Source organism: Heterodontus francisci, chromosome 45 (assembly GCF_036365525.1).
Source record: "Heterodontus francisci isolate sHetFra1 chromosome 45, sHetFra1.hap1, whole genome shotgun sequence".
Taxonomy (NCBI): Eukaryota; Metazoa; Chordata; class Chondrichthyes; order Heterodontiformes; family Heterodontidae; genus Heterodontus; species Heterodontus francisci.
The window spans coordinates 10,893,276-11,037,454 of NC_090415.1; the positions used below are offsets into that span (position 1 = coordinate 10,893,276).

The following is a 144,179-nucleotide window of genomic DNA, read 5'->3' on the forward strand; positions in this document are numbered from 1 at the left end:
GTTACAGCAAGACATAAAGAAGGCAAATGGAATGCTATCCATTATTATGAGAGGAATTGAAAATGACAATAAGCCTGTTATACTTCAGTTATACAGGTCATTGGTGAGACCACATCTAGAATACTGTGTGCAGTTTTGGTCTCCTTCTTTAAGGAAGGAAGTAAATGTGTTGGAGGCGGTTCAAAGGAGGTTTACTTCAGAGAAGTGAGCGTAACAGCCAACCGGAAGAAAATGACACAAACTCAAATACCAGAGAATGAGGGTTACAGAGTAAAACCCACACTCACTTATCAGTAATAGCCATTTTCAGAATTAAAAACCTTTCCCATCTTCCCATTGCAGCAACTGGCATGCACAGAGTAAAACAAACAGTTATTTAGCAGAAATTAACAAGTGCACTTGTAAATGTACACTCACAGAATAGAAACTGTCAGTTCAAGGCAGAAGCAGATTCACACAGATCAAATTGAATGTTACAATGTTAACTTCATACTTAAATACCAGAACCTGATGGGCACACAGTAAATCTTACAATAGCATACCAGACACAGACAGACTGAGAAACGACATTATCACGCAGCAGAATCTTACAAGTACAGAGGAAAATCTATAGACGCATATCAGGGAATGAGAGGGAAAGAGTAATTCAAGCAGTACCATAAACCAACAAGTGCAGAATAATGGCCATACAAAGAAGTGTGATGCTGATAGGTACAGGGAAAATGTGAAGCTCGCCACAGATGCACAGAAACAGAATAAAGCACATACACATAAAGTAACTGAGGTACATAGCAAAATCCACATTTACATGTCAGAAACAGACACAGAGAGGAAAACACACACTCACAAATTGTACACAGATAAATACAGAGTAATAGCCACATTCACATTACAGAGACTGGTAGATGTAGGGTCAAACCCACAATCAATTACCACAATCATAAAGTTACAGAATCAATCAGATAATTGCACTGCAGGAACTGACAACATGTTGGGTAAAATCCTCATTTGCGTATCAGAACTGAAAGGTTAAATATTGATCCCACATTCACTTGCCAGAACATGTACATGTCCATGTACAGTGTAAATGAAAATGGAAAATGCTGGAAATACTCTGCAAGTCTGGCAGCACCTGTGGAGAGAGAAATTCAGTTCACATTTCAGGTCAATGACCTTTGATCAGGACAGACCTTTCTGATGAAAGGTCATTGACCTGAAAGGCTAACTCTGTTTCTGTCTCCACAGATGCTGGCAGTCCTGCTGTGTATTTACAGAATTTTCTGCTTTTATTTCCAAATTCCAGCATTAACAGCATTTTGCTTTGTATTAGGTGCAGTTTAAAGATCTTACTTCAATACCAGTAATTGACAAGTACGAAGGAATACTCATATTCATGTAAACAGAAAGTGAGCGATTCAAACCAAAACCACCGTTCAATTCATCAGTAAATGACAGGTGCATTAAAAAATCCACTCACATCAGAATCTGGCAGGTAGAGTGAAAAGTGCACATGCACTTATCAGTAAGTGACAGAGATAAATATAGTCACATTCCACATTCTGAGATAAAGAACGAATCCCTCACACACATACCATACAAAGAGGGACAGATATTTAGACAGATCTAGGTGTGTAAGAGATCCTTCATTGTTCCTTAAATATAAACAAACAGATCCTGCCTTTCAGAGTGGCAGATGCAGAATAAGTTCTACACTCAGACTGTACCATTGATGAACAGCTACAGAATGAATGTCATTCATAAAAGTGGGAGTTCCAGAATTTGGGCTGAGTGATGATGAAGGAATGGTGTTATATTTTTGAAGTCAGGATGTTGTGCAAACTAGAGATGAAATTGCAGGTGGTAATGTTCTCATAAGCTTGCTGCCCATGTTCCAGTCAGTAGCAGATGTCATGGGTTTGGAAGGTGCTGTTGTACGGTACTTCCTCAGGTTGATGCAGTACATCTTTTAGATGGGATACACTGTGCACTGGTGGGTGGAGGGAGTAAATGCATAACCTGGTGAATGGTAAGATAATCAAGGCTGCTGATTTGTCCTGGATGGTATCAAACTTCTTCAGTGTTTTTAGAGCTGCATTCAACCAAGCAAGTGGAGAGTAATCCATCAGAATTCTGACATGTGGCTTGTAGGTGGTGGAAAGACTTTGGGAAGTTCTCCCTGTGTCTGCGTGGGTTTTCTCCGGGTGCTCCAGTTTCCTCCCACATGCCAATGACTTGCAGGTTGATAGGTAAATTGGCCATTATAAATTGCCCCTAGTATAGGTAGGTGGTAGGGAAATATAGGGACAGGTGGGGATGTGGTAGGAACATGGAATTAGTGTAGGATTAGTACAAATGGGTGGTTGATGTTCGGCACAGACTCGGTGGGCCGAAGGGCCTGTTTCAGTGCTGTATCTCTGAACTAAACTAAGTTAGGACATGAGTTGCTCATCATAGAATTCCCAGTCTCTGACCAGCCCTTGGAGCCATAGAAGTAATATGGCAGAAAAAAGATTAAATCCTATAGTCATTTCCCATAAAGCAACATGCACATAAGAATGGGCATGTGCAAACAAGATACTGACATGCCTTGGTCACAAGCTGCAATCATTAATCATAGGCTCATGGAGACAGAATAAAACCACAATCACATACCAGTAACTGAGAGGTACATAGTAAAATTCACATTCACATATCAGGAACAGAAAGGAAAGAAAAACACTTGCTGGCAAATCCAATACAGACAGACACAGAGTAAGAGCCACATTCACATTCCAGAGACTGACAGATCAAGAGTAAACACTCCAATTAATTACAAGTAACAAACAAGAACAGAATAGAATACATGCATTTTAGTATCTGACAGGTACCCAGAATAAAATACACATTCACGTATCAGAAACTGACAAGTGAAGAGTAAAAGTCACAGTAATATGTCACAAACTGACAGAAACAGGGTGATCTCACATTCACTTGCCAGATTATAAAAGGTAATGAAAAAAATCTTTCTTCCAGACCTGAAACTGACAGGCACAGAATAAAGGAGTGACTTACATTGCAGTAAGTGACCAGAATGAGGAAAATCCATATTCACATGTCAGAAACTGACAGCTGAAGAGTAAAATCTGAAGTAACATCACACTCTGACAGATATAAATTGATGCCACAATCACTTGCCAGCAACTAGCAGGTACAGAGTAAAGATCTTTATTCCATACCAGAAACTGACAGGTACAAAGAGGGATGAGGTCATGCAACATGAACTTCAAAAGCAAGGTAGCAGATTAAAGAAAAGGGGTCCGCAAAGGTTGTAATCGCTGGATTACCCCCGCTGCCACGTGCAGGTGAGTATAGGAATAGGAGGCTAGAGCAGATGAATGTGTGGCTGAAGAGATAGTGCAGGAGGGAGGGCTTTAATTTCCTGGATCACTGGGTCTGTTTCTGGCCAAGGTGGGAATTGTACAAGTTGGACAGATTGCACCTGAACTGGATCGGGACCAACAGCCTTGCTGGGAGGTTTGCACGTGCTTTTGGGGGAGGGGGGCGGGGGGGTGGTGGTTGCAAACTAATTTGGCAAGGGGGTGGGATATAGAGGGGATGTACAGTAAGGGCTGATGCACAGTCAAATCTAGAAGAGAAACTGAGTCAGTCTGGAAGGCAGAGAAAATGCAGACCTGTTAAGACAGAAGCTAACAATGCAAGGCTGGATTGCATCTATTTTAACACAAGGAATCTTACTAGTAAGGTGGATGAATTGAGGCCATTTATTAACACATGGAAATATAATATTATTGTTTTCACGGAGACATGGTTGAGGGAAGGGCAGGACTGGTAGCTCAATATTCCACGGTATAGAATCTTCATCTTGTTCAAGATGGCTCCTGGGCTGGAAGCTCCCTCGGAAGCTCCCTTGCTGTTCAACTCTATCCATGGCCATCTGCTGCCATCCCTAACGTTTTCTCCCCCAATCTGCCCTCTTAAACTGTTTAAATTCCCCTGGCTCTTTAAATCAGTTCATTTTAGCCCTATCTAAAAGTTAACAGTTAGTTTAGTGTATGTTACCTGGGCCCACTGCCCTCCCCCAGCCACACCTGCTCTTTGTTTTCTCAATGAAATTGATCCGGATGAAACTGACGAGCACAGCTGCCGATACTTCAATCTCCGATCCTGCTGTCTTCACAGTCCAGAGTGTCTGCAGCCACGGCATGCGGTAAGTCCATTGAGGTGAAGAAGGAGCTGCGGGACCCGAGAGAAGTCCTGTGAAAAGGTGCCCCGAACACCCAAAACATCCACGAACGGCCCCGCCGGCCGCAACTTCAAAGCGCCCGCGGGAGATGGCTCGGAGAGCATCTGCAGCGCACTGTCGGCAATGCTGCATGCCTTTATTTAAACCACTGCAAAAAAAAAAACCCTTAGCAAATGTAATCACCTCTAAGTCTGCCAAATGATGCTTCACCTCCCGAAGGACGTGGATGAGCTTTCCGGACGTCGATGGTGGGCACTGAGGAAATGGCTTATTACCTGCACCAGATTCCACCCCCCCTCCCCCCCCCCCCCTTTACCCCCCTTCCACCACCCCCCACCCCCGTCCCCTTCCCTGCTCCACCCTCTCAGCTCACCCCCTCACAACCCCGTCCCAGCCCGCCCCCCCCTCGCACCATCTTCACCCCGCACCCCCTTCCCCTGCACCCCCCCCCACCCCCTCCCTCTACCCCTCCCCCTTGCATCCCCTCCTCCCACCGGCACCATCCTACACCTGTGTAGGGGCCCCAACAACCCCACTGCCTTGTGGGCGTCTCGGGAGAGACCAAGGCTAAGGGAGTAAACCCTAACAGAAAATCCGGAGCGGAACCCCGTAGGCGGTCATGTGTCACCTTTGGCATGTTTCCGGCAGTTCCTGCAGCCATACTGGTGCCAAACGTCGTGTCCTGCACTCCTTTGGACCCCACCAGAAAGGCCGAGAGGGGGGTTTTGACGACTGGGCAACTCTCAACCTCCATAAATTTGCCCAGGCATGCGCCATGGAGAGGTCACTCCATAGTTGCCTCACAGCGACTAAAACAACACGGAAGGCAGCAGTCACGGGTTATAAGTCCAGATAAATTGGCGTAGAAACTGGGCGCCACGGGTTGCCTTTGTCGGTGGGAGAGGTCATTGCACCTCACTGGACAGCTACCGCCCGCCTCAAACCGGGCAGCCCCCGGTCAATAAGGTTCTGTCCCGCCACAGTCTGCCTGCTTCAATGGGTGCTTGGAGCTCAGGGTCATTGCCCGAAAGGTGGACTGATACACCGCACCAAACAACATGAAAAAAGGAAAGAAGGTACCAGCCCTTCGCTTTGCAAGCTGGAACGTCAGAACTATGTGTCCTGGCCTGTCGGAAGACCTTACACAAATCAACGATTCTCGGAAGACCGCCATCATTAACAACGAGCTCAGTAGATTCAATGTGGACATTGCAGCACTTCAGGAGACTCGCCTCCCCGCGAGTGGCTCTCTAGCAGAGCAAGACTACACCTTCTTCTGGCAGGGCAGGGATCCCGAAGAACCAAGACAGCATGGAGTGGGCTTCGCCATCAGAAACTCCTTGCTCAGCATGATAGAGCCTCCCTCAAATGGCTCGGAACGCATACTGTCCATCCGACTGCTCACCACCTCTGGTCCAGTACACCTACTCAGCATCTATGCTCCAACACTCTGCTCCGCACCTGAAGCTAAAGACCAGTTCTATGAACAACTCCATAACATCATTAGCAGCATCCCCAACACCGAACACCTATTCCTGCTGGGGGACTTTAATGCCAGGGTTGGGGCCGACCATGACTCATGGCCCTCCTGCCTTGGGCGCAATGGCGTTGGAAGGATGAATGAGAACGGGCAGAGACTGCTTGAGTTGTGTACCTATCATAACCTCTGCATCACCAACTCGTTCTTTCACACTAAACCCTGTCACCAGGTTTCATGGAGGCACCCAAGATCACGTCGTTGGCACCAGCTAGACCTCATTGTCACAAGGCGAGCCGCCTTAAACAGTGTTCAAATCACACGCAGCTTCCACAGTGCGGACTGCGACACCGACCACTCCCTGGTGTGCAGCAAGGTTAGACTCAGACCAAAGAAGTTGCATCATTCCAAGCAGAAGGGCCACCCGCGCATCAACACGAGCAGAATTTCTCACCCACAGCTGTTACAAAAATTTCTAAATTCACTTGTAACAGCCCTTCAAAACACTCCCACAGGGGATGCTGAGACCAAGTGGGCCCACATCAGAGACGCCATCTATGAGTCAGCTTTGACCACCTACGGCAAAAGTGCAAAGAGAAATGCAGACTGGTTTCAATCTCATAATGAAGAGCTGGAACCTGTCATAGCCGCTAAGCGCATTGCACTTTTGAACTACAAGAAAGCCCCCAGCGATTTAACATCCGCAGCACTTAAAGCAGCCAGAAGTACTGCACAAAGAACAGCTAGGCGTTGCGCAAATGACTACTGGCAACACCTATGCAGTCATATTCAGCTGGCCTCAGACACCGGAAACATCAGAGGAATGTATGATGGCATGAAGAGAGCTCTTGGGCCAACCATCAAGAAGATCACCCCCCTCAAATCTAAATCGGGGGACATAATCACTGACCAACGCAAACAGATGGACCGCTGGGTTGAGCACTACCTAGAACTGTACTCCAGGGAGAATGCTGTCACTGAGACTGCCCTCAATGCAGCCCAGCCTCTACCAGTCATGGATGAGCTGGACATACAGCCAACCAAATCGGAACTCAGTGATGCCATTGATTCCCTAGCCAGCGGAAAAGCCCCTGGGAAGGACAGCATTACCCCTGAAATAATCAAGAGTGCCAAGCCTGCTATACTCTCAGCACTACATGAACTGCTATGCCTGTGCTGGGACGAGGGAGCAGTACCCCAGGACATGCGCGATGCCAACATCATCACCCTCTATAAAAACAAAGGTGACCGCGGTGACTGCAACAACTACCGTGGAATCTCCCTGCTCAGCATAGTGGGGAAAGTCTTTGCTCGAGTCGCTCTGAACAGGCTCCAGAAGCTGGCCGAGCGCGTCTACCCTGAGGCACAGTGTGGCTTTCGTGCAGAGAGATCGACTATTGACATGCTGTTCTCCCTTCGTCAGATACAGGAGAAATGCCGTGAGCAACAGATGCCCCTCTACATTGCTTTCATTGATCTCACCAAAGCCTTTGACCTCGTCAGCAGACGTGGTCTCTTCAGACTACTAGAAAAGATCGGATGTCCACCAAAGCTACTAAGTATCATCACCTCATTCCATGACAATATGAAAGGCACAATTCAACATGGTGGCTCCTCATCAGAGCCCTTTCCTATCCTGAGTGGTGTGAAACAGGGCTGTGTTCTCGCACCCACACTTTTTGGGATTTTCTTCTCCCTGCTGCTTTCACATGCATTCAAATCCTCTGAAGAAGGAATTTTCCTCCACACAAGATCAGGGGGCAGGTTGTTCAACCTTGCCCGTCTAAGAGCAAAGTCCAAAGTACGGAAAGTCCTCATCAGAGAACTCCTCTTTGCTGACGATGCTGCTTTAACATCTCACACTGAAGAATGCCTGCAGAGTCTCATCGACAGGTTTGCATCTGCCTGCAATGAATTTGGCCTAACCATCAGCCTCAAGAAAACGAACATCATGGGGCAGGATGTCAGTAATGCTCCATCCATCAATATTGGCGACCACGCTCTGGAAGTGGTTCAAGAGTTCACCTACCTAGGCTCAACTATCACCAGTAACCTGTCTCTAGATGCAGAAATCAACAAGCGCATGGGTAAGGCTTCCACTGCTATGTCCAGACTGGCCAAGAGAGTGTGGGAAAATGGCGCATTGACACGGAACACAAAAGTCCGAGTGTATCAGGCCTGTGTCCTCAGTACCTTGCTCTACGGCAGCGAGGCCTGGACAACGTATGCCAGCCAAGAGCGACGTCTCAATTCATTCCATCTTCGCTGCCTTCGGAGAATACTTGGCATCAGGTGGCAGGACTATATCTCCAACACAGAAGTCCTTGAAGCGGCCAACACCCCCAGCTTATACACACTACTGAGTCAGCGGCGCTTGAGATGGCTTGGCCATGTGAGCCGCATGGAAGATGGCAGGATCCCCAAAGACACATTGTACAGCGAGCTCGCCACTGGTATCAGACCCACCGGCCGTCCATGTCTCCGTTATAAAGACGTCTGCAAACGCGACATGAAATCGTGTGACATTGATCACAAGTAGTGGGAGTCAGTTGCCAGCATTCGCCAGAGCTGGCGGGCAGCCATAAAGACAGGGCTAAATTGTGGCGAGTCGAAGAGACTTAGTAGTTGGCAGGAAAAAAGACAGAGGCGCAAGGGGAGAGCCAACTGTGCAACAGCCCCAACAAACAAATTTCTCTGCAGCACCTGTGGAAGAGCCTGTCACTCCAGAATTGGCCTTTATAGCCACTCCAGGCGCTGCTTCACAAACCACTGACCACCTCCAGGCGCGCATCCATTGTCTCTCGAGATAAGGAGGCCCAAAAGAAAAGAAAGAAAGAATCTTCAGGCATGACAGGAGAGCGTATAAAATAGAAGGTGGCAGTGCACAGTTGATCAAGGAGTCAATTACTGTATAAGGAGGGATGATATCTTCGAACATTCCTCAAATGAGGCCATATGGGTAGAACATAAATACAAAAAGGGGGGCAATCACTTGGCTGGGAGTGTACTACAGACCTCCAAACAGTCAGTGAGAGATAGAAGAGCAGATATGTCGGCAAATCTCAGATAGTTGTAAAAATAATAGGGTAATAATTGTAGGGGATTTCAACTTACCCAATATCAACTGGGATCGTCTCAGTGCAAATGGCTTAAAGGATGCAGAATTCTTCAGTTCATATAGGAGATCTTTTTGAGCCAGCAGGTAGAAAGTCCTATAAAAGAAGGAGCCGTGCTCGTCCTAATCCTAGGGAGTGAAGCCGGACAAGTGGTAGGAGTGTCAGTGGGGAAGCATTTCGGGGATAGTGGCCATAACTCTGTAATATTTAAGGTAGTTATGGAAAAGGACAAAGAGGGACCAGAAATAAATGTACTCAATTTGGGGAAGACCTATTTCAATATGATAAAACTGGATTTGGCCAAAGTGGACTGCGAGAAGCTACTTGTAGGAAAGTCTACATCAGACTAGTGGGAGTCATTCAAAAAGGAAATAATGAGAATTCAGGGCCAACATGTTCCCATGAAGGTGAAGCGTAGGATGAACAAATCCAGGGAACCCTGGATGTCAAGGGATATAGAGGATTGGATAACGGGAAAAAAAAAGAGGCTTCGGGCAGAAAACAGCGGAGGCCCTAGAGGAGTATAGAAAATGTCAGGGGTGGGGGGAGGGGAGGTGGTAATTAAATAAAAATATATAAGAATAATAAGCAGAGTGAGGAGGTGACTTGAAAAAAAAATCGTGTCTAACAAACTTGATTGAATTTTTTGAGGAGATGACTTGATGTGTCGATGAGGGTAAGGCAGTTGATGTTATCTACATGGACTTCAGTAAGGCTTTAGATAAAGTCCCACATGGGAGATTGGTTAAGAAGGTAAGAGCCCATGGGATCCAGGGCAATTTGGTAAATTGGATACAAAATTGGCTTAGTGGCAGGAGGCAGAGGGTGATGGTCGAGCGTTGTTTTTGTGAGTTAAAGTTTGTGATCAGTGGTGCACCACAGTGATCGATGCTGGGACCATTGCTGTTTGTAGTGTACATGAATGATTTAGACGTGAATGTAGTAGATATGATCAGTAAGTTCACAGATGACACGAAAATTGGTGTCATAAATAGTGAGGAGGAAAGCCTTAGATTACAGGATGATATAGATGGGCTGGTAAGATGGGTGGGGCAGTGGCAAATGGAATTTAATCCAGAGAAGTGCGAAAATATGAGGTGATGCATTTTGGGAGGCCTAACAAGGCAAGGGAATATACAATGAATGGTCAGATCCTAAGATGTACAGACGGTCTGAGGGACCTTGGTGTACTTGTCCATAGATCACTGAAGGCAGCAGCACGGGTAGATAAGGTGGTTAGGAAGGCATATGGGATACTTGTCTTTATTAGCCGAGGCATAGAATATAAGAGCAGGGAGGTTATGTGGGAGCTGAATGAAATCCTAGTTTGGCCACAGCTGGAGTACTGTGTACAGTTCTGGTCAACTCACCAAAGGAAGGACGTGATTTCAATGGAGAGCATGCAGAGGAGATTCATCAGGATGTTTCCTGGGCTGTGGCATTTCAGTTATGAAGAGAGACTGGATAGGCTTGGGTTGTTTTCCTTGGAGCAGAGAAGGCTGAGGGGGGAACTGATTGAGGTATACAAAATTACATGGGACATTGATCGTATAGATAGGAAGAAAACATTTCCCTCAGTGGAGGGATCAATAACTAGGAGATAGATTTAAGTAATGGGCAGCAGTTTTAGAGGGGACTTGAGGAGAAAATATTTCACGCAGAGTGTGGTTGGAATCTGGAACACACTACCTGAAGAGCTGGTAGAGGCAGGACCCCTCATAGCATTTGAGAAGGATTTAGATGAACACGTGAAATGTCATAGCATACAAGACTATGGGCCAAGTGCTGGAAAATGTGATTCGAATAGATTCATACTTGATGGGAGGCAGAGACACAGTGGGCCAAAGGGCCTATGTAGCGGAGACCACTTTGTGAGCAGTGAATACAGTATACCATATTGAAAGAAGTACAAGTAAATCGCTGCTTCACTCAAAAGGAGTGTTTGGGGCCTGGGATTGTGAGGAGAGAGGAGGTAAAGGGGCAGGTATTACACCTCCTGCGATTGCAGGGGAAGGTGCCGTGGGAAGGGTACAAGGTGGTGGGGGTAATGGAGGAGTGGACCAGGGTGTTGCGGAGAGAATGATCCCTTCGGAATGCTGACAGGGGAAGGGAGGGGAAGATGCATTTAGTAATGGCATCTCGCTGGAGGTGGCAGAAATGGCGGAGGATGATTCTTTGGATGTGGAGGCTGATGGGGTGGAAAGTGAGGACAAGGGTATCCTCGGTTGAGGAAAAAGGAAGACATATCAGAAGCGCTGTCATATAAATCTTTCATGTGGTTACTTGTGACTGCAGCTGACCAACCTTATTTGGCACGCTACATGGAGATAAGGACTTGCACTTCAATGCTCGCATTTGCCCCACTCTGACCCCCACTATACTGGACGATTCGGTCCTGTTGATGGACGGAAGTACAGAGGGGCGCTACATCCTGATAAGGAAGGGAACTATAGAGAAATTATACGTAGAGTGAAAAAAGAGACGAGTTCGTACTAGCAAAATAGAAATGGTTGATGAGGAAGAGGGACTCAGAAAGTCACTGATGGAGATGGATAAGGGCGGGCAAAGGGGTTTGGACGATCTGACTGCTGCGACAGTTTGTGGCTGTGAGAAGCACAAAATGTGATTGGTTACTTTAGATACCCAATCAGATAGATACAGAACATCAGGCAGTGACATCATTGTAAACCAGCCAATCATGAACATGGCCTTCTCCCATCCTTTATTTGCATAGGGTTCAGGGGATGTCTATAAAAAGCGAGCTTGGAGCGAAATTTCTGTTATTCTGTGTCTGAAGTTGATCGCGATCATGGTTGACGAGAAGAAAACTACAGCACCTTCCAAGAAGGGCGCCAAGAAAGTTCTGAAGAAGGCGCCAGCAAAGGGCAGCAAGAAACGGAGAAAATCCAGGAAAGAAAGTTACTCCATCTACGTGTACAAAGTGATGAAGCAGGTTCACCCTGACACCGGCATCTCCTCCAAGGCAATGAGCATCATGAATTCGTTTGTGAATGATATTTTCGAGCGAATCGCGCGTGAGGCTTCCCGCCTGGCCCATTACAACAAACGCAGCACCATCAGCTCCCGGGAGATCCAGACCGCCGTGCGCCTGCTGCTGCCCGGGGAACTGGCCAAACACGCCGTGTCGGAAGGTACAAAGGCGGTCACCAAGTACACCAGCTCCAAGTAAATATCCGCAATGTACTGAAACACACCCAAAACACAAAAAGGCTCTTTTAAGAGCCACCCACAACTTCTCTGAAAAAGCTACAACATTGTCTGTATAGTATCGACTTATATTGATTTATATATCAAGTGTCCTTGCCTTTGTGATCTCTGTTTTACTCCCATAGATTCTGGTCAATGCAGTTACACTGCCCGTGCGATCTTTCTGTCTCTAACTAATAATGTCCCGGACATAAATTACTGACCACTGACCATTTGTGAGGTTTGTTCTCGGACGTGTTCATATTCGGCCCCTTTTCTGTATTTCGACAATAAAAGCTGATTTGACACACATACATCAGTTCGCAGTCACTAATTTCCCCAGTTCAAGTTTGACACCTGACACTGAAAATCTACACTCCGCTGTTGTCTCCCACGAATAACAAACAATCGTTCATCAGTGATGCGGTATTATTATGAAAATTGACATGAAATGTGCCCGGTTGGAGAATGTTGTGAAAGAGACTTTCTGCTCGCTGGTTTTAAAAAGGACAGAGAGTAAACCCGAATAGATGTCAGAATGTAAAAGCCAATCTGGAACTTGTTACCAAATGTAGAATAACACAGTATGAAAAAGGTTTTATTTATTTAACCGTAAAAAAATAACTATCAATGTGATATTCTATATTGAAGCCGCCCCAATATATTGGCGGGCTTTTCAAATTTGAAAAATCGGTTTTAGTCTGACAATTTGGCGCCGTTATTTTCCGCCCTCATCTCCTTGGCGTCTCCTGATTGGTGAATTCAGCAGCTCTCCGATTGGTTACATGAAGAGCACAGAGCAGAGTGACCAATCAGCAGTGCCCACCACTCCATTCCTCCAGAAGGTACAAGCAGGAGGAATGTGGGCGGATCTCAACATTCTTCGTGAAAGTGCTTGTGAGATTGTGGAAATGTCTGGAAGAGGGAAGACCAGTGGGAAAGCTCGGTCCAAGGCCAAGTCCCGCTCCTCCCGAGCTGGACTACAGTTCCCGGTGGGCCGTGTTCACCGGTTCCTTAAAAAGGGCAACTATGCTGAGCGGGTGGGTGCCGGAGCCCCGGTCTATCTGGCTGCTGTGCTCGAGTATCTGACAGCTGAAATCCTCGAGCTGGCCGGCAACGCGGCCCGGGACAACAAGAAGACCCGTATCATCCCCAGACACCTGCAGCTGGCCGTCCGCAACGACGAGGAGCTCAACAGGCTGCTGGGAGGGGTGACCATCGCACAAGGCGGGGTGCTGCCTAATATCCAGGCCGTGCTGCTGCCCAAGAAAACCAGCGCTCCGAGCACGAAGGGCAAGTGAAGCTGCCAGACCTGAATTTGACAACCCAAAGGCTCTTTTCAGAGCCACCCACTTTATCTGTGAAATTGCTGGTTACTGTCTGAGAGACGGTAATGTTATACTGTTCGCGTTATTTTGTGTTGGTATGAATTGTACTGGAGTCAAGCATTTATCTGCTCATCTGATGTAATGCATTTTAATTTTCTCTTGCCATGTTTGTAAGACTTTTTTTTTACAATTCTACCGTTTATATACCACTAAGGCGTGTTTTGAGTTCTAAAATGAGCTACTCTGATAAAATGACTTGTATACAATGCTCTCACTGTGAACTGCAAGGTCCTGAAATTCCCAACTACAATATGGAGACAAAGGAATCTGGGCCACTCTGCTTCGAGAGTTATAAGTGGACAGTAAAGCGGGTGGTCAAATCCTTCTGAGAAGTTTATGTGCTGGAATCAACAAGAGATAACCGCTCTATCTTTTGCCAATTAGATGTCTCTAAGAAGAGTCGTTGTGTTATCTGATGCCAAACTCAGTTCCGGGCAGGGTTAGTTTATTTTTCAGGGCAGTTGTTTCAAAGAAGCTGTCGGCGGATTTTAAAAGAGATGTTGCGTTTCGTGTTTTATTTCTGTACATTGTGGAGATCTACAAGGAACTGGGATAATTCGTCAGTGTTTTTGTCCCTGCCAAGGCGGTGTGCTTGGAGAACTCCCCGGGCAGCAGCAGACCCATTGCTTTCGATATGTGTGTACACAAATCACAAGATCCAAATGATTGTAGACTGATGCCATCTACTGGCTAAAAGTGAGTCATGCAAGAATATTCCCATTCCTTCAGAAATATCTGAAATTGGAGAGGAATAACATCGAGTGTGTTGGGGGCAGATTCAATCGAGACCCTGAAAACAGAATTAGTAGTACATCGAGTCAGAGAGAGATACAGCACTGAAACAGGCCCTTCGGCCCACCGAGTCTGTGCCGATCATCAACCACCCATTCATACTATTCCTACATTAATCCCATAGTCCCAACCACATTCCTATCTTCCCTCAATTCTCCTACCTGCACTAGGGGCAATTTACAATGGCCAATTTACCTATCAACCTGCAAGTGTTTGGCTTTGGGAGCAAACCGGGGCACCTTGCGGAAACCCACGTCACAGGGAGAACTTACAAACTCCGCACAGGCAGCACCCAGAACTGAACCCGGGTCGCTGGAGCTGTGAGTTTACGTTGTTCATCACTGTGTGGCCCTAAAAGGTAGTACTGTTAAAAAAAAAGCCTTACAAATATAAGAGGAAATTAAAATGCATTTCATCTGATGAGCATCTAAAGGCCCGAATCCAGTGCAACAAACTCTCTTATGAATTTATTTAATAATTTGGCCTCAACTCTTTTCTATGGTAGAGAATTCCACAGGTTCACCACTCCCTGGGTGAAGAAATCCCTCCTCATCTCAAAGAACAAAGATAATTACAGCACAGGAACAGGCCCTTCGGCCCTCCAAGCCTGCGCCGATCCAGATCCTCTCTCTAAACATGTCGCCTATTTTCTAAGGTTCTGTATCTCTTTTCTTCCTGCCCATTCATGTATCTGTCTAGATACATCTTAAAAGACTCCATCGTGCCCGCGTCTACCACCTCCGCTGGCAACGCGTTCCAGGTGCCCACCACCCTCTGCGTAAAGAACTTTCCACGCATATCCCCCCTAAACATTTCCCCTTTCACTTTGAACTCGTGTCCTCTCGTAATTGAAACCCCCACTCTGGGAAAAAGCCTCTTGCTGTCCACCCTGTCTATACCTCTCATGATTTTGTACACCTCAATCAGGTCCCCCCTCAACCTCCGTCTTTCTAATGAAAATAATCCTAATCTACTCAACCTCTCTTCATAGCTAGCGCCCTCCATACCAGGCAACAACCTGGTGAACCTCCTCTGCACCCTCTCCAAAGCATCCACATCCTTTTGATAATGTGGCGACCAGAACTGTACGCAGTATTCCAAATGTGGCCGAACCAAAGTCCTATACAACTGTAACATGACCTGCCAACTCTTGTACTCAATGCCCCGTCCGATGAAGGAAAGCATGCCGTATGCCTTCTTGACCACTCTATTTACCTGCGTTGCCACCTTCAGGGAACAGTGGACCTGAACACCCAAATCTCTCTGGACATCAATTTTCCCCAGGACTTTTCCATTTACTGTATAGTTCACTCTTGAATTGGATCTTCCAAAATGCATCACCTCGCATTTGCCCTGATTGAACTCCATCTGCCATTTCTCTGCCCAACTCTCTAATATATCTATATTCTGCTGTATTCTCTGACAGTCCCCTTCACTATCTGCTACTCCACCAATCTTAGTGTCGTCTGCAAACTTGCTAATCAGTCCACCTATACTTTCCTCCAAATCATTAATGTATATCACAAACAACAGTGGTCCCAGCACGGATCCCTGTGGAACACCACTGGTCACACGTCTCCATTTTGAGAAACTCCCCTCTACTGCTACTCTCTGTCTCCTGTTGCCCAGCCAGTTCTTTATCCATCTAGCTAGTACACCTTGGACCCCAAGCGCCTTCACTTTCTCCATCAGCCTGCCATGGGGAACCTTATCAAACGCCTTACTGAAGTCCATGTATATGACATCGACAGCCCTTCCCTCATCAATCAACTTTGTCACTTCCTCAGTCCTAAATGTCTTACCCCTTATCTTTAGACTGTCACCCCTGGTCCTGGACTCCCCCGCCATCAGGAACATCCTTCCTACATCTAGTCTGTCCAGTCCTGTTAGACTTTTGTCGGTTTCTTGGAGATGATGTAACCATTCCATGATTCTATCCTCCAATGGGAACATGAACGTGGTGTTAAAGTGCAGATTGAAATGGTTGAAATGACATTTGAGTTCCAATGAGCTCTGGTGTGTATACTGTATAAATGACGAGCTACATGTATGCCAGCGATGCTGGTATAGTGGTGAGTAAATCTGCCTTCCAAACAATTGACCCAGATTAGATTCCCGGTCATTGCAATGCCCACTCGCGGTCAAATATATTTCTGCAACCTTGCCAACGAATGTGACAAATGAAAAGCTATGACTAAATTGTAGACGACAAATATTCTCAACATCCATGTTCTTCTCACTTAAAGTTGATGGTCAAGTGTGCTGTGGAATTTTGCAGTTTAAAAATGTCAATGCAAATTCAGAAAGAAAGCTTACAAAATATTCTCAACATCCAATCAGATGCACTTCCTTGCTTGATCAGCATCGCCCTGCAGCAAGTTTGTTTCCTTCAAGTGTTTATCCAGTTTCTTATTGAAATCATTGATTGTCTCCCCTTCCACCACACTTGTGGACAGCGAGTTCCAGCAGGTAAAACAGAAAAAGTACTTCATCACATTCCCTTCCATCTCTTGCCAGAAACCATCAGTCTGTGTCTCCTAGTCCTTGTACCATCAGCTAATGGGAGCAGGTTCTCCTTGTCTAACTTATGCACACCTCTGTCAAACCTCCTCTCCATCTCCATTTCTCTAAGGAGAACAACCCTTTACTTACATAACACAATCCAGAGTCATCTATCCAAGCTTTTCAGGTGTAAAAGAATAGTTGTGTATTAAGTAGTATAGATAGGAGCATAAAACTAAGATACTTTGAGAGATCAACTGATTGTCTCTGCCCAATTCACTGGATTTTCTGTATCACCTGAACACTGCTATACTCTGTGTAAAGGTTAGAGCATTTCCATGGCTTACATTTATGCAAGAACTGCTATGTCAAGGCTGGAAGGCAAAGCATGACGGTAATCTTCACAGGAATATGTCAAAATGCCATGTTGAGAGATGTGTCTGTGTGGATGATGCACTTAGTCACGACATAAAGGAAAAGTCGTGCAGCAGGAGGGGTCCCACAATGTGGGGGTGATGGATCATGACATATTTTACCTTTGTGAATAATAAGGACAGCTACAATAATAGGACTAATTGTATGCTATGTACATCAATATATTACAGTCTGTTTGAGCTAATGCTTGCTTCATTATGAAATGACATTACAAGGCTATAGTCCGTTAAAACCTCTCTGGAAGAACAATGGGAGAGATAGGTTGAAGACCACAGCATCCTTACAGGGGGTGAGATGAGATAAATAGGACACTGTAGAATTGCAAAATCAAAATGGCTTCCATCAGCAAGAATGTGACCTTTGGTATCCTTGTTAAAATAGAAAGGAACAGGAAGTATCTGTAATGTGTGTAGATTGAACCATTAACTAACTAGGGTCAAACAATGATGTCAACCTGGTCCAATTAGGATACTTCAAACAATTCAAAGCTAATATGGTGACATCCTTGCACCCAAAGAAGGGTAAAAGAAAGGGTGTTACAGGACATTGTCGGCACTTACAGAGGGGTCCACGGAACATCATTATCACACTTAGAAGGAGAAGATAGACTACGGTCAAGAAAACAGCAAGGGAAGCAGAAAGAGAGAAGTCCACGCCCCAGCAAGCACAGAAGCAAGAACCGGTGCTGAGTGATGCTGCAAACCTATTGCTGTTGTTAAACATTCACTTTATCTATCTTAGTTAAGACTAATAAACTCTCAGACTTGATCACAGAACTTGAGTTTGTACCTTGTAGGTCTGTCTTGGCCAATAATCACAGGACATTTTCTGTCGCCGCTTCCCCTCTCTATTCTATCTCCCTCCTCTCGCTCTCCTCCCTCTGCACTTTATTATTATTGATGATGGTCATATTGACCTATTTATTCTCCTCCATCTCAGGCAGTCCCCTGCGATTATGGATGACTTTTTACACTCCAGTTTGATGGGTTCTGAAATAGCTGATAAATCCAATGCATGATCTGCAGACTCTGCCACATGAGGGTTAGGTGGTGTTAGAAGGGTTCAGGGAAATGACCCGTGGAGGTATGGATTCTGCCTTCGAGCCTCGACTTCACATGTTACCGACAAATTTCCCTGAACTGTAAACTATCTTCCCAAATGAGAGATGCTTTGAGGACATATCTAAAATGTTTCCACACTCAGCCAGGGGTTCTCCTGCTCCGACCAATTTCTGAGCAAAACAGCTGCTTCCGGATTCTGCATTTGCAGGTTCTTGGAGGCACCTGTTCAGACTAAGTGATAGACTAATACTGATGGTCTGAACACACATAGGCAACAGAAACGACACCAGTTCCCCTCCCTGAGTACCGGTCACTGCTTCTATCTTGTGTGTGTAGGATTCACCCTGAGTCCCTCTATCCAGCTTTACCTGCTCTATCTGCAAAAGTGCTGAACCTTTCAGTTTTTGCTCTGCTCAAACCGAGTTCAAGGCCTGAGTAGTGAACAGAATGTCTCATTAATTCTTTGACTAAGACTATGATTGAACAGCAGGTTATGATCGACTCGGCCAAAGATTGGAAAAAATTCCTGTCAAAAGAACTAGGAGCAGGCGTAGGCCGTCCAGCCCTTCGAACCTGCTCCGCCATTCAATAAGATCATGGCTATTCTTTTCGTGGACTCAGATCCACTTACCCGCACTTTCACTGTGTCCCTTAATTCCTTTATTGTTCAAAAAGATATCTTAGCTTTAAAAACGTTTATTGAAGAAGCATCAACTACTTCACTGGGCAAGGAATTCCATAGATTAACAACCCTCTGGGTGAAGAAGTTCTTTCTCAATTCAGTCCTAAATCTGCTCCATCTAATCTTGAGGCTATGCCCTCTTGTCGTAGCTTCTCCTGCCAGTGGAAACATCCTCTCGACTTGTATCTTATCTATTCCCTTCATAATTTTATATGTTTCTGTAAGATCCCCCCTCCTTCTTCTGAATTCCAATGAATATAATCCCAATCTGCTCAGTCTCTCCAATCAACCTAGTGAACCTCCACTGCACCCCCTCCGGTGCCAGTACATCCTTTCTCAAGTAAGGAGACCAAAACTGCACACAGTACTCCAGGTGCGGCCTCACCAGTACCTTATACAGCTGCAACATAACCTCTCTGCTTTTAAACTCAATCCCTTTCGCAATGAAGGACAAAATTCCATTTGCCTTCCTAATTACTTGCTGTACCTGCAGACCAACCTTCTGCAATTCATGCACAAGGACACCTAGGTCCCTCTGCATAGCAGCATGCTGCAACTATTTACCATTCCAGTTATAATCCTTTTTACTGTTACTCCTACCGAAATGAATGACTTCACATTTATTAACATTGTATTCCATCTGCCAGACCTTTGCCCACTCACTCAATGTATCTATGTTCCTCTGCAAAGTTTCACAGTCATCTGCACACTTTGCTCTGCCACTCATCTTAGTGTCATCTGCAAACTTTGACACCCTACACGTGGTCCCCAACTGCAAATCATCTATATAAATTGTAAATAATTGCAGTCCCAACACCGATCCCTGAGGCACACCACTAGTGACTGATTGCCAGCCAGAATAGCACTCATTTATCCCCACTCTCTGCTTCCGATCAGTCAACCAATCCTCTATCCATGCTAATACTTTACCCCTAACGCCATGCATCCTTATCTTATGCAGCAGCCTCTTATGCGGCACCTTGTCGAAGGCCTTTTGGAAATCTAGGTACACCACATCCACTGGGTCCCCATTGTCCACCTTGCTTGTAATGTCATCATAGAATTCCAAAAGATTTGTCAAGCATGACCTGCCCTTCATGAACCCATGCTGCGTCTGCCCAACGGGACAATTTCTATCGAGATGCCCTGCTATTTCTTCCTTAATAATAGACTCAAGCATCTTCCCCACTACAGAGGTTAAGCTAACCGGTCTATAATTCCCCATCTTTTGTCTACCTCCCTTTTTAAAGAGTGGCGTCACATCTGCTGTTTTCCAATCTGCTGGGACTACCCCAGAGTCCAGCGAATTTTGGAAAATTACCGCCAGTGCACCTGCTATTTCTCCCGCTATCTCTTTTAGTACCCTGGGATGCATTCCATCAGGGCCAGGAGACTTATCAATCCTTAGCTCCATTAGCTTGCCCAAAACTACCTCTTCCATAATAATGATTGTTTCCTGGTCCTCACCTACGTTTGTCTCTTTGTCAATTACTGGCATGTTATTCGTGTCCTCCACTGTGAAGACCGATACAAAATACCTGTTCAATGCCTCGGCCATTTCATCATATTCCATATGGGCGGCACAGTGGCGCAGTGGTTAGCACCACAGCCTCACAGCTCCAGCGACACGGGTTCAATTCTGGGTACTGCCTGTGTGGAGTTTGCAAGTTCTCCCTGTGTCTGCGTGGTTTTCCTCCAGGTGCTCCGGTTTCCTCCCACATGCCAAAGACTTGCAGGTTGATAGGTAAATTGGCCATTATAAATTGCCCCTACTATAGGTAGGTGGTAGGGCAATATATAGGGACAGGTGGGGATGTGGTAGGAATATGGAATTAGTGTAGGATTAGTATAAATGGGTGGTTGATGGTCGGCACAGACTCGGTGGGCCGAAGGGCCTGTTTCAGTGCTGTATCTCTAACAAAAAACTTAATTTCCTTTCTCTTCCTCTAAAGGACCAACATTTACATTAGCCACTCTTTTTCGTTTTATATATTTATAGAAACTTTTGCTATCTGTCTTTATATTCTGTGCTAGTTTTTTCTCATGTTCTATCTTACTTTTCTTCATAGCTCTTTTTGTGGCTTTCTGTTGACCTTTAAAGTTTTCCCAATCTTTTAGTTTCATGCTGTTTTTGGCCACATTGTATGCCTTCTCTTTCAATTTGATAGCCTCCCTTATTTCCTGAGACACCCATGGCAGATTACCCCTTTTCTTCCAGTCCTTCCTTTTCACTGGAATATACTTTTGCTGAGCACTTTGAAAAATTGCTTTGAAAGTCCTCCACTGCTCGTCAACTGTCCCACCATAAAATCTTTGTTTCCAGTCTACTTTAGCCAAGTCCTCCATCAACATTTCAACAGGGACTGCGAGGATCTCCTGGTTCAGAGTGTTTAAGGGATCCAGACCTAGGCATCGGGAACTAACCCCTGAGAATCACAGCAAAGACTGTCAACATGAGGACATTTAACAACCGGGAGCTGGAACTCTATTGTCACTGTAATTGTGTGTCCGGTGTAATCGCGGTACTTCCGTGCGTGTGTCTCTTGTTTAGAATAAAATGAGGAAGAGCGCCCTCCGACATTACTCTCATTGACCTCGGGTTTTACCCGGGTAAAACAACATTTTACTGGCTGAAATTAACTCTGCAAAGTCCCAGCAAACACACCGGATCCCTCAGTCTTCCCATGTTTCTGTCCGATTGTTTTGAGAGGAGAGGCTCAATAATAACAAACACCCTGCAGAGACAGATCACAATTTGAACATCTACATTGGACTAGCTGCCAGTTTTATATGTTACATGTTGCCCCACACCTCCCCTCCCTCCCTCCACCCTAACCCCATGTTCGGCTTTTCAAATCGGACATTGATGAATGTGAAATGGGGAAAGTTCCCATTGAATTTTGAATGCTGAATTGCTGCAGAGATCTGCGCACGCGCGGTTTGGCCAGTCTAATTGGACGTCAAAATGAGAAGAGCGCATGCGCACCCCTTCCCCCAGCACTGCCTCTGAGCGTCATTCACTGAGTGAGCGGACGATTGTTTAAATCAGCTGTAAATGGAGACATTACAAGCCTGGGGTAAGTGAACAAACAGTATCTGCTCACAGCAGTACAACAGATTTGGGCCCGTGTCTGCCGATGTGCTCATAGATTAGCATTGATTACCGGGTCCATTCAGCGGGAGTGGGGGACAGTTTGTAATGTACATTGTGGAGCAGGAACTGGTCCTGGAACATGGAGTGAGCTGGGGGGGGAAGGGAGAGGTCTTTCTCAGGCAGTGTCTGGACAGGGAGAGAGAGACAGAATATGATGAACTCACTATTGAAAATCATTGCTGATTTCTCTCTCCAAACAGTAATGAATGTTATAATAAAAAGCAAAATACTGCGGATGCTGGAAATCTGAAATAAAAACAAGAAATGTTGTAAATACTCAGCAGGTCTGGCTGTATCTGTGGAGAGAGAAGCAGAGTTAACGTTTCAGGTCAGTGACCCTTCTTCAGTAATGAATGTTCCTGGTTCAGATCCAGTATCTCACTATTTATTGTTATTGGATAGTGAATAGCAGAAAAAAATGTCTGAACAATAAAGATGCGGCAGATTTGAAGGGACCAGGTGAGAAGATTAAAGACACTTTTTTAAACAGTGCTTACTTGTTGTCCGTTGAACAATGAGACATGGAAATAGAAATCTGGCTTACGCAAATGTCACTACTCGATCGGGTATTCCAATTCATGGAGCAGTGTGGGGCTTGGGTTGTTTCTGAATGTCACAAAATTGTTATAAAACCGCTCCAAATATCTGGCAAGTAGAAGCAGAGTTCTGGAGTACTGCAGTGGACTCAGACACTGACACTGCTTGTACTGTTGACTTTCCTTTTGTGATTGTTCAGAATGTTTATTATTGAAAAGATTACATTGATCACTTTTCTGTCTTCTCACTCAGCTGTTATTCAAGTATAAGAGTTGCCTTTCTTTTCCTGCAGGCAAACACTTGAAGGAATCAGAATGAAAGTCGTGATTCCTCGACAGAAGAAAACGTGCATCCAGCTCGTTCCAATACACAGTAGGTACAGTATCAGTCACAACGCACACTGACATGGTCAGGTCGTCATTTCCACTGTAACAAACAAAATAAGTAGTCAGATCCACACTGATTCCAAGGTCGAGAGACACACTATCAATCCAATAGTCAAATAGAGCAGTAGAGATAGGAGTTGTTTCTATTTCACTCCAGCTGACTGGTAGATACATCAATCACAGTCCAAAAACATACACATTATCAGATTTAAATACACTGTGTCACCTTGGCTACAATTCAAATATCAAATCTTAAACAGAACAGACAAAATGTATCTGATTGAAAGCTACAGAATGAATCCCGATAACGTACCCCACAATATAAACTGAGCTACAAATTACACAGCAGTCCAAACATGTCACTAAGGATCAGACAACAACATACACGATTAATTCATTCTCTACAAACCGATGGAATTTGACATTACATAGTTAGTTAGTTAGAGATATAGCACTGAAACAGGCCCTTCGGCCCACCGAGTCTGTGCCGACCATCAACCACCCATTTTATACTAATCCTACATTACTACCACATCCCCACCTGTCCCTATATTTCCCTACCACCTACCTATACTAGGGGCAATTTATAAAGGTCAATTTACCTATCAACCAGCAAGTCTTTGGCATGTGGGAGGAAACCGGAGCACCCGGAGGAAACCCACACAGACACAGGGAGAACTTGCAAACTCCAAACAGGCAGTACCCAGAATTGAACCCGGGTCGCTGGAGCTGTGAGGCTGCGGTGCTAACCACTGCGCCACTGTGCCGCCCCAAATCAGGTCATGCTCTAAATTTGAAAGATCGTCATTCACAATTGCTTTTGCAGAGCTACAAATTGGATACCAAGCTGCAACTCACAAACAAGAATTGAATAAAACCTACAGCAATAAAATATTGTTAATCCATATTTTAAATTAAACACAACCAAACACATATTGATACATTAATGAGTTAAACAAAGCACTGACAACACAATGCCTGAAATATATATTAAGTCCTGAATACAGCAGGATCTCAACTCACATACAGCACAGAGACACATAGATGCAGAGTGAATCCTGCAGTCAAACAGGGTGCCAGAGCCTCACAGATCAAGAATGAATCACATATACAAACACAGTATCAGTAACTTACATATATTGAATGTGTCTATCCTGTGTGCACAGTAGAGATACTGGCAGATACAGAATGTCTCCCACACTTACAAACTCGCTGTCTGTCACTCCAACTGCCTTTCGCTCTCTGTCTCTCCTTCTCTCTCTGACTCTGCCTCTCTCTGTCTCTCTCTCTCTCTCTGTCTCTCTCTCTCTCTATCCCTCCATCTGTCCTTCCCTCCCTGTCACTCCATCTCTCTCCTTCTCTCTCTGTCTCTCACTCTGTCCGTCTATCCGTCTTTCCCCTCCTGACACTCCCTCTCTCACCTTCTATCCCTCTCTGTCCCTCCATTTGTCTTTCCCTCTCTGTCTCTCCCTCTCTCTCCTTCTATCTCTCTTTCTCTCTGTCTGTCCAATTGTCTTGTCCTCCCTGACACTCCCTCTCTCTCCTTCTCTCTCTGTCTCTCTCTCTCTCTGTCTCTCCAACTTCCTTTCCCTCTCTGTCTTTCCCACTCTCTCCTTTTCTCTCACTCTCTGCCTCTCTCTCTCTCTCTCTATCCATCCATCCATCTGTCCTTCCCTCCCTGTCACTCCATCTCTCTGCTTCTCTCTCTGTCTCTCACTTTGTCCCTCCTTCTGTTTTTCTCTCTCTGTCTCTCCCTCTCTCTCCTTCCACCTCTGCCTCACTCTCTCTCCATCTGTCTTTCCGTCTCTGTCACTCCCTCTCTGTCCTTCTCTCTCTGCCTCTCTCTCTCTGTACATCCATCTGCCTTTCCCTCTCTGTCACTCCCTCTCTCTCCTTCTATCTCTGTCTCTCTCTCTCTCTATCCCTCCATCTGTCTTTCCCTCTCTGTCTCTTCCACTCTCTCCTTCTCTCTCTGTCTCTCTGTCCCTCCATCTGTCCTTACCTCCGAGTCACTCCATCTCTCTCCTTCTCTCTCTGTCCCTCCATCTGTCTTTCCCGTCCTGACACTCCCTCTCTCTCCTTCTATCTCTGTCTTTGCCACTCACTCTGTCTCTCTCTCTGTCCCTCCATCTGTCTTTCCCTCTCTGTCTCTCCGTCTTTCTCCTTCTATCTCTGTCTCTGCCTCTCTCTATGTCTCTCTCTCTCTCCCTCCATCTGCCTTTCCCTCTCTGTCCCTCCGTCTTTCTCCTTCTACCTCTGTCTCTGCCTCTCTCTCTGTCTCTCTCTCTGTCCCTCCATCTGCCTTTCCCTCTCTGTCTTTCCCTCTCTGTCTCTCCCCCTCTCCTTCTATCTCTGTCTCTGCCTCACTCTCTGTCTCTCTCTCTGTCCCTCTATCTGTCCTTCCCTCTCTGTCACTCCCTCTCTGTCCTTCTATCTCTGTTTCTCTCTCTGTTCCTCCATCTGTCTTTCCCTCCCTGTCACTCCATTTCTCTCCTTCTCTCTCTGTCTCTCACTTTGTCCCTCCATCTGTCTTTCCCTTCCTGACACTCCCTCTCTCTCCTTCACTCTCTCTGTCATTCCATCTGTCTTTCCCTCCCTGTCTCTGCTTCTCTCTCCTTCTGTCTCTGTCTCTGCATCTGTCTTTCCCTCCCTGTCACTCCATCTGTCTCCTTCTCTCTCTGTCTCTCACTGTGTCCCTCCATCTGTCTTTCCCTCTCTGTCTCTCCCTCTCTCTCCTATCTCTGTGTCTCTCTCTGTCTCACCATCTGTCTTTCCCTCCCTGTCAATCCCTCTCTCTCTCTCTGTCCCTCCATCTGTCTTTCCCTCCCTGACACTCCCTCTCTCTCCTTCTATCTCTGTCTCTCTCTCTCTGTCCCTCCATCTGTCTTTCCCTCCCTGTCACTCCATCTGTCTCCTTCTCTCTCTGTCTCTCACTATGTCCCTCCATCTGTCTTTCCCTCTCTGTCTCCCACTCTCTGCTTCTCACTCTGTCTCTCTCTCTGTCCCTCCATCTGTCTTTCCCTCCCTGTCAATCCCTCTCTCTCTCTCTGTCCCTCCATCTGTCTTTCCCTCCCTGACACTCCCTCTCTCTCCTTCTATCTCTGTCTCTCTCTCTCTGTCCCTCCATCTGTCTTTCCCTCCCTGTCACTCCCTGTCTCTTTCTATCTCTGTCGCTCTCTGTCCCTCCATCTGTCTTTCCCTCCCTGACACACGCTCTCTGTCCTTCTATCTCTGTCTCTCTCTCTATCCCTCTATCCCTCCATCTGTCCTTCCCTCCCTGTCACTCCATCTGTCTCCTTCTCTCTCTGTCTCTCCCACTCTATCCTTCTCTCTCTGTCTTTCTCTCTCTGTCTCTCCATCAGTCTCTCCCCCACATGCCCCCCCCACCCCCGTCACACGCTCTCTCTCTTTCTGTCTCTGTCGCACTCTCTCTACCCCTCCATCTGTCTTTCCCTCCCTGTCTCACCGTCTCTCTCCTCTCTCTGTCTCTCTCTCTCTCTCCCTTCTTCTGCCTTTCCCTCCCTGTCACTCCCTCACTCTCCTTCTGTCTCTCTCTCTCTCTCTCTCTCTGTCCCTCCATCTGTCTTGCCTTCTCTGTCTCTCCCTCTCTCTCCTTCTATCTCTGTCTCTCTCTCTGTCTCTCCCTCCAACTGTCTTTCCCTCCCTGTCACTCCCTGTCTCTCTCTCTCTGTGCCTCCATCTGTCTTTCCCCCTCTGTCTCTACCTCTCTCTCCTTCCATCTCTGCCACTCTCTCTCTCTGTCTCTCCAACTGCCTTTCCCTCTCTGTCTCCCCACTCTCTCCTCTCTCTGTCTTTCTCTGTCTGTCTCTCCATCAGTCTCCCCCCCCCCCCCCGTCACACGCTCTCTTTCTTTCTGTCTCTGTTGCACTCTCTCTACCCCTCCATCTGTCATTCCCGCCCTGTCTCTCCATCTCTCTCCTTCTCACTCTGTCGCTCTCTCTCTGTCCCTTCTTCTGTCTTTCCCTTTCTGTCTCTCCGTCTTTCTCCTTCTATCTCTGTCTCTGCCTCTCTCACTGTCACTCTCTCTCTGTATCCCTCCATCTGTCCTTCCCTCACTATCACTCCATCTCTCTCCTTCTCTCTCTCACTCTCTCTGTCCCTCCATTGGTCTTTCTCCTTCTATCATTGTCTCTGCCTCTCTCTCTGCCTCTCTCTCTGTCCCTCCATTTGTCTTTCCCTCTCTGTCACTCCCTCCCTCTCCTTCTATCTCTGACTCTCTCTCTATCCCTCCCTCTCTCTCCTTCGATCTCTATCTCTGCCACTCTCTCTGTCCCTCCATCTGTCTTTCCCTCTCTTTCTCTCCGTCTTTCTCCTTCTATCTCTGTCTCTCTCTCTATCCCTCCATCTGTCCTTCCCTCCCTGTCACTCCATCTCTCTCCTTTTATCGCTGTCTCGCTCTCTGTGCATCCATCTGTCTTTCCCTCCCTGTCACACACACTCTCGTTCCATCTCTGCCTCTCTCTCTCTGTCTCTCCATCTGTCTTTCCCTCGCTGTCTCTCCCTCTCTGTCCTTCTGTCTCTGTCTCTCTCTCTGTCCCTCCATCTGTCTTTCCCTCTCTGTCAAGCCCTCTCTCTTTCTCTCTGTCCCTCCATCTGTCTTTCCCTCCGACACTCCCTCTCTCTCCTTCTATCTCTGTCTCTCTCTCTCTGTCCCTTCTTCTGTCTTTCCTTCTCTGTCTCTTCCACTCTCTCCTTCTCTCTCTGTCTCTCACTCTGTCCCTCCATCTGTCTTTCCCTCTCTGTCTCTCCGTCTTTCTCCTTCGATCTCTGTCTCTGCCACTCTCTCTGACCCTCCATCTGTCTTTCCCTCTCTGTCTCTCCGTCTTTCTCCATCTATCTCTGTCTCTGCCTCTCTCTCTGTCCCTCCATTGGTCTTTCTCCTTCTATCATTGTCTCTGCCTCTCTCTCTGTCCCTCCATTTGTCTTTCCCTCTCTGTCATTCCCTCCCTCTCCTTCTATCTCTGTCTCTGCCTCTCTCTCTGCCTCTCTCTCTGTCCCTCCATTTGTCCTTCCCTCTCTGTCACTCCATCTCTCTCCTTCTATCTCTGTCTCTCTCTCTGTCCCTCTTTCTGTCTTTCCCTCTTTGCCTCTCCCTCTCTCTCCTTCTATCTCTGTCTCTCCCTCCCTGTCACTCTCTCTCTCCTTCCATCTCTGCCTCTCTCTCTCTCTCTCTCCATCTGTCTTTCCCTCCCTGACACTCCCGCTCTCTCCTTCCATCTCTGCCTCTCTCTCTCTGTCTATCCATCTGTCTTTCCCTCTCTCTCATTCTAGCTCTGTCTCTCTCTCTGTCTCTCCATCAGTCTTTCCCTCTCTGTCTCTCGCTCTCTCTCCTCCTATCTCTCTCTGTCTCTCCATCTGTCTTTCCCTCCCTGTCACTCCCTCTCTCTCCTTCCATCTCTGCCTCTCTCTCTCTCTGTCTCACCATCTGTCTTTCCCTCCCTGACACTCCCTCTCTGTCCTTCTATCACTGTCTCTCTGTCTATCCCTCCGTCTGGCCTTCCCTCCGTCACTCCATCTGTCTCCTTCTCTCTCTGTCTCTCCATCTGTCTTTCCCTCCCTGACACTCCCTCTCTCCTTCTATCTCTGTATCTCTCTCTGTCTCTCCATCTATCTTTCCCTCTCTGTCTCTCCGTCTTTCTCCTTCTATCTCTGTCTCTGCCTCTCTCTCTCTGTCTCTCACTCTGTCCCTCCATCTGTCTTTCCCTCCCTGACACTCCCTCTCTCCTTCTATCTCTGTATCTCTCTCTGACACTCCATCTGTCTTTCCCTCTCTGTCTCTCCGTCTTTCTCCTTCTCTCTCTGTCTCTGCCTCTCTCTCTCTCTGTCTCTCTCTGTCCCTCCATTGGTCTCCCCTTTAGTGACTTGGTGCCAAATTGTTATTATTTTTTATCCATTTGTTGGATGTGTGCATTACTGGCTATGCCAGCATTTTATTGCACATCACGAATTGCCGTTGAACCTTCTTGAACCACTGCAGTCCATGTGGGGTAGATAGACCAACAGTGCTGTTAGGAAGTGAGGTCCAGGATTTTGACCTAGTGACAGTGAAGTGATATAGTTCCAAGTCAGGATGGTGTGAGACCGGAAGGGAAACTTGCAGGTGGTGGTGTTCCCATACGTGTTTCCTGTTTGTTTGCTCTCTCTCCCCCTCCTTATTTCTAGACCTCCCTGTCCTCCTGTCCCTCTGTGTTATGAGAACTGAAGAAGAGAAGGAAGTGGGTGCAGGAACAGAGAGACCTGGGGATGTCTGTGCACAAATTGAAGGTGGCAGGGCTGGTTGAGAAAGTGGTTAAAAGGCATATGGGATGCAGGCTTTGTAAATAGAGGCTGAGAGTATAAAAGCAAGGAGGTTATGATGAAGCTTTATAAAACACTGCTTCATCCTCATCTAGTATTGTGTCCAATTCTGGACACCATACTTTAGGAAGGATGTGGGGGCTTTAGAGAGGATGCATAAAAGATTCACGAGCAAGGTTCCAGGGATGAGGGACTTCAGTTACGTGGATAGATTGGAGAAGCTGGGGTTGTTCTCTGTGTCTTTATCCGTCTTCCTCTCTCTCTCCCTCCTGCAATCTCTGACACTAGGAGAAAGACAGGGGGAGAGAGGGTTAGCTTTGAAGCCAGGAGAAAAAGACCAACAAATTCAGCAACCATTTCAGGAGGAGAAAAGCCAATAACAAGCACAAGCTGTTGGAGGGACGGGAAATCGTTTACGAAGGGACAGAGTATCTGATCACACCCGGGATGGTGTCATGAATGCCCAACAAAGCCCATTTCAGCCTGCAATATGAAAAGGAGGGATAGAGAGCTGAGAGGGAATGAGTTAATTTTGACTGAGTTAAGAAGGGGGCAATGGCGTCCTGCGGGTCCCACAATGCCGCGCGACTGGGAACGGCCACTTTCTGCGGTACAGGCCGCGCTGCACTCTGGGAGGAGGCTCCGCACATGCGCATCTGCACAAGAGCGTTAACCACCGCTTTTTTATATTCTCCCCCGGCTCAGACGTTCAACTTTCCTCCATTGAGATCGAGAGCTGAAGCCGCTTCTCCTTTTCCTTTCCCTTTCAGCTGCTGTTTGCGGAAATATGCGGCCAGCGGGTGACGTCACGCAAACATGGCGGCTGATGACCCCGCCCTCCTGCCATGGCGTTATTGAGGTCTCATTGACTGCCTCGGCACACGTGTCTGGAGGTCAGGGGGTCAAAAGCTGCCCCCAGCCTCCGCGCAGCCGCGGTTTGGGCGACTTGGAACCCCCCTGGGGTGGGGGAGGGGGGGTCAGCACCAGACTCTTAAAGGGACCCTGCACCACCAGAACTGTCCCAAACTCTTAAAGGGACCCAACATGGGCAGACAGAGCAAGACAGTTGGAGAGCAAGTAATAGAGAGGGAAATAGAAAAGAGAGAGTGATGGGGAGAGAGAGAGGAAGAACTGAGCTTGAAAGAATCATAGAGAGACTGAGAGAAAATAGGTGAGAGTGAGAGAGCAACAGATGGTGAGATATGGTGGAAGAATTTCCTCAATTGGACAGAAATGGAGAGAGAGTGATAGAGAGATGGAGGGCCGAAGGGCCTGTACTGCGCTGTAATGTTCTAATAAGGACCGTATTGACTAGGTTTCATCGGAGAATGAGAGAAAATAGGTGAGAGTGAGAGAAACAGATGGTGAGAAATGGAGGGAGAATCTACTCAATTGGACAGAGATGGAGAGACTGAGAGAAAATAGGTGAGAGGGAGAGAGTGAGAGAGCACACGTGTCTGGAGGTCAGGGGGTCAAAAGCTGCCTAAAGTGAGATGGTGAGTAATGGAAGAAGAATTCAGCCCCTCAAACCTGCCCCGCCATTCAATACAACCATGGCTGATCTCATTTCGTCCTCAACTCCACTTTCCTTCCCGTTCTCCATAACCCTTCAACCCATTATTAATTGAAAATCTGACCATCTCCTCCTTAACTTTACTCAACGTCCCGTCATCCAGCACAATGTGGGGTAGTGAATTCCACAGTCTCACGACCCTTTGAGAGAAGTAATGTCTCCTCATCTCTGTTTTAAATCTGCTCCCCCTTATTCTGAAACGATGGCCTCTCGTTCTAGATTGCCTCACAAGAGGAAACATCCACTCTGTCTACTTTGTCAATCCCCTGAATCATCTTATATACCTCAATTAGATTTCCCCTCATTCTTCTAAACACTAGAGAGCAAAGGCCTAAACTGCTCAATCTCTCTTCATAAGACAAACCTTTCATATCTGGAATCAGTCGAGTGAACCTCCTCTGAACTGTCTCAAAGAACAAAGAACAGTACAGCACAGGAACAGGCCATTCGGCCCTCCAAGCCTGCGCCGATCTTGATGCCTGCCAATATTAAACAAGTGGTGACCCGTACCTCCCACATCCTGTAAGAGGAGCATGCAACTGCCCGAGCTTCCATCCCCTCCGCTCTAAATTGACAAAAGAGATTTAAAAAAAATAAAGGAAAAAAACTTACCTGACCGAACCCTCCACACAAGAGACCTTTTTTTTTGGTTAGAGGAGGAGGATGGGTGGGAGACACTACACGTGTAGTGTTTCAGGTTTAGCCACTGCCTGAATATATAAGTTCACTTACCCAGCAGTCCCCGTGTCCGTGTCCGCCCAATCACGAGGTAAGTACTTTCTAGTGAAACTTACCTTCCCGGCTGCCCCCTGGCTCGCACTCTCACCACTCCCACTGCTCAAATGGAAGAAAGAAATACCCACCAATCACTGAGCAGCTCTCCTGTGACATCACACTTCACCTTTTGCTGGTCAAGCAGGTCCACAGAACAGAACCGAGCGGCTCTCGCTGCTGCTTCTGGTCTCTGGCTTCGGCTCCTTTTATCTCCCGGCTCCTCTTGCCTCTTCCCGCTCTCGCTGCAGAGATCTGCTCACGCGCGATATAGGCCTGTCGAATATGACGTCATAACGCGGAGAAGAGCGCATGCTCACCCCATCCCCCAGCTCTGTCTCTGAGCACCATTCACTGTGATTGTTTAAATCAGCTGCAAATGGAGACATTACAAGCCTGGGGTAAGTGAACAAACAGTATCTGCTCACAGCAGTACAACAGATTTGGGCCCGCGTCTGCCGATGTGCTGATAGATTAGCATTGATTACCGGGTACATTCAGCGGGAGTGGGGGACAGTTTGTAATGTGCATTGTGGAGCAGGAACTGGTCCTGGAACATGGAGTGAGCCGGGGGGGAAGGGAGAGGTCTTTCTCAGGCAGTGTCTGGACAGGGAGAGAGAGACAGAATATGATGAACTCACTATTGAAAATCATTGCTGATTTCTGTCTCCAAACCATAAAGAATGTTATAATAAAAAGCAAAATACTGCGGATGCTGGAAATCTGAAATAAAAACAAGAAATGTTGTAAATACTCAGCAGGTCTGTTTACATCTTTGGAGAGAGAAATAGAGTTAACGTTTCAGGTCAGTGACCCTTCTTCAGTAATGAATGTTCCTGGTTCAGATCCAGTATCTCACTATTTATTGTTATTGGATAGTGAATAGCAGAAAATCTGGCTGAACAATAAAGATGCGGCAGATTTGAAGGGACCAGGTGAGAAGATTAAAGACACTTTTTTAAACAGTGCTTACTTGTTGTCCGTTGAACAATGAGACATGGAAATAGAAATCTGGCTTACACAAATGTCACTACTCGATCGGGTATTCCAATTCATGGAGCAGTGCGGGGCTTGGGGTGTTTTTGAATGTCACAAAATTGTTATAAAACCGCTACAAATACCTGGCAAGTAGAAGCAGAGTTCTGCAGTACTGCAGTGGACTCAAACACTGACACTGCTTGTGTTGCTGACTTTCCTTTTGTGATTGTTCAGAATGATTATTATTGAAAAGATTACATTGATCAGTTTTCTGTCTTCTCACTCAGCTGTTATTCAAGTATAAGAGTTGCCTTTCTTTTCCTGCAGGCAAACACTTGAAGGAACCAGAAGGAAAGGCATGACTCCTCGACAGAAGGAAACGTGCATCCAGCTCGTTCCAATACACAGTAGGTATAGTATCAGTCACAAAGTACAGTGACACGGTCAGGTTGTCATTTCCACTGTAACGAACAAAAGAAGTAGTCAGACCCACACTGATCCCAAGAGACACATTATCAATTCAATAGTCAAACAGAGCATTAGAGATAGTAGTTGTTTCTATTTCACTCCAACTGACTGGTAGATATATCAATCACAGTCCAAAAACACACACAGTATCAGATTTAAATACATTGTGTTGCCTTGGTTACAATTCAGTTACCAAATCTTAAGTAGAACTGAACAAATGTACCTAAATGAAAGCTACAGAATGAATCCCGATAACGTACCCCACAATATAAACTGAGCTACAAATTACACACCAGTGTAAACATGTCACTAAGGGTCAGACAAAAACATACAGGATTAATTCATTCTCTACAAACTGATGGAATTTGACATTACATATAAGGTCATGTTCTAAAATTGAATGATCGTCATTCACAATTGCTTTTGCAGAGATACAAATTGAATACCAAACTGCAACTCACAAACAAGAATTGAATAAATCCGACAGCAATAAAATATTGTTAATCCATATTTTAAATTAAACACAAGTAAACATATATTGATACATTAATGTGTGAAACAAAGCATTGACAACACAATGCCTGAAATATATATTAAGCCCTGAATACAGCAGGATCTCAACTCACATACAGCACAAAGACACATCGATGCAGAGTGAATCCTACAGTCAAACAGGGTGCCAGAGCCTCACAGATCAGGAATGAATCACATATACAGACACAGTATCAGTAACTTACATATATTGAATGTGTCTATCCTGTGTGCACAGCAGAGATACTGGCAGATCCAGAATGTCTCCCACACTTACATACTCCCCCATAGACAGACACATAAGGAATGCATTCCAAACACACATTCAGTACCAGAGACTCAAATTCAGAATAAACCCGACATTCACACACAGGACCAGAGACTGAAAGTCCAGAATGTGGCCCACATTCATATACATATCATTAGCCCTTATCCAATAGGTTTGAGCTTCTTGCTCCCTGTGTGGACGAGGGCACAGGCTGTCGGGAGGATGAGCAAACTGTCCACAGCACCGTGGTTCAGAGAGCTATTCAAGTGGGGGGATTAGTAATAGGGGATTGCAGATTTAGGGGAATAGATTCCATTCTCTGGCATCAATAACAGGGAGTCCCAAAGGCTGTGTTGCCGACCTGGTGCTAAGATTAACGACATCTCTTCTTGACTGGTGAGTAACTTGGAGTGGGAGGGGAAGGATCCAGCTGTCTTGGTCCACATCGGTAGGACAAGGAATCTGCTTCTGCTCAGAGCCTATGAGCAGCTTGGGGCTAAATTAAAAAGCAGAACCAGAAAGGTAATACTCTCCAGAATGCTACCAATGCAATGTGCAAATTGGTGTAGGGTAAATCAGATTATAGAGGTAAACGTATGGCTCAAAGATTGGTGTGGGAGAAACGGGTTCCAATTCCTGGGGCACTGGCACCAGTACTGGGAAAGGAGAGAGCTGTTCCACTGGGACAGGCTTCATTTGGACCATGCTGGGACCAATGTCCTGGCGAATCATATAACTAGGGTTGTAGATAGGACTTTAAATTTATTAGTGTGGGGTGGGGGGTGGCGTTCAATTGAAGGGAAGTTTAAAAAATCAAAAAGGAATGAGAGAACAGAGGTGCAGAGTAGTGAAGAGGCAAACGGTAATCAAAGTATGACAGGAAGGTGCAGCTAATATAAGCAGAAGAGTTCAGCAGAAATTAGAACCAGAATGAATAATAATGATAAAAAGTCAAAGCCTCTTTATCTGAATGAACACAGCATTTGTAACAAGATAGATCAGTTGGCGGCACAAATAGAAATAAATGAATGTGACTTGATAGCTATTACAGAGACGTAGTTGCAGGGTGACCAAGACTGGAAACTCAATATTCAAGGTTATACAATGCTCTGGAAAAATAGGCTGAAAGGAAAAGGAGGTGGGGTAGCTTTGTTAATAAAGGAAGGTATCAGTGTGGTGTTGAGTCGTGAAATAGGTGCAATAGATCATGATGTGGAATCAGTTTGGGTGGAAATAAAGAATAGCAAAGGGAAGAAGTCACAGGTGGGAGTCATCCATAGGCCCCCGAAGAGCTGTCTCACGATAGGACAAAGTATAAATCGGGAAATAATGGAGCTGTGTAAGAAGGGTGCTACAATAGTCACGAATGATTTTAATCTGCATATTGACTGGACAAATCAGATTGGCAGAGGTAATATGGAAGGTGAATTTGTAGAGAACATCAGGGACTGTTACTTCGATCAATATATTGCAGAACATACCCGGGAACAGGTTATTTTGGATCTAGTAATGTGTAATGTGATAGGATTAACAAGAGATATTGTAGTTAAGGATCCTCTCTGGGGTAGTGATCACAACATGGTAGAATTTCAAATTCAGTTTGAGGGCGAGCAACTCGAGTCTCAAACCAGTGTCCTCAAATTAAACAATGGCAATTGCTGTGGTATGAAGAAAGAGTTGTCTAAAGCGGGCTGGGAAAATGGACTAAGGGGAAGGTCATTGGATGAGCAGTGGCAGACATTTAAACAGATATTTCATAATGCTGAGCAAAAATTTATCCCAGTCAAAAAGAGAAGCATGAACCATCTGTGGTTAATAAATGCTGCCAAGGAGAATATCCAATCAAAAACTAAGGCATACAATGAGGCAAAAACTAGTGGTGGGCCAGGGGATTGGGAATATTTTCGGAATCAGCAACGGATGACTAAAAAGTTAATAAAGAGGGGGAACATTGATTCTGACAGTAAATTGGCAAGAAATATATAAACAAACAGCGAGAGATTCTCCGGGTATATAAAAAGAACGAGAGTAGCTAAAGTGAGTGAGGGGACCTCAGAGGATGCAACTGGAGAACTGATAATGGGGAACAGGGAAATGGCAAATAATTTATACCAATATTTTGCCTTGGTCTTCACACATTACACATACTCACGCAGCAGACGTTGATAGCTGCAGAAAAAGGAAATGTGCACACAGACACCTATAAGGAACTGTAAGATGCAGATAAGAACACAAACTTACAGACCAGAAATCGCAAGATTCAGAGAAAAAAAAACCCATATCACACACTAGAGTTTGAAAGATACAGAATAAACCCACACTGTCATACCTTAACTTTACAGGTACAACTTAAAACTGACACTCACATACCAGAAACCAACTGGTGCAAAGTGAAACTCAGTCAAGTAACAGCAACTGACAGGCACAGATCAAAAACCAGAATCATATCACAGAAAATAACAGGTACAGAATAAAACAACAGTCACAGATCAGAATCTGGCAGGTAGAGAAATAAACCACCTTACTTTGCCATAAACTGCCAGGTACAGACTAAAACAGATATTCATTTACTATCAATGGACAGGTACAGATCTAATCCTTCATTCACTTAACAGAAGCAAAAAGGTATAGGATAAAGCATGTACTCAAATTCCAAAGATTGAAAGATCCAGAATAAACCCACATTCACATACCAGAAACTGACAGGGAAAGATTGAAATCTTCACACATTTCAGAAAGTAACTGGTACAGAATAAATGCCACCCTCACATTTGAGAAACTGGTAGATACAGATTGAAACACAGACTCGCAAACGTGAAGCCAAAAGGTACAGATTAAAATCTCCATTCACAGATCAGAAATTAGGAGATGAAGTATAAAAACCACACTTAACTACCAGAGACTGACAGACACAGAGTGAAATCCATAGTGAATTGCAAGAAATTTACAGTTAGAGAGGGAAAGTCTGTGATGCATAACAGAGTGTGACAGGTACAAAGAAAACCTGACAATTGGCACTTCAGACACTGACAAATACAGAGCAAAACATACGCATAAGGAAGAAGATTCATATACCAGATACTGACAGATACAGACTAAAACTGGCACACAGGTAAAGGAAACTGAGAGGTTCAGAATAAAATTGGCAGTCACATACCAGAGAATGACATGTACAAATTAAACCTCAGAGCCATCTGTCAGAAACTGGCATGTCGAGATTAAAAATCACATTCACATCCGAGACAATGTAGTGATGTGGTGAAAAATCCACAATCAAAAACCAGAATGTACCCCTTACTCTTATAACAGATAGTGACAGTGACAGGATAAAAACCACAGCTACACATTAGAAATTTAAGGGCACAGATTAAACCTTAAATTGGCCTACTAGACACTTAAAGTTGAAGAGTGAACCCCCACTCATATTCCCAAGAATGGAATATTAACAGTCAAATCCACACTCACATATTCTAAACTGATGGGGACAAAGTACAAGCCAGACACACAGACACATCAAAATCTGAAAGGTACAGAATAAGACGGTTCTCACATAAAACAGGTACCGATATACTCACACTCAAAATCAGAAACTGACAGAGATAAATTGTAGACTAGGGAATTGAGAGGTAAACGTGCTGGGACCAGTTTTCTGGCAAACTGCATAACGAGGGAAGCAGAGAGGGCTTTGAACGAAACAAAGGGGTAAAGGGATCAAGCTTGGGTTGGCGCAACAAATCAAGGGGTAGAGTCAAGGTAAGAGAGCAGAATAGTAACATGGGAAATCAAGACCAGCGAATGGCGGAAGGGACAGAGAGAAAAAAACCTAAGAACACAGCAACAGTCAACACAAGGTGTTACAAAGATAACAAAAATATAAGACTCTGTATTTGAATGCACATAGCATTCATAACAAGGTAGAGGAACAGATAGTGCACATTGAAGTAAATAAAGATGATTTAATAGCCATTACAGAGACATGGTTGCAAGATAACAATGGTTGGGTCCTGAATATTGAGGGGTATACAGCATTCAAGAAGAATAGGAAGCTAGATAAAGGTGAAGGGGTTGCACTGTTAATCAAGGATGACCTTGGTGCAATAGTTAGAGATGACCTTGGTTCAGGAGATCAGGATGTAGAATCGGTTTGGGTGACAATGAGCAATAGTCGGGGAAATAAGTCACGAGTGGGAGTTGTGTACTGGCCACCGAGCAATAATGACAATGTAGGGTGAAGTATACAAGAACAAATTTTGGGTGCTTGTGATAAAGGGATGGAAATAATAATGGGGATTTTATTCAACATATAAACTGGAAAAATGAGATTGGTTATAGCAGCCTGGACGAGGAGTTCATAGAATGCTTTTGAGATAGTTTCTTTGAGCAGTACATTCTGGAACCAGGTTATATTAGATTTGGTATTGTGTAATTTGACAGGATTAATTAATGACCTCAGAGTAAAGGCACCTCCAGGCAGCAGCAACCACAATATGACTGAATTTTGCATCCAGTTTGAAATTGAGAGGAGTGGGTCTAAGACTAGTATTTTAAACTTAAATAAGGACAACTATGTGGGCATGAAAGCTGAGCTAGCTGAATTGAACTGGGTTACTAGGCTAGGAGATAAATCAATAGAGAAGCAGTGGCAGACATTGAAGGTGATATTTCTGAATACTCAAAGGAATTATACACCTACAGTAAAGTAAAATTCCAAGGGGAGGACCCACCATCCATTGTTAACTAAAGAAGTTAAGGATAGCCTCAACCTTAAGGAAAAAGCATAGAATTGTGCAAAGACGAGGGGCAGGTCAGATGATTGGTCAGAATATAATGAATGGCAGAGAATGACTGAAAGATTAATCAGGGGAAAATAAATTAGATTATGACAGCAAACTAGCTGGAAATGTAAAAACGGATAGCAAGAGTTTCCAAAGGTATTTAAAAAGGAAAAGTGTAAGTAAAGTGAGTGTTGGTCCTTTAGAGAATGAGAATGGGGAGTTAATAGTAGATAATAAAGAAATGGTGGTTGAAATGAACAAATATTTGGCTTCTGTCTTCACCAGAGGATACACAAAATATTTCAGTAATAGCAGTAAATCAGGAGGTGCAAGGAAGAGAGGAACTTGGTGAAGTTACAATCACCAGGGAAGTGGTACTGAATAAACTGATGGAGCTGCTGGCTGACAAGTCTCTGGGTCCTGATGGGCTTCATCCTCGGGTCCTTAAAGTTATGGCTGCTGAAATAGTTGACTCGTTGTTAATTTTTCAAGGTTCGCTAGATTCTAGAAAGGTTCCATCAAACTGGAAAGTAGTAAATATATCCCTTCTATTCAAGAAGGTGGGGAGGCAGAAATTGGGTAACTATAGGCCAGTTAGCTTGACCCCTGATTCAGGGAAGGCATTAGAATTGATCATTAAGGAGGCTATAGCTGGGCCTTTAGAAAAACACAAGGTCATTGGAAATGTTCAGCATGGCGATGTGAAAGGGAAATCATGGTTAACCAAAGTATTAGAGTTCTTTCAAGGAGGAAAATGCACTGGGGATAAAGGGGAGCCCATTGACATACAGTATTTGGTTTTCAAGAAGGCCTTTGTCAAGGTGTCACATGAAAGGTTATTGTGCAAAGCAGGAGTTCATGGTGTAGGGGGTAACTTAATTAGCATGGATAGAAGATTGGCTGGCTGACAGAAAACATTCTGATTGGGAGGATGTGATAAGTGGAGTAACACAGGGGTCTGTGCTGGGCCCACAACTTTTTACCATTTATATCCATAACCTAGATGAGGGGAGCAATGGCATGGCAGTTAAATTTACAGATGACACACAGATCGGTAGGAAAGTGTGTTGTGGAGAGGACAGAAGGAGGTTGCAGACCTTGATAGATGGTTGAGTGAGTGGTCAGAAATCTGGCAGATGAAGTGTAATGTGAAAAAATGTGAAGTTGTTCACTTTGTCTGGAAGATTAAAAAAACCAAGTATTACTTAAATGGAGAACAACTGCATAATTCCGAGGTGCAGAGGGATCTAGGTGTTCTGGTGCATGAGTCATGAAAAGTTAGTATGCAGGTACAGCAAGTCATCAAGAAGGAAAATGGAATACTATCCTTTATCATGAGAGGAATTGAAAATAAATGGAAGAATGTTGTGCTTCAGTTATACAGGGCATTGGTGTGACCACATCTTGAATACTGCGTGCAGATTTAGTCTCCATATTTCAGGAAGGAAGAAAATGTGTTAGAGGCGTTTCACAGGAGGTTTATTAGATTGATACCTGGAATGAGTGGGTTGTCTTATGAGGAAAGGTTGGACAGACTGGGCTTTTCTTCACTGGAGTTTAGAAGAGTGAGGGGAGACTTGATTGAAGTGTATAACATCGTGAATGGTCTTGACAAGTGGATGGGGAAAGGATGTTTCCTCTTGTGGATGAGTTCAGAACTCGGGGGTGCTGTTTTCGAATTAGGGGTCGCCATTTTAGGACAGAGATGAGATTTTTTTCTCTCCGAGGGTTGTGCAAATTTGGAGTTCTCTGCCTCAGAAGGTGGTGGAGGTGGGGTAATTGAATAATTTTAAGGCAGAGGTAGATAGATTCTTGTTAGGCAAGGGAATCAAAGATTATCAGGCATAGATGGGAGTGTGGAATTCAACTCAGAAATTGATCAGCCAAGAACAAATTGAATAGCGGAGCAAGCTCGAGCGGCTGAATGGTCTACTTCTGCTTTTTCAGCAGGACTGGGGGAATGTTTGTAATATGCACTGTGAAGCAGGAACTGGTCCAGGAACATGGAGTGAGCCAGGGGAAAGGGAGAGGTCTTTCTCAGGCAGTGTCGAGACAGGGAGAGAGAGACAGAATATGATGAACTCCCTTTTCAAAATTATTGCTGATTTCTCTCTCCAAACTGTAATGAATGTTCCTGGTTCGGATTCAATATCTCACTGTTTGTTGTTGTTGGATAGTGAATTGGGTGGCAGAGTGGCCCAGTGACTAGCACCGCAACCTCACAGCTCCAGTGACATTGGTCCGGTTCTTCATACTGCTTGTGTGGATTTTGCAACTTTTCCCTGTGACTGCATGGGTTTCCGTTGGGTGCTCTGGTTTCCTTCCACATGCCAAAGACTTGCAAGTTGATTGGTAAATTAGCCATTGTTAAAATAAAATGCCCCTGGTGTAGGTATGTTGTAGGAGAATAGTGGGGACTTTAGAGGGAAAAATGGGATTAATATAGGATTGGTATAAATGGGTGGTGGATGGTCAGGAAGGACTCGATGGGCTGAAGGGCCTGTTTCGGTACTGTATATCGCCATGAATGGCGGGAAAAAAATGGCTGAATAATGTAGACACGGCAGATTTTCAAAGACTGTCTATTGCAGGATCAGGTGAGGAGATTAAGGACACTTTTTTAAACAGTTATTACTTCTTGTCTATTGAACAATTGGACATGGAAATAGAACTCTGGCTTGTGCAAATGTCACTTCTCCATTGAGTCGTCCGAGTCATTGAGCACTGCGGGGCATGGGTTGTTTCTGAATGTCACAAAATTGCTGTAAAACTGCTCCAAATACCTGGGAAACAGAAGCAGAGTGCTGCAGTACTGCAGTGGACTCAGACACTGACACTGCTTATGTGTGAACTTTCTTTTTGTGATTGCTCAGAATGATTATTATTGAAAATATTACATTGATTACTTTTGTGTCTTCTCACTCACCTGTTCTTCATGTGTAAGAGTTACCTTTTTTTTCCACCAGGCAAACACTCGAAGGAACCAGAACGAAAGTCATGACTCATCAATAGATGGAAAAGTACCTCCAGCTCGTTCCAACACATATTAGGTACAGTATCAGTCACAAAGCACAGTGACACGGTCAGGTCATCATTTCCACTGTAACAAACAAAAGAAGTAGTCAGACCCAGACTGATCCCAAAGAGACACATTATCAATCCAATAGTCAAACAGAGCATAGAGATAGTATTTGTTTCTATTTCTCTCCAACTGACTGGTAGATACATGAATCACAGTCCAAAAACACACACATTATCTGATTTAAATACACTGTGTCACCTTGGCTACAATTCAAATACCAAATCTTAAACAGAACAGACAAAATGTACCTGATTGAAAGCTACAGAATAAATCCCAATAACACACCCCACAATATAAACTGAGCTACAAATTACACACCAGTGTAAACATGTCACTAAGGGTCAGACAAAAACATACAGGATTAGTTCATTTACTACAAACCGATGGAATTTGACATTACATGTCAGGTCATGCTCTAAAATTGAAAGATTGTCATTCACAATTGCTTTTGCAGAGCTACAAATTGGATAAAAAGCCACAACTCACAAACAAGAATTGAATAAAACCTACAGCAATAAAACATTGTTAATTAAACACAAGTAAACACATATTGATACATTAACGTGTGAAACAAAGAGTTGTCACCACAATGCCTGAGATACATATGAAGTACCGGATATTCCAAAATTGTGTCGACTCTGGAGCAGTTCGTACAGATTGGAGGGTGGAAAATATAACCTCACTATTTAAAACAAGGAGGGAGAAAAAAAAAGGAATTACAGACCAATGAACCTTACATCAGTAGTGGGGAAATTGCTGGAGTCTATTATAAAGGATGTGATAGTTTTACGAAAGAGAAGTCATGCTTAACAAATCCACTGGAGTTTTTTGAGGATGTAACTAGCAGACTCGATAATGGAGAACTAGTGGATGTGGTGCATTTGGATTTTCAGAAGGCTTTTGACAAGGTCCCACATAAGAGGTTAGTGTGCAAAATTAAAGCACATGGGATTGGGGGTAATATACTGGCAGGGATTGGGAATTAGTTGACAGACAGGAAACAGAGTAGGAATAAATGGGTATATTTCTGGGTGGCAGGCAGGGTCCAGTGGGGTACTGCAGGAAACTGTGCTTGAGCCCCAGCTATTCACAATATATCTTACAGACTTGGGTGAGGGAAGTAAATGTAACATTTTCCAGGTTTGCAGATGACACAGAGCTGGGGGTGGGGTTTGGGAGGGGTGGGGATTGTGAGGTTGAGGAGGATGTAAAAGGCTCCAATGTGATTTGGACAAGTTGGGTGAGTAGGCAACTGCGTGGCAGATGAAATATAAATAGGATAAAAGTGAAGTTATCCACTTTGGATTTAAAACAGTAAAGCAGATTATTATCTGAATAGTGATAGGTAGGGAAAGGGGGAGGTGCAACGAGACCTGGGTGTCCTTGTACATCAGTCGCTGAAAGCAAGCATTCAGGTGCAGCAAGCAATTAGGAAGGAAAAATGGTATGTTGGCCTTCGTTGCAAGAGGATTTGAGACAAGGAGCACAGATGTCTTACTGCAGTTATACAAGGCCTTGGTGAGACTCATCTGGAGTATTTAGAGTCATAGAGTGATACAGCACTGAACCAGGCCCTTTGGGCAACCGAGTCTGTGCTGACCAACAACCACCCATTTTTATACTAATCCTACATTAACCCCATCCGACCAACAATCACCTATTTATACTAATCCTACATTAATCCCATATTCCCTACCTCTAACCACCTTCCCGACCACCAACCTATACTAGGGGCAATTTACAATGGCCAATTTACCTATCAACCTGCAAGTCTTTGGCTGTGGGAGAAAATCAGAGCACCCAGCAGAAACCCACATGGTCACAGGAAGAACTTGCAAACTCCGCACAGGCAGTACCCAGAACAAAACCCATGTCGCTGGAGCTGTGAGGCTGTGGTGCTAACCACTGTGCCGCCGTAGTGTGTGTAGTTTTGGTCTATTTATCTGAGGAATTTTGTTCTCGCCTTGTTTCCTGGGATGGCAGGATTGATGTACGAGGAGAGATTGGGTCAAGTAGGCCTACATTTACTTTGGTTTAGAAGAATGAGAGGGGATCTCATAGAAACCAATAAAATTCTAACAGGACTAATCATGCTGAATGCAGGGAGGATGTTCCCGATGTCTGGGGAGTCCAGAACCAGGGTTCACAGTCTCAGGATACGGGGTATGCAATTTAGAACTGAGATGAGGAGAAATTTCTTCACTTAGAGGATGGTGAACCTATGGAGTTGTCTACCACAGAAGGCAGTGGAGGCCAAGTCATTAGATATATTCAAGAAGGAAATAGATATATTTCTTAATGCCAAAGGGATCAACTGATATGGGGAGAATGTGGGAACAGGGCACTGAATTGGACAAATAGCCATGATCCCTATTTAAATGGTGAAGCAAGCCCTTTGGGGGCCTTCCCCTGCTCCTATTTTCTATGTTTCGATGAATACAGCAGGATCCCACACTCACATACAGCACATAGACACCGAGGTGCAGAATGAATCCTGCACTCAAACAGAGAACAAGAGCTTCAGAGATCGAGAATGAATCACAAATACAGACACAGTATCAGTAACTTACATATATTGAATGAGTCCAACATGTGTGCACAGTACAGATACTGGCAGATACAGAATTTCTCACGCATGTACAGAATCCCCTAGAGACAAACACAAAGGGAATGAATTCCAAACACACATCCAGTACCAGAGACTGTCAAATTCATAATGAAGCCTAAATTCACACACAGGATCAGAGACTGAAAGGTACAGAATGTGGTCCACAGTCATATCATTATCCTTATCCCTTATCCATGAGGTATGAGGTTGTTGCTCCACATGTGGATGAGGGCACAGGCTGCAGGGAGGATGAGCAAACTGACCACAGCACCGTGGTTCAGAGTGCCATTCAAGTGGGGGGTTTAGTAATAGGGGATAGTATAGTTCGGGGAATAGATACTGTTCTCTGCAGCAAAGACAGGGAGTCCTGAAGGCTGTGCTGTCTACCTGGTGCCAAGATTAAGGACATCTCTTCTGGACTGTAGAGGAGCTTGGAGTGGGATGGGAAGGATCCAGTTGTCGTGGTCCACATAGATATCAATGCCGTAGGTAGGACTTGAAAGAGGTTCTGCTGAGGTACAAGGAACAGCTCGGGGTTAAATTAAACAACAGAACATCAAAGGTAATACTCTCCGAATTACTACCTGAGCCATGTGCAAATTGGCATAGGGTAAATAAGATTGGAGAGGTAAACGTGTGGCTCAAAGTTTGGTGTGTGAGTAATGGGTTCCAATTCATGCAGCAGTGGCACCAGTACTGGGGAAGGAGAGAGCTGTTCCATTGGGATGGGCTTCATTTGAACCATGCTGGGACCAGTGTCCTGTTGAATTGTATAACTAGGGTTGTAGATATGACTTTAAAGTAATTAGTGTGGGGAAGGTTTCAATTGTAGGGAAGTTTAAAAAATCAAAAAGAAATGAGAAAGCACTGGTGCAGGCTAGTGAAGAGACATATGGTAATCAAAGTGTGACAGGAAGGTGCCGAAAATATTAGCAGAAGAGTGCAGCAACAATTCAAACCAGAATGACTAATAATGGTAAAAAGTCAAGGCTTAAGGTTCTTGAACTGAATGCACCCAACATTTGGAAAAAGGTAGATGAGTTGATGGCACAAATAGAAATAAATGAATGTGACTTGATAGCTGTTACAGAGACGTAGTTGCAGGGTGACCAAGACTGGAAACTCAATATTCAACGTTCTGGAAAAATAGACAAAAAGAAGCAGGTAGGATAGCTTTGTTATCAAAGGAAGGTATCAGTCCAGTGGTGAGTGGTGATATAGGTGCAATAGATCATGATGCAGAATCAGTTTGGGTGGAAATTAGGAAGAGCAAGGGGAAGAAGTCACGGGTGGGATTCGACTATAGGTCCCTTACGTGTCGTCTCACTGTCGGACAAAGTATAAATCGGGAGATAAAGGTGCCATGTAAGAAGGGTGGCAGAATTGTTATGGGTAATTTTAATCTGCATATTGACTGGACAAATCAGATTGGCAGAGGTAACATTGAAGACAAATTTGTAGCATGCATCAGGGACTGATACTTAGAGTAATACATTGCAGAACCTACCCGGGAACAGGGTATTTTAGATCTAGCAATGTGTAATAAGGTAGTATTAATAAGAGATATCGTAGTTAAGAATCCTCTGGTGTGTAGTGATCACAACATGGTAGAATTTCAAATTCAGTTTGAGGGCGAGCAACTCGGGTCTCAAACCAGTGTCCTTAACTTGAAAAAGGCAATTGCAGTGGTATGAAGAAAGAGTTGTCTAAAGTGGGCTGGGAAAATAGCGTAAGGGGAAAGTTAGTGAATGAGCAGTGGCAGGCATTTAAACAGATAGTTCATAATGCTGAGCAAAAATTAATCCCAGTCAAAAAGAGAAGGATGAACCACCCATGATTAACAAATTCAGTCAAGGAGAGTATCCAATCAAAAACTAAGGCATACAAAGTGGCAAAGATTAGTGGTAGGCCGGACGATTGGGAATTTTTTTAGGAACCAGCAGCGGATGACAAAAAAGGGAGAAAAACGATTATGAAAGTAAATTGGCAACAAATATAAAAACAAACAGTGAGAGCTTCTATGGGTATAGAAAAAGAGAGTAGCTAAAGGGAGTGTGGGACTTTGGAGGATGTGACTGTAGAATTGATCACAGGGAACAGGGAAATGGCAGATAATTTAAACCAATATTTTGCATCTCTCTTCACAGTGGAGGACAGTATAAACTTCCCACAGATATCAGATAATCAAGGGCCTAATAGGAAGAAAGATCTTGTAACTGTCTCTATAACGAGGGACAAAGTACTTGACAAACTAATGGGACTAAAGGCAGACAAGTCGCCAGGACCTGATGGCCGACATCCTAGAGTTTTAAACCAAGTGGCTGCAGAGGTAATGGAAACATTGGTCAAAATATTCCAGATCTCAGTGGATTCCAGGAGGGTCCTAGCAGATTGGAAAACCGTTAATGTGATGCCCCTGTTCACGAAGGGAGGGAGACAAAAAAGCAGAAAACGATAGACCAGTCAGTCTAACATCTGTCATTGGGTAAATGCTGGATTCCATTATTAAGTAAGAAATAGCAGGATATTTAGAAAAGCTTAACGCAATCAAACCAAGTCAACATGGTTTTGTGAAAGGGAAATCATGGTTGATAAATTTACCAGAGTTCTTTGATGATATAACAAGCAGAGTTGATAAACTGGTACCGGATGCTGTGGTGTATTTGGATTTCCCGAAGGCATTCGATAAAGAGCTACATTAATGATTATAGCACAAGACAGGAGCTCATGGGGTATTGGAGGTAATGTATTAGCATGGATTGAGGATTGGTTGACACACAGAAGACAGCGAGTTGGGATGAATGGGTCTTTTTCAGGTTGGAAAGATTTAACTAGTGGAGTGCCACAAGGATCAGTCCTAGGCCCTCAATTATTTACTATCTATATGAATGACTTGGAGGACGGGGCAGATGTAATATATCCACATTTGATGACTATCCAAAAATAGGTGGGAAGACATGCTGTCATGAGGACGTAAGGAATCTGCAAAGGAGAAAGATAGGTTTAGTCAGTGGGCAAAAGCTTGGCAGATGGAGTTTAATGTAGGAAAGTGAGAGGTCATGTACTTTGACAGGAAGAATCAAAAGGCAGATGATTATTTAAATGGAGAGAGACTCCAAAAAAGTGGAGCACAGAGGGATCTGGGTTCTTGTCCTTGAAACACAAAAGTTAGTATTCAGGTGCAGCAAGCAATTAAAAAGACAAATGGAATTTTGACCTTTATTGCTCGGGGTTGGAGTTTAAAAATAGGGTAGTCTTGTTACAACTGTACAGGGTGTTGGTGAGGCCGCACATGGAGTACTGTGTACAGTTTTCATCCCCGTATTTAAGAAAGGATATATGGGCATTGGAGGCAGTTCAAAAGACATTCACTCGGCTTATACCTGAGATGAAGGGGTTGACTTATCAAGAATGGCAACACAGGTTAGCCCTTTATTCATTACAGTATAGAAGAATGAGGGGTGTCCTTATTGAAACGTATAAGATTCTGAGAGGGCTTGACAGGGTAGATTCTTCCACGAGTGGGGGAATCTCGAACTCGGGGACATAATTGCAGAATAAGGGGACACTCATTTTAAACTGAGATGCAAAGGAATTTCTTCTCTCAGAGTGTAGTGAGTGTCTGGAGTTCCCTACCCCAGAGGGTTGTGGAGCTGAGATTACTGAAAGTATTTAAAGAGGAGGTAGATAGATTTTTGAAATATTGGGGAGTTGAGGGCTATGAGGAGCTGGCATGAAAGAGGAGTTGAGGTCTGAGGCAGATCAGCCATGATCTTATTGAATGGCGGGGCAGGTTTGAGGGGCCGAATGGCCTCCTCCTCCTAGTTCTTAAGTTCTTAGGTTCTGAAATAAATAACATAAGAAACAGGAGCAAGACTAGACCATTTGACCCCCCTGCCTGCTTTTCATTCATTAAAATTATGGCTGATCTGATTGTGGTCTTAACTTCAATTTCTTGGCTTCCCCCATAACCCTTTATTCCATTGTCGATCAAAAATCTGTCTCGCTGATCAGAGAATGACAGCTATATAATGCATCCCATACTTAATTCTTCTTTCTTTTGGGCCTCCTTATCTCGAGAGACAATGGATACGCGCCTGGAGGTGGTCAGTGGTTTGTGAAGCAGCGCCTGGAGTGGCTATAAAGGCCAATTCTGGAGTGACAGGCTCTTCCACAGGTGCTGCAGAGAAATTTGTTTGTTGGGGCTGTTGCACAGTTGGCTCTCCCCTTGCGCCTCTGTCTTTTTTCCTGCCAACTACTAAGTCTCTTCGACTCGCCACAATTTAGCCCTGTCTTTATGGCTGCCCGCCAGCTCTGGCGAATGCTGGCAACTGACTCCCACGACTTGTGATCAATGTCACACGATTTCATGTCGCGTTTGCAGACGTCTTTATAACGGAGACATGGACGGCCGGTGGGTCTGATACCAGTGGCGAGCTCGCTGTACAATGTGTCTTTGGGGATCCTGCCATCTTCCATGCGGCTCACATGGCCAAGCCATCTCAAGCGCCGCTGACTCAGTAGTGTGTCTAAGCTGGGGGTGTTGGCCGCTTCAAGGACTTCTGTGTTGGAGATATAGTCCTGCCACCTGATGCCAAGTATTCTCCGAAGGCAGCGAAGATGGAATGAATTGAGACGTCGCTCTTGGCTGGCATACGTTGTCCAGGCCTTAATTACAGTACATGAAACTGATGGACGCAGGGCAAATTTCATTGACATAGAGTAGTAGAGAATAAAAAGTACAATGAGAGCCACAGAATAAACAACAAATTCACATACAATACCAGAGACAGAGATATTGAATGAATCTCAGGCTCACTGTCAGTGCCAGTTACTGATGAAAAATGAATTTATCCGTACACATATTCAGTTTGAGAGACTGATGAGTACATAAGTATATTCATACTCACAGGGAGTAGCAGAAACTGACATACACCACATTAATCCCACCTCACACAGAGTACTGGAGCCTGAAATGATGAATTGGAACCAGATATAATCACAAAATAGATAATAAATGTTACTGAATAAAGTACACATTTACATATGTCAAACTCATTGAGTGATGGTGGTTTAATGCTGACCAAAGCTGCCTTCCAAGCAGCTGACCTCGGTTCCTTCCTGCAGGTCGGGTATCAATTCTAATACCATCCAGCTGCATTGATACCTTAATTGTCAATGTAATTTCAAAAATAAAATTGACAAAATACTCTCATCATCCATGTGCAGCTCCCATATAGCTGATCTTCAGTTTTCTTTCAATGAGAACTATGTTAACCAAAGCACAGCCTTTAAACTGATAAATGAGTTCTCAGTCAGAAACAATGGCAAACATAGAACACAGAACAGTACAGCACAGTACAGGCCCTTCGGCCCTCGATGTTGTGCCGAACCTTTTCCCTACTCTAAGATCAAACTAACTACCGACCCTTCATTCTACTATCATCCATGTACCTAAGAGTCGCTTAAATGTCCCTAATATATCTGCTTCTGCCACCACCGCTGGCAGCGTATTCCATGCACCCACCACTCTCTGTGTGAAGAACCTACCTCTGACATCTCCCCGAAACCTTCCTCCAATCACCTTAAAATTATGCCCCCTGGTGATAGCCCTTTCCACCCTGGGAAAAAGTCTCTGGCTATCCACTCTATCTATGCCTCCCATCATCTTGTACCCCTCTATCAAGTCACCTCTCATCCTTCTTCGCTCCAATGAGAAAAGCCCTAGCTCCCTCAATCTATCTTCATAAGACATGCCCTCCAGTCCAGGCAGCATCCTGGTAAATCTCCTCTGCACCCTCTCTAAAGCTTCCACATCCTTCCTATAATGAGGCGACCAGAACTGAACACAATATTCCAAGTGTGGTCGAACCAGGGCCTCATAGAGCTGCAGCATAACCTCACGGCTCTTAAACTCAATCCCCCTGTTAATGAAAGCCAACACACCATACACCTTCTTAACAACCCTATCAACTTGGGTGGCAACTTTGAGCGATTTATGGACCTGGACCCCAAGATCCCTCTGTTCCTCCACACTACCAAGAATCCTGTCTTTAAGCCTGTATTCTGCATTCAAATTCGACCTTCCAAAATGAATCACTTCACACTTTTCCAGGTGAACTCCATCTGCCACTTCTCAGCCCAGCTCTGCATCCTGTCAATGCCCCATTGCAACCTACAACAGCCTTCCACACTATCCACAACTCCAGCAATCTTCGTGTCATCGGCAAACATCTTTGTTAAATAGAGCAAAAAAATAAAAAGGAGCCAGTAAATTTCACCAGTTAAACTGAGCTCTGGGTAATGATTGAACCACAATGATAGACTCACAGACCAGTGACTGAAAAGGACAGAGTTCAAGCTGCACACAGATATATCTGAGGCTGGAAAATACAGACTAAGATGTTTCTCACATAAAAGAACATAAGAACTAGGAGACTGAGTCGGCAATTCAGCCCCTCAAACCTGCACCGCCATTCAAAACAACCATGGCTGATCTCATTTCGTCCTCAACTTCACTTTCCTTCCCGTTCTCCATAACCCTTCAACCCATTATTAATTGAAAATCTGACCATCTCCTCCTTAACTTTACTCAACGTCCTGTCATCCAGCACAATGTGGGGTAATGAATTCCACAGTCTCACGACCCTTTGAGAGAAGTAATTTCTCCTCATCTCTGTTTTAAATCTGGTATCCCTTATTCTGAAGCTATGACCTCTCCTTCTAGATTGCCTCACATGAGGAAATATCCTCTCTGTCGACTTTGTCAATCCCCTTAATCATCTTATATATCCCTCAATTAGATCTCCCCTCATTCTTCTAAACACTAGAGAGCAAAGGCCTAAACTGCTCAATCTCTCTTCATAAGACAAACCCCTCATATCTGGAATCAGTCTAGTGAACCTCCTCTGAACTGCCTCAAAAAACAAAGAACAGTACAGCCCTCTATCCCTCCATCTGTTCTTCCCTCCCTGTCACTCCATCTCTCTCCTTTTATCTCTGTCTCTCTCTCTGTCCCTCTATCTGTCTTTCCCTCTTTGCCTCTCCCTCTCTCTCCTTCCATCTCTGCCTCTCTCTCTCTCTGTCTCTCCATCTGTCTTTCCCTCTCTGTCTCTCCCTCTCTCTCCTTCTATCTCTGTCTCTCTCTCTCTGTCTCACCATCTGTCTTTCCCTCCCTGATATTCCCTCTCTCTCCTTCCATCTCTGCCTCTCTCTCTGTCTCTCCATCTGTCTTTCCCTCTCTGTCTCTCCCTCTCTCTCCTTCTATCTCTGTCTCTCTCTCTCTCTATCCCTCCATCTGTCCTTCCCTCCCTGTCACTCCATCTCTCTCCTTCTCTCTCTGTCTCTCACTCTGTCCCTCCATCTGTCTTTCCCTTCCTGATCTCTCTCTCCTTCTATCTCTGTCTCTGCCACTCCCTCTGTCTCTCTCTTTCCCTCCATCTGTCTTTCCCTCTCTGTCTCTCCGTCTTTCTCCTTCTATCTCTGTCTCTCTCTCTGTCACTCTCTCTCTCTATCCCCCCATCTGTCCTTCCCTCCCTGTCACTCCATCTCTCTCCTTCCCTCTCTGTCTCTGCCTCTCTCTCTCTGTCCCTCCATTGGTCTCCCCTTTAGTGACTTGGTGCCAAATTGTTATGTTTTATTCATTTGTTGGATGTGTGCATTACTGGCTGTGCCAGCATTTTATTGCCCATCACGAATTGCTGTTGAACCTTCTTGAACCGCTGCAGTCCATGTGGGATAGATACACCCACAGTGCTGTTAGGAAGTGAGATCCAGGATTTTGACCCAGTGACAGTGAAGGAATGGTGATATAGTTCCAAGTCAGGATGGTGTGAGACTGGAAGGGAAACTTGCAGGTGGTGGTGTTCCCATATGTGTTTCCTGTTTGTTTGCACTCTCTCTCCCTCCTTATTTCTAGACCTCCCTGTCCTTCTGTCCCTCTCTGTCATGGGAACCTAAGAAGAGAAGGAAGTGGGTGCAGGAACAGAGAGACCTGGGGATGTCTGTGCACAAATTGAAGGTGGCAGGGATAGTTGAGAAAGTGGTTAAAAGGCATTTGGGATCCAGGCTTTGTAAATGGAGGCTGAGAGTATAAAAGCAAGGAGGTTATGATGAAGCTTTATAAAACACTGCTTCATCCTCATCTAGTATTGTGTCCAATTCTGGACACCATACTTTAGGAAGGATGTGGGGGCTTTAGAGAGGATGCATAAAAGATTCACGAGCAAGGTTCCAGGGATGAGGGACTTCAGTTACGTGGATAGATTGGAGAAGCTGGGGTTGTTCTTTGTGTCTTTCTCCGTCTTCCTCTCTCTCCTGCTATCTCTGACACTGGGACAGAGACAGAGGGAGAGAGGGTTAGCTATGAAGCCAGGAGAAAAAGACCAACAAATTCAGCAACCATTTCAGTAGGAGAAAAGCCAATAACAAGCACAAGCTGTTGGAGGGACGGGAAATCGATTACGAAGGGACAGAGTATCTGATCACACCCGGGATGGTGTAATGAATGCCAAAAAAGCCCATGTCAGCCTGCAATATGAAAAGAAGGGATAGAGAGCTGAAAGGGAATGAGTTAATTTTTACTGAGTTAATGAGGGGGCAATGGCGTCCTGCGGTTCCCACAATGCCGCGCGACGTGGAACGGCCCCTTTCTGCGGAACAGGCCGCGCTGCACTCTGGGAAGATGCTCCGCACATGCGCATCTCCACAAGAGCGTTAACCGCCGCTTTTTTATATTCTCCCCCGGCTCAGACGTTCAACTTTCCTGCCTTGAGATCGAAAGCTGAAGCCGCTTCTCCTTTTCCTTTCAGCTGCTGTTTGCGGAAATAAGTGGCCGGTGGGTGACGTCACGCAAACATGGCGGCTGATGACACCGCCTGCCTGGGCGTCAGTGAGGTCTCATTGGCTGCCTCGCCCCACGTGTCTGGAGGTCAAGGGGTCAAAAGCTGCCTCCGCGCAGCCGCGGTTTGGGCGTCTTGTGACCCCATCCCTCATGGGGTGGGGGTGGGGGTGGGGGTGGGGGAGGGGGAGGGGGAGGGGGAGGGGGAGGGGGTCAGCACCAGACTCTTAAAGGGACCCTGCACCACCAGAACTGTCCCAAAATGTTAAAGGGACCCAACATGGACAGACAGAGCAAGACAGTTGGAGAGCAAGTAATAGAGACGGAAATAGAAAAGAGAGAGAGGAAGAACTGAGCTTGAAAGAATCATAGAGAGATGGAGAGACTGAGAGAAAATAGGTGAGAGTGAGAGAGCAAGAGATGGAGAGAAATGGAGGAAGAATTTCCTCAATTGGACAGAGATGAAGAGAGAGTGATAGAGAGATGGAGAGACTGAGAGAAAATAGGTGAGAGTGAGAGAGCAAGAGATGGTGAGAAATGGAGGCAGAATCTCAATTGGACAGAGATGGAGAGAGAGTGATGGAGAGACTGAGAGAAAACAGGTGAGAGGGAGAGAATGAGAGAGCAAGAGATGGAGAGAAATGGAGGAAGAATTTCCTCAATTGGACAGAGATGGAGAGAGTGTGATAGAGAGATGGAGAGACTGAGAGAAAATAGGTGAGAGAGTGAGAGAGCAAGAGATGGTGAGAAATGGAGGAAGAATTCAGCCCCTCAAACCTGCCCCGCCATTCAATACAACCATGGCTGATCTCATTTCGTCCTCAACTCCACTTTCCTTCCCGTTCTCCATAACCATTCAACCCATTATTAATTGAAAATCTGACCATCTCCTCCTTAACTTTACTCAACGTCCCGTCATCCAGCACAATGTGGGGTAGTGAATTCCACAGTCTGACGACCCTTTGAGAGAAGTAATTTCTCCTCATCTCTGTTTTAAATCTGCTCCCCCTTATTCTGAAACTATGGCCTCTCGTTCTGGATTGCCTCACATGAGGAAACATCCTCTCTCTCTACTTTGTCAATCCCCTTAATCATCTTATATATCCCTCAATTAGATCTCCCCTCATTCTTCGAAACACGAGAGAGAAAAGGCCTAAACTGCTCAATCTCTCTTCATAAGACAAACCTTTCATCTCTGGAATCAGTCCAGTGAACCTCCTCTGAACTGTCTCAAAGAACAAAGAACAGTACAGCACAGGAACAGGCCATTCGGCCCTCCAAGCCTGCGCCGATCTTGATGCCTGCCAATATTAAACAAGTGGTGACCCTTACCTCCCACATCCTGTAAGAGGAGCATGCAACTGCCCGAGCTTCCATCCCCTCCGCTCTAAATTGACAAAAGAGATTTAAAAAAATAAAGGAAAAAACTTACCTCACCGAACCCTCCACACAAGAGTCCTTTTTTTTTGGTTAGAGGAGGAGGATGGGTGGGAGACACTACACGTGTAGTGTTTCAGGTTTAACCACTGCCTGAATATAGAAGTTCACTTACCCAGCAGTCCCCATGTCCGTGTCCGCCCAATCATGAGGTAAGTACTTGATAGTGAAACTTACCTTCCCGGCTGCCCCCTGGCTCGCACTCTCACCACTCCCACTGCTCAAATGGAAGAAAGAAATACCCACCAATCACTGAGCAGCTCTCCTGTGACATCACACTTCACCTTTTGCTGGTCAAGCAGGTCCACAGAACAGAACCGAGCGGCTCTCGCTGCTGCTTCTGGTCTCTGGCTTCGGCTCCTTTTATCTCCCGGCTCCTCTCGCCTGTTCCCGCTCTCGCTGCAGAGATCTGCTCACGCGCGATATAGGCCTGTCGAATATGATGTCATAACGCGGAGAAGAGCGCATGCTCACCCCATCCCCCAGCTCTGTCTCTGAGCACCATTCACTGTGATTGTTTAAATCAGCTGCAAATGGAGACATTACAAGCCTGGGGTAAGCGAACAAGCAATATCTGCTCACAGCAGCACAACAGATTTGGGCCCGTGTCTGCCGATGTGCTCATAGATTAGCATTGATTACCAGGTACATTCAGCGGGAGTGGGGGACAGTTTGTAATGTACATTGTGGAGCAGGAACTGGTCCTGGAACATGGAGTGAGCCGGAGGGGGGAAGGGAGAGGTCTTTCTCAGGCAGTGTCTGGACAGGGAGAGAGAGACAGAATATGATGAACTCACTATTGAAAATCATTGCTGATTTCTCTCTCCAAACAGTAATGAATGTTGTAATAAAAAGCAAAATACTGTGGATGCTGGAAATCTGAAATAAAAACAAGAAATCTTGTAAATACTCAGCAGGTCTGTTTACATCTTTGGAGAGAGAAATAGAGTTAACGTTTGAGGTCAGTGACCCTTCTTCAGTAATGAATGTTCCTGGTTCAGATCCAGTATCTCACTATTTATTGTTAATAGATAGTGAACTATCTAGGCTCAACTATCACCAGTAACCTGTCTCTAGATGCAGAAATCAACAAGCGCATGGGTAAGGCTTCCACTGCTATGTCCAGACTGGCCAAGAGAGTGTGGGAAAATGGCGCACTGACACGGAACACAAAAGTCCCAGTGTATCAGGCCTGTGTCCTCAGTACCTTGCTCTACGGCAGCGAGGCCTGGACAACGTATGCCAGCCAAGAGCGACGTCTCAATTCATTCCATCTTCGCTGCCTTCGGAGAATACTTGGCATCAGGTGGCAGGACTATATCTCCAACACAGAAGTCCTTGAAGCGGCCAACATCCCCAGCTTATACACACTACTGAGTCAGCGGCGCTTGAGATGGCTTGGCCATGTGAGCCGCATGGAAGATGGCAGGATCCCCAAAGACACATTGTACAGCGAGCTCGCCACTGGTATCAGACCCACCGGCCGTCCATGTCTCCGTTATAAAGACGTCTGCAAACGCGACATGAAATCGTGTGACATTGATCACAAGTCGTGGGAGTCAGTTGCCAGCATTCGCCAGAGCTGGCGGGCAGCCATAAAGACAGGGCTAAATTGTGGCGAGTCGAAGAGACTTAGTAGTTGGCAGGAAAAAAGACAGAGGCGCAAGGGGAGAGCCAACTGTGCAACAGCCCCAACAAACAAATTTCTCTGCAGCACCTGTGGAAGAGCCTGTCACTCCAGAATTGGCCTTTATAGCCACTCCAGGCGCTGCTTCACAAACCACTGACCACCTCCAGGCGCGTATCCATTGTCTCTCGAGATAAGGAGGCCCAAAAGAAAGATAGTGAACAGCAGAAAATCTGACTGAACAATAAAGATGCGGCAGATTTGAAGGGACCAGGTGAGAAGATTAAGGACACTTTTTTAAACAGTGCTTACTTGTTGTCCGTTGAACAATGGGACATGGAAATAGAAATCTGGTTTACGCAAATGTCACTACTCGATCGGGTATTCCAATTCATGGAGCAGTGCGGGGCTTGGGTTGTTTCTGAATGTCACAAAATTGTTATAAAACCGCTCCAACTATCTGGCAAGTAGAAGCAGAGTTCTGCAGTACTGCAGTGGACTCAGACACTGACACTACTTGTGTTGTTAACTTTCCTTTTGTGATTGTTCAGAATGATTATTGTTGAAAAGATTACTTTGATCACTTTTCTGTTTTCTCACTCAGCTGTTATTCAAGTATAAGAGTTACCTTTCTTTTCCTGCAGGCAAACACTTGAAGGAACCAGAAGGAAAGGCATGACTCCTCGACAGAAGGAAACGTGCATCCAGCTCGTTCCAATACACATTAGGTACAGTATCAGTCACAAAGCATACTGACATGGTCAGGTCATCATTTCCACTGTAACAAACAAAAAAAGTAGTCAGACCCACACTGATCCCAAAGAGACACATTATCAATCCAATAGTCAAACAGAGCAGTAGAGGTTGCAATCGTTTCTATTTCACTCCAACTGACTGGTAGATACATCAATTACAGTCCAAAAACACACACGTTATCAGATTTAAATACATTGTGTCACCTTGGCTACAATTCAATTACCAATTCTTAAGTAGAACTGAACAAATGTACCTGATCGAAAACTACAGAATGAATCCCAATAACATACCCCACAATATAAACTGAGCTACAAATTACACACCAGTCCAGACATGACACTAAGGGTCAGACAAAAACACATAGGATTAATTCATTTTCTACAAACCGATGGAATTTGACATTACGTATCAGGTCATGCTCTAAAATTGAAAGATCGTCATTCACAATTGCTTTTGCAGAGCTACAAATTGGATACCAAGCTGCAACTCACAAACAAGAATTGCATAAAACCTACAGCAATAAAATATCGTTAATCCATATTTTAAATTAAACACAAGTAAACACATATTGATACATTAACGTGTTAAACAAAGCGTTGACAACACAATGCCTGAGATACATATGAAGTCCTGAATACAGCAGGATCTCAACTCACATACAGCACAAAGACACATAGATGCAGAGTGAATCCTGCAGTCAAACAGGGTGCCAGAGCCTCACAGATCAGGAATGAATCAAATATACAGACACAGTATCAGTAACTTGCATATATTGAATGTGTCTATCCTGTGTGCACAGTAGAGATACTGGCAGATACAGAATGTCTCCCACACTTACACACTCTCCCATAGACAGACACATAAGGAATGCATTCCAAACACACATTCAGTACCAGAGACTGTCAAATTCAGAATAAACCCTACATTCACACACAGGACCAGAGACTGAAAGTCCAGAATGTGGCCCACATTCATATATATATCATTAGCCCTAATCCAATAGTTATGAGCTTCTTGCTCCCAGTGTGGACGAGGGCACAGGCTGCAGGGAGGATGAGCAAACTGTCCACAGCACCGTGGTTCAGAGCGCTATTCAAGTGCGGGGATTAGTAATAGGGGATTGCAGATTTAGGGGAATAGATTCCATTCTCTGCATCAATAACAGGGAGTCCCAAAGGCTGTGTTGCCGACCTGGTGCCAAGATTAACGACATCTCTTCTTGACTGGAGAGTAACTTGGAGTGGGAGGGGAAGGATCCAGCTGTCTTGGTCCACATCGATAGGACAAGGAATCCACTTCTGCTCAGAGCCTATGAGCAGCTCGGGGCTAAATTAAAAAGCAGAACCAGAAAGGTAATACTCCTCAGATTACTAGCAGAGCAACGTGCAAATTTGCGTAGGGTAAATAAGATTATAGAGGTAAACGTATTGACTGGACAAATCAGATTGGCAGAGGTAACATGGAAGGTGAATTTGTAGAGTACATCAGGGACTGTTACTTCGATCAATACATTGCAGAACATACCCGGGAACAGGCTATTTTGGATCTAGTAATGTGTAATGTGTTAGGATTAACAAGAGATATTGTAGTGAAGGATCCTCTATGGGGTAGCAATCACAACATGGTAGAATTTCAAATTCAGTTTGAGGGCGAGCAACTCGGGTCTCAAACCAGTGTCCTCAACTTAAACAAGGGCAATTGCTGTGGTATGAAGAAAGAGTTGTCTAAAGCGGGCTGGGAAAATGGACTAAGGGGAAGGTCAGTGGATGAGCAGTGGCAGACATTTAAACAGATATTTCATAATGCTGAGCAAAAATTTATCCCAGTCAAAAAGAGAAGGATGAACCATCTGTGGTTAATAAATGCTGTCAAGGAGAATATCCAATCAAAAACTGAGGCATACAAAGAGGCAAAAACTAGTGGTGGGCCAGGGGATTGGGAATATTTTAGGAATAGCAACGGACGACTAAAAAGTTAATAAAGAGGGGGAACATTGATTCTGACTGTAAATTGGCAAGAAATATATAAACAAACAGTGAGAGCTTCTCCGGGTATATAAAAAGAACGAGATCAGCTAAAGTGAGTGAGGGGACCTCAGAGGATGCAACTGGAGAACTGATAATGGGGAACAGGGAAATGGCAAATAATTTATACCAATATTTTGCCTTGGTCTTCACACATTACACATACTCACATAGCAGACGTTGATAGCTACAGAAAAAGGAAACGAGCACACAGACACCTACAAGGAACTGTAAGATGCAGATAAGAACACAAAAATTACAGACCAGAAATCGAAAGATTCAGAGAAAAAAAAACCCATATCACACACTAGAGTTTGAAAGATACGGAATAAACCCACACTGTCATACCTTAACTTTACAGGTACAACTTAAAACTGACACTCACATACCAGAAACCATGAGGTGCAAAGTGAAACTCAGTCAAGTAACAGTAACTGACAGATACAGATCAAAAACCAGAATCATATCACAGAAAATAACAGGTACAGAATAAAACAACAGTCACATATCAGAATCTGGCAGGTAGAGAAATAAACCACCTTACTTTGCCATAAACTGCCAGGTACAGACTAAAACAGATAATCATTTACTATCAATGGACAGGTACAGATCTAATCCTTCATTCACTTAACAGAAGTAAAAAGGTATAGGATAAAGCATGTACTCAAATTCCAAAGATTGAAAGATCCAGAATAAACCCACATTCACATACCAGAAACTGACAGGGAAAGATTGAAACCTTCACACATTTCAGAAAGTAACTGGTACAGAATAAATGCCACCCTCACATATGAGAAACTGGTAGATACAGATTGAAACACAGACTCACACACTAGAAGCCAAAAGGTACAGATTAAAATCTCCATTCACATATCAGAAATTAGGAGATGAAGTATAAAAACCACACTTAACTACCAGAGACTGACAGACACAGAGTGAAATCCACAGTGAATTGTAAAAAATTTACAGTTAGAGAGGGAAAGTCTGTGATGCATAACAGAGAGTGACAGGTACAAAGAAAAACTGACAATTGGCACTTCAGACACTGACAAATACAGAGCAAAACAAACACATAAGGAAGAAGATTCATATACCAGATACCTACAGATACCGACTAAAACTCGCACACAGGTAAAGGAAACTGAGAGGTTCAGAATAAAATTGGCAGTCACATACCAGAGAATGACATGTACAAATTAAACCTCAGAGCCATATGTCAGAACCTGGCATGTACAGATTAAAAATCACATTCACATCCGAGACAATGCAGAGATGTGGTGAAAAATCCACAATCAAAAACCAGAATGTACCCTTTACTCTTATAACAGATAGTGACAGCGACAGGATAAAAACCACAGCTACACATTAGAAATTTAAGGGCACAGATTAAACCTTAAATTGTCCTACTAGACACTCAATGTTGAAGTGTGAACCCCCACTCATATTCCCAAGAATGTAATATTAACAGTCAAATCCACACTCACATATTCTAAACTGATGGGGACAAAGTACAAGCCAGACACACAGACACATCAAAATCTGAAAGGTACAGAATAAGACGGTTCTCACATAAAACAGGTACAGATATACTCACACTCAAAATCAGAAACTGACAGACATAAATTGTAGACTAGGGAATTGAGAGGTAAACGTGCTGGGACCAGTTTTCTGGCAAACTGCATAACTCGGGAAGTAGAGAGGGCTTTGAATGAAACAAAGGGGTAAAGGGATCAAGCTTGGGTAGGTGCAACAAATCAAGGTGCAGAGTCAAGGTAAGAGAGCAGAATAGTAACATGGGAAATGAAGACCAGTGAGTGGCGGAAGGGACAGAGAGAAAAAAACCTAAGAACACAGCAACAGTCAACACGAGGGGTTACAATGATAAAAAAAATATAAGGCTCTGTATGTGAATGCACATAGCATTCATAACAAGGTAGAGGAACAGATAGCACACATTGAAGTAAATCAATATGATATAATAGCCATTACAGAGACATGGTTGCAAGATAACAATGGTTGGGTCCTGAATATTGAGGGGTATACAGCATTCAAGAAGAATTGGAAGCTAGATAAAGGTGATGGGATTGCACTGTGAATCAAGGATGGCATTGGTGCAATAGTTAGAGATGACCTTGGTTCAGGAGATCAGGATGTAGAATCGGTTTGGGTGACAATGAGGGATAGTCGGGGAAAGAAGTCACTAGTAGGAGTTGTGTACTGGCCACCGAGCAATAATGACAATGTAGGGTGAAGTATACAAGAACAAATTTTGGGTGCTTGTGATAAAGGGATGGAAATAATAATGGGGATTTTATTAGAATTAGAATTAGAGCATTACCGCGCAGTACAGGCCCTTCGGCCCTCTATGTTGCGCCGACCTGTGAAACCACCTGACCTACACTATTCCATTTTCATCCAAATGTCTATCCAATGACCACTTAAATGCCCTTAAAGTTGGCGAGTCTACTACTGCTGCAGGCAGGGCGTTCTACGCCCCTACTACTCTCTGAGTAAAAAAACTACCTCTGACATCTGTCCTATATCTATCACCCCTCAACTTAAAGCTATATCCCCTTGTGTTTGCCATCACCATCCGAGGAAAAAGACTCTCACTATCCACCCTATCTAACCCTCTGATTATCTTATATGTCTCTATTAAGTCACCTCCCCTCCTCCTTCTCTCCAACGAAAACAACCTCAAGTCCCTCAGCCTTTCCTCGTAAGACCTTCCCTCCATACCAGGCAACATCCTAGTAAATCTGCTCTGCTCCCTTTCCATAGCTTCCACATCCTTCCTATAATGCGGTGACCAGAACTGCACGCAATACTCCAGGTGCGGTCTCACCAGAGTTTTGTACTGCTGCAGCATGACCTTGTGGCTCCGAAACTCGATCCCCCTACTAATAAAAGCTAACACACCATATGCCTTCTTAACAGCCCTATTAACCTGGGTTGCAACCTTCAGGGATTTATGTACCTGGACACCAAGATCTCTCTGTTCATCTACACTACCAAGAATCTTCCCATTAGCCCAGTACTCTGCATTCCTGTTACTCCTTCCAAAGTGAATCAACTCACACTTTTCCGCATTAAACTCCATTTGCCATCTCTCAGCCCAGCTCTGCAGCCTATCTATGTCCCTCTGTACCCTACAACATCCTTCGGCACTATCCACAACTCCACCGACCTTAGTGTCATCCGCAAATTTACTAACCCACCCTTCTACACCCTCTTCCAGGTCATTTATAAAAATGACAAACAACAGTGGCCCCAAAACAGATCCTTGCGGTACACCACTAGTAACTAAACTCCAGGATGAACATTTGCCATCAACCACCACCCTCTGTCTTCTTTCAGCTAGCCAATTTCTGATCCAAAGCTCTAAATCACCTTCAACCCCATACTTCCGTATTTTCTGCAATAGCCTACCGTGGGGAACCTTATCAAACGCCTTACTGAAATCCATATACACCACATCCACTGCTTTACCCTCATCCACCTGTTTGGTCACCTTCTCGAAAAACTCAATAAGGTTTGTGAGGCACGACCTACCCGTCACAAAACCGTGCTGACTATCTCTAATGAACTTATTCTTTTCAAGATGATTATAAATCCTGTCTCTTATAACCTTTTCCAACATTTTACCCACAACCGAAGTAAGGCTCACAGGTCTATAATTACCAGGGCTGTCTCTACTCCCCTTCTTGAACAAGGGGACAACATTTGCTATCCTCCAGTCTTCCGACACTATTCCTGTCGACAATGACGACATAAAGATCAAGGACTAAGGCTCTGCAATCTCCTCCCTAGCTTCCCAGAGAACCCTAGGATAAATCCCATCAGGCCCAGGGGACTTATCTATTTTCACACTTTCCAAAATTGATAACACCTCCTCCTTGTGAATCTCAATCCCATCTAGCCTAGTAGCCTGAATCTCAGTATTCTCTTCGACAACACTTTCTTTCTCTACTGTAAATACTGACGAAAAATATTCATTTAACGCTTCCCCTATCTCCTCTGATTCCACACACAACTTCCCACTACTATCCTTGATTGGCCCGAATCTAACTCTAGTCATTCTTTTATTCCTGATATACCTATAGAAAGCCTTAGGGTTTTCCCTGATCCTATCCACCAGTGACATCTCGTGTCCTCTCCTTGCTCTTCTTAGCTCTCCCTTTAGATCCTTCCTGGCTCGCTTGTAACTCTCAAGCGCCCTAACTGAGCCTTCACGTCTCATCCTAACATAAGCCTTCTTCTTCCTCTTGACAAGCGCTTCAACTTCTTTAGTAAACCACGGCTCCCTCGCTCGACAACTTCCTCCCTGCCTCACAGGTACATACCTATCAAGGACACGCAGTAGCTGCTCCTTGAATAAGCTCCACATTTCGATTGTTCCCATCCCCTGCAGTTTCCTTCCCCATCCTACGCATCCTAAATCTTGCCTAATCGCATCATAATTTCCTTTCCCCCAGCTATAATTTTTGCCCTGCGGTATATACCTGTCCCTGCCCATCGCTAAGGTAAACCTAACCGAATTGTGATCACTATCACCAAAGTGCTCACCTACATCTAAATCTAACACCTGGCCGGGTTCATTACCCAGTACCAAATCCAATGTGGCATCGTCCCTGGTTGGCCTGTCTACATACTATGTCAGAAAACCCTCCTGCACACACTGGACAAAAACTGACCCATCTAAAGTACTCGAACTCTAGTATTTCCAGTCGATATTTTGAAAGTTAAAGTCCCCCATAACAACTACCCTGTTACTCTCGCCCCTGTCGAGAATCATCTTCGCTATCCTTTCCTCTACATCTCTGGAACTATTTGGAGGTCTATAGAAGACTCCCAACAGGGTGACCTCACCTCTCCTGTTTCTAACCTCGGCCCATACTACCTCAGGAGACGAGTCCTCAAACGTCCTTTCTGTCGCCGTAGTACTCTCCTTGATTAACAATGCCACACCCCCCCCCTCTTTTACCATCTTCTCTGTTCTTACTGAAACATCTAAATCCCGGAATCTGCAACATCCATTCCTGCCCCTGCTCTACCCATGTCTCCGAAATGGCCACAACATCGAGATCCCAGGTGCCAACCCATGCTGCAAGCTCACCCACCTTATTCCGGATGCTCCTGGCGTTGAAGTAGACACACTTTAAACCAGGTTCTTGCTTGCCAGTGCCCTCTTGCGTTCTTGTAACCATATCCCTGACCTCATGACTCTCAACATCTTGTACACTGTCATTACAATTTAGGTTCCCATTCCCCTGCTGAATTAGTTTACCCCCCCCCCCCGAAGAGCACTAGCAAATCTCCCCCCCGAGGATATTGGTACCCCTCTGGTTCAGGTGAAGACCATTCTGTTTGTAGAGGTCCCACCTACCCCAGAAAGAGCCCCAATTATCCAGGAAACCAAAACCCTCCCTCCTACACCATCCCTGCAGCCACGTGTTCAACTCCTCTCTCTCCCTATTCCTCGCTTCGCTATCACGTTGCACGGGCAACAACCCAGAGATAATATATATTCAGGACTTAATATATTAAGTCCTGAATACAGCAGGATCTCAACTCACATACAGCACAAAGACACATAGATGCAGAGTGAATCCTACACTCAACCAGGGTTCCAGAGCCTCACAGATCTGGAATGAATCAAATATACAGACACAGTATCAGTAACTTGCATATATTTATTTATTTATTTAGCGATGCAGCACTGAAACAGGCCCTTCAGCCCACCGAAACTCTGCCGACCAACAACCACCCATTTATACCAATCCTACATTAACCCCATATTCCCTACCACATCCCCACCATTCTCCTACCAACACTAGAGGGAATTTACAATGGCCAATTCACCTATCAACCTGCAAGTCTTTGGCTGTGGGAGGAAACCAGAGCACCCTGCAGAAAACCATGCGGTCACAGGGAGAACTTGCAAACTCCGCACAGACAAAAACTGACAGGTTCAGAATAAAATTGGCCGTCACATACCAGAGAATGACATGTACAAATTAAACCTCAGAGCCATATGTTAGAAACAGGCATGTACAGACTGAAAATCACATTCACTTCCGAGACAATGTAGAGATGTGGTGAAAAATCCACAATTAAAAACCAGAATGATATCCTTACTCTTATAACAGATAGTGACAGTGACAGGTTAAAAACCACAGCTACATGTTAGAAATTTAAGGGCACAGGTTAAACCTTAAATTGGCCTTCTAGACAATCAAAGATGAAATGTGAACCCCCATATCTTTTTTTTAATATATATATTCCCAAGAATGTAATATTAACAGTCAAATCCACACTCACATACCCTAAACTGATGGGGATAAAGTACAAGCCAGACACACAGACACATCAAAATCTGAAAGGGTCAGAATAAGATGATTCCCACATAAAACAGGTACAGAAAAACTCACACTCAAAATCAGAAACTGACAGAGATAAATTGTAGACTAGGGAATTGAGAGGTATACATTGACACTTACACTCCAAAAGACTGGTGTGGGAGAAGTGGGGTTCAGTTCATGGGGCACTGGCACCATTACCGGAGAAAATGGGGGCTGTACCATTCTGACGGTCTGCACCTGAAACGGCTTGGACCAGTGTTCTGGCAAACTGCATAACTAGGGAAATAGAGAGGGCTTTGAACTAAACAGAGGGATCAAGCTTGGGTAGATGCAACAAATCAAGGGGTAGAGTCAAGGGAAGACAGCAGAATAGTAATATGGGAAATGAAGACCAGTGAATGGCGGAAGGGACAGAGAGAAAAAAACCTAAGAACACAGCAACAGTCAACACGAGGGGTTACAAAGATAATAAAAATATAAGGCTCTGTATGTGAATGCACATAGCATTCATAACAAGGTAGAGGAACAGATAGTGCACATTGAAGTAAATAAATGTGATATAATAGCCATTACAGAGACTTGGCTACAAGACAACAATGGTTGGGTCCTGAATATTGAGGCGTATACAGCATTCAAGAAGAATAGGAAGCTAGGTAAAGGTGGAGGGGTTGCAATGTTAATCAAGGATGGCATTGGTGCAATAGTTAGAGATGACCTTGCTTCAGGAGATCAGGATGTAGAATCGGTTTGGGTGATGATGAGGAATAGTCGGAGAAAGAAGTCACTCGTGGGAGTTGTGTACAGGCCCCCAAGCAATAATGACAGTGTAGGGTGAAGTATACAAGAACAAATTTTGGGTGCTTGTGATAAAGGGATAGAAATAATAATGAGGATTTTGTTCAATATTTCAACTGGAAAATTCAGATTGGTTATAGCAGCCTGGACGAGGAGTTCAGAGAATGCTTTTTGAGATAGTTTCTTAGAGCGGTACATTCTGGAACCATCCAGCCAGGGTTATATTAGATTTGGTATTGTGTAATTTAACAGGGTTCATTAATGACCTCAGAGTAAAGGAACCTCGAGGTAGCAGCAACCACAATATGATTGAATTTTGCATCCAGTTTGAAATTGAGAGGAGTGGGTCTAAGACGAGTATTTTGAACTTAAATAAGGACAACTATGTGGGCATGCAAGCTGAGCTAGCTGAATTGAACTGGGTTACTAGGCTAGGAGATAAATTAATGGAGAAGCAGTGGCAGACATTTAAGGGGATATTTCAGAATACTCAAAGTATACTCCTACAGTAAAGTAAAATTCCAAGGGGAGGACCCACCATCCATGGTTAACTAAAGAAGTTAATGATAACCTCAACCTTAAAGAAAATGCATATAATAGTGCAAAGACGAGTGGCAGGTCAGATGATTGGTCAGAATATAATGAAAGGCAGAGAATGTCTAAAAGGTTAATCAGGAGAAAATAAATTAGATTATGACAGAAAATTAGCCAGAAATGTAAAAACGGATAGCAAGTGTTTCTATAGGTATTTAAAAAGGAAAAGTGTAAGTAAAGTGAGTGTTGGTCATTTAGAGAATGAGAATGGGGAGTTAATAGTAGCGAATAAGGAAATGGTGGTTGAAATGAACAATTATTTGGCTTCTGTCTTCACTAGAGGATACACAAAATATTTCAGTAATAGCAGTTAATCAGGAGGTGGAAGGAAGAGAGGAACTTGGTGAAGTTACAATCACCAGGTAAGTGGTACTGAGTAAACCGATGGAGCTGCTGGCTGACAAGTCTCTGGGTCCTGATGGGCTTCATCCTCGGGTCCTTAAAGTTATGGCTGCTGAAATAGTTGACTCGTTATTTTTTCAAGATTCGCTAGATTCCAGAAAGGTTCCATCAGACTGGAAAGTAGCAAATATAACCCTTCTATTCAAGAAGGTGGAGAGGCAGAAATTGGGTAACTATAGGCCAGTTAGCTTGACCCCTGATTCAGGGTAGGCATTAGAATTGATCATTAAGGAGGCTATAGCTGGGCATTTCGAAAAACACAATGTCATTGGAAATGTTCAGCATGGCTATGTGAAAGGGAAATCATGGTTAACCAAAGTGTTAGAGTTCTTTCAAGGAGGAAAATGCACTGGGGATAAAGGGGAGCCCATTGACATACAGTATTTGGTTTTCAAGAAGGCCTTTGTCAAGGTGCCACATGAAAGGTTATTGTGCAAAGCAGGAGTTCATGGTGTAGTGGGTAACATAATTAGCATGGATAGAAGATTGGCTGGCTGACAGAAAACATTCTGATCGGGAGGATGTGATAAGTGGAGTAACACAGGGGTCTGTGCTGGGCCCACAACTTTTTACAATTTATATCCATGACCTAGATGAGGGAGCAATGGCATGGCAGTTAAATTTGCAGATGACACACAGATCGGTAGGAAAGTGTGTTGTGGAGAGGACAGAAGGAGGTTGCAGACCTTGATAGATGGTTGAGTGAGTGGTCAGAAATCTGGCAGATGAAGTGTAATGTGAAAAAATGTGAAGTTGTTCACTTTGTCTGGAAGATTAAAAAAACAAAGTATTACTTAAATGGAGAACAACTGCATAATTCCGAGGTGCAGAGGGATCTAGGTGTTCTGGTGCATGAGTCATGAAAAGTTAGTATGCAGGTACAGCAAGTCATCAAGAAGGAAAATGGAATACTATCCTTTATCATGAGAGGAATTGAAAATAAATGTAAGAATGTTATGCTTCAGTTATACAGGGCATTGGTGTGACCACATCTTCAATACTGCGTGCAGTTTTAGTCTCCATATTTCAGGAAGGAAGTAAATGTGTTGGAGGCGTTTCACAGGAGGTTTATTAGATTGATACCTGGAATGAGTGGGTTGTCTTATGAGGAAAGGTTGGACAGACTGGGCTTTTCTTCACTGGAGTTTAGAAGAGTGAGGGGAGAAATTAGAAATTAGAACATTACAGCGCAGTACAGGCCCTTCGGCCCTCGATGTTGCGCCGACCTGTGAAACCATCTGACCTACACTGTTCCATTTTCATCCATATGTCTATCCAATGACCACTTAAATGCCCTTAAAGTTGGCGAATCTACTACTGCTGCAGGCAGGGCGTTCCACGCCCTTACTACTCTCTGAGTAAAGAAACTACCTCTCACATCTGTCCTTTATCTATCACCCCTCAACTTGAAGCTATGTCCCCTCGTGTTTGCCATCACCATCCGAGGAAAAAGACGCTCACTATCCACCCTATCTAACCCTCTGATTATCTTGTATGTCTCTATTAAGTCACCTCTCCTCCTCCTTCTCTCCAACGAAAACAACCTCAAGTCCCTCAGCCTTTCCTCGTAAGACCTTCCCTCCATACCAGGCAACATCCTAGTAAATCTCCTCTGCACCCTTTCCATAGCTTCCACATCCTTCCTATAATGCGGTGACCAGAACTGCACGCAATACTCCAGGTGCCGTCTCAGCAGAGTTTTGTACAGCTGCAGCATGACCTTGTGGCTCCGAAACTCGACCCCCCTACTAATAAAAGCTAACACACCATATGCCTTTTTAACAGCCCTATTAACCTGGGTAGCATCCTTCAGGGATTTATGCACCTGGACACCAAGATCTCTCTGTTCATCTACACTACCAAGATTCTTCCCATTAGCCCAGTACTCTGCATTCCTGTTACTCCTTCCAAAGTGAATCACCTCACACTTTTCCGCATTAAACTCCATTTGCCATCTCTCAGCCCAGCTCTGCAGCCTATCTATGTCCCTCTGTACCCGTCAACATCCTTCGGCACTATCCACAACTCCACCGACCTTAGTGTCATCTGCAAATTTACTAACCCACCCTTCTACACCCTCTTCCAGGTCATTTATAAAAATGACAAACAGCAGTGGCCCCAAAACAGATCCTTGCGGTACACCACTAGTAACTAAACTCCAGGATGAACATTTGCCATCAACCACCACCCTCTGTCTTCTTTCAGCTAGCCAATTTCTGATCCAAAGCTCTAAATCACCTTCAACCCCATACTTCCGTATTTTCTGCAATAGCCTACCGTGGGGAACCTTATCAAATGCCTTACTGAAATCCATATACACCACATCCACTGCTTTACCCTCATCCACCTGTTTGGTCACCTTTTCGAAAAACTCAATAAGGTTTGTGAGGCACGACCTACCCGTCACAGAACCGTGCTGACTATCTCTAATGAACTTATTCTTTTCAAGATGATTATAAATCCTGTCTCTTATAACTTTTTCAACATTTTACCCACAACCGAAGTAAGGCTCACAGGTCTATAATTACCAGGGCTGTCTCTACTCCCCTTCTTGAACAAGGGAACAACATTTGCTATCCTCCAGTCTTTCGGCACTATTCCTGTCGACAATGACGACATAAAGATCAAGGACAAAGGCTTTGCAATCTCCTCCCTAGCTTCCCAGAGAATCCTAGGATAAATCCCATCTGGCCCAGGGGACTTATCTATTTTCACACTTTCCAAAATTGATAACACCTCCTCCTTGTGAACCTTAATCCCATCTAGCCTAGTAGCCTGAATCTCAGTATTCTCAACAACATTTTCTTTCTCTACTGTAAATACTGACGCAAAATATTCATTTAACACTTCCCCTATCTCCTCTGATTCCACACACAACTTCCCACTACTATCCTTGATTGGCCCTAATCTAACTCGAGTCATTCTTTTATTCCTGATATACCTATAGAAAGCCTTAGGGTTTTCCCTGATCCTATCCACCAATGACTTCTCGTGTCCTCTCCTTGCTCTTCTTAGCTCTCCCTTTAGATCCTTCCTGGCTAGCTTGTCGCTCTCAAGCGCCCTAACTGAGCCTTCACGTCTCATCCTAACATAAGCCGCCTTCTTCCTCTTGACAAGCGCTTCAACTTCTTCAGTAAACCACGGCTCCCTCGCTCGACAACTTCCTCCCTGCCTCACAGGTACATACTTATCAAGGACACACAGTAGCTGCTCCTTGAATAAGCTCCACATTTCGATTGTTCCCATCCCCTGCAGTTTCCTTCCCCATCCTACGCATCCTAAATCTTGCCTAATCGCATCATAATTTCCTTTCCCCCAGCTATAATTCTTGCCCTGCGGTATATACCTGTCCCTGCCCATCGCTAAGGTAAACCTAACCGAATTGTGATCACTATCACCAAAGTGCTCACCTACATCTAAATCTAACACCTGACCGGGTTCATTTCCCAGTACCAAATCCAATGTGGCATCGCCCCTGGTTGGCCTGTCTACATACTGTGTCAGAAAACCCTCCTGCACACACTGGACAAAAACTGACCCATCTAAAGTACTCGAACTATAGTATTTCCAGTGGATATTTGGAAAGTTAAAGTCCCCCATAACAACTACCCTGTTACTCTCGCCCCTGTCGAGAATCATCTTCGCTATCCTTTCCTCTACATCTCTGGAACTATTAGGAGGTCTATAAAAGACTCCCAACAGGGTAACCTCACCTCTCCTGTTTCTAACCTCGGCCCATACTACCTCAGTAGACGAGTCCTCAAACGTCCTTTCTGTCGCTGTAATACTCTCCTTCATTAACAATGCCACACCCCCCCCCTTTTTTACCATCTTCTCTGTTCTTACTGAAACATCTAAATCCCGGAATCTGCAACATCCATTCCTGCCCCTGCTCTACCCATGTCTCCGAAATGGCCACTACATCGAGATCCCAGGTACCAACCCATGCTGCAAGCTCACCCACCTTATTCCGGATGCTCCTGGCGTTGAAATAGACACACTTTAAACCAGGTTCTTGCTTGCCAGTGCCCTCTTGCGTCCTTGTAACCATATCCCTGACCTCACTATTCTCAACATCCTGTACACTGGCACTACAATTTAGGTTCCCATTCCCCTGCTGAATTAGTTTAAACCCCCCCCGAAGAGCACTAGCAAATCTCCCCCCCAGGATATTGGTACCCCTCTGGTTCAGGTGAAGACCATCCTGTTTGTAGAGGTCCCACCTACCCCAGAAAGAGCCCCAATTATCCAGGAAACCAAAACCCTCCTTCCTGCACCATCCCTGCAGCCACGTGTTCAACTCCTCTCTCTCCCTATTCCTCGCTTCGCTATCACGTGGCACGGGCAACAACCCAGAGATAACAACTCTGTTTGTTCTCGCTCTAAGCTTCCACCCTAGCTCCCTGAATTTCTGTCTTAAATCCCCATCTCTCTTCCTACCTATGTCGTTGGTGCCTATGTGGACCACGACTTGGGGCTGCTCCCCCTCCCCCTTAAGGATCCCAAAAACACGATCCGAGACATCACGAACCCTGGCACCTGGGAGGCAACATACCAACCGTGAGTCTCTCTCGTTCCCACAGAACCTCCTATCTGTTCCCCTAACTATGGAGTCCCCAATGACTAATGTTCTGCTCCTCTTCCCCTTTCCCTTCTGAGCAACAGGGACAGACTCTGTGCCAGATAACTGGAGACTTGATTGAAGTGTATAACATCGTGAATGGTCTTGACAAGTGGATGGGGAAAGGATGTTTCCTCTTGTGGATGAGTTCAAAACTCGCGGGTGCTGTTTTCGAATTAGGGGTCGCCATTTTAGGACAGAGATGAGATTTTTTTCTCTCCGAGGGTTGTGCAACTTTGGAATTCTCTGCCTCAGAAGGTGGTGGAGGTGGGGTAATTGAATATTTTTAAGGCAGGGGTAGATAGATTCTTGTTAGGCAAGGGAATCAAAGATTATCAGGCATAGATGGGAGTGTGGAATTCAACTCAGAAATTGATCAGCCATGAGCAAATTGAATAGCGGAGCAAGCTCGAGCGGCTGAATGGTCTACTTCTGCTAATTCAGCAGGACTGGGGGACTGTTTGTAATATGCACTGTAAAGCAGGAACAGGTCCAGGAACATGGAGTGAGCCAGGGGAAAGGGAGAGGTCTTTCTCGGGCACTGTCTGGACAGAGAGAGAGAGAGACAGAATATGATGAACTCCCTTTTCAAAATCATTGCTGATTTCTCTCTCCAAACTATAATGAACGTTCCTGGTTCGGATTCAATATCTCACTGTTTGTTGTTGTTGGATAGTGAATTGGGTGGCAGAGTGGCTCAGTGGCTAGCACCGCAGCCTCACAGCTCCAGTGACATTGGTCCGGTTCTTCGTACTGCTTGTGTGGATTTTGCAAATTTTCCCTGTGACTGCATGGGTTTCCGCTGGGTGCTCTGGTTTCCTTCCACATGCCAAAGACTTGCAAGTTGATAGGTAAATTAGCCATTGTATAAACAAAAATGCCCCTGGTGTAGGTATGTTGTCGGAGAATAGTGGGGACGTGAGAGGTAGAAATGGGATTAATATAGATTGGTATAAATGGGTGGTTGGTGGTCAGGAAGGACTCGATGGGCTGAAGGGCCTGTTTAGGTACTGTATCTCTCGATGAATGGCGGAATAAAAATGGCTGAATAATGTAGACACGGCAGATTTTCAAAGACTGTCAATTGCAGGATCAGGTGAGGAGATTAAGGACACTTTTTTAAACAGTTATTACTTCTTGTCCATTGAACAATTGGACATGAAAATAGAACTCTGGCTTGTGCAAATATCACTTCTCCATTGAGTCGTCCATGTCATTGTGCACTGCGGTGCATGGGTTGTTTCTGAATGTCACAAAATTGCTGTAAAACTGCTCCAAATACCTGGGAAACAGAAGCAGAGTGCTGCAGTACTGCAGTGGACTCAGACACTGACACTGCTTATGTGTGAACTTTCCTTTTGTGATTGCTCAGAATGATTATTATTGAAAATATTACATTGATTACTTTTGTGTCTTCTCACTCACCTGTTCTTCAAGTGTAAGAGTTACCTTTCTTTTCTGCCAGGCAAACACTCGAAGGAACCAGATGGAAAGGCATGACTCATCAATAGATGGAAAATTACCTCCAGCTCGTTCCAACACATATTAGGTACAGTATCAGTCACAAAGCACAGTGACATAGTCAGGTCATTATTTCCACTGTAACAAACAAAAGAAGTAGTCAGACCCACACTGATCCCAAAGAGACACATTATCAATCCAATAGTCAAACAGAGCATCGAGATAGTATTTGTTTCTATTTCTCTCCAACTGACTGGTGGATACATGAATCACAGTCCAAAAACACACACATTATCTGATTTAAATACACTGTGTCACCTTGGCTACAATTCAAATACCAAATCTTAAACAGAACAGACAAAATGTACCTGATTGAAAGCTACAGAATGAATCCCAATAACATACCTCACAATATAAACTGAACTACAAATTACACACCAGTGTAAACATGTCACTAAGGGTCAGACAAAAACATACAGGATTAGTTCATTTACTACAAACCGATGGAATTTAACATTACATGTCAGGTCATACTTTAAAATTGAAAGATTGTCATTCACAATTGCTTTTGCAGAGATACAAATTGGATAAAAAGCCACAACTCACAAACAAGAATTGAATAAAACCTACAGCAATAAAACATTGTTAATCCAGATTTAAAATTAAACACAAGTAAACACATATTGATACATTAACGTGTGAAACAAAGAGTTGTCACCACAATGCCTGAGATACATATGAAGTACCGGATATTCCACAATTCTGTAGACTCTGGAGCAGTTCGCACAAATTGGAGGGTGGAAAATGTAACCTCACTATTTAAAACAAGGAGGGAGAGAAAAAAAAAGAAATTACAGACAGAATCTTACATCAGTGGTGGGGAAAATGCTGGAGTCTATTATAAAGGATGTGAGTAGTTTTACGAAAGGGTTGTCATGCTTAACAAATCCACTGGAGTTTTTTGAGGATGTAACTAGCAGACTCGATAATGGAGAACTAGTGGATGTGGTGCATTTGGATTTTCAGAAGGCTTTTGACAAGGTCCCACATAAGAGGTTAGTGTGCAAAATTAAAGCACATGGGATTGGGGGTAATATACTGGCAGGGATTGGGAATTAGTTGACAGACAGGAAACAGAGCAGGAATAAATGGGTATATTTCTGGGTGGCAGGCAGGGTCCAGTGGGGTACTGCAGGAAACTGTGCTTGAGCCCCAGCTATTCACAATATATCTTACAGACTTGGGTGAGGGAAGTAAATGTAACATTTCCAGGTTTGCAGATGACACAGAGCTGGGGGTGGGTTTTGGGGGGGGGATTGTGAGCTGTGAGGAGGATGCAAAAGGCTCCAATGTGATTTGGACAAGTTGGGTGAGTAGGCAACTGTGTGGCAGATGAAATATAAATAGGATAAAAGTGAAGTTATCCACTTTGGTTTTAAAACAGTAAAGCAGATTATTATCTGAATAGTGATAGATAGGGAAAGGGAGAGGTGCAACGAGACCTGGGTGTCCTTGTACATCAGTCGCTGAAAGCAAGCATTCAGGTGCAGCAAGCAATTAGGAAGGAAAATGGTATGTTGGCCTTCGTTGCAAGAGGATTTGAGTACATGAGCACAGATGTCTTACTGCAGTTATACAAGGCCTTGGTGAGGCTAATCTGGAGTACTTAGAGTCATAGAGTGATACAGCACCGAACACTCTGTCCCTTCATCTGTCTTTTCCTCCCTGACAGTCCCTCCCTCTCCTTCTCTCTCTGTCCCTCCATCTGTCTTTCCCTCTCTCTCCTTCTTTCTCTGTCTCTCTCTCTGTCTTTCCATCTGTTTCCCTCCTTGTCTCTCTCTCTCTCTCTCCTTCTATCTCTGTCTCTGCCTGTCTCTCTGTCACTCCCTCTCTCTCCTTCTATCTATGTCTCTCTCTCGATCCCTCTATCCCTCCATCTGTCCTTCCTTCCCTGTCACTCTGTCCTTCCATCTGTCTTTCCCTCCCTGACACTCCCTCTCTCTCCTATCTCTCTCTGTCCCTCCATCTGTCTTTCCCTGTCTATTTCTCCCTTTCTCTCCTTCCATCTCTGCCTCTCTCTCTCTCTATGTTCCTCCATCTGTCTTTCCCTCTCTGTCCCTCCCTCTCTGTCCCTCCATCTATCTTTCCCTCTCTGTCCTTCTATCTCTGTCTCTCTGTCTTTCCCTCTCTCTCCTTCTATCTCTGTCTCTCTCTTTCTCCCTCCATCTGTCTTTCCCTCTCTGTCCCTCCATCTGTCTTTCCCTCTCTGTCCTTCTATCTCTGTCTCTCTGTCTTTCCCTCTTTCTCCTTCTATCTCTGTCTCTGCCTCTCTCTCTGTCACTCTCTCTCTCTATCCCTCCATCTGTCCTTCCCTCCCTGTCACTCCATCTCTCTCCTTCTCTCTCTGTCCCTCCAGTGGTCTCCCCTTTAGTGACTTGGTGCCAAATTGTTATTTTTTATCCATTTGTTGGATGTGTGCATTACTGGCTTTGTCAGCATTTTATTGCCCATCACGAATTGCTGTTGAACCTTCTTGAACCGCTGCAGTCCATGTGGGGTAGGTACACGAACAGTGCTGTTAGGAAGTGAGATCCAGGATTTTGACCTAGTGACAGTGAAGGAATGGTGATATAGTTCCAAGTCAGGATGGTGAGAGACTGGAAGGGAAACTTGCAGGTGGTGGTGTTCCCATATGTGTTTCCTGTTTGTTTGCTCTCTCTCTCCCTCCTTATTTCGAGACCTCCCTGTCCTTCTGTCCCTCTCTGTCATGGGAACCTAAGAAGAGAAGGAAGTGGGTGCAGGAACAGAGAGACCTGGGGATGTCTGTGCACAAATTGAAGGTGGCAGGGCTGGTTGAGAAAGTGGTTAAAAGGCATATGGGATCCAGGCTTTGTAAATAGAGGCTGAGAGTATAAAAGCAAGGAGGTTATGATGAAGCTTTATAAAACACTGCTTCATCCTCATCTAGTATTGTGTCCAATTCTGGACACCATACTTTAGGAAGGATGTGGGGGCTGGAGAGAGGATGCAAAAAAGATTCACGAGCAAGGTTCCAGGGATGAGGGACTTCAGTTTCGTGGATAGATTGGAGAAGCTGGGGTTGTTCTCTGTGTCTTTCTCCGTCTTCCTCTCTCTCTCCCTCCTGCTATCTTTGACACTAGGAGAGAGACAGAGGGAGAGAGGGTTAGCTATGAAGCCAGGAGAAAAAGACCAACAAATTCAGCAACCATTTCAGGAGGAGAAAAGCCAATAACAAGCACAAGCTGTTGGAGGGACGGGAAATCGATTACGAAGGGACAGAGTATCTGATCACACCCGGGAAGGTGTAATGAATGCCAAAAAAGCCCATGTCAGCCTGCAATGTGAAAAGGAGGGATGGAGAGCTGAGAGGGAATGAGTTAATTTTTACTGAGTTAATGAGGGGGCAATGGCGTCCTGCGGCTCCCACAATGCCTCGCGACTGGGAACGGCCCCTTTCTGCGGTCCAGGCCGCGATGCACTCTGGGAGGATGCTCCGCACATGCGCATCTCCACAAGAGCGTTAAATGCCGCTTTTTTATATTCTCCCCCGGCTCAGACGTTCAACTTTCCGCCATTGAGATCGACAGCTGAAGCCGCTTCTCCTTTTCCTTTCAGCTGCTGTTTGCGGAAATAAGTAGCCGGCGGGTGACGTCACGCAAACATGGCGGCTGATGACACCTCCCTCCCGCTTTGGTGTCAATGAGGTCTCATTGGCTGTTTAGCCCCACGTGTCTGGAGGTCAAGGGGTCAAAAAGTGCTTCCAGCCTCCGCGCAGCCGCGGTTTGGGCGACTTGTAACCCCACCCCCCGGGGTGGGGGAGGGGGGTGAGCACCAGACTCTTAAAGGGACCCTGCACCACCAGAACTGTCCCAAACTCTTAAAAGGACCCAACATGGACAGACAGAGCAAGACAGTTGGAGAGCAAGTAATAGAGACGGAAATAGAAAAGAGAGAGTGATGGGGAGAGAGAGAGGAAGGACTGAGCTTGAAAGAATCATAGAGAGATGGAGAGACTGAGAGAAAATAGGTGAGAGTGAGAGAGCAACAGATGGTGAGAAATGGAGGCAGAATCTCCTCAATTGGACAGAGATGGAGAGAGAGTGGTGGAGAGACTGAGAGAAAACAGGTGAGAGGGAGAGAGTGACAGAGCAAGAGATGGAGAGAGAGTGATGGAGAGACTGAGAGAAAACAGGTGAGAGGGAGAGAGTGACAGAGCAAGAGATGGTGAGAAATGGAGGAAGAATTCAGCCCCTCAAACCTGCCCCGCCATTCAATACAACCATGGCTGATCTCATTTCGTCCTCAACTCCACTTTCCTTCCCGTTCTCCATAACCCTTCAACCCATTATTAATCGAAAATCTGACCATCTCCTCCTTAACTTTACTCAACGTCCCGTCATCCAGCACAATGTGGGGTAGTGCATTCCACAGTCTGACGACCCTTTGAGAGAAGTAATGTCTCCTCATCTCTGTTTTTAATCTGCTCCCCCTTATTCTGAAACTATGACCTCTCGTTCTAGATTGTCTCACAAGAGGAAACATCCTCTCTGTCTACTTTGTCAATCCCCTTAATCATCTTATATCCCTCGATTAGATCTCCCCTCATTCTTCTAAACACTAGAGAGCAAAGGCCTAAACTGCTCAATCTCTCTTCATAAGACAAACCTTTCATATCTGGAATCAGTCCAGTGAACCTCCTCTGAACTGCCTCAAAGAACAAAGAACAGTACAGCACAGGAACAGGCCATTCGGCCCTCCAAGCCTGCGCCGATCTTGATGCCTGCCTATATTAAACAAGTGGTGACCCTTACCTCCCACATCCTGTAAGAGGAGCATGCAACTGCCCGAGCTTCCATCCCCTCCACTCTAAATTGACAAAAGAGATTTAAAAAAATAAAGGAAAAAACTTACCTCACCGAACCCTCCACACAAGAGACTTTTTTTGGTTAGAGGAGGAGGATGGGTGGGAGACACTACACGTGTAGTGTTTCAGGTTTAGCCACTGCCTGAATATATAAGTTCACTTACCCAGCAGTCCCCGTGTCCGTGTCCGCCCAATCACGAGGTAAGTACTTTATAGTGAAACTTACCTTCCCGGCTGCCCCCTGGCTCGCACTCTCACCACTCCCACTGCTCAAATGGAAGCAAGAAATACCCACCAATCACTGAGCAGCTCTCCTGTGACATCACACTTCACCTTTTGCAGGTCAAGCAGGTCCACAGAACAGAACCGAGCGGCTCTCGCTGCTGCTTCTGGTCTCTGGCTTCGGCTCCTTTTATCTCCCGGCTCCTCTCGCCTGTTCCCGCTCTCGCTGCAGAGATCTGCTCACGCGCGATATAGGCCTGTCGAATATGACGTCATAACGCGGAGAAGAGCGCATGCGCACCCCATCCCCCAGCTCTGCCTCTGAGCACCATTCACTGTGATTGTTTAAATCAGCTGCAAATGGAGACATTACAAGCCTGGGGTAAGTGAACAAACAGTATCTGCTCACAGCAGCACAACAGATTTGGGCCTGCGTCTGCCGATGTGCTCATAGATTAGCATTGATTACCGGGTACATTCAGCGGGAGTGGGGGACAGTTTGGAATGTACATTGTGGAGCAGGAACTGGTCCTGGAACATGGAGTGAGCCGGGGGGGAAGGGAGAGGTCTTTCTCAGGCAGTGTCTGGACAGGGAGAGAGAGACAGAATATGATGAACTCACTATTGAAAATCATTGCTGATTTCTCTCTCCAAACAGTAATGAATGTGATAATAAAAAGCAAAATACTGCGGATGCTGGAAATCTGAAATAAAAACAAGAAATGTTGTAAATACTCAGCAGGTCTGTTTACATCTTTGGAGAGAGAAATAGAATTAACGTTTCAGGTCAGTGACCCTTCTTCAGTAATGAATGTTCCTGGTTCAGATCCAGTTTCTCACTATTTATTGTTATTGGATACTGAATAGCAGAAAAAAATGGCTGAACAATAAAGATGCGGCAGATTTGAAGGGACCAGGCGAGAAGATTGAAGACACTTTTTTAAACAGTGCTTACTTGTTGTCCGTTGAACAATGGAACACGGAAATAGAAATCTGGCTTACACAAATGTCACTACTCGATCGGGTATTCCAATTCATGGAGCAGTGCGGGGCTTGGGGTGTTTTTGAATGTCACAAAATTGTTATAAAACCGCTCCAAATATCTGGCAAGCAGAAGCAGAGTTCTGCAGTACTGCAGTGGACTCAGACACTGACACTGCTTGTGTTGTTAACTTTCCTTTTGTGATTGTTCAGAATGTTTATTGTTGAAAAGATTACTTTGATCACTTTTCTGTCTTGTCACTCAGCTGTTATTCAAGTATAAGAGTTGCCTTTCTTTTCCTGCAGGCAAACACTTGATGGAACCAGAATGAAAGTCGTGATTCCTCGACAGAAGGAAACGTGCATCCAGCTCGTTCCAATACACAGTAGGTACAGGATCAGTCACAAAGCACACTGACATGGTCAGGTCGTCATTTCCACTGTAACAAACAAAAGAAGTAGTCAGACCCAGACTGATCCCAAAGAGACACATTATCAATTCAATAGTCAAATAGAGCAGTCGAGATAGTCGTCGTTTCTATTTCACTCCAACTGACTGGTAGATACATCAATCACAGTCCAAAAACACACCAGTATCAGATGTAAATACACTGTGTCACCTTGGCTACAATTCAATTACCAAATCTTAAGTAGAACTGAACAAATGTACCTGATTGAAAGCTACAGAATGAATCCCAATAACACACCCCACAATATAAACTGAGCTACAAATTACACACCAGTCCAAACATGTCACTAAGGGTCTGACAAAAACACACAGGATTAATTCATTTTCTACAAACCAATGGAATTTGACATTACATATCAGGTCATGTTCTAAAATTGAAAGATCGTCATTCACAATTGCTTTTGCAGAGATACAAATTGGATACAAAGCTGCAACTCACAAACAAGAATTGCATAAAACCAACAGCAATAAAATATCGTTAATCCATATTTTAAATTAAACACAAGTAAACATATATTGATACATTAACGTGTTAAACAAAGCATTGACAAAACAATGCCTGAAATATATATTAAGTCCTGAATACAGCAGTATCTCAACTCACATACAGCACAAAGACACATAGATGCAGAGTGAATCCAACAGTCAAACAGGGTGCCAGAGCCACACAGATCAGGAATGAATTACATAAACAGACACAACATCATTAACTTACATATATTGAATGTGTCTATCCTGTGTGCACAGTAGAGATACTGGCAGATCCAGAATGTCTCCCACACTTACACACTCCCCCAGAGACAGAAACATAAGGAATGCATTCCAAACACACATTCAGTACCAGAGACTGTCAAATTCAGAATAAACTCTACACTCACACACAGGACCACAGACTGAAAGTCCAGAATGTGGCCCACATCCATATACATATCCTTAACCCTTATCCAATAGGTATGAGCTTCTTGCTCCCTGTGTGAACGAGGCCACAGGCTGTAGGAAGGATGAGCAAACTGTCCACAGCACCGTGGTTCAGAGCGCTATTCAAGTGGGATTAGTAATAGGGGATTGCAGATTTAGGGGAATAGATTCCATTCTCTGGCATCAATAACAGGGAGTCCCAAAGGCTGTGTTGCCTACCTGGTGCCTAGATTAATGACATCTCTTGACTGGAGAGTAACTTGGAGTGGAAGGGGAAGGATCCAGCTCTCTTGGTCCACATCGGTAGGACAAGAAATCCGGTTCTGCTGAGGGCCTATGAGCAGCTCGGGGCTAAATTAAAAAGCAGAACTAGAAAGGTAATACTCTCCAGAATGCTACCAGAGCAACGTGCAAATTGGTGTAGGGTAAATCAGATTATAGAGGTAAACGTATGGCTCAAAGATTGGTGTGGGAGAAATGGGTTCCAATTCCTGGGGCACTGGCACCAGTACTGGGAAAGGAGAGAGCTGTTCCACTGGGACAGGCTTCATTTGGACCATGCTGGGACCAATGTCCTGGCGAATCATATAACTAAGTTTGTAGATAGGACGTTAAATTTTATTAGTGTGGGGTGGGGGGAGGCGTTCAATTGAAGGGAAGTTTAAAAAATCAAAAAGGAACGAGAGAACAGAGGTGCAGAGTAGTGAAGAGGCAAACGGTAATCAAAGTATGACAGGAAGGTGCAGCTAATATAAGCAGCAGAGTTCAACAGAAATTAGAACCAGAATGAATAATAATGATAAAAAGTCAAAGCCTCTTTATCTGAATGCACACAGCATTTGTAACAAGATAGATCAGTTGGCGGCACACATAGAAATAAATGAATGTGACTTGATAGCTATTACAGAGACGTAGTTGCAGGGTGACCAAGAATGGAAACTCAATATTCAAGGGTATACAAAGCTCTGGAAAAATAAGCAAAAAGGAAAAGGAGGTGGGGTAGCTTTGTTAATAAAGGAAGGTATCAGTGTGGTGTTGAGTAGTGAAATAGGTGCAATAGATCATGATGTGGAATCGGTTTGGGTGGAAATAAGGAATAGCAAAGGGAAGAAGTCAAGGGTGGGAGTCATCCATGGACCCCCGAAGAGCTGTCTCACTGTAGGACAAAGTATAAATCAGGAAATAATGGAGCCGTGTAAGAAGGGTGCTACAATAGTCACGAATGATTTTAATCTGCATATTGACAGGAGAAATCAGATTGGCAGAGGTAATATGGAAGGTGAATTTGTCGAGTACATCAGGGACTGTTACTTCGATCAATATATTGCAGAACATACCCAGGAACAGGTTATTTTGGATCTAGTAATGTGTAATGTGATAGGATTAACAAGAGATATTGTAGTTAAGGATCCTCTATGGGGTAGTGATCACAAGATGGTAGAATTTCAAATTCAGTTTGAGGGCGAGCAACTCGGGTCTCAAACCAGTGTCCTCAACTTAAACAAGGGCAATTGCTGTGGTATGAAGAAAGAGTTGCCTAAAGCAGGCTGGGAAAATGGACTAAGGGGAAGGTCAGTGGATGAGCAGTGGGAGACATTTAAACAGATATTTCATAATGCTGAGCAAAAATTTATCCCAGTCAAAAAGAGAAGGATGAACCATCTGTGGTTAATAAATGCTGCCAAGGAGAATATCCAATCAAAAACTAACGCATACAAAGAGGCAAAAACTAGTGGTGGGCCAGGGGATTGGGAATATTTTAGGAATCAGCAACGGATGACTAAAAAGTTAATAAAGAGGGGGAGCATTGATTCTGACAGTAAATTGGCAAGAAATATATAAACAAACAGCGAGAGCTTCTCTGGGTATATAAAATTACGAGAGTAGCTAAAGTGAGTGAGGCGACCTCAGAGGATGCAACTGGAGAACTGATAATGGGGAACAGGGAAATGGCAAATAATTTATACCAATATTTTGCCTTGGTCTTCACACATTACACATACTCAAGTAGCAGACGTTGATAGCTGCAGAAAAAGGAAATGTGCACACAGACACCTATAAGGAACTGTAAGATGCAGATAAGAACACAAACTTACAGACCAGAAATCAAAAGATTCAGAGATAAAAAAACCCATATCACACACTAGAGTTTGAAAGATACAGAATAAACCCACACTGTCATACCTTAACTTTACAGGTACAACTTAAAACTGACACTCACATACCAGAAACCAACTGGTGCAAAGTGAAACTCAGTCAAGTAACAGTAACTGACAGGCACAGATCAAAAACCAGAATCATATCACAGAAAATAACAGGTACAGAATAAAACGACAGTCACATATCAGAATCTGGCAGGTAGAGAAATAAACCACCTTACTTTGCCATAAACTGCCAGGTACAGACTAAAACAGATATTCATTTACTATCAATGGACAGGTACAGATCTAATCCTTCATTCACTTAACACAAGCAAAAAGGTATAGGATAAAGAATGTAGTCAAATTCCAAAGATTGAAAGATCCAGAATAAACCCACATTCACATACCAGAAACTGACAGGGAAAGATTGAAACCTTCACACATTTCAGAAAGTAACTGGTACAGAATAAATGCCACCCTCACATATGAGAAACTGGTAGATACAGATTGAAACACAGACTCACACACTAGAAGCCAAAAGGTACAGATTAAAATCTCCATTCACATATCAGAAATTAGGAGATGAAGTATAAAAACCACACTTAACTACCAGAGACTGACAGACACAGAGTGAAATCCACAGTGAATTGCAAGAAATTTACAGTTAGAGAGGGAAAGTCTGTGATGCATAACAGAGAGTGACAGGTACAAAGAAAACCTGACAATTGGCACTTCAGACACTGACAAATACAGAGCAAAACATACGCATAAGGAAGAAGATTCATATACCAGATACGGACAGATACCGACTAAAACTCGCACACAGGTAAAGGAAACTGAGAGGTTCAGAATAAAATTGGCCGTCACATACCAGAGAATGACATGTACAAATTAAACTTCAGAGCCATATGTCAGAAACTGGCATGTAGAGATTAAAGATCACATTCACATCCGAGACAATGTAGAGATGTGGTGAAAAATCCACAAGCAAAAACCAGAATGATACCCTTACTCTTATAACAGATAGTGTCAGTGACAGGATAAAACCCACAGCTACACATTAGAAATTTAAGGGCACAGGTTAAACCTTAAATTGTCCTGGACAATCAAAGATGAAGTGTGAACCCCCACTCATATTCCCAAGAATGGAATATTAACAGTCAAATCCACACTCACATATTCTAAACTGATGGACAAAGTACAAGCCAGACAGACAGACACATCAAAATCTGAAAGAAAAGCAAAAGCAAAATACTGCGGATGCTGGAAATCTGAAACAAAAACAAGAAATGCTGGAATCACTCAGCAGGTCTGGCAGCATCTGTGGAAAGAGAAGCAGAGTTAACGTTTCGGAACTGAAGGGTCACTGACCTGAAACGTTAACTCTGCTTCTCTTTCCACAGATGCTGCCAGACCTGCTGAGTGATTCCAGCATTTCTTGTTTTTGTTTCAAAATCTGAAAGGTCCAGAATAAGACGGTTCTCACATAAAACAGGTACAGATATACTCACATTCAAAATCAGAAACTGACAGAGATAAATTGTAGACTAGGCAATTGAGAGGTAAACGTGCTGGGACCAGTGTTCTGGAAAACTGCACAGTGGCGCAGTGGTTAGCACCGCAGCCTCACAGCTCCGGCGACCCGGGTTCAATTCTGGGTACTGCCTGTGTGGAGTTTGCAAGTTCTCCCTGTGTCTGCGTGGGTTTCCTCCAGGTGCTCCGGTTTCCTCCCACATGCCAAAGACTTGCAGGTTGATAGGTTAATTGGCCATTATAAATTGCCCCTAGTATAGGTAGGTGGTAGGGAATTATCCAGACAGGTGGGGATGTGATAGGAATATGGGATTAGTGTAGGATTAGTATAAATGGGTGGTTGATGGTCGGCACAGACTTGGTGGGCCGAAGGGCCTGTTTCAGTGCTGTATCTCTAAACTAAACTAAACTAGAGAAGCAGAGAGGGCTTTGAACGAAACAAAGGGGGAGAGGTATCAAGCTTGGGTAGGTGCAACAAATCAAGGGTTAGAGTCAAGGTAAGAGAGCAGAATTGTAACTTGGGAAATGAAGACCAGTGAATGGCGGAAGGGACAGAGAGAAAAAAACCTAAGAACACAGCAACAGTCAACACGAGGTGTTACAAAGATAACAAAAATATAAGGCTCTGTATGTGAATGCACATAGCATTCATAACAAGGTAGAGGAACAGATAGTGCACATTGAAGTAAATCAATATGATATAATAGCCATTACAGAGACATGGTTGTAAGATAACAATGGTTGGGTCCTGAATATTGAGGGGTATACAGCATTCAAGAAGAATAGGAAGTTAGATAAAGGTGAAGGGGTTGCACTGTTAATCAAGGATGGCATTGGTGCAATAGTTAGAGATAACCTTGGTTCAGGAGATCAGGATGTAGAATCGGTTTGGGTGATGATGAGGAATATTCGGGGAAAGAAGTCACTAGTGGGAGTTGTGTACTGGCCACCGAGCAATAATGACAATGTAGGATGAAGTATACAAGAACAAATTTTGGGTGCTTGTGATAAAGGGATGCAAATAATAATGGGGATTTTATTCAACATATAAACTGGAAAAATGAGATTGGTTATAGCAGCCTTCACGAGGAGTTCAAAGAATGCTTTTGAGATAGTTTCTTTGAGCAGTACATTCTGGAACCAGGTTATATTAGATTTGGTATTGTGTAATTTGACAGGATTAATTAATGACCTCAGTGTAAAGGCACCTCTAGGTAGCAGCAACCACAATATGACAGAATTTTGCATCCAGTTTGAAATTGAGAGGAGTGGGTCTAAGACTAGTATTTTAAATTTAAATAAGGACATCCATGTGGGCATGAAAGCTGAGCTAGCTGAATTGAACTGGGTTACTAGGCTAGGAGATAAATCAATAGAGAAGCAGTAGCAGACATTTAAGGGGATATTTCTGAAAACTCAAAGGAATTATATACCTACAGTAAAGTAAAATTCCAAGGGGAGGACCCACCATCCATTGTTCACTAAAGAAGTTAAAGATAGCCTCAACCTTAAGGAAAAAGCATATAATTGTGCAAAGACGAGTGGCAGGTCAGATGATTGGTCAGAATATAATGAATTGCCGAGAATGACTGAAAGGTTAATCAGGGGAAAATACATTAGATTATGACAGCAAACTAGCTAGAAACGTAAAAACGGATAGCAAGAGTTTCCATAGGTATTTAAAAAGGAAAAGTGTAAGGAAAATGAGTGTTGGTCCTTTCGAGAATGAGAATGGGGAGTTAATAGTAGATAATAAAGAAATGGTGGTTGAAATGAACAATTATTTGGCTTCTGTCTTCACTAGAGGATACACAAAATATTTCAGTAATAGCAGTAAATCAGGAGGTGGAAGGAAGAGAGGAACTTGGTGAAGTTACAATCACCAGGGAAGTGGTACTGAGTAAACTGATGGAGCTGCTGGCTGACAAGTCTCTGGGTCCTGATGGGCTTCATCCTCGGGTCCTTAAAGTTATGGCTGCTGAAATAGTTGATTCGTTATTTTTTCAAGATTTGCGAGATTCTAGAAAGATTCCATCAGACTGGAAAGTAGCAAATATAACCCTTCTATTCAAGAAGGTGGGGAGGCAGAAATTGGGTAACTATAGGATAGTTAGCTTGACCCCGGAGTCGGGAAGGCATTAGAATTGATCATTAAGGAGGCTATAGCTGGGCCTTTAGAAAAACACAAGGTCATTGGAAATGTTCAGCATGGCTATGTGAAAGGGAAATCATGGTTAACCAAAGTATTAGAGTTCTTTCAAGGAGGAAAATGCACTGGGGATAAAGGAGAGCCCATTGACATACAGTATTTGGTTTTCAAGAAGGCCTTTGTCAAGGTGTCACATGAAAGGTTATTGTGCAAAGCAGGAGTTCATGGTGTAGTGGGTAACTTAATTAGCATGGATAGAAGATTGGCTGGCTGGCAGAAAACATTCTGATCGGGAGGATGTGATAAGTGGAGTAACACAGGGGTCTGTGCTGGGCCCACAACTTTTTACAATTTATATCCATGACCTAGATGAGGGGAGCAATGGCATTGCAGTTAAATTTGCAGATGACACACAGATCGGTAGGAAAGTGTGTTGTGATGAGGACATAAGGAGGTTGCAGACCTTTATAGATGGTTGAGTGAGTGGTCAGAAATCTGGCAGATGAAGTGTAATGTGAAAAAATGTGAAGTTGTTCACTTTGTCTGGAAGATTAAAAAAACAAAGTATTACTTAAATGGAGAACAACTGCATAATTCCGAGGTGCAGAGGGATCTAGGTGTTCTGGTGCATGAGTCATGAAAAGTTAGTATGCAGGTACAGCAAGTCATCAAGAAGGAAAATGGAATACTATCCTTTATCATGAGAGGAATTGAAAATAAATGGAAGAATGTTATGCTTCAGTTATACAGGGCATTGGTGTGACCACATCTTGAATACTGCGTGCAGTTTTAGTCTCCATATTTCAGGAAGGAAGTAAATGTGTTGGAGGCTTTTCACAGGAGGTTTATTAGATTGATACCTGGAATGAGTGGGTTGTCTTATGAGGAAAGGTTGGACAGACTGGGCTTTTCTTCACTGGAGTTTAGAAGAGTGAGGGGAGACTTGATTGAAGTGTATAACATCCTGAATGGTCTTGACAAGTGGATGGGGAAAGGTTGTTTCTTCTTGTGGATGAGTTCAAAACTCGGGGATGCTGTTTTCCAATTCGGGGTCGCCTTTTTAGGACAGAGATGAGATTTTCTTCTCTCCGAGGGTTGTGCAACTTTGGAATTCTCTGCCTCAGAAGGTGGTGGAGGTGGGGTAATTGAATATTTTTGAGGCAGGGGTAGATAGATTCTTGTTAGGCAAGGGAATCAAAGATTATCAGGCATAGATGGGAGTGTGGAATTCAACTCAGAAATTGATCAGCCATGAACAAATTGAATAGTGGAGCAAGCTCGAGCGGCTGAATGGTCTACTTCTGCTAATTCAGCAGGACTGGGAGACTGTTTGTAATATGCACTGTGAAGCAGGAACTGGTCCCGGAACATGGAGTGAGCCAGGGGAAAGGGAGAGGTCTTTCTCGGGCACTGTCTGGACAGGGAGAGAGAGACAGAATATGATGAACTCGCTTTTCAAGATCATTGCTGATTTCTCTCTCCAAACTGTAATGAATGTTCCTGGTTCAGATTCAATATCTCACTGTTTGTTGTTGGATAGTGAATTGGGTGGCAGAGTGGCCCAGTGACTAGCACCGCAGCCTCACAGCTCCAGTGACATTGGTCCGGTTCTTCGTACTGCTTGTGTGGATTTTGCAAGTTTTCCCTGTGACTGCATGGGTTTCCGCTGGGTACTCTGGTTTCCTTCCACATGCCAAAGACTTGCAAGTTGATAGGTAAATTAGTCATTGCAAAAAATAAAATGCCCCTGGTGTAGGTATGTTGTAGGAGAATAGTGGGGACGTGAGAGGGAAAAATGGGATTAATATAGGAATGGTATAAATGGGTGGTTGATGGTCAACATGGACTCGATGGGCTGAAGGGCCTGTTTAGGTACTGTATCTCTCTATGAATGGCGAAAAAAAAATGGATGAATAATGTAGACACGGCAGATTTTCAAAGACTGTCTATTGCAGGATCAGGTGAGGAGATTAAGGACACTTTTTAAAACAGTTATTACTTCTTGTCCATTGAACAATTGAACATGGAAATAGAACTCTGGCTTGTGCAAATGTCACTTCTCCATTGAGTCGTCCGAGTCATTGAGCACTGCGGGGCATGGGTTGTTTCTGAATGTCACAACATTGCTGTAAAACTGCTCCAAATACCTGGGAAACAGAAGCAGAGTGCTGCAGTACTGCAGTGGACTCAGACACTGACACTGCTTATGTGTGAACTTTCCTTTTGTGATTGCTCAGAATGATTATTATTGAAAATATTACATTGATCACTTTTGTGTCTTCTCACTCACCTGTTCTTCAAGTGTAAGAGTTACCTTTTTTTTCTGCCAGGCAAACACTCGGAAGGAACCAGAACGAAAGTCATGACTCATCAATAGATGGAAAAGTACCTCCAGCTCGTTCCAACACATATTAGGTACAGTATCAGTCACAAAGCACAGTGACACAGTCAGGTCGTCATTTCCACTGTAACAAACAAAAGAAGTAGTCAGACCCAGACTGATCCCAAAGAGACACATTATCAATCCAATCGTCAAACAGAGCATAGAGATAGTATTTGTTTCTATTTCTCTCCAACTGACTGGTAGATACATGATTCACAGTCCAAAAACACACACATTATCTGATTTAAATACACTGTGTCACTGTGGCTACAATTCAAATACCAAATCTAAAACAGAACAGACAAAATGTACCTGATTGAAAGCTACAGAATGAATCCCAATAACATACCTCACAATACAAACTGAACTACAAATTACACACCAGTGTAAACATGTCACTAAGGGTCAGACAAAAACATACAGGATTAGTTCGTTTACTACAAACTGATGGAATTTGACATTAGATGTCAGGTCATACTCTAAAATTGAAAGATTGTCATTCACAATTGCTTTTGCCGAGCTGCAAATTGGATAAAAAGCTACAACTCTCAAACAAGAATTGAATAAAACCTACAGCAATAAAATATTGTTAATCCATATTTTAAACTAAACACAAGTAAACACATATTGATACATTAACGTGTGAAACAAAGAGTTGTCACCACAATGCCTGAGATACATATGAAGTACCGGATATTCCAAAATTCTGTAGACTCTGGAGCAGTTCGTACAGATTGGAGGGTGGAAAATGTAACCCCACTATTTAAAACAAGGAGGGAGACAAAAAAAGGAATTACAGACAGAACCTTACATCAGTAGTGGGGAAAATGCTGGAGTCTATTATAAAGGATGTGATAGTTTTACGAAAGAGAAGTCATGCTTAACAAATCCACTGGAGTTTTTTGAGGATGTAACTAACAGACTCGATAATGGAGAACTAGTGGATGTGGTGCATTTGGATTTTCAGAAGGCTTTTGACAAGGTCCCATATAAGAGGTTAGTGTGCAAAATTAAAGCACATGGGATTGGGGGTAATATACTGGCAGGGATTGGGAATTAGTTGACAGACAGGAAACAGAGTAGGAATAAATGGGTATATTTCTGGGTGGCAGGCAGGGTCCAGTGGGGTACTGCTGGATACTGTGCTTGAGCCCCAGATATTCACAATATATCTTACAGACATAAGTGAGGGAAGTAAATGTAACATTTCCAGGTTTGCAGATGAGACAGTGCTGGGGGTGGGTTTGCTTCGGGGGTTGGGGGGGGGGGGGGCGTGGAGATTGTGAGCTGTGAGGAGGATGCAAAAGGCTCCAATGTGATTTGGACAAGTTGGGTGAGTAGGCAACTGTGTGGCAGATGAAATATAAATTGGATAAAAGTGAATTTATCCACTTTGGTTTTAAAACAGTAAAGCAGATTATTATCTGAATAGTGATAGATAGGGAAAGGGGGAGGTGCAACGAGACCTGGGTGTCCTTGTACATCAGTCGCTGAAAGCAAGCATTCAGGTGCAGCAAGCAATTAGGAAGGAAAATGGTATGTTGGCCTTCATTGCAAGAGGATTTGAGTACAGGAGCACAGATGTCTTACTGCAGTTATACAAGGCCTTGGTGAGACTCATCTGGAGTATTTAGAGTCAAAGAGCGATACAGCACTGAACAAGGCCCTTTGGGCAACCGAGTCTGTGCTGACCAACAACCACCCATTTTTATACTAATCCTACATTAACCCCATCCGACCAACAATCACCTATTTATACTAATCCTACATTAATGCCATATTCCCTACCTCTACCCACCTTCCCTACCACCAACCTATACTCGGGGCAATTTACAATGGCCAATTTACCTATCAACCTGCAAGTCTTTGGCTGTGGGAGAAAATCAGAGCACCCGGCGGAAACCCACATGGTCACAGGAAGAACTTGCAAACTCCACACAAGCAGTACCCAGAACCAAACCCATGTCACTGGAGCTGTGAGGCTGTGGTGCTAACCACTGTGCCACCATATTGTGTGTAGTTTTGGTCTATTTATCTTAGGAATTTTGTTCTCGCCTTGGTTCCTGGGATGGCAGGATTGATGTAGGAGGAGAGATTGGGTCAAGTAGGCCTACATTTACTTTGGTTTAGAAGAATGAGAGGGGATCTCATAGAAACCAATAAAATTCTAACAGGATTCATGCTGAATGCAGGGAGGATGTTCCCGATGGCTGGGGAGTGCAGAACCAGGGGTCACAGTCTCAGGATACGGGGTATAGAACAGTACAGCACAGTGGCGCAGTGGTTAACACCGCAGCCTCACAGCTCCAGCGACCCGGGTTCAATTCTGGGTACTGCCTGTGTGGAGTTTGCAAGTTCTCCCTGTGTCTGCGTGGGTTTCCTCCGGGTGCTCTGGTTTCCTCCCACATGCCAAAGACTTGCAGGTTGATCAGTTAATTGGCCATTATAAATTGCCTTTAGTATCGGTAGGTGGTAGGGAAATATAGGGACAGGTGGGGATGTGGTAGGAATATGGGATTAGTGTAGGATTAGTATAAATGGGTGGTTGATGGTCGGCACAGACTCGGTGGGCCGAAGGGCCTGTTTCAGTGCTGTATCTCTAAACTTAACAGTACAGGCCCTTCGGCCCACGATGTTGTGCCGAACCTTTAACCTACTCTAAGATCAAACTACCTGCATACCCTTCTTTCTACTATCATCCATGTACCTATCCAAGAGTCGCTTAAATGTTCCTAATGTATCTGCTTCTACTACCACCACTGGCAGTGCATTCCATGCACCCACCACTCTCTGTGTAAAGACACTACCTCTGACATCGCCACGAAACCTTCCTCCAATCACCTTAAAATTATGCCCCCTGGTGATAGCCCTTTCCACCCTGGGAAAAAGTCTCTGGCTATCCACTCTATCTATGCCTCTCATCATCTTGTACTCCTCTGTCAAGTCACCTCTCATCCTTCTTTGCTCCAATGAGAAAAGCCCTAGCTCCCTCAACCTTTCTTCGTAAGACATTCCCTCCAGTCCAGGCAGCATCCTGGTAAATCTCTTCTGCACCCTCTCTAAAGCTTCCACATCCTTCCTATAATGAGGCGACCAGAACTGAACACAATATTCCAAGTGTGGTCTAACCAGGGCTTTATAGAGCTGCAGCATAACCTCGCGGCTCTTAAACTCAATCCCCCTGTTAATGAAAGACAACCCACCATACGCCTTTTAACAACCCTATCAACTTAGGTGGCAACTTTGAGCGATCTATGGACATGGACCCCAAGATCCCTCTGTTCCTCCACACTACCAAGAATCCTGTCTTTAAGCCTGTATTCTGCATTCAAATTCGACCTTCCAAAATGAATCACTTCACACTTTTCCAGGTTGAACTCCATCTGCCACTTCTCAGCCCAGCTCTGCATCCTGTCAATGTCCCGTTGCAACCCACAACAGCCTTCCACACTATCCACAACTCCAGCAATCTTCGTGTCATCGGCAAACTTGCTAACCCAGCCTTCCACTTCCTCATCCAAGTCATTTATAAAAATCACAAAGAGCAGAGGTCCCAGAACAGATCCCTGTGGAACACCACTGGTCACCGAGCTCCAGGCTGAATACTTTCCATCTACTACCACCCTCTGTCTTCTATGGGCCAGCCAAAAACCAGAATAGATCAATAAATCAAATGGCAGATATAGCATGAATCCCAACTTCCCATTGCAGTGACTGACATGCACAGAGTAAAACTATCATCTATTTAGCAGAAGTTAACAAGCACCCTTCAAATGTACACTCACAGAGTAGAAACTGTCAGTTCAAGGCAGAAACAGATTCACACACAACAAGATGAAAGATACAATGTGAACCTCATACTTAAATACCAGAAGCTGATGGGTATACAGTAAAACTTGCAATAGGATACCAGACACAGACAGATAGATAAAAGACAATATCACATAGCAGAATCTGACAAGTGCAGAGTAAACTGTATAGTAGCATATCAGAGAGTGACCGTAAAAGTGTAAATCAAGCACTACCATAAACCAACAAGTACAGAATAATGACCATCCTCACAAGAGTGATTCTGATAGATACAGGGGAAATGTTACACTCACCATACATGCACAGAAACAGAATACAACATATACACATAAAGTAACTGAGGTACATAGCAAAATCCACATTGAGAAACATACAGGGAAAGTAAAACACATAATCACAAATCATGCACAGACAAAAGCCACATTCACATTACAGAGACTGGCAGATGCAGAGTAAAACCCACAATCAATTACCACAAACAAAATGTTACAGAATAAAACAGATATTTGCATTGCAGTAACTGACAACATGCTAGGTAAAATCCACATTTACATATCAGAAACCAAAGGTTAAAGATTGATCCCACATTCATTTGCCAGAATATACGATGTACAGTGGAAATAAAAACAGAAAATGCTGGAAATAATCTGCAAATCTGGCAGCACCTGTAGAGAGAGAAAGTGAGTGAACATTTCGGGTCAATGACCTTCGATCAGAACAGACCTTTCTGATGAAAGACCATTGACCAGAATGGTTATCTCTGTTTTTTTTTTAGAATTAGAACATTACAGCGCAGTACAGGCCCTTCGGCCCTCGATGTTGCGCCGAGCTGTGAAACCATCTGACCTACACTATTCCATTTTCATCCATGTGTCTATCCAATGACCACTTAAATGCCCTTAAAGTTGGCGAATCTACTACTGTTGCAGGCAGGGCGTTCCACGCCCTTACTACTCTCTGAGTAAAGAAACTACCTCTCACATCTGTCCTTTATCTATCACCCCTCAACTTAAAGCTATGTCCCCTCGTGTTTGCCATCACCATCCGAGGAAAAAGACGCTCACTATCCACCCTATCTAACCCTCTGATTATCTTATATGTCTCTATTAAGTCACCTCTCCTCCTCCTTCTCTCCAACGAAAACAACCTCAAGTCCCTCAGCCTTTCCTCATAAGACCTTCCCTCCGTACCAGGCAACATCCTAGTAAATCTCCTCTGCACGCTTTCCATAGCTTCCACATCCTTCCTATAATGCGGTGACCAGAACTGCACGCAATACTCCAGGTGCGGTCTCACCAGAGTTTTGTACAGCTGCAGCATGACCTCGTGGCTCCGAAACTCGATCCCCCTACTAATAAAAGCTAACGCACCATATGCCTTCTTAACAGCCCTATTAACCTGGGTAGCAACCTTCAGGGATTTATGCACCTGGACACCAAGATCTCTCTGTTCATCTACACTACCAAGATTCTTCCCATTAGCCCAGTACTCTGCATTCCTGTTACTCCTTCCAAAGTGAATCACCTCACACTTTTCCGCATTAAACTCCATTTGCCATCTCTCAGCCCAGCTCTGCAGCCTATCTATGTCCCTCTGTACCCTACAACATCCTTCGGCACTATCCACAACTCCACCGACCTTAGTGTCATCTGCAAATTTACTAACCCACCCTTCTACACCCTCTTCCAGGTCATTTATAAAAATGACAAACAGCAGTGGCCCCAAAACAGATCCTTGCGGTACACCACTAGTAACTAAACTCCAGGATGAACATTTGCCATCAACCACCACCCTCTGTCTTCTTTCAGCTAGCCAATTTCTGATCCAAAGCTCTAAATCACCTTCAACCCCATACTTCCGTATTTTCTGCAATAGCCTACCGTGGGGAACCTTATCAAACGCCTTACTGAAATCCATATACACCACATCCACTGCTTTACCCTCATACACCTGTTTGGTCACCTTTTCGAAAAACTCAATAAGGTTTGTGAGGCACGACCTACCCGTCACAAAACCGTGCTGACTATCTCTAATGAACTTATTCTTTTCAAGATGATTATAAATCCTGTCTCTTATAACCTTTTCAACATTTTACCCACAACCGAAGTAAGGCTCACAGGTCTATAATTACCAGGGCTGTCTCTACTCCCCTTCTTGAACAAGGGGACAACATTTGCTATCCTCCAGTCTTCCGGCACTATTCCTGTCGACAATGACGACATAAAGATCAAGGACAAAGGCTCTGCAATCTCCTCCCTAGCTTCCCAGAGAATCCTAGGATAAATCCCATCTGGCCCAGGGGACTTATCTATTTTCACACTTTCCAAAATTGATAACACCTCCTCCTTGTGAACCTCAATCCCATCTAGCCTCGTAGCCTGAATCTCAGTATTCTCAACAACATTTTCTTTCTCTACTGTAAATACTGACACAAAATATTCATTTAACACTTCCCCTATCTCCTCTGATTCCACACACAACTTCCCACTACTATCCTTGATTGGCCCTAATCTAACTCTAGTCATTCTTTTATTCCTGATATACCTATAGAAAGCCTTAGGGTTTTCCCTGATCCTATCCACCAATGACTTCTCGTGTCCTCTCCTTGCTCTTCTTAGCTCTCCCTTTAGATCCTTCCTGGCTAGCTTGTAGCTCTCAAGCGCCCTAACTGAGCCTTCACGTCTCATCCTAACATAAGCCGCCTTCTTCCTCTTGACAAGCGCTTCAACTTCTTCAGTAAACCACGGCTCCCTCGCTCGACAACTTCCTCCCTGCCTCACAGGTACATACTTATCAAGGACACACAGTAGCTTCTCCTTGAATAAGCTCCACATTTCGATTGTTCCCATCCCCTGCAGTTTCCTTCCCCATCCTACGCATCCTAAATCTTGCCTAATCGCATCATAATTTCCTTTCCCCCAGCTATAATTCTTGCCCTGCGGTATATACCTGTCCCTGCCCATCGCTAAGGTAAACCTAACCGACTTGTGATCACTATCACCAAAGTGCTCACCTACATCTAAATCTAACACCTGGCCGGGTTCATTTCCCAGTACCAAATCCAATGTGGCATCGCCCCTGGTTGGCCTGTCTACATACTGTGTCAGAAAACCCTCCTGCACACACTGGACAAAAACTGACCCATCTAAAGTACTCGAACTATAGTATTTCCAGTCGATATTTGGAAAGTTAAAGTCCCCCATCACAACTACCCTGTTACTCTCGCCCCTGTCGAGAATCATCTTCGCTATCCTTTCCTCTACATCTCTGGAACTATTAGGAGGTCTATAAAAGACTCCCAACAGTGTAACCTCACCTCTCCTGTTTCTAACCTCGGCCCATACTACCTCAGTAGACGAGTCCTCAAACGTCCTTTCTGTCGCTGTAATACTCTCCTTGATTAACAATGCCACACCCCCCCCTCTTTTACCATCTTCTCTGTTCTTACTGAAACATCTAAATCCCGGAATCTGCAACATCCATTCCTGCCCCTGCTCTACCCATGTCTCCGAAATGGCCACTACATCGAGATCCCAGGTACCAACCCATGCTGCAAGCTCACCCACCTTATTCCGGATGCTCCTGGCGTTGAAATAGACACACTTTAAACCAGGTTCTTGCTTGCCAGTGCCCTCTTGCGTCCTTGTAACCATATCCCTGACCTCACTACTCTCAACATCCTGTACACTGGCACTACAATTTAGGTTCCCATTCCCCTGCTGAATTAGTTTAAACCCCCCCCGAAGAGCACTAGCAAATCTCCCCCCCAGGATATTGGTACCCCTCTGGTTCAGGTGAAGACCATCCTGTTTGTAGAGGTCCCACCTACCCCAGAAAGAGCCCCAATTATCCAGGAAACCAAAACCCTCCCTCCTGCACCATCCCTGCAGCCACGTGTTCAACTCCTCTCTCTCCCTATTCCTCGCTTCGCTATCACGTGGCACGGGCAACAACCCAGAGATAACAACTCTGTTTGTTCTCGCTCTAAGCTTCCACCCTAGCTCCCTGAATTTCTGTCTTAAATCCCCATCTCTCTTCCTACCTATGTCGTTGGTGCCTATGTGGACCACGACTTGGGGCTGCTCCCCCTCCCCCTTAAGCATCCCAAAAACACGATCCGAGACATCACGAATCCTGGCACCTGGGAGGCAACATACCAACCGTGAGTCTCTCACGTTCCCACAGAACCTCCTATCTGTTCCCCTAACTATGGAGTCCCCAATGACTAATGTTCTGCTCCTCTTCCCCTTTCCCTTCTGTGCAACAGGGACAGACTCTGTGCCAGATAACTGGAGACTTGATTGAAGTGTATAACATCGTGAATGGTCTTGACAAGTGGATGGGGAAAGGATGTTTCCTCTTGTGGATGAGTTCAGAACTCGGGGGTGCTGTTTTCGAATTAGGGGTCGCCATTTTAGGACAGAGATGAGATTTTTTTCTCTCCGAGGGTTGTGCAACTTTGGAATTCTCTGCCTCAGAAGGTGGTGGAGGTGGGGTAATTGAATATTTTTAAGGCAGGGGTAGATAGATTCTTGTTAGGCAAGGGAATCAAAGATTATCAGGCATAGATGGGAGTGTGGAATTCAACTCAGAAATTGATCAGCCATGAACAAATTGAATAGCGGAGCAAGCTCGAGCGGCTGAATGGTCTACTTCTGCTAATTCAGCAGGACTGGGGGACTGTTTGTAATATGCACTGTAAAGCAGGAACTGGTCCAGGAACATGGAGTGAGCCAGAGGAAAGGGAGAGGTCTTTCTCGGGCACTGTCTGGACAGAGAGAGAGAGAGACAGAATATGATGAACTCCCTTTTCAAAATCATTGCTGATTTCTCTCTCCAAACTGTAATGAACGTTCCTGGTTTGGATTCAATATCTCACTGTTTGTTGTTGTTCGATAGTGAAGTGGGTGGCAGAGTGGCACAGTGGCTAGCACCGCAGCCTCACAGCTCCAGTGACATTGGTCTGAGGCTTCGTACTGCTTGTGTGGATTTTGCAAATTTTCCCTGTGACTGCATGGGTTTCCGCTGGGTGCTCTGGTTTCCTTCCACATGCCAAAGACTTGCAGGTTGATAGGTAAATTAGCCATTGTAAAAAAAAAAAATGCCCCTGGTGCAGGTATGTTGGAGGAGAATAGTGGGGACTTTAGAGGTAGAAATGGGATTAATATAGATTGGTATAAATGGGTGGTTGGTGGTCAGGAAGGACTCGATGGGCTGAAGGGCCTGTTTAGGTACTGTATCTCTCGATGAATGGCGGAATAAAAATGGCTGAATAATGTAGACACGGCAGATTTTCAAAGACTCTCTATTGCAGGATCAGGTGAGGAGATTAAGGACACTTTTTTAAACAGTTATTACTTCTTGTCCATTGAACAATTGGACATGGAAATAGAACTCTGGCTTTTGCAAATATCACTTCTCCATTGAGTCGTCCGAGTCATTGAGCACTGCGGGGCATGGGTTGTTTCTGAATGTCACAAAATTGCTGTAAAACTGCTCCGAATACCTGGGAAACAGAAGCAGAGTGCTGCAGTACTGCAGTGGACTCAGACACTGACACTGCTTATGTGTGAACTTTCCTTTTGTGATTGCTCAGAATGATTATTATTGAAAATATTACATTGATCACTTTTGTGTCTTCTCACTCACCTGTTCTTCAAGTGTAAGAGTTACCTTTTTTTTCTGCCAGGCAAACACTTGAAGGAACCAGAAGGAAAGGCATGACTCATCAATAGATGGAAAAGTACCTCCAGCTCGTTCCAACACATATTAGGTACAGTATCAGTCACAAAGCACAGTGACACGGTCAGGTCATCATTTCCACTGTAACAAACAAAAGAAGTAGTCAGACCCAGACTGATCCCAAAGAGACACATTATCAATCCAATAGTCAAACAGAGCATAGAGATAGTATTTGTTTCTATTTCTCTCCAACTGACTGGTAGATACATGAATCACAGTCCAAAAACACACACATTATCTGATTTAAATACACTGTGTCACCTTGGCTACAATTCAAATACCAAATCTTAAACAGAACAGGCAAAATGTACCTGATTGAAAGCTACAGAATGAATCCCAATAACACACCCCACAATATAAACTGAGCTACAAATTACACACCAGTGTAAACATGTCACTAAGGGTCAGACAAAAACATACAGGATTAGTTCATTTACTACAAACTGATGGAATTTAACATTACATGTCAGGTCATACTCTAAAATTGAAAGATTGTCATTCACAATTGCTTTTGCAGAGATACAAATTGGATAAAAAGCCACAACTCACAAACAAGAATTGAATAAAACCTACAGCAATAAAACATTGTTAATCCAGATTTAAAATTAAACACAAGTAAACACATATTGATACATTAACGTGTGAAACAAAGAGTTGTCACCACAATGCCTGAGATACATATGAAGTACCGGATATTCCAAAATTCTGCAGACTCTGGAGCAGTTCGTACAGATTGGAGGGTGGAAAATGTAACCCCACTATTTAAAACAAGGAGGGAGAGAAAAAAAAAAGAATTACAGACAGAACCTTACATCAGTGGTGGGGAAAATGCTGGAGTCTATTATAAAGGATGTGAGTAGTTTTACAAAAGGGAAGTCATGCTTAACAAATCCACTGGAGTTTTTTGAGGATGTAACTAGCAGACTCGATAATGGAGAACTAGTGGATGTGGTGCATTTGGATTTTCAGAAGGCTTTTGACAAGGTCCCACGTAAGAGGTTAGTGTGGAAAATTAAAGCACATGGGATTGGGGGTAATATACTGGCAGGGATTGGGAATTAGTTGACAGACAGGAAACAGAGCAGGAATAAATGGGTATATTTCTGGGTGGCAGGCAGGGTCCAGTGGGGTACTGCAGGAAACTGTGCTTGAGCCCCAGCTATTCACAATATATCTTACAGACTTGGGTGAGGGAAGTAAATGTAACATTTCCAGGTTTGCAGATGACACAGAGCTGGGGGTGGGGGTTGGGGGGAGGTATTGTGAGCTGTGAGGAGGATGCAAAAGGCTCCAATGTGATTTGGACAAGTTGGGTGAGTAGGCAACTGTGTGGCAGATGAAATATAAATAGGATAAAAGTGAAGTTATCCACTTTGGTTTTAAAACAGTAAAGCAGATTATTATCTGAATAGTGATAGATAGGGAAAGGGGGAGGTGCAACGAGACCTGGGTGTCCTTGTACATCAGTCGCTGAAAGCAAGCATTCAGGTGCAGCAAGCAATTAGGAAGGAAAATGGTCTGTTGGCCTTCGTTGCAAGAGGATTTGAGTACAGGAGCACAGATGTCTTACTGCAGTTATACAAGGCCTTGGTGAGGCTAATCTGGAGTACTTAGAGTCACAGAGTGACACAGCACCGAACACTCTGACCCTTCATCTGTCTTTTCCTCCCTGACAGTCCCTCTCTCTCCTTCTCTCTCTGTCCCTCCATCTGTCTTTCCCTCTCTCTCCTTCTTTCTCTGTCTCTCTCTCTGTCTTTCCATCTGTCTTTCCCTCCTTGTCACTCCCTCTCTCTCCTTCTATCTCTCTCTGCCTGTCTCTCTGTCAATCCCTCTCTCTCCTTCTATCTCTGTCTCTCTCTCTATCCCTCTATCCCTCCATCTGTCCTTCCCTCCCTGTCACTCCATCTGTTTCCTTCTCTCTCTGTCTCTCACTCTGTCCCTCCATCTGTCTTTCCCTCCCTGACACTCCCTCTCTCTCCTATCTCTGTATCTCTCTCTGTCCCTCCATCTGTCTTTCCATCTCTGTCCCTCCATCTGTCTTTCCCTCTTTGTCCTTCTATCTCTGTCTCTCTGTCTTTCCCTCTCTCTTCTTCTATCTCTGCCTCTCTCTCTCTCTCTATCCCGCCATCTGTCTTTCCCTCCCTGACACTCCATCTCTCTCCTTCTCTGTCTGTCTCTCACTCTGTCCCTCCATCTGTCTTTCCCTTCCTGACACTCCCTCTCTTTCCTTCTATCTCTGTCTCTCTCTCTCTCCCTCCATCTGTCTTTCCCTCTCTGTCTCTCCGTCTTTCTCCTTCTCTCTCTGTCTCTGTCCCTCCAGTGGTCTCCCCTTTAGTGACTTGGTGCCAAATTGTTATTATTTTTTATTCATTTGTTGGATGTGTGCATTACTGGCTCTGTCAGCATTTTATTATCCATCACGAATTGCTGTTGAACCTTCTTGAACCGCTGCAGTCCATGTGGGGTAGATACACCCACAGTGCTGTTAGGAAGTGAGATCCAGAATTTTGACCTAGTGACAGTGAAGGAATGGTGATATAGTTCCAAGTCAGGATGGTGTGAGACTGGAAGGGAAACTTGCAGGTGGTGGTGTTCCCATATGTGTTTCCTGTTTGTTTGCTCTCTCTCTCCCTCCTTATTTCTAGACCTCCCTGTCCCTCTCTGTCATGGGAACCTCAGAAGAGAAGGAAGTGGGTGCAGGAACAGAGAGACCTGGGGATGTCTGTGCACAAATTGAAGGTGGCAGGGCGAGTTGAGAAAGTGGTTAAAAGGCATATGGGATACAGGCTTTGTAAATAGACACTGAGAGTATAAAAGCAAGGAGGTTATGATGAAGCTTTATAAAACACTGCTTCATCCTCATCTAGTATTGTGTCCAATTCTGGACACCATACTTTAGGAAGGATGTGGGGGCTTTAGAGATGATGCATAAAAGATTCACGAGCAAGGTTCCAGGGATGAGGGACTTCAGTTACGTGGATAGATTGGAGAAGCTGGGGTTGTTCTTTGTGTCTTTCTCCGTCTTCCTCTCTCTCTCCCTCCTGCTATCTCTGACACTAGGAGAGAGACAGAGGGAGAGAGGGTTAGCTATGAAGCCAGGAGAAAAAGACCAACAAATTCAGCAACCATTTCAGTAAGAGAAAAGCCAACAACAAGCACAAGCTGTTGGAGGGACGGGAAATCGATTACGAAGGGACAGACTATCTGATCACACCCGGGATGGTGTAATGGATGCCAAAAAAGCCCATGTCCGCCTGCAATAAGAAAAGAAGGGATAGAGAGCTGAAAGGGAATGAGTTAATTTTAACTGAGTTAATGAGGGGGCAATGGCGTCCTGCGGTTCCCACAATGCCGTGCGATGGGGAACGGCCCCTTTCTGCGGAAAAGGCCGCGCTGCACTCTGGGAAGATGCTCCGCACATGCGCATCTCCACAAGAGCGTTAACCGCCGCTTTTTTATATTCTCCCCCGGCTCAGACGTTCAACTTTCCTCCCTTGAGATCGAAAGCTGAAGCCGCTTCTCCTTTTCCTTTCAGCTGCTGTTTGCGGAAATAAGTGGCCGGCTTGTGACGTCACGCAAACATGGCGGCTGATGACCCCTCCTGCCTTGGCGTCAGTGAGGTCTCAATGGCTGCCTCGCCCCACGTGTCTGGAGGTCAAGGGGTCAAAAGCTGCCTCCAGCCTCCGCGCAGCCGCGGTTTGGGCGTCTTGTGACCCCATCCCCCATGGGGTGGGGGAGGGGGTCAGCACCAGACTCTTAAAGGGACCCTGCACCACCAGAACTGTCCCAAACTGTTAAAGGGACCCAACATGGACAGACAGAGCAAGACAGTTGGAGAGCAAGTAATAGAGACGGAAATAGAAAAGAGAGAGAGGAAGAACTGAGCTTGAAAGAATCATAGAGAGATGGAGAGACTGAGAGAAAATAGGTGAGAGGGAGAGAGCAAGAGATGGTGAGAAATGGAGGCAGAATCTCAATTGGACAGAGATGGAGAGAGAGTGATGGAGAGACTGAGAGAAAACAGGTGAGAGGGAGAGAGTGAGAGAGCTAGAGATGGAGAGAAATGGAGGAAGAATTTCCTCAATTGGACAGAGATGGAGAGAGAGTGATAGAGAGATGGAGAGACTGAGAGAAAATCGGTGAGAGGGAGAGAGTGAGAGAGCAAGAGATGGTGAGAAATGGAGGAAGAATTCAGCCCCTCAAACCTGCCCCGCCATTCAATACAACCATGGCTGATCTCATTTCGTCCTCAACCCCACTTTCCTTCCCGTTCTCCATAACCATTCAACCCATTATTAATTGAAAATCTGACCATCTCCTCCTTAACTTTACTCAACGTCCCATCATCCAGCACAATGTGGGGTAGTGAATTCCACAGTCTCACGACCCTTTGAGAGAAGTAATTTCTCCTCATCTCTGTTTTTAATCTGCTCCCCCTTATTCTGAAACTATGGCCTCTCGTTCTAGATTGCCTCACATGAGGAAACATCCTCTCTGTCTACTTTGTCAATCCCCTTAATCATCTTATATATCCCTCAATTAGATCTACCCTCATTCTTCTAAACACTAGAGAGCAAAGGCCTAAACTGCTCAATCTCTCTTCATAAGACAAACCTTTCATCTCTGGAATCAGTCCAGTGAACCTCCTCTGAACTGCCTCAAAGAACAAAGAACAGTACAGCACAGGAACAGGCCATTCGGCCCTCCAAGCCTGCGCCGATCTTGATGCCTGCCAATATTAAACAAGTGGTGACCCTTACCTCCCACATCCTGTCAGAGGAGCAAGCAACTGCCCGAGCTTCCATCCCCTCTGCTCTAAATTGACAAAAGAGATTTAAAAAAATAAAGGAAAAAACTTACCTCACCAAACCCTACACACAAGAGACCTTTTTTTTTGGTTAGAGGAGGAGGATGGGTGGGAGACACTACACGTGTAGTGTTTCAGGTTTAACCACTGCCTGAATATATAAGTTCACTTACCCAGCAGTCCCCGTGTCCGTGTCCGCCCAATCACGAGGTAAGTACTTTCTAGTGAAACTTACCTTCCCGGCTGCCCCCTGGCTCGCACTCTCACCACTCCCACTGCTCAAATGGAAGAAAGAAATACCCACCAATCACTGAGCAGCTCTCCTGTGACATCACACTTCACCTTTTGCTGGTCAAGCAGGTCCACAGAACAGAACCGAGCGGCTCTCGCTGCTGCTTCTGGTCTCTGGCTTCGGCTCCTTTTATCACCCGGCTCCTCTCGCCTGTTCCCGCTCTCGCTGCAGAGATCTGCTCACGCGCGATATAGGCCTGTCGAATATGACGTCATAACGCGGAGAAGAGCGCATGCTCACCCCATCCCCCAGCACTGCCTCTGAGCACCATTCACTGTGATTGTTTAAATCAGCTGCAAATGGAGACATTACAAGCCTGGGGTAAGTGAACAAACAGTATCTGCTCACAGCAGTACAACAGATTTGGGCCCGCGTCTGCCGATGTGCTGATAGATTAGCATTGATTACCGGGTACATTCAGCGGGAGTGGGGGACAGTTTGTAATGTGCATTGTGGAGCAGGAACTGGTCCTGGAACATGGAGTGAGCCGGAGGAGAAGGGAGAGGTCTTTCTCAGGCAGTGTCTGGACAGGGAGAGAGAGACAGAATATGATGAACTCACTATTGAAAATCATTGCTGATTTCTCTCTCCAAACAGTAATGAATGTGATAATAAAAAGCAAAATACTGCGGATGCTGGAAATCTGAAATAAAAACAAGAAATCATGTAAATACTCAGCAGGTCTATTTACATCTTTGGAGAGAGAAATAGAGTTAATGTTTCAGGTCAGTGACCCTTCTTCGGTAATGAATGGTCCTGGTTCAGATCCAGTTTCTCACTATTTATTGTTATTGGATTGTGAACAGCAGAAAATCTGGCTGAACAATAAAGATGCGGCAGCTTTGAAGGGACCAGGTGAGAAGATTAAAGACACTTTTTTAAACAGTGCTTACTTGTTGCCCGTTGAACAATGGAACATGGAAATAGAAATCTGGCTTACGCAAATGTCGCTACTCGATCGGGTATTCCAATTCATGGAGCAGTGCGGGGCTTGGGGTGTTTCTGAATGTCACAAAATTGTTACAAAACCGCTCCAAATACCTGGCAAGTAGAAGCAGAGTTCTGCAGTACTGCAGTGGACTCAGACACTGACACTGCTTGTGTTGTTAACTTTCCTTTTGTGATTGTTCAGAATGTTTATTATTGAAAAGATTACTTTGATCACTTTTCTGTCTTCTCACTCAGCTATTATTCAAGTATAAGAGTTACCTTTCTTTTCCTGCAGGCAAAGACTTGAAGGAACCAGAATGAAAGTCGTGATTCCTCGACAGAAGGAAACGTGCATCCAGCTCGTTGCAATACACAGTAGGTACAGTATCAGTCACAAAGCACACTGACATGGTCAGGTCATCATTTCCACTGTAACAAACAAAAGAAGTAGTCAGACCCACACTGATTCCAAGAGACACATTATCAATCCAATAGTCAAACAGAGCAGTAGAGGTTGCAATCGTTTCTATTTCACTCCAACTGACTGATAGATACATCAATTACAGTCCAAAAACACACACATTATCAGATTTAAATACATTGTGTCGCCTTGGCTACAATTCAATTACCAATTCTTAAGTAGAACTGAACAAATGTACCTGATCGAAAACTACAGAATGAATCCCAACAACACACCCCACAATATAAACTGAGATACAAGTTACACACCAGTCCAGACATGTCACTAAGGATCAGACAAAAACACACAGGATTAATTCATTTTCTACAAACCGATGGAATTTGACATTACGTATCAGATCATGTTCTAAAATTGAAAAATCGTCATTCACAATTGCTTTTGCAGAGATACAAATTGGATACCAAGCTGCAACTCACAAACAAGAATTGCATAAAACCTACAGCAATAAAATATCGTTAATCCATATTTTAAATTAAACACAAGTAAACACATATTGATACATTAATGAGTTAAACAAAGCGTTGACAACACAATGCCTGAGATACATATTAAGTCCTGAATACAGCAGGATCTCAACTCACATACAGCACAAAGACACGTAGATGCAGAGTGAATCCTACAGTCAAACAGGGTGCCAGAGCCTCACAGATCAGGAATGAATCAAATATACAGACACAGTATCAGTAACTTACATATATTGAATGTGTCTATCCTGTGTGCACAGTAGAGATACTGGCAGATACAGAATGTCTCCCACACTTACAAACTCCCCCAGAGACAGAAACATAAGGAATGCATTCCAAACACACAAAAAGTACCAGGGACCGTCAAATTCAGAATAAACCCTACATTCACACACAGGACCAGAGACTGAAAGTCCAGAATGTGGCCCACATTCATAGATACATCATTAGCCCTTATCCAATAGTGATGAGCTTCTTGCTCCCTGTGTGGACGAGGGCACAGGCTGTAGGGGAGGATGAGCAAACTGTCCACAGCACCGTGGTTCAGAGCGCTATTCAAGTGGGATTAGTAATAGGGGATTGCAGATTTAGGGGAATAGATTCCATTCTCTGGCATCAATAACAGGGAGTCCCAAAGGCTGTGTTGCCGACCTGGTGCCAAGATTAACGACATCTCTTCTTGACTGGAGAGTAACTTGGAGTGGGAGGGGAAGGGTCCAGCTGTCTTGGTCCACATCGGTAGGACAAGGAATCCACTTCTGCTCAGAGCCTATGAGCAGCTCGGGGCTAAATTAAAAAGCAGAACCAGAAAGGTAATACTCCTCAGATTACTAGCAGAGCAATGTGCAAATTTGCGAAGGGTAAATAAGATTATAGAGGGAAACGTATTGACTGGACAAATCAGATTGGCAGAGGTAATATGGAAGGTGAATTTGTAGAGAACATCAGGGACTGTTACTTCGATCAATACATTGCAGAACATACCCGGGAACAGGCTATTATGGATCTAGTAATGTGTAATGTGTTAGGATTAACAAGAGATATTGTTGTTAAGGATCCTCTATGGGGTAGTGATCACAAGATGGTAGAATTTCAAATTCAGTTTGAGGGCGACAGTAATTCTGACAGTAAATTGGCAAGAAATATATAAACAAACAGCGAGAGCTTCTCCGGGTATATAAAAAGAACGAGAGTAGCTAAAGTGAGTGAGGGGACCTCAGAGGATGCAAAAGGAGAACTGATAATGGGGAACAGGGAAATGGCAAATAATTTATACCAATATTTTGCCTTGGTCTTCACACATTACACATACTCACGCAGCAGACGTTGATAGCTGCAGAAAAAGGAAATGTGCACACAGACACCTATAAGGAACTGTAAGATGCAGATAAGAACACAAACTTACAGACCAGAAATCGAAAGATTCAGAGATAAAAAAACCCATATCACACACTAGAGTTTGAAAGATACAGATTAAACCCACACTGTCATACCTTAACTTTACAGGTACAACTTAAAACAGACACTCACATACCAGAAACCAACTGGTGCAAAGTGAAACTCAGTCTAGTAACAGTAACTGACAGGTACAGATCAAAAACCAGATTCATATCACAGAAAATAACAGGTACAGAATAAAACAACAGTCACAGATCAGAATCTGGCAGGTAGAGAAATAAACCACCTTATTTTGCCATAAACTGCCAGGTACAGACTAAAACAGATAATCATTTACTATCAATGGACAGGTACAGATCTAATCCTTCATTCACTTAACAGAAGCAAAAAGGTACCGGATAAAGCATGTACTCAAATTCCAAAGATTGAAAGATCCAGAATAAACCCACATTCACACACCAGAAAGTGACAGGGAAAGATTGAAACCTTCACACATTTCAGAAAGTAACTGGTACAGAATAAATGCCACCCTCACATATGAGAAACTGGTAGATACAGATTGAAACACAGACTCACACACTAGAAGCCAAAAGGTACAGATTAAAATCTCCATTCACATATCAGAAATTAGGAGATGAAGTATAAAAACCACACTGAACTACCAGAGAATGACAGACACAGAGTGAAATCCATAGTGAATTGTAAAAAATTTACAGTTAGAGAGGGAAAGTCTGTGATGCATAACAGAGAGTGACAGGTACAAAGAAAACCTGACAATTGGCACTTCAGACACTGACAAATACAGAGCAAAACATACGCATAAGGAAGAAGATTCATATACCAGATACTGACAGATACCGACTAAAACTCGCACACAGGTAAAGGAAACTGAGAGGTTCAGAATAAAATTGGCAGTCACATACCAGAGAATGACATGTACAAATTAAACCTCAGAGACATATGTCAGAAACTGGCATGTACAGATTAAAAATCACATTCACTTCCGAGACAATGTAGAGATGTGGTGAAAAATCCACAATCAAAAACCAGAATGTCCCCCTTACTCTTATAACAGATAGTGACAGCGACAGGATAAAAACCACAGCTACACATTAGAAATGTAAGGGCACAGATTAAACCTTAAATTGGCCTACTAGACACTCAAAGATGAAGTGTGAACCCCCACTCATATTTTCCCAAGAATGTAATATTAACAGTCAAATCCACACTCACATACCCGAAACTGATGGGGACAAAGTACAAGCCAGACACACAGACACATCAAAATCTGAAAGATACAGAATAAGACATTTCTCACATAAAACAGGTACAGATTTACTCACACTCAAAATCAGAAACTGACAGAGATAAATTGTAGACTAGGGAATTGAGAGGTAAACATGCTGGGACCAGTGTTCTGACAAAATGCATAACTAGGGAAGCAGAGAGGGCTTTGAACGAAACAAAGGGGTAGAGGGATCAAGATTGGGTCGGTGCAACAAATCAAGGTGTAGAGTCATGGTAAGAGAGCAGAATAGTAATATGGGAAATGAAGACCAGTGAATGGTGGAAGGGACAGAGAGAAAAAAACCTGAGAACACAGCAACAGTCAACACGAGGTGTTACAAAGATAACAAAAATATAAGGCTCTGTATGTGAATGCACATAGCATTCATAACAAGGTAGAGGAACAGATAGTGCACATTGAAGTAAATCAATATGATATAATAGCCATTACAGAGACATGGTTGCAAGATAACAATGGTTGGGTCCTGAATATTGAGGGGTATACAGCATTCAAGAAGAATAGGAAGTTAGATAAAGGTGAAGGGGTTGCAATGTTAATCAAGGATGGCATTGGTGCAATAGTTAGAGATGACCTTGGTTCCGGAGATCAGGATGTAGAATCGGTTTGGGTGACAATGAGGAATAGTCGGGGAAAGAAGTCACTAGTAGGAGTTGTGTACTGGCCACCGAGTAATATTGATAATGTAGGGTGAAGTATACAAGAACAAATTTTGGGTGCTTGTGATAAAGGGATGGAAATAATAATGGGGATTTTATTCAACATATAAACTGGAAAAATGAGATTGGTTATAGCAGCCTGGACGAGGAGTTCATAGAATGCTTTTGAGATAGTTTCTTTGAGCAGTACATTCTGGAAGCAGGTTATATTAGATTTGGTATTGTGTAATTTGACAGGATTAATTAATGACCTCAGTGGAAAGGCACCTCTAGGTAGCAGCAACCACAATATGACTGAATTTTGCATCCAGTTTGAAATTGAGAGGAGTGGGTCTAAGACTAGTATTTTAAACTTAAATAAGGACAACTATGTGGGCATGAAAGCTGAGCTAGCTGAATTGAACTGGGTTACTAGGCTAGGAGATAAATCAATAGAGAAGCAGTAGCAGACATTGAAGGCGATATTTCTGAAAACTCAAAGGAATTATATCCCTACAGTAAAGTAAAATTCCAAGGGGAGGACCCACCATCCATTGTTAACTAAAGAAGTTAAGGATAGCCTCAACCTTAAGGAAAAAGCATATAATTGTGCAAAGACGAGTGGCAGGTCAGATGATTGGTTACAATGTAATGAATGCAGAGAATGACTGAAAGGTTAATCAGGTGAAAATAAATTAGATTATGACAGCAAACTAGCTAGAAATGTAAAAACAGATAGCAAGAGTTTCCAAAGGTATTTAAAAAGGAAAAGTGTAAGTAAAGTGAGTGTTGGTCCTTTAGAGAATGAGAATGGGGAGTTAATAGTAGATAATAAGGAAATGGTGGTTGAAATGAACAATTATTTGGCTTCTGTCTTCACTGGACGATACACAAAATATTTCAGTAATCGCAGTAAATCAGGAGGTGGAAGGAAGAGAGGAACTTGGTGAAGTTACAATCACCAGGGAAGTGGTACTGAGTAAACTGATGGAGCTGCTGGCTGACAAGTCTCTGGGTCCTGATGGGCTTCATCCTAGGGTCCTTAAAGTTATGGCTGCTGAAATAGTTGATTCGTTATTTTTTCAAGATTTGCGAGATTCTAGAAAGGTTCCATCAGACTGGAAAGTAGCAAATATAACCCTTCTATTCAAGAAGGTGGGGGTGCAGAAATTGGGTAACTATAGGCCAGTTAGCTTGACCCCTGATTCAGGGAAGGTGTTAGAATTGATCATTAAGGAGGCTATAGCTGGGCATTTAGAAAAACACAAGGTCATTGGAAATGTTCAGCATGGCTATGTGAAAGGGAAATCATGGTTAATCAAAGTGTTCGAGTTCTTTCAAGGAGGAAAATGCACTGGGGATAAAGGGGAGCCCATTGACATACAGTATGTGGTTTTCAAGAAGGCCTTTGTCAAGGTGCCACATGAAAGGTTATTGTGCAAAGCAGGAGTTCATGGTGTAGTGGGTAACTTAATTAGCATGGATAGAAGATTGGCTGGCTGACAGAAAACATTCTGATCGGGAGGATGTGATAAGTGGAGTAACACAGGGGTCTGTGCTGGGCCCACAACTTTTTACAATTTATATCCATAACCTAGATGAGGGGAGCAATGGCATGGCAGTTAAATTTACAGATGACACACAGATCGGTAGGAAAGTGTGTTGTGAAGAGGACATAAGGAGGTTGCAGACCTTGATAGATGGTTGAGTGAGTGGTCAGAAATCTGGCAGATGAAGTGTAATGTGAAAAAATGTGAAGTTGTTCACTTTGTCAGGAAGATTCAAAAAACAAAGTATTACTTAAATGGAGAACAACTGCATAATTCCGAGGTGCAGAGGGATCTAGGTGTTCTGGTGCATGAGTCATGAAAAGTTAGTATGCAGGTACAGCAAGTCATCAAGAAGGAAAATGGAATACTATCCTTTATCATGAGAGGAATTGAAAATAAATGTAAGAATGTTATGCTTCAGTTATACAGGGCATTGGTGTGACCACATCTTGAATACTGCGTGCAGTTTTAGTCTCCATATTTCAGGAAGGAAGTAAATGTGTTGGAGGCGTTTCACAGGAGGTTTATTAGATTGATACCTGGAATGAGTGGGTTGTCTTATGAGGAAAGGTTGGACAGTCTGGGCTTTTCTTCACTGGAGTTTAGAAGAGTGAGGGGAGACTTGATTGAAGTGTATAAGATCCTGAATGGTCTTGACAAGTGGATGGGGAAAGGATGTTTCCTCTTGTGGATGAGTGCAGAACTCGGGGGTGCTGTTTTAGAATTAGGGGTCGCCATTTTAGGACAGAGATGAGATTTGTTTTCTCTCCGAGGGTTGTGCAACTTTGGAATTCTCTGCCTCAGAAGGTGGTGGAGGTGGGGTAATTGAATATTTTTAAGGCAGGGGTAGATAGATTCTTGTTAGGCAAGGGAATCAAAGATTATCAGGCATAGATGGGAGTGTGGAATTCAACTCAGAAATTGATCAGCCAAGAACAAATTGAATAGCGGAGCAAGCTCGAGCGGCTGAATGGTCTACTTCTGCTTTTTCAGCAGGACTGGGGTACTGTTTGTAATATGCACTGTGAAGCAGGAACTGGTCCAGGAACATGGAGTGAGCCAGGGGAAAGGGAGAGGTCTTTCTCAGGCAGTGTCTAGACAGGGAGAGAGAGACAGAATATGATGAACTCCCTTTTCAAAATCATTGCTGATTTCTCTCTCCAAACTGTAATGAATGTTCCTGGTTCGGATTCAATATCTCACTGTTTGTTGTTGTTGGATAGTGAATTGGGTGGCAGAGTGGCCCAGTGACTAGCACCGCAACCTCACAGCTCCAGTGACATTGGTCCGGTTCTTCATACTGCTTGTGTGGATTTTGCAACTTTTCCCTGTGACTGCATGGGTTTCCGTTGGGTGCTCTGGTTTCCTTCCACATGCCAAAGACTTGCAAGTTGATTGGTAAATTAGCCATTGTTAAAATAAAATGCCCCTGGTGTAGGTATGTTGTAGGAGAATAGTGGGGACTTTAGAGGGAAAAATGGGATTAATATAGGATTGGTATAAATGGGTGGTGGATGGTCAGGAAAGACTCGATGGGCTGAAGGGCCTGTTTAGGTACTGTATATCGCCATGAATGGCGGGAAAAAAATGGCTGAATAATGTAGACACGGCAGATTTTCAAAGACTGTCTATTGCAGGATCAGGAGAGGAGATTAGGGACACTTTTTTAAACAGTTATTACTTCTTGTCCATTGAACAATTGGACATGGAAATAGAACTCTGGCTTGTGCAAATGTCACTTCTCCATTGAGTTGTCCGGGTCATTGAGCAGTGCAGGGCATGGGTTGTTTCTGAATGTCACAACATTGCTGTAAAACTGCTCCAAATACCTGGGAAACAGAAGCAGAGTGCTGCAGTACTGCAGTGGACTCAGACACTGACACTGCTTATGTGTGAACTTTCCTTTTGTGATTGCTCAGAATGATTATTATTGAAAATATTACATTGATTACTTTTGTGTCTTCTCACTCACCTGTTCTTCAAGTGTAAGAGTTACCTTTTTTATCTGCCAGGCAAACACTCGAAGGAACCAGAATGAAAGTCATGACTCATCAATAGATGGAAAAGTACCTCCAGCTCGTTCCAACACATATTAGGCACAGTATCAGTCACAAAGCACAGTGACATGGTCAGGTCATCATTTCCACTGTCACAAACAAAAGAAGTAGTCAGACCCACACTGATCCCAAAGAGACACATTATCAATCCAATAGTCAAACAGAGCATAGAGAAAGTATTTGTTTCTATTTCTCTCCAACTGACTGGTAGATACATGAATCACAGTCCAAAAACACACACATTATCTGATTTAAATACACTGTGTCGCCTTGGCTACAATTCAAATAACAAATCTTAAACAGAACAGACAAAATGTACCTGATTGAAAGCTTCAGAATGAATCGCAATAACACACCCCACAATATAAACTGAGCTACAAATTACACACCAGTGTAAACATGTCACTAAGGGTCAGACAAAAACATACAGGATTAGTTCATTTACTACAAACGGATGGAATTTAACATTACATGTCAGGTCATACTCTAAAATTGAAAGATTGTCATTCACAATTGCTTTTGCAGAGATACAAATTGAATAAAAAGCTACAACTCACAGGCAAGAATTGAATAAAACCTACAGCAATAAAACATCGTTAATCCATATTTTAAATTAAACACAAGTAAACACATATTGATACATTAACGTGTGAAACAAAGAGTTGTCACCACAATGCCTGAGACACATATGAAGTACCGGATATTCCAAAATTCTGTAGACTCTGGAGCAGTTCGTACAGATTGGAGGGTGGAAAATGTAACCTCACTATTTAAAACAAGGAGGGAGAGAAAAAAAAGGAATTACAGACAAGTGAACCTTACATCAGTCGTGGGGAAAATGCTGGAGTCTATTATAAAGGATGTGATAGTTTTACAAAAGAGAAGTCATGCTTAACAAATCCACTGGAGTTTTTTGAGGATTTAACTAGCAGACTCGATAATGGAGAACTAGTGGATGTGGTGCATTTGGATTTTCAGAATGCTTTTGACAAGGTCCCACATAAGAGGTTAATGTGCAAAATTAAAGCACATGGGATTGGGGGTAATATACTGGCAGGGATTGGGAATTAGTTGACAGACAGGAAACAGAGTAGGAATAAATGGGGATATTTCTGTGTGGCAGGCAGGGTCCAGTGGGGTACTGCAGGAAACTGTGCTTGAGCCCAAGCTATTCACAATATATCTTACAGACTTGGGTGAGGGAAGTAAATGTAACATTTCCAGGTTTGCAGATGAGACAGAGCTGGGGGTGGGGTTTGGGGGGGGGGGGTGGATTGTGAGCTGTGAGGAGGATGCAAAAGGCTCCAATGTGATTTGGACAAGTTGGGTGAGTAGGCAACTGTGTGGCAGATTAAATATAAATAGGATAAAAGTGAATTTATCCACTTTGGTTTTAAAACAGTAAAGCAGATTATTATCTGAATAGTGATAGATAGGGAAAGGGGGAGGTGCAACGAGACCTGGGTGTCCTTGTACATCAGTCGCTGAAAGCAAGCATTCAGGTGCAGCAAGCAATTAGGAAGGAAAATGGTATGTTGGCCTTCGTTGCAAGAGGATTTGAGTACAGGAGCACAGATGTCTTACTGCAGTTATACAAGGCCTTGGTGAGACTCATCTGGAGTATTTAGAGTCATCGAGTGATACAGCACTGAACCTGGCCCTTTGGGCAACCGAGTCTGTGCTGACCAACAACCACCCATTTTTAAACTAATCCTACATTAACCCCATCCGACCAACAATCACCTATTTACACTAATCCTACATTTATCCCATATTCCCTACCTCTACCCACCTTCCCGACCACCAACCTATACTAGGGGCAATTTACAATGGCCAATTTACCTATCAACCTGCAACTCTTTTGGCTGTGGGAGAAAATCAGAGCACCCAGCGGAAACCCACATGGTCACAGGAAGAACTTGCAAACTCCACACAAGCAGTACCCAGAACCAAACCCATGTCGCTGGAGCTGTGAGGCTGTGGTGCTAACCACTGTGCCACCGTATTGTGTGTAGTTTTGGTCTATTTATCTTAGGAATTTTGTTCTCGCCTTGGTTCCTGGGCTGGCAGGATTGATGTACGAGGAGAGTAGGCCTACATTTACTTTGGTTGAGAAGAATGAGAGGGGATCTCATAGAAACCTATAAAATTCTAACAGGATTCATGCTGAATGCAGGGAGGTTGTTCCCGATGGCTGGGGAGTCCAGAACCAGGGGTCACAGTCTCAGGATACGGGGTATAGAACAGTACAGCGCAGTGGTTAGCAACGCAGCCTCACAGCTCCAGCGACCCGGGTTCAATTCTGGGTACTGCCTGTGTGGAGTTTGCAAGTTCTCCCTGTGTCTGCGTGGGTTTCCTCCAGGTGCTCTGGTTTCCTCCCACATGCCAAAGACTTGCAGGTTGCTCGGTTAATTGGCCATTATAAATTGCCCCTAGTATATGTAGGTGGTAGTGAAATATAGGGACAGGTGGGGATGTGGTAGGAATATGGGATTAGTGTAGGATTAGTATAAATGGGTGGTTGATGGTCGGCACAGACTCGGTGGGCCGAAGGGCCTGTTTCAGTGCTGCATCTCTAAACTAAACTAAACAGTACAGGCCCTTCGGCCCACGATGTTGTGCTGATCCTTTAACCTACTCTAAGATCAAACTACCTGCATACCCTTCTTTCTACTATCATCCATGTACCTATCCAAGAGTCGCTTAAATGTTCCTAATGTATCTGCTTCTACTACCAGCACTGGCAGTGCATTCCACGCACCCACCACTCTCTGTGTAAAGACCCTACCTCTGACATCTCCCCGAAACCTTCCTCCAATCACCTTAAAATTATGCCCCCTGGCGATAGCCCTTTCCACCCTGGGAAAAAGTCTCTGGCTATCCACTCTTATCTATACCTCTCATCATCTTGTACCCCTCTATCAAGTCACCTCTCATCCTTCTTTGCTCCAATGAGAAAAGCCCTAGCTCCCTCAACCTTTCTTCGTAAGACATGCCCTCCAGTCCAGGCAGCATCCTGGTAAATCTCTTCTGCACCCTCTCTAAAGCTTCCACATCCTTCCTATAATGAGGTGACCAGAACTGAACACAATATTCCAAGTGTGGTCTAACCAGGGCTTTATAGAGCTGCAGCAAAACCTCGCGGCTCTTAAACTCAATCCCCCTGTTAATGAAAGCCAACACACCATACGCCTTTTAACAACCCTATCAACTTGGGTGGCAACTTTGAGCGATCTATGGAAATGGACCCCAAGATCCCTCTGTTCCTCCACACTACCAAGAATCCTGTCTTTAAGCCTGTATTCTGCATTCAAATTCGACCTTCCAAAATGAATCACTTCTCACTTTTCCAGGTTGAACTCCATCTACCACTTCTCAGCCCAGCTCTGCATCCTGTCAATGTCCCATTGCAACCTACAACAGCCTTCCACACGATGCACAACTCCAGCAATCTTCGTGTCATCGGCAAACTTGCTAACCCAGCCTTCCACTTCCTCATCCAAGTCATTTATAAAAATCACAAAGAGCAGAGGTCCCAGAACAGATCCTCGTGGAACACCACTGGTCACCGAGCTCCAGGCTGAATACTTTCCATCTCCTACCACCCTCTGTCTTCTATGGGCCAGCCAAAAACCAGAATAGATCAATAAATCAAATGGCAGGTACAGCATGAATCCCAACTTCCCATTGCAGTGACTGACATGCACAGAGTAAAACTATCATCTATTTAGCAGAAGTTAACAAGCACCCTTCAAATGTACACTCACAGAGTAGTAACTGTCAGTTCAAGGCAGAAGCAGATTCACACAGAACAAGATGAAAGATACAATGTGAACCTCATACTTAAATACCAGAAGCTGATGGGTATACCGTAAAACTTGCAATAGGATACCAGACACAGACAGATAGATAAAAGACAATATCACATAGCAGAATCTGACAAGTGCAGAGTAAACTGTATAGTAGCATATCAGAGAGTGACCGTAAATGTGTAAATCAAGCACTACCATAAACCAACAAGTACAGAATAATGACCATCCTCACAAGAGTGATTCTGATAGATACAGGGGAAATGTTACACTCACCATCGATGCACAGAAACAGAATACAACATATACACATAAAGTAACTGAGGTACATAGCAAAATCCACATTAAGAAACATACAGGGAAAGTAAAACACATACTCACAAATCATGCACAGACAAAAGCCACATTCACATTACAGAGACTGGCAGATGCAGAGTAAAACCCACAATCAATTACCACAAACAAAATGTTACAGAATAAAACAGATATTTGCATTGCAGTAACTGACAACATGCTAGGTAAAATCCACATTTACAGATCAGAAACCAAAGGTTAAAGATTGATCACACATTCATTTGCCAGAATATACGATGTACAGTGGAAATGAAAACAGAAAATGCTGGAAATAATCTGCAAATCTGGCAGCACCTGTAGAGAGAGAAAGTGAGTTAACATTTCAGGTCAATGACCTTCGATCAGAACAGACCTTTCTGATGAAAGACCATTGACCTGAATGGTTATCTCTGTTTCTGTCTCCACAGATGCTGGCAGGCCTGCTGAGTATCTGTGGAGAATGACTGCAGAATTCTGAGGTGCAGAGGGATCTCGGTGTTCTTGTGCTTGAGTCAAAAAAGTTAGTATGCAGGTATGGCAAATCACAAAGGCAATTGGAAAGTTATCCTTTATTACAACAGGAATTGAAAATTAATCTAAGGATGTTATGCTTCAGTTATACGGGGCTTTGGTGAGACCACAGCTCGAATACTGTGTGCAGTTTTGGTCTCCATATTTAAGGAAGGAAGTAAATGTGTTGGAGGTGTTTCACAGGAGGTTTATTAGATTGATACCTGGAATGAGTGGATGTCTTATGAGGAAAGGTTGGACAGACTGGGTTAGTTTTCACTGGAGTTTAGAAGAGTGAGGGGAGACTTGATTGTAGTGTATAAGATCCTGAATGGTCTTGACAAGGTGGATGGGGAAAGGATGTTTCCTCTTGTGGATGAGTTCAGAAATCGGGGGCGCTGCTTTAAAAGTATGGGTCACACTTTTAGGACCGAGATGAGGAGATTTTTTTTATCCCTCTGAGGTTTGTGAGACTTTGAAATTCAGTGCTTTAGAAGGTGGTGGAGGCGGTGTCACTGAATATATATTTTTTCAGTCAGGTCTTGATAGATTCTTGTTAGGCAAGGGAATCAAAGATTATTGGGAGGAGATATGAGTGTGGAATTCAAGTCAGAAACAGATCAGCCATGATTTAATGTAAGAAGCAGGAGGTTTAGAGGAGTTTTGAGGATTGTTTTTTTTTTTCATTTTCACCCAGATGGTGGTTGGAATCTGGAACACATTACCTGAAAGGGTGGTAGAGGCAGGACCCCACACAACATTTAAGAAGTATTTAGATATACATTTGAAAGGCCATAGCATACAAGGCTATGGGCCAAGTGCTGGAAAATGGGATTAGAATAGATCACTGATTGTGCCTGTGCCGGCCATCAATGTGTCTAAGGGCCTGTTTCTGTGCTGTGTAACTTGATGACTCTATCTTTCGATGACAAATACAAAGTAAAACCAACATTCACATCGCAGAACTTGGCAGATTGAAAGCAAATCCACCATACAGTTCAGCAGAAACTGACAGAACAGAAAGAACACATAATCACATACCATAAATTGGCATAGAGAATAAAATTCACATGCCCGTACCAGAAATTAACTTGTCCAGATGAAAATTCATAATCATAGAGCAGAGAGTGAGCTGTACTATGAAACCCAGCTTCTGCACTTGAGGCTAACATGCACAGAGTAAAATCAATGCTCATGTCTCATACCAGAAAGGGCCAGCCGTAGATCACAACCCACACTCACATATCAGAACGGGCAGGTACAGTGTAAAATATCTCTTAATGAACCACTGACAGGGACGTGATACAGTCCACATTCATTCATCAGAAACTTACAGATACAGATAATAAACAGTACTTACATACAACAGATTGAAAGGAACAGGTTAAAACCCATCCTTATATGAAGACGTCTGATAGGTACAGAACACAGGTGAGGCCTCCAAACCAGAGACTGACATGTCGAGTGAAAACAACGCTGGCATGTCATCAATTAACATGTGCAGTGTAAAGCTACACAAAAATGCCACTTACTAACAGGTACAGAGACAAAATCAAACAACCTTTCATACCAGAAACTGACAGGTGCAGATTAAAATCCAAATTCACAATTCAGAAATTGACAGATAGAGAAATGCCCAGACTCCAAAATCAGATATTAACAGATACATAGCAAAACCCACACTCACTCAGCAGAAGCTCATAGGTACAGAACAAAACCCATAATCACCCACTTAGAAACTGAATGTTCCAGAGAAAGAAAGAAAAAACAGAATCACCTATTGAAGATTGAAATTACTGAATTAAATCACAAAATCATTGACCATAGATTGCCCAATACGGAGTAAAAGCCACAGTTAAATATCACATACTGATAGGCACAGAATGAAACCCACACTCACATGTCCTGCAGGGAAAGACAAACATGACACGACCCAGAATGTCCATGCATTTCCTCCTGCCATATTCCGTATATATGACCAAATAGATTCTTTTGTTAACAACTCAAAAACATCATCGCTGCCAGTGTTGTCATATTATATTTGATCAACTCTTTCCACTCCACAACCCTCCATATTTTTTCAGACCTGTCTTGCTGAATATTTGTAGCCAGTAATAATAAGTTCCCATGCCTCGCCTAGTTTCAGCCAGAATTATGTAATTGCCACTATATAAATCTTTCATGTGGTTACTTGTGGCTGCAGCTGACCAACCTTATTTGGCACGCAACATAGATTTAAGGACTTGCACTTCAATGCTTGCACTTGCCCATGTCTGACCCCAACTACACTGGACGGTTCCGTCCTGGTGATGGACGGAAGTGCAGAGGGGCGCTACATACTGATAAGGAAGGGAACGATAGAGAAATTATATGTACAGAGTGAAAAAATAGATGTGTTCGTACCAGCAAAATGGAAATGGTTGAAGAGGCAGAGGGACTCAGAAAGTCATGGTTAAGGGCGGGCAAAGGGGGTTGGACGATCTGACTGCTGCGTCAGTTTGTGGCTGTGATAGGCATGAAGTGTGATTGGTTACTTTAGATATCCAATCAGACAGATACCAAACTTCAGCCAGTGACATCATTGTAAACCAGCCCATCATGAGCATGGTCTTCTCCCATCCTTCATTAGCATAGGTTTCTGGAGATGCCTATAAAATGCGAGCTACGAGCAAAATTTAGGTTATACTGTGTCTGAAGTTGATCGTGATCATGGTTGACGACAAGAAAACTGCAGCACCTTCCAAGAAAGGCGCCAAGAAAACTCAGAAGAAGGCGCCAACGAAGGGCAGCAAGAAACGTAGAAGATCCAGGAGAGAAAGTTACTCCATCTACGTGTACAAAGTGATGAAGCAGGTTCACCCTGACACCGGCATCTCCTCCAAGGCCATGAGCATCATGAATTCGTTTGTGAATGATATTTTCGAGCGAATCGCGGGTGAGGCTTCCCGCCTGGCCCATTACAACAAACGCAGCACCATCAGCTCCCGGGAGATCCAGACCGCCGTGCGCCTGCTGCTGCCCGGGGAGCTGGCCAAACACGCCGTGTCGGAAGGTACAAAGGCGGTCACCAAGTACACCAGCTCCAAGTAAATATCCATCATGGACTGAAAAACACAATATACAAAAAAGGCTCTTTTAAGAGCCACCCACAACTTCTCTGAAATAGCTACAACATCATCATGATTATCGAATTCTTTATATGTTAATACGAACACTCTGCAAATTTTTGATGGCGGTTGTAAATCTCTGTTTAAATCCGTCCAGTTCAGGTTAATGCAGATTCATTCGGCCCCTTTGCTATATTTCGAAAATGAAAGCTGATTTAACGCATGATTTAAAGATGTTCTCAGTTACTTGGTTGCCGTGTTGAAGTTTGTCTATCTTTATGAATAAGTCCATTGTTAAGAAACCCTGTTGGTTTAGGCACCCTCAGTCTCTAACCCGTGACACTGAAAATCTATACTCCGCTTTTGTCTCCCACGAAAAGGGATCAATCTAGAATCAGTGAGACAGTATAATTACGAAGATTGACCTGAAATGTGTCCGGTTACAAAATGCTGTGAATGAGTCTTTCAGCGACTGGTTGGACTGTATCATGAAAAAGAATAAAGCAGAATACATGGCGGATTACAAAAGCGAATCTGGGACAAAATGTGGAATAAAAAAATGAAACAAAAACAAGAAATGCCGGATTCACTCAGCAGGTCTGGCAGCATCTGTGGAAAGAGAAGCAGAGTTAACGTTTCGGGTCAGTGACCCTTCGGAATAAAAAAATGAAAACGTTTTTGCAATGTTTTCTGTAAATCAATATGACCTATAAATGTGATATTCTATATTGAAGCCGCCCCTTGTTTTACAAATATACTGGCGGGCTTTTCAAATGTGAAATATCGTTGGGAGCCTGACCATTTCGCGCTCTTATTTTCCGCTCTCAACTCACTGTCTTCTTGTGATTGGTGAATTGAGCAGCTCTCTGATTGGTTACATGGACAGCACAATGACACCGAGTGCTGACTGACCAATCAGCAGTGTCCCCAACACCATTCCTCCAGAAGGTACAAGGAGGAGGAATGTGGGCGGATCTCAGCATTCTTCGTGAAAGTGTTTGTGAGATTGTGGCAATGTCTGGAAGAGGGAAGACCGGTGGGAAATCTCGGGCCAAGGCCAAGTCCCGCTCCTCCCGGGCTGGATTGCAGTTCCCGGTCGGCCGTGTTCACCGCCACCTCAGAAAGGGGAACTATGCTGAGCGAGTGGGTGCCGGAGCCCCGGTCTATCTGGCTGCTGTGCTCGAGTATCTGACAGCTGAAATCCTCGAGCTGGCCGGCAACGCGGCCCGGGACAACAAGAAGAGCCGCATCATCCCCAGACACCTGCAGCTGGCCGTCCGCAACGACGAGGAGCTGAACAAGCTGTTGGGAGGGGTGACCATCGCTCAGGGCGGGGTGCTGCCTAATATCCAGGCCGTGCTGCTGCCCAAGAAAACCAGCGCTCCGAGCACGAAGGGCAAGTGAAGCGGCCTGACTTGAATCTGTGAACCCAAAGGCTCTTTTCAGAGCCACCCACTTTATCTGTGAAAGGGCTGGTTACTGTCTGAAAGACTGTAATATTACACTGTTATCATTGTTTTGTGTTGGAATGAAGTGTACTGGATTTTGGCATTGAGCTGCTCATCAGATGAAATACATTCTAATTCCCTCAGACCCTATTAGAAAGGCACTTTTACCATTCTACCCTTTATGTACCACAAACATTTGTTCAGTCCTAAAACGATCGCCGGTCTATTAAAATGCGCTGTGCACATTGGTATCGCTACTCTCGATCTTACAACTGACACGTCATGAAATCTCCAGCTACCGGATGCAGACAAAAGTATTTGTGTTTCCCGGCTTTGAGTAAATAAGTGGTCAAATCCTTCTAAGACGTTTATGTGCTGGAATGAACATGAGATCACAACTCTTTCTTTTGTCGATTTGGTGGCTCTTAAAAGAGCCGTTGTGGTATTTGATGCCGAACTCAGTTCCGGGCAGGGTCAGTTTAGGCTCGCTCCCCGCGGATGCGGCGTGCCAGCTGGATGTCTTTGGGCATGATGGTGACTCGCTTGGCGTGGATGGCGCACAGGTTGGTGTCCTCAAAGAGCCCCACCAGGTAAGCCTCGCTGGCCTCCTGCAGGGCCATGACGGCAGAGCTCTGGAAGCGCAGGTCTGTCTTGAAGTCCTGTGCGATCTCCCGCACCAGGCGCTGGAAGGGCAGTTTGCGGATGAGCAGCTCGGTGGATTTCTGGTAGCGGCGGATCTCCCTCAGAGCCACAGTGCCGGGTCTGTAACGGTGAGGCTTCTTCACTCCGCCCGTGGCTGGAGCGCTCTTGCGGGCCGCTTTGGTAGCCAGCTGCTTGCGCGGAGCTTTCCCTCCGGTCGATTTGCGCGCTGTCTGCTTGGTTCTGGCCATTATCTACGGAGACCTTACACAATGTCGCGTTTAATGCTGAAGCTGCTCAGGGACTGCCTATTTAAGACAGTCGAAGGACCGCCCTAATGTTGTGATTGGATGAAGCCCCGTCCATCATCCAATTTGAAACGATGGAAAAGGGCGGTGGGAATTGCTGCTCCCTGATTGGTTGAACTGCAACTGAAATTTCATCAATTTCAAAAAGCCCGCCAATTTCAAATTAGCAAACTACTCAAAGATTAAATAAAACCTAATTCGGCGGGAACAATTATAAAATCTCATTGCTCGGAGCTTCATTTTTCGGCCCTCGATTCCCCCTCCGTTTCTTCCAATACGGTTTGAATTGGGGTTCATTCCTTGTTCGGTCTCAGGCGGGAATAAAGCTCCGGTCATTGCTTACTCTAACGGGAATAAATCCATCATCTTCACCAGCAGTTGGTCGTGTCTGTGCCAGCCGGAAAGCTCTCCACCCATTCTAATCCCACCTGCCAGCATTTGGTCTGTAACCCTGTAGAATATGCACTTGGGGTGCATATCCAGACTTCTTTTGAATGATTTGAAGATTTCTGCCTCAACTACCCTTTCAGGCATTGAGTTCCAGACCCCCACCATCCTCCAGATGAGAGGGGAAAAAAACCTTGTCCTCATCTTCCCTCTAATCATTCTACCAAACGCTTTAAGTCTTTGACCCCTAGTCAGTGACCTCTGTATGAAGGTAAATTGGCCCTTCGCCTACACTCTATCCAGGCCTCTCAAAATGTTATCCAATTCAATCAGATCTCTCCTCAGCATTCTCTGTGCCACAGAGAACAACCACGGACCATTCAATCTTTCCTCATAGCTGCATTTTTTCCAGTCCCGGCAACATCCGGTTGAACTGCAACTGAAATTGAATCAATTTCAAAGAGCCCGCCATTTTCAAATTAGTAAACGACGCAAAGATGAAAGAAAACCTAATTTGGCGGGAACAATTATAAAATCTCAGTGCTTTTAGCGTCATTTTTTTCCGCCCTCGATCCCCCTCTGTGTCTTCCAACACGGTTTGAATTGGGATTCATTCCCTGTTCGGTCTCTGGCGGGAATAAACCTCCGGCCATTTCTTACTCTAACGGGAGTAAATCCTTTTCTACATCTTTACCGGCAGTTCAGGTCAGCAATGGACATTATCAAATGCAATCTTTTAATTCATGACGCGGTTATTAAACATGGAACAGAAGAAGACAGTGAAAAAATGTGCGAGACGTAAAGTGACTATAAGAGAATGCAATACTGATCTGATAAAGTCCACATAACATTGGATGAGCTGCAACAATTTCACATCCCAAGACATCCCCGCTGCACTTTCAAGGTCACTTATCTCAATGTGAGGTTTTGGGTGGCTCTTACAAGAGCCTTTTGTTTTTGGTAGACAAGGTGGATTTGTTTAGCCGCCGAATCCATAGAGAGTGCGGCCCTGGCGTTTCAGAGCGTACACCACATCCATGGCGGTGACCGTCTTGCGCTTGGCGTGTTCAGTGTAGGTGACCGCATCTCTGATCACATTCTCCAGGAAAACCTTCAGCACCCCGCGGGTCTCCTCATAGATCAAACCCGAGATGCGCTTCACTCCGCCACGGCGAGCCAGGCGGCGAATTGCTGGCTTGGTGATGCCCTGGATGTTATCACGAAGCACTTTGCGGTGCCGCTTTGCTCCGCCTTTGCCCAGTCCTTTGCCTCCTTTGCCTCTTCCTGTCATGATGTTTCTTCAGACAAACCTAATTCTGAATGAGAAACGAGTAGTTTCTGCTGCCTTTTTATACAGCCTGCCCCGACCTGACTGTGAAAGAGACAGAGAGCCAGAGGCGGGTCTGGAGGAAACTGAGTGACAGACAGAGCAGAGAAATGTCTTTGATCCTCTCGCTCCGCCTCCCACTTGCTCGATCCACCAATTAAAAAAAAACAGTTCTCGACATTAGAGCTCAGCATAAAACATGGAGATTCGGCCTTTATCGCCAATGATAACAAAAACCGGCGGTCTCAATACGGATCTGTAACAATTAAAAGTTAGTAATATAAAAGCCGAAGTGCAGTGCTTCCGATCACAAGTCAACCTGTTTCGGCACACCTCTCCTCCCAGACGGATTGAACAGTTTACTGAAACCGAACCCCAGCTGAATTATACAAAATCATGTATTGGGGTTTGAGATGTGACGCGGGGTATCTCGCCCGTGTTACTGTGTTACAGGCTGTCACCCTGAAACGAGCATGAGCTGAGACTTCACCGAACATATACCCGGGTACAGTGAGGCCCGGACATCCCTGATTTGTTGCAGAGAGTGAGGAATGGCTGGGTTGAGAGTCACCAGGGAACTTGGATTTACTTCAAATCATTTCTAGGTGAAATGTGCACACGACTGCGGGACAGGGATCATTTGATCGGGGATCAGCTCTTTGCTGAGAGACGTGGGTGGCTCTGAAAAGAGCCTTTGGGTTCAGATGTCTACAAGTTTCCCGTGCTGTTTCACTTCTTTCCAGGGGCTGCTTTCTGAGCCTTTGCTGCTTTCGGCTTCTTCCCGCCCCTTGATGATTGAACTTTCTTGGGCGGCTTTCCGCCCGTGGCCCTCTTGGCTTTATTAGCATTCTTCACTGGAGATTTTTTTGGAAGCGTTGCTTTCTTTACCGCCTTCTTTGGCGTTGCCGTCTTCTTGCTGCTCACTTTCTTGGCTGCCGTCTTCTTGCTGCTCACTTTCTTGGCGACTATTTTCTTCCCTGGGGATTTCTTGGCTGTTTTCTTTGTGATCTGTTTCTTGGCAGCTGTTTTCTTCACTAAAGATCTCTTGGCTGCTCCTGTCTTAATCTTCTTCACCACATTTCCCTTCTTTTCCTGTTTCGCGATTTTGAAGGTGCCGGAGGCCCCCGTGCCCTTCGTCTGCACCAGGAAGTCTTTCGCCACAAGCCGCTTGATACTTTGCTTGATTGGGAACTTGCTCTTCTCCACATCGACACCTTTAACACGCAGAGCCTTCTTTATTGCCTGCAGTGACATCCCACTGCGGACACTGCATTCCGCCACAGTCTTGAGGATCAGCTCGCCCAACTTGGGACCGCCTGACCCTTTCCGAGGAGCCGCCTTCTTCTTCTTGGGAGTCTTGACTTGAGCGGCGGCGGCTGGAGGAGCCGTTTCGGCGGCTGCAGTATCGGTCATGTCCAGGACTCTGCACAAAGTCTCTCTGTCAGTCAGAACTGGGTGAGAAATGAAGCTGGTGGTGGCGGCACTGAGCAACTTAAAGGCAGCGAGCGGACGGGGCGGAGACAACCTGCTGTCAGCTCCTGGCTCCTGCTGCCTCTCTGTGTTTCTCTCTGGTCCTAAACTCTCCAATTCCACTGAAATTCGGGTATTCCAGAGTCCCAGGCTAGATCCTTCCTGTCTCTGACATCAGAATGTTTGCTGTCACAAAGGTTTCACTTGAAGTCAAGACTCCATTTTCGACTGAAACCCGTTTCATTGCTGCACTGATGACTCTCTCTCAGCCGATCGCTGACATGTTCCATACTTTTCGATTAAAATCTTGAAATCAACAAACAAACAACACTGAATTCCCACATTGAGGATTAGAAGGGGAGCAAAGTGCTTCTTTGACTGGAAAATCTTGTTTTTTTACACAAAAGGGACTCGGAAATCCGACGATGAGACCAGACCCACAAACACAGTGGCATTAGACTAACGCTCCCGCCCCTTTAATACACTCTCTTACACAATATTCACATCCACACAATCTCAGGCCGAACTCTTCGCTCAATTTAGCGTTCCCAGGACAGGATTTCCCCTCCGCTCGGCCTGTGCTGCGGATTCACGGTGGGTATTTGTATTTTCTAGACTCAGTAAGTGTGAAACACTCTGAGACTGGCGCTGCGAATGTTGTCTGTTTATTAGGTTCGACGGCAAGAGCAAATCACAGCTTTGAATGTGTTCAAACTACTGTCCGGTTTGATGTTATTGATCGCACACAGAAACATGTTTCCTGACGGTGAAAATACAAATTATCGACTGTCTCTTCCTATAGTCTATCCATATTTTTCCAGGTGTCCCAGACATCCCATTGTCAACAAGGAGAGATGTCCAGTTACAGAATAATCCCCCATTCAGACGCTGTGTTTTTTTTTTATTCCAGGCAGTGACAGGCTGGTTCTCTCCGTCCTTCGATGCAGGACTGAAGACACCGTCTGTTCAGCGTGTCCATAACACGCTCAATAACACCATTACCCTTTAATATACAGCAACAGAGGGACAGAGAGAGGGAGAGTGAAAGAGAGAGAGGGGTGAGAGAGGGAGAGAGAGAGTGTATCAGTCTTACATTTCCAAAAGGTCTGGCATCATCTGTGGAGAGAGAAACAGAGTTAACGTTTCGGGAAAGTGACTCTTTCTTTGGAATTGTGTCTCTCCCTCTGCCTTTGGTGCTGTATCTATGTTCACGATACAGTTAGTGAGTGTTATATGTATGTATTCTATTGTAGTACTGATAGTCTCTCACTCGCTCTATGTCTGTCTGTCTGTCTGTCTCTCTCTGATGATACAGGTGAAGGTGACATAGGGGTGAAGGGGTTCGAAGAAAGGTCACTGACACGATACGTTAACTCTGCTTCTCTCTCCACAGATGCTACCAGACATGCTGAGTATTTTCAGCATTTCTTGTTTTTATTTCAGATTTCCAGCATCCGCAGTATTTTGCTTTTATTATTATAATTTCCAACTGTGTGTCCATATCACACTGAACAACAGTATTTCACCTTCACCTGTATCATCAGAGAGAGAGAGAGAGAGAGAGACCATCAGTACTACAATAGAATGCATACACATAACACTCAGTAACTGTATCGCCAACATAGATACAGCACCAAAGGCAGAGGGAGAGAGACAGCATCAATAGCGAAAAAAAGGCAGAGAGAGAGAAAGATCTGGAGTGGGCGAGAGGCTTGGGTGATGGTGAGAAGGAGAGATATGCATTCACTCAGAATCATAGAAACATTGAACGTTTATGGCACAGAAAGGAACCACTTGACCCATCGTATCTGTGCCAGCCGAAAAAATTTCCACCCATTCTAATCCCACCTGCCAGCATTTGGTCCGTAACCCGGCAGATTACGGCACTTGAGATGCATATCCAGACTTCTTTTGAGTGATTTGAAGGTTTATACTTCAACTACCCTTTCAGGCAGTGAGTTCCAGACCACCACCACCCTGTTTGATTTATTCATTCATATGGTGTGGGTGTTGCTGGCTTGGCCAGCATTTATTGCCCATCCATAACTGCCCTTGAGGAGGTTGTGGTGAGATGGCTTCTTGAACCACTACACTCCATGTGAGGTAGGTACAATCATAGTGTTGTTAGGAAGGGAGTTCCAGGATTTTGACATAGCGACAGTGAAGGAATGGCAATATAGTTCGAAGTCAGGATGATGTGTGATTTGGAGGGGAACTGGCAGGTGATGGTGGTCCCATGCATCTACTACCCTTGTGCTTCTAGTTGGTAGTGTTCGCGGGTTTGCAAGGTGCTGTCTAAAAAGCCTTGGTGTGTTGCTGCAGTGCATCATGTGGATGGTACACATTGCTGCTACTGTGTGTCGGTGGTGGAGGGAGTGAATGTTTGTACATGGGGTGGCAATCAAGTGGGCTGCTTTGTCCAGGATGGTGTCGAGCTTCTTGAGTGTTGTTGGATCTGAACGCATCCAGGCAAGTGGAGAGTATTCCATCACACTCCTGATTCCCGCCTTGTAAATGGTGGACAAGCTTTGGGGAGTCAGCAGGTTATTTGCTCGTCGCAGGATTCCTATCCTCTGATCTGCTCTTGTAGCCACGGTATTTATATGGCTACTCCAGTTCAGTTTCTGGTCAATGGTAGACCCTAGGATATTGATAGTGGGGGATTCAGCAATGCTAATTGCCATTGAATGTTAAGGGGAGATGGTTAGATTCCCTCTTGTTGGAGATGGTAGTTGCCTGGCACTTGTGTGGCATGAATGTTACTTGCCGTTTATCAGCACAAGCCTGGATATTGTCCAAGTCTTGCTACATTTCTACACAGACTGCGTCAGTAGCTGAGGAGTCACGAATCGTGCTGAACATTGTGCAATCATCAGTGAACATCCCACTTCTGACCTTATGATTGAAGGAAAGTCATTGATGAAGCAGCTGAAGATGATTAGGCCTCGGACACTACACTGACGAACGCCTGCAGTGATGTCCTGGAGCTGAGATGATTGACTTCGAACAACCACAACCATCTTCCTTTGCACTCGGTATGACTCCAACCAGCAGAGAGTTTTCCCACTGATTCCCATTGACCTCAGTTTTGCTCGGGTTCTTTGATGCCATACTTGGTCAAATGCTGCCTTGATGTCAAGGGCAGTCACTTTCTTCTCACTCTTGAGTTCAGCTCTTTTGCCCATGTTTGAACCAAGGCTGTAATGTGGTCAGGAGCTGAGTGGCACTGGTGGAACACAAACTGAGCATCACTGACCAGGTTATTACTGAGCAACTGCCGTTTGATGGTACTGTTGATGACACCTTCCATCACTTTATTGATGATTGAGAGTAGACTGATGGGGTCTAATTAGCCAGCTTGGACTTGTCCTGCTTTTGGTGTCCAAGACATACCTGGGGAATATTCCACATTGCTAGGTACATGCCAGTGTTGTAGCTGTACTGGAACAGATTTGCTATGGGCGCAGCAAGTTCTGGAGCACAGGTCTTCAGTACTACTGGAGAACATTGTCAGAACCCAGAGCCTTGGCAGTATCCAGCACCTTTAGTCGTTACTAGATGTCACACGGAGTGATTCGAATTGGCTGAAGTCTGGCATCTGTGATGCTGGGGCCTCCAGGAATAGTCTGAGATGAATCATCAACTCGGCACTTCTAGCGAAGATTGTTGTAAAAGCTTCAACCTTATCTTTTGCACTGATGTGCTGGGCTCCCTCATCATTGAAGATGGGGATATTTGTGGAGCCACCTCCTCCAGTTAGTTGTTTAGTTGTCTACCACCATTCACGGCTGGATGTGACAGGACTGCAGCACTTAGATCTGATCCATTGGTGATGAAGTCGCTTGGCTCTGTCTATCGGATGCTGCATATGCAGTTTGACATGCAAGTAATCCTGTGTTGTAGCTTCACCAGGTTGAGACCTCGTTTTGAGGTATGCCTGGTGCTGCTCCTGGCATGCCCTGCTGCACTCTTCATTGAATCACGTTTGGTCTCCTGGTTTGATGTTAATTGTAGAGTGAGGGATATGCCGGGCCATGAGCTTAAAGATTGTGGTTGAGTACAATTCTGCTGCTGTTGGTACCTCGCTCATCTTATACGAACATACGAATTAGGAGCAGGAGTAGGCCACTCAGCCCTTCGAGCCTGCTCTGCCATTCAATAAGTTTATTTCTGAACTGATTACTCCACATTTCCAGCACGACCCGGTTTTCTACACTCCCTTTCTTGTCAAGAATCTATTTACCTGGACCTGAAAAATATTCAAAGTCTCTGCTTCCTTCGCCTTCTGAGGAAGAGAATTCCCAAGTCTCACGACCCTCTGAGAAAAAAAATTCTCCTCATCTCTTTCTTAAATGTGCGACCTCTTATTTCTAAACAGTGACCCCTTGTTATAGATTCTCCCACAAGGGGAAACATCCTTTCCACATCCACCCTGTCAAGACCCCTCAGGACATTATATGTTTCAATCAAGTCACATCTTACTCTTCTAAGTTCCAGCGGATACAAGCTTTGCTTGTCCAATATTTCCTCTTAAGACAGCCCGTCCATTCTAGGCATTAGCCTAGTGAACCTTCTCTGTACTGCCTCCAACGCATTTACACCCTTCCTTAAATAAGGAGACCAGTACTGTATACATTAATCCGAATGGCCCACAGACCCTCATGGATGCCCAGTTTTGCATTGCTAGGTGAGGAAAACTTTCCCTTATTTCCCCTCTAATCTTTCTACCAAGCACTTTAAGTCTTTGCCCCCGAGTCACTCTCGATGAAGGTAAATGGGCCATTGACCTCCACTCTATCCGGGCCTCTCAAAATGTGATATATTTCAATCAGATCTACCCTTCTCTGTTCCAAGGAGAACATCCCAGCCCACCCAAACTTTCCTCATAGCTGCATTTTTAGGTCCCGAAAATGTCCTCGTAAATCTCCTCTGTACCCTGTATAATGCAATTACATCACTTCTGTAATGAGGTGACGAGAACTGCACACAGTACTCAATTTGTATCCTAACCAATGGTTGATATATTTCCAGGATAACCTTCCTGCTATTATATTCTATACCTCAGCTCATGAAGTAAAGGATTCCATATGCCTTCTTAACCACCTTATCGAGCTTTCCTGCTACCTTCTGGGTCAGTGGTCATTTACTTCAAGGTCCCTCACATTCTCTACACAACTCAGTATATTCCCATTAATCGTGTATTCCTTTGCCTTGTTTGACCTCCCAAAATGTATCACCTCACACTTATCCGGGTTGAATTCCATTTGCCATTTTTTGCTCATATGTCCAGACCATCAACATCTTCCTGCAGCCGACAGCAATCCTCCTCGTTTTCTATCACACGACCAATTTTTATGTCATCTGTAAGCTTCTTATTCATGTTCCGTACATTTACGTTCAAATCATTAATATATACCACAATGAGCAGGTGACCCAGTCCTGAGCCAAGCGGAACGCCAATGGAAACAGCCCTCCAATCGAAAAAACACCCGTTAACAATTACCATTTAATGCCTGTCACTAAACCTAATTTGCATCCAGCTTACTGCATTTTCCTGGATCATGCGGGATTTTATTTTTTTTAACCAGTCTGCCATGTGGGACCTTGTCAAAATCCTTGCTAAAATCCATCTAGACCGCATCAACTACAGTGCCATCATACAACTTCCTTGTTACTTCTTCAAGAAATTGGATCAAGTTGGTCAGACGAGATCTTCCCTTCACAAATCCACGCTGACTATGCTTGATTAATCTTTGTCTTTCTAAGTGACAGTTTATCCTGTCTCTCTGAATGAATTCCAATATTTTGCCCACGACTGAGCCTGTAATTATTGAGTTGTAGGCTGAACTGTAAGATTTGTTTCATCTCGAAAGTTCCGCCAGGGGAGAGCGACGATACAAACTCATCTCTCACTGATATGGTGCAACAGGCAGCCACATTATTAATCTCACATTCCGAGGACGTGTCCGAAAGTGAGGCACACAATGTCCCAAATTTAACTTGTTTCTGCCCTGTTGAGCTCTCTGCAATCTTTCAGCTCAAACCGTTCGCTATGACTCTCAGTGACCGACAGTTTAAATCTGCTGACATGAATGTAGGACTGTTATTGTCAGATATTAACTCCTGCGCGATCCCAGCAAACACACCGACTCCCTCAGAGGATTGCTTTGAGAAGCCGGGCTGAAGGACAGCAAGCATACTGCAGAGAATAATCTCAAGTTGAACTTCACAAAGGGGTAATCTCCCAGAAGGGAAACATCACTATCTTACCCACAGCCCCGGTTTCATTGCTCAAAATGTGAAAAAAACTGAACTGGATAAAGTTCCAATTGATTTTATTGAATTTCACAACGTTGCCAAAAGAAGCGCATGCGCGGCATAGCCCCGCCCACACCGCTGATTCTTGCGAACCTTGAGAACGCATGCGCTCCCTTCCGCCAGCTCGGCTGCTGAACGTCATTTGTTTGCAAGAGACAGAGTGAGGCAGGAAGTGATCCTGTAACATGGAGTGAGCGGCGGAAGGCAGAGGCATTTCTCGGGCTGCGTGTGCACTGCGTAAGTGAGACAAAAGGTGAAGAAGCTGCTGTTGAAATTCATGGCTGTTTTCTCTCCTCATCCTGTAATACTTGTCCCTGGTTTAGCTCCTATTTCACGCTGTTTGTTGTTATTGAAAAGTGAATAGTGAAAACAGAGCCTGACTGTTGGCATTTATTGCAAGGGGGATGGAATATAAATGTAGGAAAGTCTTTCTACAACTCTGCAGGGTGTTGGTGAGACCTCACCTGGATTACTGGATACAGTTGTGGTCTCCTTCGCTCATGAGGGATATATACGTGCATTGGATGCAGTTCAGGCAAGTTTCGTTCGGTTGCTTCCTGCGATGAATAGGTTGCGTTATGAGCAAAAGGTTGAGCAGGTTGTGTTACACTCATTGGAGTTTGAAATAATCAGATCTAATCTTATCGAAAAAATGTAAGATTCTGAGGGGTCTTGACAGAGTAGATGCTGCAAAGATATCTCCCCTCTTGAAGGAATCAAGAACCACGCCGCACAGTTTCAGAATAAGGGGTCTCCCATTTCAGACGGAGGTAAGGAAGAATTTCATCTCTCAAAGCGTCATTAATCTATGGAATTCTATACCTAAGAGAGCAGTGGATGCTGATGATTAAATATATTCCAGGATGAGTTTGTTTTTATGTACAAGGGAGTAATGGGTTTTTAGCCAGGCGGGATAATGGAGCTGAAGCCAAGATCAAATCAGACATGATTTTATTAAATGGTGGATCAGGCTGGAGAGGCTGAATGGCTGACTCCTGCTCCTAGTTCTTAGGTTATTACATTATAATGCCAGATGGAAATAGAAAGCTCCATCCCTGCTCCATCAGGTCATCCCAACCTTGGAGCAGTGTAGATGTTGGCTTGTTTCTGGATGTCCCAAAATTGCTGTGAAACTGCCAAGACACCTCGTCAGCAGATGCTGAGAGCTGCAGTGGAATCAGACAGTGATATTTTTTGTACTTTTGTTTCGCCTTTGTGATTAGTCATAAATATTATTAATTGAAATGTTACATTAATCTCTTTTCTAGCTTCCAACTCAACTGATCGTGACTTACAAGACATAGTTTTCTTCCTTTCTGTCGGTGAATAGTTCAAGGGAGCAGAATGAATGTGATGATTCCCAGGCACAAGGGCAAGTGCAGTCGGCTCCTTCCATCACTGACAAGGTACAGTACCACTCCCATAGGCCTTCAGTTCATGGCATTGTCACAAGAAGCAGATGTAGTCAAACTCTCACTGATCCTAAGTTTAGAGACACATTTCCAATTCAGCAATCAAACAAATCAGAAGAGACAGACATTGTATCCAATCCATTCCAAATCAATACTGCTGAAAGTTAGGTAAAGTTCAAAAGCAGAACCCACTATCAGATTAAAAGACACTCTGTCAATCTCACAAGAGGGTGCATCCTGGAGACAGTGAATCTCACCCTCACATGCCTGAAACTGATGTTGACAAAATAAATAAAAGTAAACAGACAGGCACAAAGTGAAATTCACATTTACAAATTATGAAAAAGTTTAAGTAAAGATTAAAACATTCAGCCACAGAAAGGAAACTGACAGATACAGAGAAGAAAATGAAGCCACTCACAGGAAAGAGACTGTCAGATAGAGAATAAAACCAGAGTCACCTAACAGAGACAGACAGTTACCAGTAACAGACATGGACACATTGCAGAGACTGAGAAGCACAAAGGAAAATCAATTCTTCAATAACAGAAATTGAAATCTAGGAATAACACACATAGACATTGTAGTAGACATAGATAGCTGCAGAAAAAAGAAAATGTGCTCACACACCTATCAGGAACTGTATGTTGCAGTTTAAAACGTACAGTTACAGAGCAGAAATTGACAGATTCAGAGAAAGGTCCCATGTCACACGTTGGAGTTTGAAAGATACAGAATAAATCCACACCATATTACCTTAACTTTACCGGTGCAGCTTAAAATTGACACTCACATACTACATTCATATACAATGGAACAGATTTAATCCCTCATTCACTTAACAGAAGCAAACAGATATAGGGCAAAGCATGGACTCAACTTCCAAAGATTGAAAGATCCAGAATAAACTCACATTCACATATCAGCAACTGACAGGGAAAGAGTAAATTCTTCCCACATTTCGGAAAGTAACAGGTACAGAATAAATGCCACCCTCACATATGAGAAACTGGCAGAAACAGATTGTAAAAAGACTCACATAGGAGAAACCAAAAGGTACACATTAAAATCTACATTCACATATCAGAAATGAGGAGATACAGTATAAATGCCACATTTACCAACCAGAGACTGACACAGTGTGAAATCCATAATGAATTGCAAGAAATTAACAGTTAGAGAGTGAAAGTCTCTCATCCATAAGAGACACTGACAGGTACAAAGAAAACCTAACAATTGCACTTCAGACCCTCACAGATACAGATCAACACGCACATAACTTAAGAAGATTCATATACCAGATACTGACAGATACAGGTTAAAACTCACACAAACAGAAATAAAAAACAGACAGGTTCAGTATAAAATTGGCAGTCACATATCAGAGAATGACAATGTACAAAGTAAACCACACAGCTACATGTCAGAAACTGGCATCACAGATTAAATATCACATTCACATCCGAGAGCATGGAGAGATGTGGTGTAAAATCCACACTCAAAAACCAGACTGAAACTCTTACTCTTATACCTGACAGTGACAGAGAGAGGTTAAAAGCCTCAGCTACACATGAGACATTTAAGGGCACAAGTCAAACCTTAAATTGGCTACTAGACAATCAAAGATAAAGTGTGAACTCCCACTCATGTACACAAGAATGCAATATTAACTTTCAAATCCACACTCACATACCATATACTGATGGGGCCAAAGTACAACCCAGATACTTTTACACACAAGAAGCTGAAAGGTACAGAATAAGACATTTCTCTCATAAAACAAACTGACAGGTGCAGATAAAGCCACACTCAAAATCCAAAACTGACAGAGGTAAATTGTAGACTAGGGATTGAGAGATATACAGTGAAACTTACACCCGCCAAGACTGGTGTGGGAGAAGTCAGGTTCAGTTCATTGGGCACTGGCACCAGTACCAGGGAAAGTGGAGGCTGTACCGTTCGGACAGTCTATACCTGAACTGAGCTGGGACCAGTGTTCGAGAAAACCATATAACTCGGGATGTAGAGAGGTACTTGATCTAAACAAAAGGGTAGAGGGATCAAGCTTTAGTAGATGTAACAAATCAAGGGTTAGAGTCAGGGCAGGAGAACACAATAGTAACAGGGGAAATGAAGGCCAGTGAATGGCAGGAAGGGGCAAAGAGAAAAAAAAAACGAAGAGCAGACCTACAGTCAACACTAGATGTGACAAAGATAACAAAAAGGTTAAACCAAAGGCTCTTTATCTGAATGCACGTAGCTTTCATAACAAAGTAGAGGAACTGATAGCACATGTTGAAGTAAATAAATATGATCTCATAGCCATTATGGAGACATGGTTGCAGGATGACAAGGATTGGGTCCTCAATATTGATGGATATTTTTTTTAGATTAGAGATACAGCACTGAAACAGGCCCTTCGGCCCACTGAGTCTGTGCCGACCATCAACCACCCATTTATACTAATCCTACACTAATCCCATATTCCTACCAAACAACCCCACCTGTCCCTATATTTCCCTACCACCTACCTATACTAGTGACAATTTATAATGGCCATTTTACCTACCAACCTGCAAGTCTTTTGGCTTGTGGGAGGAAACCGGAGCACCCGGAGAAAACCCACGCAGACACAGGGAGAACTTGCAAACTCCACACAGGCAGTACCCAGAATCGAACCCGGGTCCCTGCAGCTATATATAACATTCAAGAAGAATAGGAAGCGAGGTAAAGGTGGAGGGGTGACACTGTTAATCAAGGATCGTATTGTTGCAATAGTTAGACCTGACCTTGGTTCAGGAGATCAGGATGTAGAATCGGTTTGGCTGGAGATGAGGAATAGTCGGAGGAAAAGGCACTCGTGGGAGTCGTCGACAGGCCCCCAGACAGTAATCACAATGTAGGATGAAGTATTCAAGAATAACTAATGGGTGCTTGTGATAAAGGGATGGAAATAATCATGGGTGATTTTAATCAACATATAAACTGGAAAAAATCAGATTGGTAATCGAAGCCTGTATGAGGAGTTCATAGAGTGCTTTCGAGATCGTTTCTTCGAGCAGCATGTTCCAGAACCATCCGCCGAGCAGGTTATTTTCGACTGGGTATTGTGCAATTTGACAGGATTAATTAATGACCTCAGATAAAGGCACCTCTTGGTAGCAATGAACACAATGTGACTGAAGTTTGCATCCAGTTTAAAAGTGAGGGGAGTGTGTCAAAAACTTGTATTGTAAACTTAAATAAGGGCAACTATGTGGGCATAAAAGCTGAGCTAGCTGACGTGAACTGGGTTACTGGGCCAGGAGATAGTTCAATTGAGAAGCAGTGGCAGACATTTAAGTGGATATTTCAGAATACTTAAAATAAGTATATCCCTACTATAAAGAATAATTCCAAGGGGAGGAACCCCCTTCCATGGTTGATTAAAGAAGTTAAGGAAGGCATCAACCTGAATGAAAAGGCAGAGAATTGTGCAAAGAAGAGTGGCAGGTCAGATGATTGAGTCATTCTCTGTCATTCTATATATTCTGACCAAAGGACTAACATGCGGTGTGGATAAAGGGGTACCCTTTGACATAAAGTACTTGGATTTCCAGAAGGTATTTGACAAGGTGCCACGACAAAGGTTATTGTGCAATGTATGAGCTCATGGCGTAGTGGGTAACATATTGGCATGGATAGAAGATTGACTGGCTGGCAGAAAACAGAGAATGCATAAATGGGGCCTTTTCTGATTGGCAGGATGTGACGTGTGCTGGGATCTCCACTTTTTACAATTTATATCAATGATTTAGATGAGGGGAGCGATGGCATGGCAGCTAAATTTGCAGATGAAACAAAGATAGGGAGGAAAGTATATTGTGAAGAGGACATAAGGAGGTTGCAGATTGATCTAGATAGGTTGAGTGACAGGGCAGAAATCTGGCAGATGATGTACAATGTGAGAAAATGTGAAGTTGTTCACTTTGTCAGGAAGATCAAAAGATACATCAGTGTAGCGTGACTGCAGAATTCTGGGGTGCAGAGGGATCTAGGTGTTCTAGTGCATGAGTCAAAAATGTTAGTGTGCATTTACAGCAAGACATAAAGAAGGCAAATGGAATGCTATCCATTATTATGAGAGGAATTGAAAATGACAATAAGCCTGTTATACTTCAGTTATACAGGTCATTGGTGAGACTACATCCAGAATACTGTGTGCAGTTTTGGTCTCCTTCTTTAAGGAAGGAAGTAAATGTGTTGGAGGCGGTTCAAAGAAGGTTTACTTCAGAGAAGTGAGCGTAACAGCTAACCGGAAGAAAAAGACACAAACTCAAATACCAGAGAATGAGGGTTACAGAGTAAAACCCACACTCACTTATCAGTAATAGCCATTTTCAGAATTAAAAATCTTTCCCATCTTCCCATTGCAGCAACTGACATGCACAGAGTAAAACAAACAGTTATTTAGCAGAAATTAACAAGCACACTTGTAAATGTACACTTACAGAATAGAAACTGTCAGTTCAAGGTAGAAGCAGATTCACACAGATCAAATTGAATGTTACAATGTGAACTTCATATTTAAATACCAGAACCTGATGGGCACACAGTAAATCTTACAATAGCATACCAGACACAGACAGACAGAGAAACAACATTATCACAGAGTGGAATCTGACAAGTGAAGAAGAAAATTTACAGTAGCATATCAGGGAATGAGAGGGAAAGAGTAATTCAAGCAGTACCATAAACCAACAAGTGCAGAATAATGGCCATACAAAGAAGTGTGATGCTGATAGGTACAGGGAAAATGTGAAGCTCACCACAGATGCACAGAAACAGAATAAATCACATACACATAAAGTAACTGAGGTACATAGCAAAATCCACATTTGCATGTCAGAAACAGACACAGAGAGGAAAACAAACACTCACAAATTGTACACAGATAAATACAGAGTAATAGCCACATTCACATTACAGAGACTGGTAGATGTAGGGTCAAACCTACAATCAATTACCACAATCATAAAGTTACAGAATAAATCAGGTAATTGCACTGCAGGAACTGACAACATGCTGGGTAAAACCCTCATTTGCATATCAGAACTGAAAGGTTAAATATTGATCCCACATTCACTTGCCAGAACATGTACATCTCCATGTACAGTGTAAATGAAAATGGAAAATTCTGGAAATACTCTGCAAGTCTGGCAGCACCTGTGGAGAGAGAAATTCAGTTCACATTTCAGGTCAATGACCTTTGATCAGGACAGATCTTTCTGATGAAAGGTCATTGACCTGAAAGGCTAACTCTGTTTGTGTCTCCACAGATGCTGGCAGTCCTGCTGTGTATTTACAGAATTTTCTGCTTTTATTTCCAATTTCCAGCATTAACAGTATTTTGCTTTGTATTAGGTGCAGTTTAAAGATCTTACTTCAATACCAGTAATTGACAAGTACGAAGGAATACTCATATTCACGTAACAGAAAGTGAGCGATTCAAACCAAAACCACCGTTCAATTCATCAGTAAATGACAGGTACATAAAACAATCCACTCACATCAGAAGCTGGCAGATAGAGTGAAAAGTGCACATGCACAGATCAGTAAGTGACAGAGAAAAATATAGTCACATTCCACATTCTGAGATAAAGAATGAATCCCTCACACACATACCATACAAAGAGTGACAGATATTTGGACAGATCTAGGTGTGTAAGAGCTCCTTCATTGTTCCTTAAATATAAACAAACAGATCCTGTCTTTTGGAGTGGCAGATGCAGAATGACTTCTACACTCAGACTGTACCAGCGATGAGCAGCTACAGAATGAATGTCATTCATATACACACCTTTATGATTATTTGTAGTACATGTTCATGGGATGTGAGCATCTCTAGAAAGGCCAGTAATTGTTTTCCATCCCTCATTACATTTTAGAAGTTGGTGTCGAGCAGACATCTTGCACCCTCTGGTCCTTGTAGTGTAGGTACACCAAAAGTGATGTTAGCTGGGGAGTTACATAATTTGGGCTGAGCGATGATGAAGGGATGGTGTTATATTTTGAAGGCAGGATGATGTGCAAGCTGGAGATGAAACTGCAGGTGGTAATGTTCTCATACGCTTGCTGCCCATGTTCTACTAAGGAGCAGATGTCACAGGTTTGGAAGGTGCTGTTGTACGGCACTTCCTCAGGTTGATGCAGTACCATTATTCAAGAAGGTTAACAAGGGAAAAAGAAAAAAAAAAACAGGTAATTACAGGCCAGTGAGTCGAACATCAGTGGTTGGAAAACTAGTGGACAAAATTCTGAGGGACAGGATTAATCTACACTTGGAGAGGCAGGGATTAATCAGGAATAGTCAGCCTGGCTTTCTCATGGGGAGATCGGGTCTAACAAACTTGATTGAATTTTTCGAGGAGGTGGCAAGATGTGTAGATGAGGGTAAGGCAGTTGATGTTGTTTACATGGAGTTCAGTAAGGCTTTAGCTAAGGTCCCGCCTGGGAGATTGGTTAAGAAGGTAAGAGCCCATGGGATCAAGGACAATTTGGCAAATTGGATTCAAAATTGGCTCAGTGACAGGAGGCAGAGAGTGAAGGTGGAGTATTTTTTATGAGTTTAGCCTGTGACTCGTGGTGTACCACAGGGATCGGTGCTGGGACCATTGCTGTTTGGAGTGTACATGAATGATTTCGATGGAATATAGTAGATGTGATCAGTAAGTTCACAGATGACACGAAAATTGGTGTCATAATTAGTGAGGAGGAAAGCCTTAGATGGGCGGAGCTGTGGCAAATGGAATTTAATCTAGAGAAGTGTGAAAGTGTGAGGTGATGCATTTTGGGAGGACTAACAATGCAAGGGAATATACAATGAATGGTCAGACCCTAGGAAGTACAGAGGGTCCGAGGGACATTGGTGTACTGTCCATAGATCACTGAAGGCAGCAGCACAGGTAAATAAGGTTATTAGGAAGGCATATGGGTTACTTCCCTTTATTAGTCGAAGCATAGAATATAAGAACAGGGAGGTTATGATGGAGCTGCATAAAATACTAGTAAGGCTGCAGCTGGAGTACTGTGTACACTTCTGGTCAACTCACCAAAGGAAGGATCTGATTGCAATGGAGAGGGTGCAGAGGATATTCACGAGGATGTTGTCTGGGCTGGAGCATTTCAGCTATGAAGAGAGACTGAATGGGCAAGGGTTGTTTTTCTTGGAGCAGAGAAGGCTGAGGGGGAACTGATTGAGGTATACTAAATTTTCAGGGGCATTGATAATTTAGACAGGAAGAAACCTTTTCCCTCAGCAGAGGGATCAATAACCAGGGGACATAGATTGAAGGTAATGGGCAGGATGTTTAGAAGGGTCTTGAGGAAAAACTGATTCACCCAGAGTGTGGTTGGAATCTGGAACACACTACCTGAAGGGTTGGTGGAGGCAGGAACCCTCACAACATTTAAGAAGTATTAAGATGAGCACTTGAAATGCCATAGCATACAAGACTATGGACCAAGTGCTGGAAAATGTGATTGGAATAGATTCGTGCTTGATGGGAGGCAGAGACTCAATGGGACAAAGGAACTGTTTCTGTGCTGTATAACTCTATGACAAATGTAAAGGAAAGCCAACATTCACATAGCAGAAATTGACAGATCCAAAGCAAATCCACTATACAGTTCAGCAGAAAGTGCGGCGCAGTGGTTAGCAGCGCAGCCTCACAGCTCCAGCGTCCCGAGTTTAGTTCTGGGTACTGCCTGTGCAGAGTTTGCAACTTCTCCCTGTGACTGCGTGGGTTTCAGCCGGGTGCACTGGTTTCCACAGCCAACGACTTGCAGGTTGATGGGTAAATTGGCCATTGTAAATTGCACCCAGTGTAGGTAGGTGGTAGGAGAATGGTGGGGATGTGGCAGGGAATATGGGGTTGATGTCGGATTAGAATAAATGGGTGATTTTTGGTCAGCACAGACTCGGTGGGCCAAAGGGCCTGTTTCAGTGCTGTATCTCCAAATAAAAAAAAAATCAAACAGTGACAGGGCAAAAAAAAACATACACTCACATACCAGAAATTGGCATCCAGAATAAAATTCACACGCCGATACCAGAAACTAACTTGTACAGATGTAAATGCACAATCATACAGCAGAGAGTGAGATGTACGACTAAACCCGGCTTCTGGCACTTGAGGCTAAAGTGCACAGAGTGAAAACAATGCTCACGTCTCATACCAGAAACGGCCAGATGTAGATCACAACCCACACTCACATATCAGAACGGGCAGGTACCTTGTAAAATATCTCTTAATGAACCACTGACAGGGACATGATACAGTCCATATTCATTCATCAGAAACTTACAGATACAGATAATAAACAGTACTTACATACAACAGATTGAAAGAAACAGGTTAAAACCCATCCTTATATGTAGACATCTGATGGGTACAGAACACAGGTGAGGTCTCCAAACCAGAGACTGACATGTCGAGTGAAAACAACGTTGGCGTGTCATCAATTAACATGTGCAGTGTAAAGCTGCACAAAAATGTCACTTACTAACAGGTACAGAGACAAAATCAAACAGCCTTTCATACCAGAAACTGACAGGAGCAGATTAAAATCCAATTTCACAATTCAGAAATTCACAGATAAAGAGAAATGCCCATCCTCCAAAAGCGGAGAGTAACAGATACATAACAAAACCCACATTCACTCAGTAGAACCTCATTGGTACAGAACAAAACCCATAATCACCCATTTAGAAACTGAATGTTACGGAGGAAAAAAAACAGAATCACCTATTGAAGATTGAAATTATTGAATGAAATGACCAAATCATTGACCATAGATTGACAGATATGGAGTAAAAGCCACGGGTAAATATCACATACTGATGGGCACAGAATGAATCCCACACTCACATGTCCTGCAGGGAAGGACAAATATTTCGCGACCCAGAATGTCTATGCATTTCCTCCTGCCATATTCCGCATATATGACCAAATAGATTCTTTTGTTAACACCTCAGAAACATCATCCCTGCCAGTGTTATCATATTATATTTGATCAATTCTTTCCACTCCACAATCCTCCATATTTTTCAAACCTATCTTTCCTGAAAATTTGTTGCCAGTAATAATAAGTTCCCTTGCCTCGCCTAGTTTCAGCCAGAAATATGTAATGGTCACGATCTCAATCTTTCATAAAAACAAGAAATGCTGTATATACTCAGCTGGTTTGGCAGCATCTGTGGAGAGAGAAGCAGAGTTAACGTTTCAGATCAGTGACCCTTCTTCAGAAATGGTAAATATTAGAAATGTGAAAGGTTTTAAGCTAGTAAAGTGGGGGTGGGGCACGAGATAACACAGGAGAAGGTGTAGAAAGGACAACATCACAGAATATCTGACCAGAAGGTCATGGAGCAAAGGCAAACATTATGTTAATAGCGTGTTGAAAGACAAAGCATTAGTACAGATAGGGTGTTAATGGATGAAAATTGAATAGCCACAAGTACCAACATGGAAAAAAAAGTGGGTAAGCAAACTGTACCAACTAAGATGATATAAAATAAAATAACAAGAAAAATAAATATAAATAAGAAAGAATAACTAAAAATAAAAGTAAAATGGGGGGCCAGTCATGCTCTGAAATTATTGAACTCAATGCTCAGTCTGGCAGGCTGTATTGTGCCTGATCAGTAAATGAGATGCTGTTCCTCGAGCTTGCATTGATGTTCCCTGGAACATTGCAGCAATCCCAGGACAGAGATATGAGCATGAGAGCAGGGGGAAATGTTGAAAAGGCAAGCAACCGGAAGCTCGGGGTCATGCTTTCAGACTGAGCAGAAGTGTTGTGCAAAGCGGTCACCCAGTATGCGTTTGGTCTCCCCAATGTAGCGGAGACCACTTTGTGAGCAGCGAATACAGTATACTAAATTGAAAGAAGTACAAGTAAATCGCTGCTTCACTCGAAAGGAGTGTTTGGGGCCTGGGATTGTGAGAAGAGAGGAGGTAAAGGGACTGGTATTACACCTCCTGTGATTGCAGGGGAAGGTGCCGTGGGAAGGGGACAAGGTGGTGGGAGTAATGCAGGAGTGGACCAAGGTGTCGCGGAGGGAATGATCCCTTCGGAATGCTGACGGGAAGGGAGGGGAAGATGTATTTGGTAGTGGCATCACGCTGGAGGTGGCAGAAATGGCGGAGGATGATTCTTTGGATGTGGAGGCTGATGGGGTGGAAAGTGAGGACAAGGGTATCCTCGGTTGAGGAAAAAGGAAGACATATCACAAGCGCTGTCATATAAATCTTTCATGTGGTTACTTGTGACTGCAGCTGACCAACCTTATTTGGCACGCTACATGGAGATAAGGACTTGCACTTCAATGCTCGCATTTGTCCCACTCTGACCCCCACTAAACTGGACGATTCGGTCCTGTTGATGGACGGAAGTGCAGAGGGGCGCTACATCCTGATAAGGGAGGGAACTATAGAGAAATTATACGCAGAGTGAAAAAAGAGACGAGTTCGTACTAGCAAAATAGAAATGGTTGATGAGGAAGAGGGACTCAGAAAGTCACTGATGTAGATGGATAAGGGCCGGCAAAGGGGTTTGGACGATCTGACCGCTGCGACAGTTTGTGGCTGTGAGAAGCACAAAATGTGATTGGTTACTTTAGACACCCAATCAGATTCTTTTGG

The 144,179-nt window shown here is 44.1% G+C and overlaps 3 protein-coding genes and 1 long non-coding RNA gene across 5 annotated transcripts; 3 read left to right on the forward strand and 1 right to left on the reverse strand.

Moving 5' to 3' along the window:
* Positions 1-11,617: 11,617 nt before the first annotated feature.
* On the forward strand, positions 11,618-12,243 carry LOC137356316 (histone H2B 5-like). The gene has a single exon (XM_068022195.1). It carries the CDS (start codon positions 11,646-11,648, stop codon positions 12,024-12,026), a length of 381 nt encoding a protein of 126 aa, XP_067878296.1. The 5' UTR covers positions 11,618-11,645; the 3' UTR covers positions 12,027-12,243.
* Positions 12,244-21,937: 9,694 nt separating this feature from the next.
* On the forward strand, positions 21,938-112,462 carry LOC137356378 (uncharacterized). Of its 2 annotated transcripts, XR_010971043.1 has the most exons (5): positions 21,938-21,980; positions 32,948-33,027; positions 73,275-73,358; positions 104,828-104,907; positions 112,382-112,462. It is a non-coding gene; the product is annotated as an uncharacterized lncRNA (long non-coding RNA). The 2 variants fall into 2 exon arrangements; XR_010971042.1 differs by lacking the exons at positions 104,828-104,907; positions 112,382-112,462 and adding an exon at positions 76,907-77,278.
* Positions 112,463-121,199: 8,737 nt separating this feature from the next.
* Positions 121,200-121,605, forward strand: LOC137356461 (histone H2A-like). The gene has a single exon (XM_068022354.1). It carries the CDS (start codon positions 121,200-121,202, stop codon positions 121,587-121,589), a length of 390 nt encoding a protein of 129 aa, XP_067878455.1. The 3' UTR covers positions 121,590-121,605.
* A 3,418-nt stretch (positions 121,606-125,023) lies between these two features.
* Positions 125,024-125,733, reverse strand: LOC137356382 (histone H1-like). The gene has a single exon (XM_068022268.1). It carries the CDS (start codon positions 125,705-125,707, stop codon positions 125,024-125,026), a length of 684 nt encoding a protein of 227 aa, XP_067878369.1. The 5' UTR covers positions 125,708-125,733.
* Between the last annotated feature and the right edge of the window lie 18,446 nt (positions 125,734-144,179).

Excerpts from the sequence above, each read along its gene's own strand:
- LOC137356461 (XM_068022354.1), top strand. The coding sequence starts at position 121,200 with ATGTCTGGAAGAGGGAAGACCGGTGGGAAATCTCGGGCCAAGGCCAAG.
- LOC137356382 (XM_068022268.1), bottom strand. The coding sequence starts at position 125,707 with ATGACCGATACTGCAGCCGCCGAAACGGCTCCTCCAGCCGCCGCCGCT.
- LOC137356316 (XM_068022195.1), top strand. The coding sequence starts at position 11,646 with ATGGTTGACGAGAAGAAAACTACAGCACCTTCCAAGAAGGGCGCCAAG.